The following is a 141,431-nucleotide window of genomic DNA, read 5'->3' on the forward strand; positions in this document are numbered from 1 at the left end:
CAGATTCATAGACACTCAGATGGGTATAAGAAAGAGCTTTATACAAAGAGTAATTGTACATTAAGGAAACATCCCAGCCCAGTCCAGATCAAGTCCATAAGGCTGATACTAGCCTGTAGGGAACTGCGTGTCTCCCCACCCTGGATTTTAGCCATGAATTTACTCTCAGTTTCCTGCCATACAAAGTGCCCTGAGGTTTTACTGCCCTTTGTCTCAATTCCCGCCAGAGGGTGGCTGCCTTGACCCTTGCTAGGATTGGTGCTCTTTCACTAGCAGCTACTATGCTCATTGGTCAATACATGACTGGTGGCATCTCCCCCCAGGCTCACCAGGAATGCTTCATTAGCACACTTACCTGTTTGATCAGTTGCCCGCCATTCCTTCCTTGTTTGGAGATGCACGACTATTGGCTACCTCAGCTGGACCCTATTTTACACGTGATGTAATGGTGCCAGCCCCTCGCTGGCTATTTAAACCTCTGCTCTCAGCTCAATAAACGAGGCTCGATCAGATTCCTGTCTTGCCTCCATCTCTCCTCGCCCTTGCCCATCTTCATTCCCAGTCCCTCTTTCAGGTCCATGTTGTTGATGTCCCGCTGGTCGGGACACTAGCCCATATATTTGATACCAATCTATAAAGTCCCCTTCAGACTCACGAAACACATGCAATGGCGCTGAATGCAGGATGATCATAGGCCAGTGGGTGGGAGGTCTGGTGGATCCAGTGGCGTTGTAAGCATCTTAGCACTGGCAGGGGTCTCCATGTGGCTCCTCCAGCTCTCAGGGCTCTGGAGGCATCAAGGTATTCCATGTGGCTTCTCCTCAGGGATGTCTCACAGGGAGTGAGCAGAGAGTGACAGTGTCTCTGCCTCCAGGCAGGAATACAGGAGTTCCCAGAATCCTCAGGAGAAGGCCAGGCCCACACAGAAGGTATGACCTGATTGACAGTCTAGACTCCACTCCTTCACTCGGAATCCTCAAACTGATGCCAGATTATGTAACTACCACAGGGGCCAGAAAGAAATCAGAAGGGGCAAAGTACGGGTTGCAGAGCGGATGCGGTAAAGCCTCCCAAGGAGAGTTTCGAACAACCCTTGCTGTGCTTGAAGAATGACCAGGCACGTTACTGTGATGGTGTAAAATCCCTCCGTCCAACTTTCCCTTGCCAACGCTGTTCTCCGTTTCCTTTTTCTTCGTCTCTTTTCTGTTCCATTTTATTACAATGTGGGGGAAGCCAGCCCCTCACAACTATCGCTGGCCCGGTGAGCAATTGTACGTTTGTGATATATAGAGTATAGGAAAGTCATGGAGAGTAAGAGAGATAGAAGAGACGGTAAAACAAAAGAGTCAGACACATTTCATGGTAGCATGCTCACCTCCTGGACGGCCATGATCTCACCAGCCAGGCCCGCACACAGCACGGCGGAGGAGAGGGGAGAAGAGAGAGCAATTTATTTCTAACCAAGGCTTATACATCTTTTGACGCCATGCAAGTCCCCTGATTGCAGGTAAAGACCAACGTCACAGGAAGGGATTGTACTACAGGTAATACAGCAATGAGAGGGGAAGGGTATAGGAGCACAATAGAGCAACAGGAAAGGGAAGGGTTGGGGTATGCATGTGACAAGACGGGTGTATCCCAGACTCAGGACAGCAGCCTAATTGCATGTCACTGAGCAGGTTTGACCTGTTCTAAGCTCTCCAGGGAATCAATCACTATCCTATCAATAGGGTGTGAAGCCCACCTACAGTGGACCAGACAGTAGTCTGATTGTTCCGGATGGCTGAAGGCCTTCAGGGAGAATATCTCTAAGCATCTGACCTCCCACACTGGCAAACAGCCTCAGGTTTGGCATCTCTTTGGGGCAGACAAAGCCGAGGAAAAGTCTTTCTGTATCCCACATTGCAACATCTCCATAAGCTCTTGCTGTTGTTCAGTGTCTTTTGAGAAATGGAGGATTGTCCTGCCCCATAAAACAGCCTCCCTACCCTAAAGTTCCATACAATGGTCACCTGCAGTTCAACTGGCCCAGGATATGCCCCTGGCAGTCACGGTTTAGATGACTCTGTGTGTGTGTCTGTCTGTGTGTGTGTGTGTACTCGAAGGAGACTAAAACAGGTGTATTACTGAGAAAGCTTGCCTGCAGTCAATGATTGATATCAGATACACGTTTAAACACATTTTGTTTGGAATAAACCCGGGTGTGTATAAACCAGAACGCTACTAGCAATACTTTTTTCACCTACCTTCCTATTAATATTATGTAATAGTTACAGTTGCGTGTCAACTTAGCTGGGCCACAATTTTCAGTGGTTTGGCAGTTATGACGTAGTTTGCCAGCTCTGTAGTATAAGACACTCCTAGACTTGACCCAGAACCCCTCAAATGAAAGGGAGCCCAGATCCCCCCGAGAAAGTACCCCAATACACTGCCAAAATGTATACTGTTGATCTTTTTCTCAGACATCCCCAAGGAGATCTACAGCTTGTTTTAGGAAAGATGTATTCATTGGGGGAAAAGAAATAATCAGACTTTGGGGGTGATTATTGGCTAATGACTCTGAATTGACACTAATTCCAGGAGACCCAAAACATCATGTGGTTCACCAGTCAGAGTAGGTGTATGGACATTGCACCAGGCCATTAGTAGACTCTTAGCTCCAGTCCACCTCACAGGGGTCTATTGGGTCCCTCAATCATTCCTGTAGTGATTCCCCCGATCCAGAATGCGTAACTGGAAGAGGCATACTCAATACTTGATAGAACTCCACTGGCCCTCTGGCATGCGGAGTAAGGGTTATTACAGCAGGAAAAGCCAGGTGGAAGTCATCAGAACTGTCCCTATGCAGGAAAATAGTAAACTAAAAGTTATGCTGCATTCTTAAAGGGATTGTAGAGATCAGTGTCACCACCAGGGACTTGAAAGATGCAGGGGTAGTGATTCCCACCAGATCCCCATTTAACTTGCCTACTTGGCCTATGCACAAAAAGGATGGATCTTGGAGAATGACAGCGAATTACGGTACATACCCTCGGGAGTGACTCGGGTTGTAGCTGCTGTTCCATATGCGGTTTTATTGCTGGAGCAAGTTATTGTCAGGCGCCACTGAGTTGGTGCCAACAGAACGAAACGCTGCCCAGTCCTGGGCCATCCTCACACTGTTCTTATGCCTCAGCCCCTGGTTGCAGCCACAGTGTCAAATGAAGACAGCATTCGTACCTGGTATGCAGCGGTGGATCCGGTCAATGTCCGTTTCTTAATTCCAGTTTCAAAGGCTCATCTGGAGCAGTTTGCCTCTAGCTGGCAAGGCCACTGATACAGCTGCACCGCCCTACCTCAAGAGAGAGCGACTCTCCAGCACTATCCAATAATGTAGTCCACAGGGAACCGGTCCCCTTCCCTCCCACAGGCTGTCACACCGACCTGTCACACTGAGGGCATTACGCTGATTTGATGCAGGAATGAGGGCATCAACGACTCCAGACCTAACCGACAAGATATGTGCACGCTAGAGGGTGGGAAATTAACCTGACAAGAATTCAGGCCACTCACAGGGAAGGGATGAGTCAACCAGGTCACAGTATAGCACTGAAGAAACATGCAGTATTGTTCTGGTTCCTGAAGTTTCCTCATCTGCCCCTGTCATGATCTCAGTCCCGCCTTGCACTTGAGGCTAGGCTGGAGCAGGTGCACAGGTACAGATAAGAGACAAGAGCTCACAACACATGGAACCCAGGAACAGGAATGGGAGTAGAGGGGGAAGGTGGAGAGAGGAGAGGAGGAAGGGGGAACTGATGACAATGGTTGACACATCACCACCTCCCAGCCCCCCAGAGAGACGAACAACAGAAACCATGGGGGAATGAAGACAGCGGTCAGTGTCAGATATGAAAATAATAATAACTTTATAATTTATCAAGGGGTCACAAGGGTGGGGAGGGGAGGGAGGGAAAAAAGAGGAGCTGATACCAAGGGCTCAAAAGAAAGTAAATGTTTAGAAAACAATGATGGCAGCATATGTATAAATATGCTTGATACAATTATGTATGGATAGTTATAAGAGCTGTAAGAGTCCCCCCAAAATGATATTTTAATAAAAATAAATAAATAAAACACAAAACCATGCCTTTTAAAAAAGTTATTGTGGCCAAATATCTACCCAAATCCAAGGTGGTCACCAAGATAAAAAAAAAAATTCAGGCCACTGTATATATAACAGCCAAGAAGATAGTTTCACACTCTCTTTGGCGGCTACCAGTGGTGGGAGAGCAGAGGAGGGTCAAGGCAAGAGGTGAAGCCTGCTGGACACACAGTCCTGCTGTCCAGTGGTCTGTGGGTGGACAGACATGCGGGTGTCGGCAGGGGAGGGGGGCGCATACTCTGACTCTGGAGTTTGGATAGAGGTTATTTGTGTATGGGCATTGACCTTTGCTGCAAAGTTAAATATGAAAATGGTAGCGTGTACAGGGGACAAGGTTATGAAAACGTCTTAGCCATAACCAAACACCTTCAGGGATTGAGTCACTGTGTTTGGGGGCTCAGGACCCTAGTCTCAGGGAACACCAGCATCAATTGGCAGAGCACAGTTCACAGAGACCTTGTTCTGCACCCTCCTTGGATGTGTAGCAACCCTCTAAATTGCAGTGATCGGTCTCTCCCGGCCCTTAGCGAAGAAGAGTGAAGGCAATCAGGGCCATGGAAGCGAGGGTCTATCGGGCCAATGGAGCACATGAGCATCGTCTTCCTGACCCTTATGCCAAGACTTCCTGGGCAATAATTTGTTCCATAAAACTCTCTTCCGAGAGGGACACATCTGATGGAGGCAGATGGGAGCAGATGAAGGGGAAGAGGAGAGAGTGGAGACATCCTGACCCACCAGGCCGTGAGGATGATGTTCCCAATTAGAACAGCCAGTCCACAGAGAAGACCACATGGCTGGCCCCACTATGAGACATGACGCCCCTCACTGACCCATAACCCTACAGCGGACAACACCGGAGACACAGTGTAGAAATTGCACCTCATTTGATCCCGCCACACCGAGGCAAACACTAAGGGGGTGCAAAAGAACAGCAAGGGAGTGGAGTGGCGAGGTCCCCAGGGAATGCTGAAGGTTGACTTTGGGGTCAGGATGTGGTACCCCAACATACTGGACTGGAAAACACTCCTAAAGCCAACAAACAATCCTTGAACTAACTACAAGCTTTTCTTTCTTGTTGTGTGTTTTTTTTTTTTGGTCATTGGTTTGTTGTTGTTTTGCTGTATATTGTTGCTTGGTTTTGCTCTGTCTTGTTTTTGTGGATGTTATTATCTCTGAAGTTCTATCTAATAAAATAGCCTGGATGAACAATCTGGAGGAGAAAACAACGGGACCGACATTTCCGGGGGGACATGGGAGAGAGGGAGGTGGGGGAAAGGTAGTGGTGTTAACAAACCCAGGGACAAGGGAATAACAAGTGACCCAAATCGGTGGTGAGGAGGGTGTAGGAGGCCTGGTGGGGCATGATCAGGGGTAATGTAGCCAAGAGGAATTGCTGAAACCCAGGTGGGGACTGAGCATGAGAGTGGGACAGGAGGAAAGTCAAGGGAAATAGAGGAAAGAGCTGGGAGGCAAAGGGCATTTATAGAGGTCTAAATAAAGGCATGTACATATGTAAATATATTTATATATTAGGATGGGGAAATACATCTATGTGCATATATTCATAGGTTTAGTATTAAGGTAGCAGAAGGACATTGTGCCTCCACTCAAGTACTCCCTCAATACAAGAATACTTTCTTCTATTAAATTGGCATTCTATGATGCTCACCTACCCGACACAACTGCTAAAGACAAAGCGGGAGCATAAGCAAATGTGGCGAAGAAAGCTGATGGTCCCTGCTATCAAAAGATAGAGCGTCTGGGGTCTTAAAGACTTGAAGGTAAACAAGCAGCCATCTAGCTCAGAAGCAACAAAGCCCACATGGAAGAAGCACACCAGCCTGTGTGATCACGAGATGTCGAAGGGATCAGGTATAAGGCATCATCAGAACAAAAAATCTTACCATAGTGAATGAGGAGGGGAGTGAGGAGTGGAGACCCAAAACCCATTTGTAGGCCACTGGACACCCCCTTACAGAAGGGTCTCAGGGAGGAGATGAGCCAGTCAGGGTGTGATATAGCAATGATGAAAAATACAACTTTCCTCTAGTTCCTAAATGCTTTCTCCCTCCCCACTATCATGATCCCAATTCTACCTTGCAAGTCTGGCTAGACCAGAGGATGTACACTGGTACAGATAGGAACTGGAAACACAGGGAATCCAGGGTGGATGATCCCTTCAGGACCAGTGGTGTGAGTGGTGATACTGGCAGGGTAGAGGGAGGGTGGGTTGGAAAGGGGGAACGGATTACAAGGATCTTCATGTGACCTCCCTCCTGGGGGATGGACAACAGAAAAGTGGGTGAAGGGAGATGTTGGACAGGGCAAGATATGACAAAATAATAATTTATAAATTATCAATGGTTCATGAGGGAGGGGGGAGGGGGAGGGAGGAGAAAATGAGGACCTAATGCCAGGAGCTTAAGTGGAGAGTAAATGTTTTGAGAATAACGAGGGCAAAGAATGTACAAATGTGCTTTATACAATTGATGTCTGTGTGGACTGTGATGAGTTGTATGAGCCCCTCATAAAAAGAAAAAGAAAAATTAAGAGCTGATGCCAAGGGCCCAAGTAGAAAGATAATGTTTTGAAAATGATGATGGCAACATATGTACGAGTTTGCTTGATCTAATTGATTTATGGATTGCTAAAATATCTGTAAGAGGCCCTAATAAAATGATTTTTAAAAGTTAAAAAAAATCCTCTTTCCTTGGTTTAGATGTTGCTGAAAAGACTGATGGAAAGGTCAGTTCTTTGAGATCCTGATCTTCATACAATGCTTTTGGGTCCCATTGACCTGAACGCTGGTAAGCACAAGGTGTTTGCTGAAGGTCGAAATTGCCCACCCACGCGAGACTCCAACGTCAGCAGTTATCACACCAGTGGTAATTCTGCGGTCTTCTTCCTCCTGTCTCTGGACCTTCTCCGTAGTTTCTTCATTTGCTGAGGCTGATAGTCTTCTAGTTCTTGGCTCATCTTTGAGGTCCTTTCAACCTTCCTTAAAACACTTACTTCATCTAAAACTGTTGTTTGATGTGAGTAACATTCTCACAAACTTGTTGCAAAGCTTCAGTGGTTTAGGAAGACGTCGATTTGAGTTTTGTTTAAAACTTGATATTAGCCTTGACCTCAAATCGTCTGCACCCCACCACTCCCGATGGCACAAAAAGTATCCTTTGTTCCTCCCCATCCCCCCGTAATTTTCTTTATATGGAATCCAGGATTGGTAAATTTATAGAGACAGTATCCAGATTAATAGTTTCTTAGGGTTCGAGTAAGAGAGGTTGGGGAAAATGAGGAGCTCATAAAGAAGACATCGAAGAAGATATTCTAAAATTGTGGAGACAATTGTACAATTCCTTTGAATATTTCTAAACCATTGAATTATATGGTACATGAATTATATGTCAAATCAGACAATGCAAGACATGGACAAATAACAATAATTTATAAATTATCAAGGTTTCTGAGGGAGGGAGTGGGAGGGAGGGGAAAAATGAGGAGCTGACACCAAGGGCTCAAGTAGAAAGAAAATGTTTTGAGAATGATGAGGGCAACAAATGTACAAATGTGCTTGACACAATGGATGGATGGATGGATTGTGATAAGAGTTGTACGAGCCCCCAATAAAATGATTTCTAAAAATGTTTATGTCAATAAAACTGTTAAAAAATAGATTTGCACAAAGTACCCTTTATTTGGAAGGTATCCTAAGGAGACTCAGACAAGTGTAGGACTGAGAGACCTTGTCTGCAGCCATCGACTGATCGCAGGCATCTTTAAACACACTTTGTTTGGCATCACCTGCACGTATGAGCTGGGATCCTACCAGCAATACATATATATCTTTTGGTTCACCCGGGTGGTGCAGTGGTTAAGCATATGGTGGCTACCTGAAAGGTTTGCGTCCACCCAGAGGTGCCTCAGAAGAAAGGCCTGGTGATCTTCTTCTGAAAACTCAGCCACTGAGAAGCCGTAGACCACAGTCCTACTCTGACACACAGTGACCCACCAGGCATCAGATTGGATCAATGGACACTGCTCCATTGGAGAGGCAGAGTCTTCTCACTTGTGGGTCCCAGGCCCTCTTCTTCTGGCTTAAGGGTAGAAATGCTTCCAGGAAGCCACTCGGTTCACTGCCACCAGCCGAGGCTTCCAGAAGGGGCTGTTCTGCTTCTGTGGGCTCACCCTGTCCTTTCCCAGATGTCAGGACCACTGACCAGGGCGGTGAAGGTGAAGTGTTTGCTCTTTGTGGTGGAGTTGAAAGAGAGCCTAGCCCTTGTCCTTTCACTCAATGAAGTCATCCAGCCTCTCCATTCTTTCTAAGTCTAAATTTAATTGCATAAGCAGTGCATTCATGTAATCTCCTTATAGACAGTCGAACGATTACAATCCATCAATTCTACCACTAGCTATCTGTAATAACAACTCTTGCATATGAGTTCTGGGAGACATGTATGAGAATGTTCATGTTGTTACATGCGTGCCATTAAGTCGGTTCCGACCCATCGCGACCCTATACATAGCGGAATGGACACCGTGTCCTGTGCCGTCTTCATATGGTTCCTATGCCTGAGCCCATCATTTCAGCCACAGTATCAAACCATCTCAGTGAGGGCCTTCTTCCTTTCCACCGTCCCTCCACGTCGCCAAGCATGATGGTCTTCTCCAGGGACTGGTCTCTCCTGACAATAGGTCCAAACTATGTAAGACAAAGTCTTGTCTCTAAGGAGCCCTCTGGCTGTACTTCTTCCAAGACAGATTGGTTTGCCCTTTAATGAGTCCATGGTACTTTCAATATTCTTCCCCAGCACCGCAATTCAAATTCATCGACATTTCTTTGGTCTTCCTTACTCAATGCCCAACTTTCGCATGCATAGGAGACAATGGAGAATGCCATCACTTGGGTCAGGCACACCTTAGTCCTTAAAGTAACATCCTTGCTTTTCAATATTCCAAAGAGGTCTTAGGGAGCTGACATACCCAGAGCAACACAACCATTGTTGACCTGATATTTGTAAGCACATTCATAGCACTGCTGTTTGTATCAGAGACAGACACAGTGCGGGAGGGAAACACTTCATATGCCTTTACACAGCAGATTGATGAATACGTTTTAAGATTAGAAAAAGATAATTACATAAGTAACAATGACTACGGAGAGGAAGGAAATGTTCTAGAATTGAATATGGTGACAATTGTACTACTCTCCTTGATATGATTGAATGCTTGAATCCTATGAGATGCGGATGAAGTTCTAATAAAGCTGTTTAATAGATAAATAAATTGTAATGTATCCACTCAATGGAATGTTCACACTGGTCCTCTGCAGTTGAGTTGGTTCCGACTCATAACGACCCTGGAGGTCGGAGCAGAAATTCTCCATGAGGTCTTCGAGGCTGCAAACCTTTACAGAAACAGACAGCCCGGTCGCTCTTCCTCGGAGCTGCCTGTAGGACAACTTGGTCAACTGGCTCAACACAGTAGCTAAAGATGAAGGCTCCATATCCCGATTTCATTCGTGGCCTCTGTGTCTGAAACGCTTGCAAGTAGCCAGCTGAGAGGCTGGACACAAAGGAGGACGATGGAAACGGAAGACTGGAAGAAGAAATGAGTGCACAGGACTAGTAACCCGCATGAAACATGGCCTCCTCTAGCCGGAGACCAGTAGACTTCGACGGTGCCTGGCTACCTCTGCCGACCTGCACTGAGCAGGGATGCCAGACCATCGAAGAAAGAATGAGAGAAAAAGGCAGAACAACATTCGAAGTCCACAAAAGGGCCAGATTTACTGCACTGACACGGACGAGGGGAGCCCCTCCGGCTATCAGCTACTCTTTGAATCGGGAAGGCAGCTGCTTCCGGAGGCCGCTCTTCTGCAGTCCTGGGGAAACAGGTGGACCTCATCTGACGTCTCAGCCTGCCGGCAGAATGCCCCAAGCACCTGGCACACTTGTGTTTTGTGTCTTCCCGTGAATGAGATACACTTGGTATCTGAGGTAGTTAGTTTATTGTGCCAACCTGGCTGATTAACACATGTGGGGTTAATTGAAGGGCGAAGGGATAAATGGCTCCGTGAGCCTCGCCTTTCTAGTTCTCGGGTCTCTTGCTTTCTGATGGTCGCACCAGGGTGCAGCTGCCTTAGCCAGTTCCCTGCTTCAGCTGGTAGGGCTCACTTCCTGCAAGACATCCCTGAGGAGAAGTCACATGCAGTACCCGATGCAGCCCTGGGTACTGGAGCAGCTGTGTGGAGAACGCTGCCAACGCTGAGATGCTTACATGCTCACTGACTCGGCTTTCCTCCTGCAGTCGGCATCATTGCGTCTGCTTTGTGAGATGGAGGAGGACTTTGTGGATTGGTGTTGGACATATGGGTTAATGATGGATTTGTGGGCTTGGGCAACACTAGGTTGGGATGTTTTCTTGATGTACACTTAACCTTTATATAAAACCCTCTCTTATACATCAGTTTCTGAGGATTTGTTTCTTTAAAGTACCCAGACTAACACAGTATCCTTTGAGAATCTGCTTTTGAAAGTGCAGTCATCTGCTGTGGTGATTGTTTCATGTTGTTCATATGAAAGTGCTCATTTTGTGAAGTGGGGAATGGAGACAGGCAGTCTTCTCAGCCGCTCTCCTATCCGTGAATAGGTAGGCTGTATCTAAACTTTCACTTTTACAAATGGTGTCCCCCTAAACATCTTGTAGGAGCCGGGGCGGCATAGCGGGTTCACGTTGGGCTGCTAACTGCAAGGCCAGCAGTTCAAAACCAGCAGCCCCTCCACAGGAGAAAGGTGGGGCTTTCTACTCCCACGCAGAGCTCCAGCTCTACCCTTGAGTCCCTGTGAGGTGCCTGGACCTGAGGGCAGTGAGTGAACACCGTCTTGATGCGCAGTCTGTGCTTGCACAGGCCTGCCTTTCTGGAATGACTATTGGGCATGGGAGCTGCTGAGTCACGGGGCACGCACATTTTCCATTTTAACAAATGCTGGCAAGGTGCCTTCCAAACTGACAATTCACCCTCCCACGGGCAGTGGAAGGCGAGGGTGCGCTTCCTCACAGTCTGCCAACATTCATCCTTTGGACGGTCTCACTGGGGGAAATGCTGTCTCCTTGATGTTCTGGGACATTCCTCTGGTTCTGGGGGAGGCCGTGCGTCTCCTCACTCTCATTTCCTCACTCACACCCTGTTTTTATTTCATCATTTGTGACTAATGTCGATTCATCCTCGTGTCACCACCACTGTATTGACGTCCACTCTCGGCTCTGCCCTACGTCCCGTTTTCCTGATCCAGCCTGCAGGGAGGGATTCTGCCAGTCATGGGGATCCCTGTGGAGGTCTGCCGGTTTGTTCAGCTGAGAAAAGCCCCCTGGTGGTTGGGTAGGTCTCTCCAGTCCCTGCCTCCCAGATGTCATGAGACTTGAGGCCCATGTTGTACCTTATCTATTGGGTGTCAGCTAGGACTTGGGCAACTCCTAGATGTCTTCCGCTCTAGCGCCTAATGCCTCCCTAAGACGGCACTGACCTCCCATCAGGTCGGAGAGTCCTTCGGTGCACATTGACTTATAAAAATTTTAAATAAAGTTTCCATAACATAAAAGTGAGCAGTTAGTTCTAAGTGTACAATTTGTGTGTTGTAGTGTATTCAGAGTTGTGCAACCATCACATTGATGGAGTCCCAGAACATTTACGTCACCCATCTCCAAAGACACCCATCTCCATCAGCAGTCATTCCCAGACCTGAGCCCCCACCCCACCTCCTGCAGTCGTGAGATTCAGCCAGTCTGCACCGGTTCAGCAGAAACGATACCTAATTTTTTGAGTCTGGTGAACCAGTTGTTAAAATAGATTGTATCAGGGCTGTCTCGAAGGTGGACGGCTGGGCAGCTGCCTAGTGTGGACATCCCCCATTTCCACTCCTTCCCCTTCTTAACCTCCGTCCGTGCAACAGTGTATGCTAAGTGCCTGTAGTGATGCTCACTCCGTCCCCGGGTATACAAAATGAGACCGGACTATGCTCACAATTTATTCATTCATTCATTTCAGAAAACGTATACTTTTGATGAAATACTACATTTTCATTCCCTTGCATTTGTTCCTTTAATAAACAAACAGAATGTAAGGAGAAAGAGTGCCCAACAACCAGAGGGGGCGCCCTGTCCTTCTTTCAGCTTTGTGGTATGCCCCAGTTCCCACAAGAGATGATGAGTGAATTATGCAACTCCTGAAACTGCTCAAAGAGCTAAAAATTGCTGAAAGTTCAGCAGAAGCTGAAAGGGTCTTCCCCCCCCCCCAAACTGAACAGAATATGCTCAGAGAAGTCCCCTGTTTCTAATATACCAAACACAGTGACGACTGTCTACCTGGCCTACCGCACTGGGAATGGCATCCTGTGTCTACAGTGAAAGGCTGTTTTAGGCTAAATCACACAGCCAATGATGCCTGGGTGAAAGCAAAGAACATTGAAAGTGAGGATGTCAGTCAAGAAGCGATAGAAAAAAAAAAAAAAGAAGGGTGGGGGGAAAAAGGAAAAAATATGCAATAGGAAATATCTTAAATAATGGTTCACACAACTGCTGAAGCCAAAGTGGGTGAACAAGTAAATGTGGTGAAGAAAGCTGATGGTGCCCGGCTATCAAAAGAGATAGTGACTGGGGTCTTAAAGACTTGAAGATAAACAAGCGACCATCTAGCTCAGAAGCAACAAAGCCCACATGGAAGAACACACCAGCCTGTGTGATCGTGTGGTCCCAAAGGGATCAGTTATCAGGCATCAAAGAACAAAAAATCATATCAGAAGACAAGCGGGTGCATAAGCAAATGTGGCGAAGAAAGCTGATGGTGCCCGGCTATCAAAAGAGATAGTGACTGGGGTCTTAAAGGCTTGAAGATAAACAAGCGGCCATCTAGCTCAGAAGCAACAAAGCCCACATGGAAGAAGCACACCAGCCTGTGTGATCGTGTGGTCCCAAAGGGATCAGTTATCAGGCATCAAAGAACAAAAAAATCATATAATTGGCTGCACACCTCCATGATATGATCGCCGAAGACAAACGGGTGCATAAGCAAATGTGTGTGGGCACTGCAGATAAAGGGGAGCCGTCTTTCCTTGGGAGAGGAACGTTGTCAGTTTGTTCATCAGGCCGACATGGGAAAGCTTCTTTGGCTCTGGGAAACCTTGGGCCCCGACTTCTGCCACTCCTGGGACCTCCGTCTAATATGCATAATTCTGTGCTTCAGGCCGTCTGCTTCGCCGTTTTTATTGCAGGACCACAAGGGCCTTCACCAGTCAGACCTACTTGTGGAGCTGTGCATGACCGGCTCTATCAGCCCCTAAAGCGCTCACCTGATCCTGCCCACACAGCAGCTGTCTCTCCCATCCCCGCCATAGCTGTTGCCCATGAGACCTTTGGCCCTTCTCCCTACTGCCAAAAGGCAGGAATGATCCGTCTGGCTGAATGGAAGGTGGCGCCTGGCCAATTCCAACAGCTCACTCATGGCCTACACCTTCCTGCGAGCCAAAAGCCAGGTGTGCCCCTGCCTCGTCCAGCCCTGCCAATCAGGCTACTCAGCGCTCCCCACTTTGTGTCAGGGCTACTGGGCATTTTGTAGTAGTCTGGCAGCCTTCATTTCCAATAAAGCCTGTTTTTCTATCAGCTATATGCACGAATGTTTTCCAGAGATTTATGGGAAAATGTAATGGAAAGATCCTGGCATCTTCCACAAACATTTTAGAGACCTTTAATGTGTATGTACGACTAGACATATAATTATATGTATGAGGTTACTTGTATGCATGTATATTCACATATGCAATATGTGGGCAATTATAATTCCTAGGCATATCCATACACCTTGTGAATTTGGTGTTCTGGGTTTAAGGGTTAAGAGCACAGTCTTGCAATAGTTCATAACAGTTGTACTGCACACTAGTTTGTTGAACAGTGTCTGGGGCCGTAGAAGCTTATGAGCAGTTCTCAACTGTGATCTCTGTTCAAAAGAGAAAGAAGGAAGCCACAGAGCCCAGAGAAGACCACTTTATCTACAGGCTGGCTCCCCAGAGACCAGCACAACGAGATGAAGCCTGACGACTAGATCACGGCTACAGAAGATGGATCCTGATAAGAGTCGAAGAAAAATGTGGATTAACTTAAATACTGAAAACATCCAGGCCTAAAAAAAATCCAGGCTTAGTGGGGAACAGGGAGGGAGGGGGTAAAATGAACTGATGCCAAGGCTTTAAGTGGAGAGCAAATGTTTTGAGAATGATGAGGGCAACAAATGTACAAATGTGTTTTACACAATTGATGTGTGTATGGATTGTGATAAGAGTTGTATGAGCCTCCAATAAAATGATTTAAAAAAAAAACTCCAGGCTTACTGGATCCACTTGAGTAGAGGAATTCCCTGGACCATTGCCCAGGGAAATTACACCTGAGATTCTTTAAGTCTCAGATTATCTTTTAGCTAAGTCAGAGTGTCTCATAAAACTGATACGCGGGTGGCCTCACAATCTGTTGCAAATGTCTAAGGTCTGTTCACTGGGTTTCCCACTCGCCTATAGGAGGTCGCAGGGTTAACAATCTCGCTAACACAGGAGCAGGGGCTTCCCAGAAGGTGGGACACAGTGCGAGGCACGTCAAACAGTGTTCCTGAGTAACTAGAGTACAAACTGCTCAATGAGAGCCGAAGTTGCTGTGTAAGCACTCACCCAAACAAGAAGACATTCTTCAAGACAGAAGTAAAAGCACATAAAAACGTTTACTCTTTAGAAGACCGGGAAACTGGGTGAAAGTTGCTCAAGCCAGCTGAGTTAGAGAAACACGTGTTAGAGAAACACGGTGCCTTCCATCATACAGATCATGGATGTATTTTTAAAAAGGCAACAGACCAACAGGTATTTGACAGAGAGGACGGGGCCCCCACAAACCCCTGCACAGCAGGGCTGGGAACAGGCGAGGTGAGCTCAGGACGGGTGTCTGCGAGCGGATGCGCGGCGGATGGGCGTGGTGTTCTTGGGTGTCTCATCTTCTGTCATCTCGGCAGAAAGCTCTAAGGAGAGAATTGGGGGAGTGAGGAAACGCCGAGTCACGCACAGGGTGAGCACAGGACCTCGGAGAACAGAGAGCTCAGCCCAGACCACCACACAGAGCGAGAACCAGGGTGCACTGCAGGGAGATGTCCTGGGCCCCACAGTGGGACCCCGTCAACCCAGCCTGACCCCCCCCACGCTGGCTTCCTTCGGGGCAAGTCCAGGAGGGAGCGCCTACCTTCCTCACTGGACTCATCACTTGAGAAGACAATTTTGGGTTTCCTTTTAGACGCCCGCGGCTGGGTGTTTGGATGGCGACGGCCAGTACGGCGGGTGTTGGGCGTCACAAAGTCATTGTCGGAAGCAGCAGAGGCCACGCGCTGGCATCTAGAGACTGAAAACGCAGGCGACAGGAGTTAAAGGAAGATGAGAAGAATGTGGGCCCTGGTGTTCCCCCACTCAATCCCCGGGGCAGCCTCACACACCGACAGAGTGTTTCTTGGTGGCTGATGGGGCACTCTGGCTCCCACCCTGGCCAACCTCAAGTTCTTCTACTGCCTCCAAGCCCCGCGTGTGACAGGCGCGCAGCTTCTGCTCAAATTCATCTATCAAAGTCTGGAGGGGAAGGGGAGGCGAAGAGCATGATTGGAAACATTGCTATCTCTATGATTAAAAAGACAGGAAGTAGAGACAGATAGCTCTATCTTAGGCTGTGTCTGCTAACTAGGTTGCAATAGATTTGGGAGCAAGATAAGACAGTCATGTAGGAGCCTTCGATAGCTGCTTGGGGGTGCAGGCAGCTCACCTTGCCCTCAGGCTTGGCCCCCCGCCGCAGCTTGCCCACAATCAACAAGAACGCACTGAAGATGGCGGGGTCCGACAGCTTATCCCCAAAGCAATCAAAATTGTCAAGCATCTTCCGCAGGCCTCGCTCTGTGAGGGGCAGCTGAGACACGCTATAGGCCAGGTCCCGGTACTGCCTCTCAGTTCTGCACAGAAGGGCTTTGTGAGGGGCTGGCATGTGGGAAGCCCACACATTCTCCTCTGCCCCCCACGGATCTAGAGGCACCCCCGGGGGGTAGGGGTCTCTCCCCCCTCCTGCAGGGGCCCTGGCACCCAGTGCACAGACAGACAGAGTACCGGGCAGTGCGGAAGCGCTGACACAGCTTCTCCACCAGGCTCTCTGTCTGCTTGTCCTTGGTGATGTAGGAGAGGAGCTGCCTGCAGAGGGAGAGGGGAGGCGGGATGGCCCGGGGCCGCTAGTTGCAGTCACTTAGGAGTCTGGACTGCCATGGCCCCTGCCTGCATCCGTTCCTCTTGCCCTCTCCTACCCCCCAGAGGAGGGTCCCCTTTAATTTTCAACCCCCAAGTAACTTTGGTGAATGGAACCAGCACCACCTGAGCTACCCCTTTAGGGATAAGTCCTTCTTAGGAAAACCAGGAGCAAGTATTGGTGTTCTTTAATAAAATAGGAAAGGGGCCCAGAGGTTAAGTTACTGCTAAAGGCCTTCCAGATAATAGAACAAGAGCAGGAACTGAAGCAGGCTGATGGAATTCCTGGCTCGGAGAAACACATGCCGGCAGGCCCAACGAGCTTACTTCATGATGGTGTGGAACGGCTCCTCCTCCACCCCACCCTCCGGGTCCGACAGGCGGCTGATGATGTCCGGCAGGAGGTTGTAGATTGCGTTGCCCTGGAAGAGGCAATGGTCATCAAGGGGTGAGGCCACCGGCAGTCTTTGGCAACAAACCCTAAGAGGGTCCCGCCGCCTCCTCACCTTGTGGGAGAGCTCATTGAAGAAGTTCTTGGCCAGGGCCGCGATCTGAGGCTCGGGGTCGGTGAGCAGCACAGCCATCTCGCTCACCTGGCCCTTCACCTTCACCATGTCCTTCAGGATCAGGTGGGTCATCACCAGCCCTGCTGTTTTCCGCACTTGCTGAGCCGGGTCTCGGAGGCTAGGGAAGAGATGTCTGGTCAGGTCACGGGGGCCACCACTTGTGCAACCAAGCTTCAGACAAAGGGCTACTCAGCCCAGGGACCACCCACTGACCCTGGAGACTGAGAGGCAGCCTCGGGGATCCCCACACGACTGGGCCCAGAGCTCTCGTGGTCTCTTACCGAGCGTAGAGGTGAGGCGTCCAGGGGTCCACCAGGTTGGGAAATCGGATAGCCAGATCCCCAGCGGCAACCATGAGGTTGGAGCGGACAATGGGGAGAGCAGACTTCTCCAGCAGGGTGAACAGAAGCCGAAGCTGGGAGTCGCAGAAAGTGGCACTGGGAGCAAGAAGAGGACTGTCAGGGAAGTGGAGTCACCTGTAACCTGAGAGGCTGGCCACAGCCCGGGCCTACCTGACCATGCAGAACTTGCCCAGGGCCAGAGCCGCGGCTGCTGAGAGGTCCGGGTTGCCGTAGACACCAGGGCTGTTGCAGACTTTGAGCAGAAGGGGCACAAAGGCGGCCAGGACCTGCTTGCCTGTTGGAGGGACAACTTGGCTTTGCTACTGGCCGTCTCTGGGGCAGACCAGGTTCCGCACCAACCCCTCTCACCCTCCAACAGCTCCAGCTCGCAGATGCTCCGGATGAGTTCAGCCTCTGTGTCATCGGCAGTGGCCCCCACCAGCCCCAGCTCCTCCTCCATGGTGGTCTCAGAGCTTGTGTTCTAAAAGGAAAGCAGCAGGGGCGCATGGGTGAACAAGGACAGCACTTCTGAACTTCACCGCCACGAGTGGACCCGCCTGAGGGCGAGTTCTGCGACACCCTTCAGAGGACTGCCACATGTTGTCAATAAAGAGGGAGGGTTCCCGAATCCTGAAAACACGCTCCTTATTTGTTCAAAGTTGCCAAAACAGGTTTCTACATTTCTTTGTAACTCCTTCTCACAGAAGATACATAACTCCCTGTACAGAGCCAGCAAACAAGATCAGGCTATGCTGGACAATGGCTCAAGGTCACAGAGGTGGGCAGGCATCCCATTCTGCAAGGCAAGGCTTGGTGCCCTACTTGTCTGCGGACATTGCCCTGTCTCCAGTGGCGAGCACACACAGGTGCTAGTGGCCTGGGCTAGACAGCGGCTCTGCTTTGTGTGCTGAGGTTCCTTAACTTGCTTGCCTGTATGTACCACTGGGGACAGGCTGTTCCATCTCTGGTGGCATGAGTCTTCCCCTAGAGAGCAGCGGCAAGGTGGCAGCTGCATCTCTGTGCACGAACAGCTTCTCCACTGACAAGAGGAGCTGAACCCAAACCCCGGGGCCCCGCTCACCTTCTCCTTTGGCCGATTAGTCTTGTGCTCCTGTTCTTCCCGAAGGCCACGGCGGCGGCACAGCTCTCCACTCACAGCCTGCTCCAGATGGACCAGCTGCTGCAGAGCCACGTCCCCAGCCAGGGACAGCAGGTTCATCAGCAGGTAAGTGGGGAGCATAGGGATCTCTTCTGGAGCAGGGGGAGAGGGGAGCCAAGGAGAAAGAGACGTAGGTGAGTCTGGCCCGGCTGAGCCCAGATCTTCCCCCTGGACATGTGCTACTCAAACTAGTGCGGAAGCAAAAGATGGGGTGGGCGGATGGGGTTGGTTCTCTGGGTCTACTTGAATGACAAAAATAGAAGTCCTTTCTGCTTTTCTAGCTTAAACGAGAGTGTGGCCGAGGGTGTAAGGGGTTGCCGCAGCAAGTGGTGGTGGTGGAGTGGCTGCTGGCCCAGCTGGACAAGTGGCCTAACTGGCTGCCCCCACTGGGCCCTTACCCATCTTGCCCCACTTACTCTGATCCTCCTGGGAAGGGCTCTTCTCCTCCAGCTTCCCCAGGGCCTGTTTGGCACAGCTCTGCAGTATGTGGGCACAGATCACCTCAGGGCCCTCTGCCAGCTGGTAAATGAGGGCCACGGCGCCCTCTTTGAATGGGATCCAGAGTGGGTCTGGGAGGACAAAGCCTGGCGGTAGATGGGAGAAGCTGTCCACTGCCCAGAAAGGACGCGGTTCTGCCCACAGCCTTTCCTAACAGCTCACCTCTCGTGACCATCGCCCCCAGGCGCTCAAACAACGTGTGCTCTTGAGGCAGTCGGAAGGGAGGGTGGCGGTTCCCCAGAGAGGGCTGTAGAGAAGACGAGAGAAGACAGGACAGGGCGTGGGTCTGTGTGCACACGGTGCACAAGGTGGCTAGGGGCGTCTCCATTCCCCTGAGTGATAACCACTCACATACCTTTCTCCGGTCGGAGATGTTGGCAATGGCATAGCACACCTGCTGGGCTAACTGGTAATCCTGCGGAACCTTCTCTTCTAGTCCTATGTGCACCAGTGTGTCCAAGTTGCTTCTCACAATGTCTGGGTTTCCACTGAAAGAAAGAAGACAGAGTTACAGGCTGCCTCTGCTGGGGACAGTGCTACTGCAGGTAAGCACCAGCAGGCAAAGCCAGGCCCCAAGAGCCTGTCTGACACGGGGGTAACTCGAGTTCCTCCCGCTCTACTGAGTGCCAATTTTCACTAGGCGAGGGGGGAGGGGAGGGAGCTGGCACTCTTCATGTTTATATTCCATTTAGGCAACCAGCTCACAGAGCTCAGCTGGGCTGCCTGCTAGTACTGAAGGAAAGGAAGCCTTCCCAGGTCCTCCCTCCTTCCCTCACCGTGCCATCATGCCCAGCAGCGTGACGGAGCAGCAGCGCTCCAGAGGAGAACAGGGGGCCTTCTCAGCCGCACGCTCCCATAGCAGCTGCGTCACTGCCGGCCTCAATTCATCCTTCTGCACAAACTCACAGACCTGAAGAGGGAAGATAAGGGCTCGGGCTACTTTTAATCCCAAAAAACAATCCCCCTTCCTTATCCTTGGCCCACTTTGCTGGCAAGAATGTGGAGAACCTGAAGTGGGCGAAAACAACACGTAAGAACAGGACAAAAGAGAAGTGGGGCAGCCCCTTTCTCTGGACTGATCCTCTGCTACTGTTCTTCTGGGGCCTTCATTCTACTTCCGTGGCGGGGACAAGTGAGACGGACTTCCGAGTTCCCGCAGGCAACGTCTAGTAGGTGCTCTTGCCGTCACCACACTCAAAGGTCTAAAATGGCACTGAGCACCCTCCCTTGCCTCTTCATTTTGCTAGTGGTGCCTAACATTTGTTTTACCCACCATCACTGAGTCCTTCCGAGTCTCCCTTTACGACTGGTCCGAGTCTGGGCCCTGCTGCTCGCTCTCGCCACAGCCTTCATCTGGTGTCCACCCATCTCCCATGTGCTATGCTGGCTCTCCTCCTTCCTACCAGGATCCCTGCCTCACTCTGACACCTTTCCTCTGCCCACGGCCCCACCAGGCCTTCTCTCTTCTGCAGTGAGAAACACATGGCCGGCAGAGTGCTCCTCCCAGTGGAAGGTGGCGGTCAACACCACCAACACCCTTTGTCTCCCAAAGCAGCCTTGCTTTACTGTGACGCTGGTGTCCCAGGCTAAGGAGGTTAGAGACCGAGACATTTCTCCTGCAGGCATCTAGGAACTTTCAGAATTTAGTTCCAAACCAGTCTCAATGTTGTTACGATTTCCAGGTGACCATCTTAGGGGCAAAGACACAATCGCCTGTCTTGCCCAATGGGCCGTGCTCTTTCTGTCTGAAATGCTCTCCCCATCCTTTTTCCTTCACGAAATCCCTCAAGATCTACCTCAAGTCCTAACGCTTCAGGAATGTTCCATGAGCAGCCAGCCTCACTGTACTCCGCCCTGCGGGGCAGCATAGCACAGGTTGCCTGGGCTTGAATCCCAGTTTTACAGCTAACCAGCTGTTACAGAGTGTCCTATCTGCCCTGTGCCTCAGTTTTTTAAAGCTCCAATGGAAACAGCATTCTCTCCTAGCATTGTTGGGAAGAAGAAACAAGTTGCCAAAGTAAAGTGCTAAGACTGGTACCTGACACACAGGAAATGCAATGTAAAGGTTACCAATTCACCTCACCACAGAAAGCACTATCAGAGCCATTGACTGGCGTTTAGTTAGTACGGTCCTAGAAATGTTTTGGTTTTTGACTACTAACTAGACTGTTAGTTCCTTGAAAATTTTGGACTGGACGCACCATACCCGCTTTCTTTATGGGGCTAAGTAAACTGCAGAAAACAGGAGTCACTAACACTTGTTGAATGAATTAAAAAAAAAAAAAGTGAGTGAGGAGACTTACAATTTCCTCAAGACACTGAATGGTCCCAATGGAAGCATCGACGAGCAGCAGAGAGAGACTCTGGATGAAAACCCGGGCCGAGGCTCTGTGGGAGCGACAGAGAGGAGCGTGCTCACTAGCTTGGCCCCAGCATGCCAGACCGAGGAGCATGCGTTAAACGTGGACAACAGGAAACTCAGCTAGCCCCCAGTGACTAATCACTGCAGGGAATGGGCATCCTTGGAAGATCAGTCCTACCCTCAGCCCGACAGACCTGGTCTATAGATTCCCGAATCCCCTAGGATGCCTTCTAACTCTCCTTCAGATGTCGCAAGAAGCCCACCTCCAAAACTCAGCAAAGTCAGAAGTCCTGTGCAAACCTGGCAGAGTCCCCTTTGGGGTGGAGGTAAAGTTGGCGGTAGGCATTTAGCACAGCTTCCCGGACTCCAGGCTCCTTTGACCAGATGAGGGGCAGCATGCGGCGTACCCCTAGCAAGGCCTGAGGTACTCCGAACTGAGACACCGTCACAAAGAACTCAATCACCTCCTGTACCACTGAGAAGACAAATGCAACGTCACTCATTTGCTCATAGACTCTCCCAACACTTAAAGGCAGTTTCTTAATGAAACCTTCAAGTGAAGTCCTTCCTCCAGTCTGCTAGAAATATATAGAATTATGCATTTAAAAAGAGCTTTAATGGCATACTGTGTTATATGCCGGGCTGCTAAGGAAAGGTATGAAGTTCAAATCCACTAGCTGCTTATAAGGAAAGATGCTCCTGAAAAGTTACTGCCTGAGAAACCTGAAGGAGCTGTTCTACTCAGTCTGTAGGGCTGTTGAGTCAGAATTGACTCGAAGGCAGTGACTGTAAATATTCAAACATGTAAGCTTCAAACGTTTAAAGAGGCAGACATCCAAACCCATTGACATTCAGGCGATCCTGCCTCATAACCACCCTAGATATAGTTTCTGGGGCTATTAATCTTGACGGAGGCAGATAGCCTCATCTTTGTCATGCCAAGTGGCTGGTGGGTTTGAGCCACCCACCTGGTGATGAGCAGCCTCACTCTTACCCAGTAGGCCCCGCCACCAGGGCTCCTTGGACCAGGTTGGTCTAGCCCCCTCTGTGGCCCAGTCGTTCACACCTGTGGTTGTGTTTTCATACATCATCTTGCTGATGATGCCCATGGCCTCTGCAATCTTCAGAGAGAAGCTGTAGGCGTCCTGCAGGTACTGCACCAGCATCTGCTGTTTCACCAGCTCTTCATTTCCCCCGCAGTGCTCGGGCTGATCTCTACAGACAGTCTCTCCCGGGACAATGTTCCCTGCAGAGCCCTGAGCACTCTCCTCCTGTGTGCGAGCGGTGGTGCCTACGAGTCAAGAATGAAAGGGAGCTTTTCTTCTAGGAGGAGCGCGGTTGGGCCAGTGGGTAAGAGCTGGACAGCTAAGCACGAGGCAGGTCCCGCCCTGTGGGATAAAGAGTGTGATCTGTTCCCGAAACGACGCGTGCCTTTAAACACCCTGTGCAGCAGTTCTCTCTGCACTGTCCTCCGGGGTCGCTCGCAGTCGGAATTTCCCCAATGGGAGTGGGTTTAGGCTTTGTTCAAGGAAACATGGGAAACCAACTCTAACCGCCCCAGCGTATTTCTTTCTGGGACAGGAAGGTATGGAACCGGAACCTATTTAAGCAAATCTTGGTTCATTTCTCAAAAAAGGTTCTTAAAAACTTCTGTGTAAAATTCCACTTACCCCTGGGGTTTTCACTCCAGGCCCTAGGACTGCCACAGCATCAAAGTGCACAGAACTCTCGTTGGGCTGTTGAGCTGGTTGACTAGGAAAAGGACTCACCTTTGAAGATATTTCCTAAGAGACTCAAGAAGCTGGTCTCTTCAGACTCCTCTGGCTCCACCTGGCTGAAGGGCTCTGACTCCCGGAAGCGGCCGATAGCTTCCTGGGTGAGAATGATGGCGTGCCTGAAAGAACCGACCGACCATAGACAGGTTAACGTCCAGAAGAGCACCTGCACCTGCACCCCTGGCAGGAAGGCTGCTTCAGAGGTCGCACCCTCCGAAGCCCGCGGCTTCAAAGCAGAGGATTACATTTCATTCTTCCCGGGTGGAGAAACACACACGTTGTAGGGCTCAGGATGTCCTTCCAACCTGACGTCTCAAGCGACAGGGCTTTACTGCTATCTTACAGGACTCAAGTGAAATGAAGGTTTCTCAAACAGTTAAACCACTAAGCTAACTCAGACATCTGCTTCAGAACTTCACCGAATCAGTGTTTTGCAAAATATAAACTTTCAACAAGGAACTGCTTAACTAAGGATACACCTGGATCCTGGAATTTTAAGGACCCACGGAAAGTACTGTGGCAGTTATTAATGTGTAAATACGAACACAGCACCAAGACCGTCATTTCTGAATACCAAGCTCTCCGGTTACGTGAGATGGAGGACATTTATCGTGTGTGCCGAAGTGGGGCAGTGCACACACCTGACTGCAGAAACGTCATCTCTAGGGACTTGTAGCATCACACCTCTTGGGGGGGGGGGGGGAAGGAAGAACCAGGGAGTGGAAATCACATTTGGAAGGAGGACGTTTCATGGCATACTCATGTAATTTAAAATTTTGTACCATGTGAAGATACTGCCTACTTTTTAAATTGAACTAAAAATTTGAACAATTTTATTGGCATATAACTGACATACAATTAAATGGGTACTGGCTACTTTTTCCAGAGATTAAAATTTTTTTTCTTTTAAAGTTATTTTAAAAGGCTTGTTCTGTAAAACATCAAAATCTTAAATAAGGTCAGGCTTTCTGGCTGGACAGTGACTGATGAACCCTGGGACTATGGTCCTTAGTCACCCTTTAGGACGGGGCAGAATTCACCCCTGTGGTCTGATTTTCAGCCAAACATACACAGGTCTACAGAGGGAACCGCACAAGGGAGGTCCACACGCCTTAGAATCATCAACCATCTAAGATCAAATGGGCAGCACTGACCCAAGGAAGGGCTAGGAAGGGAGGAAGGATGGAAACAGGACACCCAGGGAGGAAGGAGCCTCGACGGTGCCACACTGTGAGGGCTGCAGTGAGCGAGGGGAAACAGAATGCGCAGGCACGCTTGAACGGACAGGGGTGATCTGCTCTGGAAGCCTTCACCCAGCTCACGGTGAAAGCGGTGTGCCTTGACATGTTTAAACAGCTGGAAGCAAAACCACCTGGGTTTCGCCTCTGCAGATGTGCGGCTTCTGAGCTGTGCGATGACAGCTCGGGCGGGCGGCTCCAAAGGCTGCGGAGAGCACCTCCTAGGGTGACCTACTTAGACAGGAAAGCAGACTGCACAGGCTGCTGGGATTAGAGCCAGTGCTCCCACGTGCGGAAACAAGGCTCTGGGTTCTGGCCACTAGAAAGGCCGTCTTTTCACTCACTTGTAACTAGCTTTGGCTAGCAGCCGCTGGATCCGTCCTTTCACCTCTTCGGCAGTCTCTGTTCCAGCAAGTTCCTCTGGCACCTGCTCATCCTCCTGGGGAGACTTCAGAAGCTGCTGCAGGGTGGATGTCACCTCTGGCAGCATGGCTTCCCACTCCTCCTCGGGGTCCAGCGCTGCCGGGAAGGGGAGAGTCTCAGTGAGGGTCCCTTCTGTCGGCTGCTGGGAGGGAGGACTCAGGTAGCAACGAATACTCACAAGGCACCACCGCTTTCCTCTGGGCCTGCATCTCTTGTAATTTCTGGGTCTCCTTCTGCAGGGGTCCGGCTAGGTCAGTTTCACTAAGCTGCCCAGGCAAAATGAACACCAGGGTCACGGAGTCTCATCTTTCCATCCCCATTTCCACTTCCCCCTTCTCCCTCGGGTGGGCCAACCCTACCTACCTACCTTGCAGGAAAAGGGGTTATTGGCTAGAAAGCTGGCTAGCAGCTGAATGGCATTTTTACACACTAGCACCGACTTGTCTGCCAGACGCCCCACAGCTAAGGCCACCACTGTCTGGAAACGGGTCAGGGGGAGAGCCTGTGGGGAGCAGGGAGGGGAGGGTCAGTTCACAACCCACCTCGTCCCGAATGCTCAAGGCGATGGGAAGCGCACACTCAGTGAGGCTGCCCACTCATTTGAAAGACAGTTTCCTGAGATGCAAACAGTCACCGTCCTTAAATGGAGCCAGGCAGCCAAGGTAGAGGAAGGCCTTCGTGACGGACAGCCGAGACCAGCGTGCTGGGCCCTTCTTCTGTGGATTCCCACCTGGCATTGGCTGTAGGAGGTCGCTTACCTTTTGCTGGACAATTCGGGTGAAGAGCTGCAGGACCCGGCTCCTCACGAAAGAGTTGACGTCGTGGCCATGGGCTTGCAGGGTGTCCAAAAACTGGTCTCTGGTGTCTCGGGCCGTGTCCTCCAGCTGGTCACTATTCAGAACCTGCACCACCATCTCCGCCATGGCCGCTAGCAGAGCATTGCGCATCATGTAGTTCTGAGAGAGAAGGCCACACCCGCACCAGGATCACCACTGGCTCCCTTGCCCTTGTGTTTTCAGGTACAAGAGGCAACATGTTAAGCTTGTTTGTGCTTATTAAGCAGTGGGGCACGCACGTGTACACGTAAATCCCCAGGAGGCCTTGCTTGCTCAGAGAATGGAGAACACAACACATAAAGGTTAAAATCAGCCTTTCCCGTTAAGCTCTCCCAGGCTACCCATGGGGGCAGCTGAATATGACGTCACACCCACCCACCAACAGACATTTAAAAGCACGAATGCGATCTTTCATCTGTGGCCTCAAGAGTCTGTGATCCATAATAAGACAACACATCCTCTGTCCTGTCTGATCCCCTTGCCCTCCCTCCATGCCACTAACTGAGAAGTGGAATTCAGCACCAGAGGCAAAGAAGCCGCTATAGGATAAGGGGGTTAACACCCAGGGTGTGAGGTTTTGCCAGGCCAAGAGCCAGCGAACAAAGTCTTAACCAAGAAAATACGTCCATGAACTCTGTCATTGTCGTTCACCTAGGAAGGTCCAGTATCAGCCTGGGAAGCAGCCAGGTTGGCACGAGGTCATGTTAGAAGGCTCCTTGTTTGGAGAGAGCAAGGTGAGCCACATGGCAGTGAACTGCCTCTTCCTGGGAATCAGAGCGGTAACTCTCACTAACTTGTAGCAGAGAATGGAACTGCCCTGTCCTAGGCTACCATCCCTGGACCAACCAATGTGACGACTGAAGGAGCCACGAAAGGAGCACAGGGCCTCCTGTCGTGTATCTGTCTAGGACAGTGCGCAAACGTGGTTCTCACAAACTGCTTCCTTACTGCAAATGGTAAGGAATTTGGGGAGCAGCTGCAAACAGTGTTCCCTGGTAGAAAGTAAACAAAAGCGGTATGGGCCGAGATCCGGAACTCACTCTCAAGGGTATGAGAAATTCAAGCGTGGGAATAGCAAACTTGTCTGGGAACACAGACAGTATTTAGTCCGTCAGGGCTGCGGTTTGTACCGTCTCTGTGTGTGTCTAGTTTGTGCTGCAGTCCTGACCTGTCTGTGTCTGTTTGGTTCCATGTTCACTCTCCCTGCTCCAGAAACCCCGTTAACAATCAATAGGAGAAAGGCAGGGCTCACTAACCTTCACCTACTTCTCTAGAGGAAGGAAGAGCCGCACTGCTAAGACTAGACTCTTAGATTCCATGTGAAAGCTTTCTTCTTGTCCTGCCTTTCAACGTTGGGCTTTAAATTTCCCAGCAAAGCTCAGAGGCTCTCAGAGGATCCCCCACCTCTCCATCCAGGTGATCCAATAAAATGCACATGTTGGACATCAGGATAGCCGGGACACGTTCTGCTAGTTCTGTCAGGAAAGCTGCAAAGCCCTTTGCCCCTGCAGGGTCCCGACTCAGCTCCTGGGGACACTTCTGTCCAATCTCTCTATGAAGGGAGGAAAACACAGTCAGCGTAAGACAACGCAGTTTCTCAGTCCCCAGCAAGTGGAAGCAGACTGCTGTCAATTATCTCAAGGGGTCTAGTATTATGCAAAGAATAAATTACTATGTCCGATCTTCTGAAGAGACAAGAATTACAAACCCTGAACAATAGAAACGTGGGGGAATGGAGACAGCAGTCAGTGTAAGATATGAAAACAACAAGTATGTAGACTTTATCAAGGGGTCATGAAGGTGGGTGGGAAAAGTGAGGTTACCAAGGGCTCAAATAGAAAGTAAATGTTTAGAAAATGATGATGGGAACATATGTGCTGATATGCTGGATACAAATGAAATATGGAATGTTAGAAGAACTGTAAGAGCCCCCCCCCCAATAAAATGACAAACAAAAATCAAACCAAAAAAACCCCACACACCCCCAAAACAAACCCTCAACAAAACAAACCACGAAACCCTGAGGGAAGGCAACTCGCCTTACGATCTCTCCCACTATGCTCTTCATCCCATACTCAGTAGCCCAGAGGCTCACAGCGGTGACCAGCACGGGTGGCAGGTGTTCAAAATGCTGCAGCATCTGGATAATCTTCACCGTGGCACCTGTGGAGCGCAGACCATGAGAGATGCTGGGACACATGGAGGGGCGCTCGGTGCAGAGGGATCACTTACTGAGCATGTGGTTATGTCGTGTCAGGGCCACACCAAGCAGATGTGTTATGGCCTCCCGGGTGGGGCGGTTCTTCTGGTGACTAATGGTAGGGTTCTCTAGGAGGCGGTAGCAGCAGCCAGTAACCAAACTGAAGGAAGAGAGGAAGCTGATGGACTCTACCTGAGCTCTGCTTCATCTAGTTTATCCCAAACAGAACTCTGGATCTTTCCCACAGCCTCCCACTAGCAACTCCATTATTCCAGATGCTCAGGCCAAGACGCTGGGAGAGTCATCCTCATTCACACTGCGTACTCCATTGGCAGGGAAATTCTGTAAGCATTACTTAAGAAAACAGGGCTGAACTCCAACCACACCTGCCCGTCTCCATCATTTTTTGCACCAGTTACTTCATAGCCTCAGACCTTTCTTTTTTTAAAAACATTTTATTAGGGATTCATACAACTCTTATCACAATCCATACATACATCAATTGTGTAAAGCACATCTGTACATTCTCTGCCTTAATCATTTTCAAAGCATTTGCTCTCCACATAAGCCCTTGGTATCAGGTTCTCTTTTTTCCCCCTCCTTCCCCGTTCCCCCCTCCTTCATGAAGCCCTTGATAATTTATAAATTATTATTTTGTCCTATCTTTCCCTGTCCGATGTCTCCCTTCACCCTCTTTTCCATCCCCCAAGGAGGAAGTCACTTGTAATCGGTTTCCTCTTTCCAACCCACTCTCCCTCTACCCTCCCAGTATCGCCCCTCACACCCCTGGTCCTGAAGTTATCATCCACCCTGGCTTCCCTGTGCCTGCAGCTCCTATCTGTACCAGTGTACATCCTCTGCTCTATCCAGACTTGCAAGGTAGAATTCTGATCATGGTAGTTGGTGGGTAGGAAGCATTTAGGGTCTGGGGGAAAGCTATATTCATCTTCTCCCCTAGACCCCTCTGTGAGGGGATCTCCAGTGGCTGACAAATGAGCTTTGGGTCTCCACTCTGCACTTCCCCCTTCATTCACTATGTTAAGATGTTTTTGTTCTGATGATGCCTTATACCTGATCCCTTCGACACCTCGTGATCACACAGGCTGGTGTGTTCTTCCACATGGGCTTTGTTGCTTCTGAGCTAGATGGCCGCTTGTTTACCTTCAAGCCTTTAAGACCCCAGACGCTATCTTCCTACCTTCTAACTGCTTCCTCGCTACAGGCAATTACAACACAGCGGCCAGAAGGCGTTCATTGAAGGTCAAGTCATGCCATCTCACTGCTCCCTTCAGAATTCTCCTGTGGCCTCAGCTCTAGGGTCCTGCTAAGGTCACCGTGAAGGCTGAATTCCCAGCCGAGCCTCTTGGCCTCACTCAGCTGCTGTCCCTCTGGCCTCAGGGCTGTTACTTGCCCACACTGGGCACTCTCCCTCCACAGGGTCTGGGATGCTCTTCCTCCAGTCTCATAGCTCTCACTCACTCCGTCTTTGCTCAGATCAGAGGTAACTGCAGCCGTCCTCCACCCACACCATCATTTTCTTTCCCAGAAATAAAGTTCAGAAGATACTATATATTTTACTAACGTAAAAATGACCGTCCCCTCTGTAGTATAAACTCCAGGAGGCATCTCCAGTGTCTCCAATGATGCCTTACGTGCACAGGAGCCTCTCAGTGAATTCAGTTCGGTTAATAAATACTAGAGATGAGAACACCACAGCAGTTTCTAACATCCCATTAGCGACTTCCTAACAACTCCATGTTATGGTTTAGTGGAAAATCCCCATTGCCTAGTTCCCCCTTTCCACACTTTGGGCTGCTTCCCTGTCCGTGTGGGTGCTCCAGAGAAAGCTGAGGCAGGAAGGGAAGTATTTAAATGACCTACAAGCAGCACAGCCCTCATTCTGCATAACTGTTCTGTTTTCATGACCTACCTGACAAATTCCTCTTCAATTACTGAATGGTTCCACAGGTGACGAATGTCCAGCTGGAGCAGTTGTGTTAGCAGCTGAAGGATTGGTTGCCTCTCTTCTTCCCAGTTAAAGCCGAGGGCGGCCTTGGCCCGAGCTTTCTTACCCTGAGCAGGATCATGGACACATGTAGGGGAATTAAGTTAATAGAAGCGCAAGGCCCGCAGGTCTGAGGGTGCAGACCAAGGGGGGGAGGTGACAGAGAAGCACAGCTCCCAAGCAGGGAGCTGCTCAACAGAGAAGGGGAGGCTGTGATGCTCAAGGATCCAAAACGAGGACAGAGGACCCCCAGATCCTCAGATTCCTCTTTCCCATCAACTCTCTCACACCTCGACTCAAGTGCGCCAGGTGCTCCAAATTACCTTCCCCGCCACGTCCAGGTCTAAGAGGCTCATCTGACTGGCCATGGTCTCAAAAGCCTCCCCGAGGCGGATGAGGGCATAGCAGTTCATTTTGAGGGCATTCAGGTGGGCACTTCTGTCAGATGCACTCAGGCTTGCGTCATCCAGGAGAGCAGGAAGCTCCTGGGAATGGCGGGCTACCACTGCGAGGGCCAGAATCCAGAGTCAGGTTCATTCACTTCCCCACAGACCCCAACCACCACAAAGCCAGCACTGTAATAGCCATCAGATTACCAAAGATATGTGTTTCATCTCTCAGTGGTCACAATACAGACTATGTCCTTGGGAGCCCTGACCCTCATCACCCCAACTTGCCTTGTCCCTACTCTCTAGCTTTAGTTACCATTTTCTCCCGGCAACTAGAAGAGTCCCCCATTGAAGAGGGAGCTCAAAAGTAGGGTCAACTTCTTGTTGGTCTGCCCTTACAGCGAACGCACACAACTCTGTATCGCCCACCAAGATTACAGACCTTCATGGAGGGCCACAGGTCCCTGGACTGAGTCAACCCACTGAATCACAACAGCCTTGATATCATCATATGGCTAATCAAACACAGAAATAATAAATACCAAAACCACCACCATACCCACCTCCCATCCCCTCCCCCAGACCCACAAACACCTTTGATGAGGAGTTCCAGAGTGTCTTCCTTGAGGCCTGGGTCTACACTTCGAAAGTGACTGTGAGGGAGAGAGAGTGCAGGAGTGAGACAGGAGGTTGCAGAGGCCGTTCTAACGGACAGGCCGAGGCGGCCAAGACTTTAAAACACACACGAACGTGACCAGCTGACTACGTGCGGGGAAAGTCTGGAGAAATGGTTGTCAGTAGAGCTATGCGCACCAAGAACCACGTATCTGTGAACCCATCATTTGGGATTTCCTCACGAACATGCAACATTCGGGCACGAGAGGCCCCAGTTCCTCTTATCGGGCACAGCAGGGTGTGTACTCACTGTAAAATGCTGTAGATGGTATCAAAGTGCTCCAGCATGGCCAGGGGGCCCTGGGCTCGGAAGGCAGCCTGAAACGCTGTAAAGACGAGAGAGGCTGATCAATACAAGGCTGAGCCCTTGATGGTATATTGTGCCCATGCCAGAGCACCAGGGTAGCTGTGTTCCATTAAGTATTTGACACCAGCTTCATGTAGCTCAAGAGAGGCTTTGTTAACCATGAGACAGCACAAATGCTAGTTATTATCGTTTTTATAGTAGGCCCCACTGAAATGGACAGGCTGCCTTCTTGGTGAGTCTTCCAATAAAAGCAACTGACCTGTCACTATCGGTGAAAAATGACAGCCTAGTGGAAAAAGAGAAAACATTTTATTTTCTCATTTACAGTATTTGGTGTGCCGACTGGAAAACGGAAGCAGGGTTTCTCACACACGCAAGACTTCTGCCCCGGAATGTTCACTCCTTAGCTGGCTCACTCGCTCGCTGCCATGAGTTGATGCCAACTAAGTGACCCTACAGACAGGGTAGCACCGCCCCGTGGGTTTCAGAGCCCGCCTTGTCTTTCTCCCATGGAGCAGCTGGTGGTTTCAGACTGCCAACTTTGTATGAAAAGGTCTTTAAACTACGATTTTTTTTCTTTTGAAACCAACCGAACTTTATTTTCTGGGCAGACTGGGTGAATCCATCACTCCTGATGGGCTCAGAGGCTGTACTTTCTCTTCAGGAAGGTCCACTGGAATGGGGAGCACAGTGCTTGGTGGGGCTTGTGTTGCTTTGAGATGTCAGGTTCCCTAGCTGGGCTTCAGGCTGGTCTCCCCAGAGCAGATGCCTGGGATCATTGAGAAACCTCTAGCTGAGCTGGCATGTTGGCAGGTCTGTACTGTCCAGCGCAATCCCATGAGGCGCAGCTGGCGCTGGGTGCAGGTCAGGCCCAGGACCAGGAGGGACGAGCAACCACGGCACAGGGTCCTCTTCATCGAAGGTTCCGTGGCAGGACCAGCCACTTCGCGATGGTCCTCTCCGTGTGGCAATAAAAGTGCGCCAGCGCCTGGTTTGCAGGGTTGTGTGCGAGCACGCAGTGGACCGCCTGGTACAGGATGCTGAGTCTCTGGAAGGCCTCGCGGTCTTACACCTGCCCCGCCATCCCGGCGGCGGGCCTAAACTATGATTATATGTTAACATTATCTGAGTGAAGGATAACAGGAACTGGGTACTAAATTTGCAACCTTTCTGTGATTGTGAAAGAAAAAGTCTAAAACTGCAAAAGTTTGAAACTCTGCAAATGATCCCATTTCTCATATTTTTTGCCCACTCATTTGAGCACGCATCAATGAATCTTGTCTCCCACAATTGCACCTGTGGCGTTTACCAAATGGTGACTTTCTATCATTCCTCTACACTGATTAAGGGGGCTGTTACTCTCAGGAGGGGCTATGACTTTTTCTTCCCCCTAGAGGGCAGTCCCTGGGAGAAGGCCATCATGCATGGAACAGTGGAGGGGCTGTGAGAAAGAAGAAGGCCCTCCAACTGTTCCAGGTTCCTCTTGTTCTTTCCCTGACCAAGCCGCTCTCCAGATTCCCGGGTCCTCTCACGGGGTCAAGGAGACGTAACACCAAACTCTAGGCACTAGAGGCTCAATGCTATTAGGTTATCATAGCTTTTAGGTTTTCTCAGAAGGCATTAGTAGGATCCCCCCCATACAGACACCCACACCCGGCTCCCAACCCCCCTATTTCTCTCTATAGATACATTATACTCAGAATGATTATCTCCAGCTTTGGTCCAAACCCCAGGAGTCTTTTTAAGCTCACCCCACTTTCTTAATTAGACTTCCTTTCTCACATAGTGAGAACCGTAGCTCTCAATCTCTATTTAGATGTTATTTGCTTAATCCTAGTGTACACTCGAAGTTTCAGAGTTGCTACCCACCCCCCCAGTTTCCCTAATAGAAAAGCATATGTACCAATAGCGTAGTGTCAGCGTGCTCTTTTGTACACAGTACATGCTCAATCCACTGTTTGTCAAGACCTAAGGTTGGTGCCCTCCTTCACAGTGTACATGCGCATTTGCTACTATGTTCATTTTAAATGTTGCAAAGTGGCAGGATCTTTGACCCCTTACACTTAGTGCTCTTTTCGCTGGTCTACACTTTCAGTGTAAAGAGAAGAATCGAATGAAGTCTTACAAACTGCCAAGAGTTCGATTTTGAACCAAGTGGTCCTCTTAGCCCTTTGCACCTGGAAGTCTTTTCTGCAAGCCCAACGCTAGCACCTCGTCTGCCTGCGTCCCTCACTGACTGCTGCAGGGCTGTGCTGCCCGACTACAACCTGTCCTGTGGTGCTAGCATGCCTTTCTGCTCTAATTCCTGTCCACTCTAGCACCCAATTCACACTCTCCTTTCTCTTTATACTTTCATTGTCCCAATTTTTGCTTTTTAAAAAGTTTTATTGGCACTTCATCCACATATCATACAATTCAATAGTGCAACCATTATTTTTGCTTTTCTTTCGATTGTTGCTTTCTACTATCAAAAGGAATGAGACCACCCTCATGCCCCGGCCAAAGCATGGACTCCCTTATATAACCCTGCCTCCCCACAGACTGCATCATTCTCAAGCAAAAGTCCTGTCTTCTAAGGCTCATCTGTCCCACTACAGAGCCGAGACTTCCCTCCTCCCCACTCCGCGGGCTGGCTCTTCTGCAGGAACTGCTCGTCCAGTTAACAGGCGCAGGCAGGCCTTCCTTCTCACAGATCCCAGTGACTTTCATTCTACATCTTCCCAAATTCTGCCCAATCTTTCTAGATTTCTAAAACTTTTGGAGGCCTACCAATCTAAAAGCTACTCTCCCACAGATTACCAATTATCTATTTTTACTACATCCAGTGAGTCCCTTGGTCCACCATCCCTCTTCAGTACTTCCCTAAACCACTCAATGCTTGCGCAAAAAAGGTGCTTGCTTGCTACCAGAAAGGTTGGAGATTCACAGGCACCCAAAGCAAGTCCTGGCAATTTACTTATGAAACGCTAGCTACTGAAACTCCATGGCGGCGCACACAGTTCCAATCTGACACATATGGCGTCACCACGAGTCCCATCAATTCGGCTGCAACTGGTTTTCTGGCTTAGGCCACACAACTTAGCATACTAAATCTGTGTCCCTTCTGTGAATTGGGCCTTGAGGTATTTATCACGTAACATCCACCAAACAGTCTGTGAACACCAGGTGATCCTTGAATAACAAAGTTGAAAATCCGTGGGTAAATTTGACTCCCCTCAAACGTAACTAACTATATCCCACTGTTCACCCTATTGATAAGGCCTTACTGGTAGCCTAGTCAATGAGCTCCGCGTGTATGTTACACACTGCACCCACAGAAAACCCACATTTTCAATAAAAATGGTATTTATTCTGCAGAAAGGGCAAGGTTTGCCAAACTGCCAGCAAAGTCACAGTGACGACTTCTCCTCTTCTCGAGTTCACTTATCTTACAATGGAGGGCACCAGCAGCCGCAGACCTCAACTCCAGGACATGTCAAGCGATTCAACTTTGTCCTGTAATGTCATGTCATGGCTTTTCTCTGCTTCTTAGGGACGTGTCCGGCTTAAAAGCTGGTACTTCATATGGGTTCCCTAGGGTTAATCATGGCTTAAGGGATTATACCAAACAGGATGAAACTATGCTAGAACTGTGAGAAGTCAGTGTTTACTGTGATATGCCATTTACTAGAGAGACAAATTACTCACCTGGAGACAGTGTTACCAAGCAATTTTCTTAAAAAGCCACATATAAGTGGACTTTAGTAGTTTAAACTTGTGTTTTTCTTTTTCTTTAAAAACATTTTATTAGGGGCTCATACAACTCTTATCACAATCCACACATATACATACATCAATTGTATAAAGCACATCCGTACATTCTTTGCCCTAATCACTCTCAAAGCATTTGCTTTCCACTTAAGCCCTCTGTATCAGGTCCTCCCCCCCCCCAACTTGTGTTTTTCAAAGGTCAACTGCAGTTATTTTTTTCAATCAACCGTAGTATCTTTGTATATATTCAATACACACACAAATAAGATTCACAAACTTGTGGAAAATCTCCCTCATATTTTAATTCCATTTTCCCAGAAACCTTTTGAAGTACAACACCCCTGGCTACCCATTCAAAGTCAATGCCCCTTAGGGATGAGGTGGTGCAGCTGGAGCTAGGGGCAGGGCCCAGCAACTAGAGAGCCTCCCCAGCCACACCGATAGCTCATGCTTAAAGCAAGCCCCTTCTCCTCCTCCCTACCCTATGGCTGTATGGACACATGTCAGGACTCGCCCACTTATGCTGTGCATACCTGGACTAACCAAATATTATAGAAGCTTTCAGGTTTTTTCCAGCCGACTTTTCAGTTTTCCCTTTGTTGAGTTCACATCCCATATCCACTCTCTGTCCTGCTTTTTAAAGTTTATTATCATAGCAATGTCCCAAACCTTACCTTTATTCATTTTAATGGTTGTATAATATTCTATTAAACATATATATATCTTAATTAAATTACAATTCCCCCATTATCAGACATATTTCTAATTCTTTCCACTAACTGACAACATCATTTACTCCCCTGGAAGATTTAGGTTAAATCCAACTGTTTGTTCCATTCAGGTCACCACCTGGATAAACGTGACCCCAGCAAACCGACATTCTGCTGAGTCTTACTGTAAACTCATGACCACTGGCCTCAAATGGGCCCTTAGTATTTTCTGGTAAGTTCACTACAAATTCACAGGTATATGAACTTTCCTTTGCCCAAACCATCTCTAAGACTTTGCTTCCTATTTCACTGGGAAAACAGAAGCCAACAGAAGAGAACTAACTTCTAATTGGTTCCTAGCTCTGTACACCATGCATCTGGCCTTCCCGCTATGATGCTACAGTTGCCTCCTCTGAGCACCATTTCACACCGTCTCTTACCTATTGAAGAACTGTGCTCCAACAGCTGTCCCCTCTTCCTCCCGCATCACCAGCGTCTCATAGCATCCTTCAACACATACACAGGTGTAGCAACAGGGAGCCCTGGTGGCAGCGTGGTTATGAATTCGTTGGGCAGTGGTCTGCAAGGTCAGCAGCCTGAAACCACCAGCAGCACTGAGGGAGAAAGACAGGACTTTCTCCTCCTGTAAAGAGTTTCAGTCTCGGAAACCACAGGGGCAGTTGTGCCTTTTCTGACGGGATTGCTATAAGCCAATATTGACCCGATGGCAGTGAGCTTGGTTTTTTAGGAGATGGAAACAACAGCCAAAAAATCCTCCCTTGACCCAAGCTCCCTCTCTAGCTAACATCCTACTTTACTGCTAATTCCTTTAGAAAAAAGTTTATTAGCATATAATTCATGTATCATACAATTTAAAAGTTCAATCATATTAATAAGAGTCGTATACAATCATCACCACAATCAATTGTAGAACATTTTCTTCTTTCTTGTTATCAGCTATTTCCCAACTTCTGCCACACCCCATCTAGTTACTGTCTCTGTAGATTTACCTATCCTAGATTTCATAATCAGAAAAACATACAAACACCTAACAATAAAGTAAAACAGAAAAAAAAAGCAAACCAGAAAAGAAAGCAGAGTATCTTAAAACCCAGACAAATTTAAAATGGGTCACAAAATGGAGATTCAGTTATTACACTGTAACCTAACTACGTCTTTCATAATTGCTGTTATAATGCTGTCTGATAACATGGCTATTCATAGCCCTGAACCATGGTCAGAGGGGTTCACTGGAGGCTCACTCCACACGCGGACGCTGCAAATGGATTCTGGCCTTCTACTGTCATCCATCAAACCCAAACTCACTGCCATGCGTGGATGCCAACTCATAGTGAGTCCCTCGTGGGCTTCCAAGGCTGAGACCGTTTACGTGTGTAGAAAGTCCCATCTTTCTCCTGCAGAGTGGCTGCGACGTTTCAAACTGCCAGCCATGCAGATGGCAGCTAACCATGTAAGCACAGGCTTCTATAAACCAGGTGTCCGCCATGTAAGCTCTGATAACATTTCCTCCTTTGGACTTAGATTTCTTTATTTACAGTCCTTGGATCACAGGCTGCTGTGCTTCCTTCATGTGGGCTTGGTGGATGCCTCCCTTGGATGGCTGCTTGTTTGAAGATAAGCCCAGGCACTGTTCTTCTCACTAACTGGGCATCATCTGGTTTCTTCCCCACACTTTGCTACGGCACCCATATCTTCAGTGATCTCTTCATGAGGGTGAGCACCAAGCAGGACCATATCATAAAAACGAACTGTCCTTAGATTGGGGCTGAAATTCAGTGAGTCCAAAATTCATTCACATATCTTTGGTTTACATGTTCCTAACTCAACTTAGAGATTTCACTATCATTTAATGTTAGAGAACATTTTCGATCATGCCCCTGGGGCACTAGGTAATTCTATTGATAGCGTCACTAATTTGGCCAATGGTATGGAATTGAAAACATTTGGAGAAAAGGAAATCAAAAGGTCAGCTACGAAGATGATTCGTTGACTTTTACAGTTTAAACTCAAGTGACTGGATGCTACTTACATAACAACAAGGTTATGTAACAACAGGGCAAAACTTTCAGTAATATTCATTCACAACAGCAAAACCATGCCGACTAGATTAGTACGTGTCATGATAAAGAAATGAAGGGCATTAAAATAGTATGCGGTAGTCCCGGAGCACCATTCACTGGGCACCCTCAAGGCAAGAGATCCAACCGAAGTCCAGGGACAGCCAGTGCTATCTACACCCTTGGGATAGCAGTCATCTGCTTCTTCTCACACTAGGCAATTTCAGCCTTAAGTCAAAGGATGACAGTTGAGTTTGAAGTAAAGACCCGTTTCCACATCAAGTGCTTCTGGTGTAGCCTATGAAAGCTGTGTGCCTCAGAAGAACCGAGTTTAAAACCCCAGTAGCCTGGAGCACACGGCCTGCGCCACCAAGGGCTGGGGTACAACTTAGGTCAAGTGTTCAAATGAGAACACAATACTGGGCGTATTCCCCTTAGGCTCCAGGTAATTACTGTTAAGCAATTTTTCCCTTTCCAAGGAGAGGTTGCTCTTCCCCGTTTTTTCTACCAACAGAAATGTAATCCTCTTCTCTGGGGCATATGCTCCACGCCCTAAAATCTGGACTTGACTTTCCAGTAAGGTTCCCTGATCACTCTGGTACGAGTGTCTATCGATTTAGGGTGACCTTAGCAATTTTATATGGCAGCAACTGAATGGTCTTTTACTTCTCTATCTTGAAAACCCACTCCCAAGCTCAGGTGAGATCTCCATCGAGGTAGTTGTTAAGACGTACATATAGAGGCGGCAATACAAGGTTCATAGGCACTAGGGAGGCACTCTACTGTGTAGCTTGGGACCCCAGGTTAGATGATTATATGACCTCAGAGCAGAAGCCTGCCTTCGCCTAGGTGTTTATCCTGACAGTAGTAGACCCATGCTAACTCACTCAGCATAGTGGGTTCCTGGTCCCTCCATGTCAAGAGGTGTTTCTTGGTTTTATCAATAGTTTTCAGGATGCATAGTATCCCATTGTGTGAATGTACGTGGGTTTCTTTATCCATTCTTCTACTGAAGGCCCTTTGTGCTGTTTCCAGTTTCTTGCTATTGTGAACTGTGGTGCAATGCACATGGGAGAGCAGACGTCTGTCCGTGTTGTCTCCTATTTCTTTGGGGTATTTATATCCCAGCAAAGGAATTCCTGGGTCATATGGTATTTCTCCTGCCAGTAGTTTTCGGTAATTACCCTATAGTTTCCCACAACGGTTTTCCTATTTACAAGTCCACCAGCAGAGCATAAGTTTTCTAATCGCTCCCTACCCTGTCCAGCAAGTATTGTTCCGGTTTTGCCCCCTCTAAATTGGGCTCTCCTGGTGGGTGTAAGATGCTAGCTCGGTGTTTTGATTTGTGTCTCCCGGATGGCTTCCCTGCGTCTACACTCACTGTTTCCAGTGTCTCTCCTCTTCCCTTTTTCACTGAGCTCCCTCATTCAGGCGGTCGCCTCACCACTCCTGTGCAGCGGCTTTTATCAAGGCCCAATCCGTAGTTAATTCAGCCCTTACTTGCCCTACGAGCTAAACTGATAGTTGACCACTGCTCTTTTGAAATGTTCGTTATCTTGCTTCCAGTTAGCCCTTCCTTTGGCTTTCTGTCCCAGTGATTGCTCCTTAGCTGTTCCAATGTGGTACTGCTTTGAGTTGTCAACGCTAAATGGCTTCCCCTTCTCCGTCTACACACCGGACACCAAGTCTCAATGTCTTCAGTTGGCACCTCTCCCCTGAACTCCACACGCACACAACCACCAGTCTAAACAGGCTTCTCTCATATTGTTTCCCATCTCCGGAAACGGCACCTCCGTTCTCCTAGTTTCTTAGGTCAGAAAACTACCTCAGATTCTATATCTAATGCTACCCTGATCTGTCAGCAATCTTGTAGTTATACTTTCACAACATACTTGGAACTTTACTTTTTTATTGACACCTCCAATGGTATCACTCTCTTCCAATCAACTGAAATTATTGTATCAGCCCCTAACTAATCTCCTGCTTTTTGGTTGCTCTTTACTTACGCCGGCGCTCAGAGTCCTGGGGGCTTCGTGGTTATGCATTCCAAGTCCCACAGGTCAGCAGTTAGAAACCACCAGCTGCCCCACACAAGAAAAATGGGGGTTTCATCTCCTAAAATGAGTTACCATCACGGATACCCACAGGAGCAGGCAGTTCTACCCTGTCCTACAGGGTCACTACAGACTCGATGGCAGTGAATGAGTCGTCTGTGTTCACAGTAGACAGGCACACTTGTAAATTGTCAGACCACAATTTTCTGAGCTCAAAGTTCATTAAGCTCACTCATGCTGAAATTAAGTCCTTACTATGACCTCTGAGGCTCTAAATTGAGGCTTCTCGAGTTTGAGTGTGCATCCAAATTACCGAGGGAGTTTCTTAAAACACGGCTTTTTCTGATAGTAGTTCTGGTATGCGCTTTCTATTTCTGGCGAGTTCTCAGCTCTGGTTTGGGGAAGAATACAGTGATGTACACCGCCAGTGGGGCGCTGAGTCCAACCACCTTGGCATTTCCCCTTCTCAGAGCCTTTCACCAGCTTTCTGTCTCCCCGAAGTGTCTTTGCCCGAGAACCTGCAGAGCTAACATCCTCAAGGTCCAGGTTCAAATGTCACTTATCAGCAAGGCTTCTCAGATAACCAACACAAATGACACTCCTCCCCCCAGCACATCCTGTCTTACTTTGCATTACTCTTCTCCTTGGCACTGACGTGCTCCTGATTTACTTATTTGTGAGTGCCTTGTTGAGAGAGAGGACTTTGTCCATTTGGCTGTTTTGCTTAGTGCTGTACCCCCAGTGCCCAGACCACAATTTGTGTCCGGCCCATAGCAGATGGTCAGTCAACACTTACGCAAAGAATTAACTGATTTAACCTTGTATATTCATAGAACTTGCATTTAGACTTCTAAGCATCAAAATCTTCAGAGAAACAAGTCAAACTCAGAGGAGACCAAGAGATGGGTAGAACTCCCAAGACTGTGGCCCTTCAGCACCCTGTAGTTGAAAACTAAACAGTCTCATTGGTCAATTTTCAGCCAACAAATAGGTGCCTTGAGACTGAAATCTTCAACCTGTCATCAGTTGCTGAGCATGTCAACCGTTTATTCCATCCAAGGGCCCCAAGAGGCGATAAGCTAGAATCATCTCAACAAGCTTCAATTAGAACCAAGCCTCCCTTAAGGATAAACGTAGCTATTATGTCTGTCATTACAGATGAGGAAACTGAGGCACAGAGAGTGCAAGAACTTTGTCCAAGGTAGAGGTAGTAGCGCCAGGATCCAAATCAAGGCAATCTGGCTTCTTAATCTTTCCTCCAGCTACTTTTCCTAAGCAACCTGAAATGAAGACCATTCCCAACAAGCACAGCGACATCATCGGTCTTGTTGGCAATGGAGGAGTTATTCTTGCTCCCTGACAGGTTTTGGTGGATCAGAGCTGATTTGCAGCTCCCTGTGTCGTTTCTCCCATTGTTGAACACTCTTGCAAACAAGACATCCTGACGTCAGAAAAGTGTTTACCTGCAATTGGTCAAGCTCCAGACAACCTGAACAACCTCTATGAAATCCGTAAGGACTTAGTGTGGTGTACAGTACAGGGTAGAGAACAATCCAGGGGGCTACAAAAGCAGATACACACTTTATCCTGGATTAGGGGCTCTAGTTTTAATACTTTTATTTGCCAGAGGGGCACTCAATAATCCCCCCCTTAAAAAGGGGGCAACAGACCAAGTAAGTTTGGGAACCTGTGAACTCAACTTCCTTCTCCGCCCAGCCAAAGGGAAATCACATACATCAATATTATTTAACTTAATGAATTATCTCAAGGAAGGTAGTATTCTTCATAGCAGATAACTATGCACCATGTTCCTGGCCCTCGGTGAGCTTAATGGTGGAGAACAGTTAGGCAATGGGACTGTGGTTTTGACATGTGAGCCATGGTGACAGTTCTGTAGTCTTACCTTTCAGCTGTGATGCAAGATGTCTGACCGGCAGCACCTCTTGTACAACATACTGATTCACCCCTCCACTTTTCAACAGCTCCTCCAAAGATAAGGGAAGACGGAACTCACAGAGCTGCGGAGGCATCTTTGGCCCTCTGGCTCACAAGGCTGGAAAGCAAACAGCAGACATGTTGGGGGTCTATATCTAAGCACTGCCTTTTACCTGGCTTTATTATTTTCCCCACCTCCAATGTGTAAGGATGCTTTTCAGTCTCATAGAAAGCTAGTAACATTCTTCAAGGATGCGAGGCACAAGATCAACCCTAGATTAGAATCGAATACTAACTAGTTGGGACTCTCCGGCCTGGTCCCTTAACTTCCTGAGCCTCATCTGTAAAGTGGGATTACCAATCGGATTACGATACTGCTCTGGAGATCATATCAGTCAAGGAGCAAGACAGTGACTTAAGAACTGTAAAATGGCATAAATCAAACCAAACCCATTGTCCTCCAGCGGATCCTAACTTATAGGGATCCCATAGGATTAAGTAGAACCCATATATTATGTTTACAAGGCTGCAAACCTTTATCATAGCAGACTGCCACGTCTTTCTGCCGCTGAGTCTCTTGGTGGGGTCCAACTGAGAGCTTTAACTACTGTACCACCAGGGCTTGCATGTAAAGCAGCTCATCAATGTACAAAGTGATCAGTATATAGATTTCTCAACCAGCATGAGTTTCTAGGCTCCCCAATGGGGGAAGGTAATAAAACATCTTACTTGCTTATGCTGTGGCAGGCTGTTATGCTCCCTATTTCATATCTAACTTACCCCTCCCCAAACCTAAGCCCATGGAATGCATCGATGGACACAATAAACAGATGCAATGATTTGGGTTAAGAGTGGTTATTTTAGTAATTTGTCCAAATTACAAGATTGCGTTGGGGATCTGGTCTAACTTTCTATCACACAGGAACCCCCAACAAATCCCCGCTCCACCTTTCCGCCTCTCCGATTGCTTAATACCGAGTCTTACTGCCAATCCTCCGATTCTCAGCTGCCCACTGCCCGCTCCACACCTGAGTCGAGCCCCTCACCAACCGATCCTCCGACTCAGACGATCGGACCTACGTGCAAGGGGCCCGGGAGAACACACACACACTCGGACTGCACAATACTCACCAATCAGCGAGGAAGCTTTCTAGCGGGCAGAAAACTAACCAATGCCCTCCGGGCGGAAGCAAAAACCCGCCTTTCGATTCGGCGCCGAGCGAGCGAAGCCACAACTGGGAGTTTAAATATCAACGGCTATAAAAGGACCAATCGCAACGTTCACTGGAGAAACCGGCCAATCACAGCAGAGGAGGCTGAGCGACGGGCGCGCTGCCAAGGGGCGGGGCCTAGGGCCCAGCGCTGAGCCCGCCCCTCGGCTCCCCGGAGCTTCACCTCCGGCCGCGCCACGCGGCCTTCAGAGTTGACTCTCCTCCGGGCGGGGCGCGGGAAGTGGACACTGCTAGGGTCCCAGAACAGTGGCCCACTCAGGGCCCCCCCCTGCAGGGAAGGAGGCAAATCGAGGCTGAGTTCAAAGGCTTGGGCGCTAATCCAATTTCCTTCTGCGTTATGTCCGACCGAGTTTCACGTTTCTGCTTCTAAAATGGGCTAAGAACAGAGTTGACGCCCGAAGACGATTAGGCGGCTCCGAGGAGAAGACTGCGTCCTTGAACACCCCGAAGCTCTAGGCTCCAGGACTCCGCTTTCCCTCACACTTAAGGCCCAAGAAACCAGCAACGGGCGACCTCGCCGCCAAGCGCCGGCGGGCGGGGCGGCCGGAAGTGCTCGGGCAAGGGAGGCGTGCCGAGCGTTCGCGCGCCGGAAGCTGGTGGAGGGGGCGGGCCCTGCGCCCGGTGCTTTCTGGGAAAGCCAGGCTCACGATGGCTGCCTCTGCTCCCTGCCGGGAGTCAGGTCAGCCGTGACACGCTTCTCCTCCTTGTCTGAAGCCTGGAGGAATTCGCCCGGTCCTACCGTTTGCAGCCGTGCAGTGTGTCCTTGTAGGACAGACGAGAGCAATGGCAGGCGCGCTCCCTTGGGGATTAGGCAGGAGCCTTTGGGGCTGGGTGCCCTTAGCCTGCAGAACCTTTTCTCTGGGTAAGTAGCTGATGGAGAAAGACGTCCCAAGAACCGCTTTCGCTAGGTGTCTCAGACTCATTCTTTCCCCCTCCGCTTCCTTAGGCGTTCCAGGATTGTCCCGCGTAAGAGTCACCCTCCCACCCCCTAAAGTCGTCGATCGTTGGAATGAGAGGAGGGCCTTGTTCGGGGTGTATGATAACATTGGGATCCTGGGTAAGACTTGACCCCCCCTATGGAACTCACAGTGGCTATTACGCCATCGCGACTCATTTTTTTTCTAACCCATCCCCCCCGCCCCCGCGCCCGTTTAGTTAATACGGGAACCCAGGTGGTATAGTGGCTACCAGGTACACTGCTAACTAGGTTCAAAACCACCAGCCACTCCTCCGGACAAAGAGGAGGCTTTCTAATCCCTAAAGAGTTACAGTGTTGGAGGCTCACAGGGACAGTTCTGTCCTGCTTTCCAGGGTCCGCTGAGTCGGAATGGATTCGGTGGCAGTGAGTTTGGGGTATTTGCGTGTGTGTTGTAGATAATGATGCTATATTCAACAGTAAGAACAAACAGGTATGTTTACGTTCTCGGTCTTCTGCGCTATTTTGAATGCTGAAGTGTTTAATCCAATAGCCCTTTCACTTAGCAAATGAAGAAACCAAAGGACAGATTTAAGTGACTTTTTTTACCCTCAAAGCTAGTAAATGGCAGTGTCAGAACCTGAACCCCAAGCCGTCTGACTCAGAGTCTTCCCTGGACTCTGTCTTAGTACTAAGGAAGGTACAACTGCCTATTAAAGTTTAGCTGGGCCAGGCTGTGTTCTCTTGTCTTGGAACTAATATGCTCTCCCACAATTACACAGGTGACTTTGAGAAACACCCCAAAGAACTGATCAAGGGCCCCAGATGGCTTCGAGGTTGGAAGGGGAATGAATTGCAACGTTGTATCAGAAAGAGGAAAATGGTTGGGAATCGAATGTACCTTGATGACCTGCACAAGCTTAACAAACGCATCCGTTACCTTTACAAACATTTTAATCGGCACGGAAAATACCGGTAGAAGAGAAAACGGAACTATGGAAGTGTACATTTCTATCACCTTGAATAAGGCAATAGTACATTTCTTTATGAAGGAAGAAAGGTGTGTGTTTTCTGCAATAAAAGGGGTTTTGTTTGAAATCTCATATCCACAAACATTTCTAGTAGATGTTGCGTGTACTTAATTCAAGGAACCCTGGTGGCACTGGGGGTTAAATGTTGGCAGTTCAACCTAATCCCTGAGAGAAAGACGGGACTGCTATAGAGAGTCTCTAGGATATACTGAAAGTGGCAATTAAAACAAATCATTTTATTAGGGGCTTATACAACTCTTATAACAATCCATACTTCCATCCATTCTGTCAAGCACATTTGTTAGAGAGTGGCAATTTTTTATTACCCTGCAATTTTGTTTGTGAGATCCAGCCTCACATCTGGATGGGTCCTAAGGGACGGTTGTGGAATTGAAGGGAAGAAATTGAGAAACAGACACAAGTTTGGGGGTGCTCGCCGCCTCCTCCATGGCTTCAGGAGCCAGGTCCACGTAGAGAGAGGTAATGTATTCCCAACATCAACTAACATGTTATCGGGGCAGGCAAGTCCCCCGCCCCTAATTACAGGTTACCTTATACCATATATACTCGAGTGTAAGCCGAGTTTCAGCACATTTTTATATGCAGATTTTGTGGTAAAATTAGGTGCCTTGGCTGATAATTCAGGTCGGCTTATACTCGAGTGTATATAGTATCCTTAGCCTGGAGGTCCTGGATTTCATTGGAGGAATAACCAACAGCAGTGCGGGGGCAGGGATAGGGGAGTGACTGTCCCCTGAGCCAGGAGAGCAATAGCACATGGCTGCTCCTATACCTGAATCTTTTGGCCTGATAGCAATCAGCCCTGTGCTTGTAAGAGGTAACTTTAAGGCGCCACTATTATGGGAAGATATTGTGGGCAACAATATTAATTTTGAGAATGTGATTGGGACTCATCTCTAACTCAAAAGTGTGAAGACCTCACTCCGTCTAGAATCCTGGCCTGCCAGGCTTCTTAAAATATCAAAATAAAAAATTCATCCGCATACACTCTTCCCGTTCCTCAGTTTCCCACACTTGTTAAGTTAAATCTGTTTCTGAACGCCCCTTCGTAATGGAATGGAATGCAGTAGACGAATGCAACTGTATTCTTGCACTACATTTTGGAGCTGGTAACAAGGAAAACAGTATAAAATATCTCCCCTCATGTGCTTCCTAGTTAGGAATATAAAAGTTATATCCTCACATATATACTTTACTATGGCAACAGATAGCCTATGAAGAGTATAGGTGGATGACTCCTAAACCTGACTGGGCAGCAGTTTGCCACTTGAAAGACTGGTCCTAACCCCCAAAGATTGATTCAGGTAGCTGGACTGACTCTTGAGCAGTGGTTTTGAAAAAAAACACAAAAAAACACAAAATGAAATTTTAAAATTATGGTATGCAGATGCAAGGTTTTCACAGCTATGTGTATTTTATAACATCAGAGGCAGCCATTATTACAGATTTCTTGTAATCTTTCTGTATGTTCATGTGCAAGGGCCTCTGATGACATAAGCATTGGGTTAACTGCAAGATTGGTACAAACCCTCCTGGTTCCTTGGGGGAGAGATGAGCTATTATCTCATCCCCCTACACGCACATGCGCACACACACACACACACACACACACACATACTACCCACTCCCTCCCTGGCCTGTAGTGCTTTTCATCCTACTTCATCCCATTAGGACAGGTTAGTTGGGTCTGAGAGTACATAGCTTCCACCCCAAAGATTTTCTTTTTATCAACTTGGTCAAAAAAAAGACCCTGTAAGGTCCAGTATGTCATTTTCTACATGCATTGCCTTCATTGAAGGTCCCTGAGTGGTACAATTCAGTTGTACTTGGATACCAATCTACCCAGTATCACCATGAAAGAGCGGCGATCTACCCAGCACCACCGTGAAAGAACGGTCTGGGGATCTGCTTCCACAAAGATTACAAATAAACCCAGTAGTAATTCCATCCACCTGTGGACAGTTGATTGTCCACAATGGGTCAGAGTCCATTAAGTAAGTCTCTTTAATAACTGATGCTGGCAAAGTTGGATGTCCATACCTCACACCGTATACAAAAATTAACTCAATGTGATGTAGCTCTAAATGTCAAATCTAAAACTAAAGTTCATAGGAGAAAGTAGACATATGTAGACTTGTAAAGAGCAGTCTAGGTAATCTAGACTATGCACTACATAGCTAGGCCTTAGTAAAAATTAATTCTTTATTAAATCTATGATGATTGTGATGATTAACCATTAGATGCAACTCAAAATGACAATTTGATATCTCTGGTTATAATGGCAGTGATTAAAAAACAAAAATAAATGCTGGTGAGACTTGGGAAATTGGAAGTCATACACTGCTGGTGGGACTGCAAAACAGTACATTCACTATTGGAAACAATAAGATGCCGATTTCCCTTGTATATCCTAAAAAAGGAAGGACTGTGACATGATTAGCTGATTAGACACATTCACATCCATGTGCATTGCAGCAACATTCACAATGGCAAAAAAAGATGAAAGCAACCTAAATATGGGCTGAATGGATAAACAGTTTGTAGTGCATACATTCAATGAGATATTACACAAATAATAAGTTCATGGTACATCTTAAATCACGGCTGAATTTGGAGGAATTTTGTTGAGTGGAATAAGTCAATTACAAAGGAACATGTGAGACCGCCACTGTAAAAAGTCAAGGGTAGACTTAACATGCAGAAAGAAACAAGTCTAGAAAAAAATGATTAGGGCAAAGACTGTACAGATGTGCTTTATACAATTGATGTATGTATATATATGAACTGTGAAAAGAATTGTATGAGCCCCAATAAATTGTTAAAATTAAAAAAAAAAGAAACAAGTCTGGTTCCCGGGAAGGAAAGAGAGAATCACTAACTGATACACAGAGGTTGATCATTATAGGGAGGGGAGGGCAATACACCGAATGGGAGAAGTTAGTACAATGCTACCCAGGTTCAAGAAGGTCGGCGGTGTGCAAGAACAAAGTAACCACAGTAAGTGCTGTTAACATACACAATCCTGCAGGGCTGTGAGTAGATAGGTACATCTGTATGTTACGGTGAGGGAGGTCATTTGGGAGTGCACCCACGCACATATGTGTCGCTGCAAAATCAGGAACGTTTAGTAAAGAAACATCAAAATGAAATGGTTGTTTCTCAACATAGTCCCCATAGAGGTCTCTCCACTTCTGAAGGTGTTTCCATCTCTAATCTGTCCCAGAGAATTCTGTACTCTAAAGTCTATGCTAGGTGAAAACAGTTTGGGCATCCTTGAGGGACTCAAATAGGTTCCTTTTAAGTGTTCTTTGAGTTTGGGAACCAAAAGCGTCTCTAAAGGCAGGATCAGGGTTACAAGGTAGATGAAGTAAGGTTTCCCAGTGAAATTCTCATACAAGAGCCTGTGCTACCCTGGAAGATTGAGTAGGTGCATTGTCGTGAAGGGGGAAAAATTACTCAGTGAAATGTTTCTGGTCTTTTCCTCACTGGTGCAGTTTTCAATTTTCTTAAAACTTCATACTAAGCCCTGTGATTGTCCTGGGTCCTCTGAAAAAGCATCTGTCAAGATTCTCCCTTTGGAAGCCCCTCAAAATTGTTGCCATACCCTTCTTAGCTGACCTCTCTGTCACGAATGAACTGGCCCAGTGGTTCCCCTTAGTAGCTGCAGTTTTGACTGGACCTTTTTTATGTGTGTGTGAGATATTCTAAGAAGACTAAGAAGTGCATTCCTGAGAGAACTTGTCTGCAACCATCCATGATCATAATTACATGTTTAAAAACATTTTGGGATCATCTATGAACAGAAGCCTTAGCAATGCTTTTTTACTTACTGTGTATATGGGTATAACTTTTAAAAAATCAAACTCATTGCCAATGAGTCATTGCCAACTCATAGCAACCCTATAGGACAGGGTAGACCTGCCCCTGTGAGTTTTGGAGACTAACATTTTTTTTTGAAACTAACTTCATGGTAAGAGAAAGCTTTGTCTTTCTCCCAAGGAGCTGCTGGTGATTTCAAACTGCTGACCTTGCAGTTAGCAAGTAACTGGTACACCACCAGGGCTCTGGACTTTTGTGGGTATGGTTATAGATATTTATAGATATTTGTGAATGCAGAGTGTATACTTATATGAAGGAGCTTCAATAAGTTTGTGGAAAATTTTATTATCATTCAATTCCATTTCTCCATAAAAAAAAACACAACAACCCTCAGATATTTAAAAGTGTACATGGGGGCCAGAGTTAAATAAATTACTTAGACATTGAGACTAAACTACTGGACCTGAAGACTACAACCTCATAGCTATAGTGTTATACATCCTAGTCTAAAGCGATGACTTGGTAAAGTGAGTTACATGTGGGGCTGCTACCTGCGAGGTTGGCAGTTCGAAACTACCAGCTGTTCTGCAGTAGAACGATAAAGCTTTTTGCTAGGGTCAAGATGTATAGTCTTGGGAACCAAAAGGGGCAGTTGTACTCTGTTGTAGAGTCACTGTGAGTCAGACTTGATAGCAAAGGGAGAGAGGGAGACATCAGGTCTGAGGGGTAGTATCTGGGGGTCTTAAAAGCTTGCCAACAACAACAACAAAAAGCCAGTGGCCATTTAAGAAACAACTATTGGTCTCTTCTGACAAGTAAATAAAACAAAAAACTCAAGGGCGCAATTAATCCAAAGGACTAATGGTCCCTATGAGCTACAGTCTCCTCTACCTGAGATCAGAACTAGATGGTGTCTGGTTACCACTACTACCCAGGATGTCTGGGTTCCCAATAGAAGGTCTCAGTTAAGGTGGGTAGGAAATGTAAACCAAAATTCAAACAAATCATAATGAAGATGGAGAGTCTGGAGGAAGCCCGAGACTGGTCCACTGACAACCTTCTAACCGGGAGCTGGAGACACTCCCAGAGGCCACCCCCTCGACCACGCGGTAGACAGGGCTGTAAAATCAGCAATAACATCCGTGAAGAATGTGCTTCTTAGAACAATCATGTGAAACCAAAAGGGCAATGTGGCAGTTACATAATCTACTGTCAACTTGAGTGAAGGGGTGGAGTCTAGCCTGTCAATCAGGTCATAGCCAATCAGGCCTTGGTTTGGGCATGGCCTTTTGAAGAGTCTGGAACTCCTGTCTTCCTTCCTGGAGGGGGGACACACACTCTCCCTGCCAGATGCCAGGTGAAGCCAGCCCCTAACACACCATCATGGGTCCAGTAGGTGCAATTGTACAGCAATAATAAGATTATAGTAAAGTCATAGAAAGCATGAGAGAGAGAAATGAGAAATAATGGGGTCAGACACATTTCATGGTAGCAGTGTTCACTTCAGCCCCGCATGGAGGTCCACGTGGAGAGAGAGAGAGATTTATTGCTAACCAAGGCTTTTATATTCTCTGGGAATATGCAAGCCCCCTAATTCCAGGTAAAGGCATATGTCACAGGAAGGGGTTGTGCTATAGGTAATGCAGTAATGGGAAGGGGTGATCTAGGGGTATCCACATGATAGGAAGAGGAATAGGAAGAGGAGGGATTGGGTATATATGTGGCAAGATGGGCGGATCCTAGCTACAGGATGGCAGCCTTGACCTGTTCCCTGGCTCAACTGATAGAGACCATTATCAGTAGGGTGTGAACTCCACCTACAGGAACCAAATCATGACTGCAGGCCTGTCCATTGTCCTTAACAACAGGGAGTAGGGGCTACTGCAGTCTGGCAACTGATCACCCTCAGGGAGGATGCCTGTAAGCATCTGACCTCCCCCCACAGCCAGACATTCCTGTTGACAAGCCACATAAAGATACCCTGGAGCCAGAGCCCTCGAGCTGGAGAAGCCATGTGGAGACCCCTGCCAGCGCTGAGATGCTTCCACCACCACTGGCTCCACAAGACTTTCCACCCACTGGCCTGTGATCTCCCTGCATTTGGCGTCATTGCATGTGCTGCCTGAGTCTGAAGAGGAATTTACAGACTGGTATCAGACATATGGACTAATATCAGACTTATGGACTTGATCTGGACTGGGCTGAGATGTTTTCTTAATTTACAATTACTCTTTAGATGAAGCTCTTCCTTATACACATACCAGTGTCTGCACATTTGTTTCTCTAGTCAACCCGGACTAACACAGGCAACGTTTGCCAAAACCACAGATGAGAAGGCAGAGGGGAACTGAATGAATGGGAGATCAAATGAAGGGGGATGAGGAACTCTGGGAGGAAATGGAAGAATGTTGACACAAATGTGGGGATTATAACCAACGTCAGGGGGCGATTTATGTGTTAATTATTGGTTAGAAAATGAATTTGCTATGTCAACTTTTACTTAAAGCACAATAAAATCTAAAAAACGGAAAAGGAAAAGATGGCCAAGAAAAACCTGCGCGGTCGTTCTGTTCCGTCACATGGGGCTGCATTGAGTCAGAATCAGCTAAGGGTTATTCTAAATTGTCTTCCTGGTTCCTATGTTTGCCAAAGCACATCTTTAAGTAGTCTACTTAGAAAGAAAGTTAAGATTCTTGACACCTTACATATCTGAGAAATGTCTTCTGCCCTTATCCTTTACTGATAATGTGTCCCGTATAGAATTCCAGGTTAATAACTTTTCTTCTTGCCTTATTGCCTTCTCTCTTCTGATATTATGCTGAAAAGTCAGATGCCATTCAGATTCTCATTCTCTCTTTTAATTCTCTCTTTCTGAAAGCTTTTAGGATCTTCTCTTTCTCATCAATAGACTGAGCCATTACAAAGATGTGTCTTGATGTGATTCATTTTCTCTCACTGTGCAGGGAACCTAGTGTACTTTTAAAAAAGGAGTGATTCACTCCAGAGGAAAATTCTTTTATTTATTTGAAAACCAGTCTGATGTACACACACTTCCTCTTCCTCTCTCACCATCATTTTCTCTAATTAGAACTCCTTTAGTCACACATGGGACTATATAGTGTGAGGATCTAATTTTCTTTCTTATTTCCTCTTATCTGTATTTCTATTAAGTAGTCCTGCTGGCTCATTGGGCTGCTAGCCACAAGGTCAGAGGTTTGAAACCACCAACTGCTCCTCCAGAGAGAGTTGAGGCTTTCTACTCACTTAGAGAGTGATCGTGTCGGAAACCCACAGGAGCAGTTCTGCCCCAGCCTAGAGGGTCGCTGTGAGCGCCAACGAACTTGCAGTGAGTTTGAGCATTTGGATATTTCTGTTGGCTCTTGCTTCTGGCACCTTATCGCTTATTGTTTTCATTTCTTGACCACAAATTCATGTGTCTTGGCACTGCATCTGTGGAAATTTCCTAAGGTCCAGACTGAGGATGAGTTCACCCAGAACGATTTTCTTTGCTTGTGTCCTATGCTGGTGGCAGTGTTGACCCCGAGCCACATTCAATTCTTGTCGTTTCCTTTTTAGGATCAACAAGGAATTCAGGCAGAAAAACCACAGGATTAGCTTATGGTTATACATTCTTTGCAAGAATTAAAAAAACAAAATTCTCTTGTAGGCATTTAGGCTTCAGATGAGTTCTTTTCTCTGCAGGCCTGTGGGGGTGATGTAGATGCTAGCACTTTTGTTGGTTGTTGTTATTAATCCATTTATTTATTTATGATGCTAGCATGCTTTTAATCTACTCTTATTTGAGAATGTAGCCCTTTGGAGTCTCAGCTGCATAGTGTGAGCCTTTCATCAGATTTCCAACTTAGGACAGGCCCTGGACTTTCTCCTCTGTGCCACAGAGGCGCTCAGCTCAAATCCAAAGAGTCAGCAAATTCAATGTGTTAGCAGGGGGTGTTTCTGCCACAGGCAAAAGGGGCTTTCGTGCTCAGCTTAGACACCAGCTCTCACTTCAGTTGTATCATTATATAGTCTTTACTTTCTTGGCAACTTATGAATACATTTAAAAATGCTTTGAAACAACCCAGAATAGCTAAGACAATTTCAAGAAGAACAGAGGGGTAGGACTCCCTTCCCCATGTTACCACTTACTCTATATTGCTACAGTAATCCAGACAATCTAGCACTGGCAGAAGGATGAATGTAGGGAAATAGGACGAAATAGAAGCCTGAATAAAGGTTCAAAAGCAACAGAGAAGGAGTCTTTTAACAAACAGCACTGGTGCAATTAGACATTAATGTAGATACTACCCACCTTGTGATGCATGTAACTACTGAATATGCATGTCTCATGCTACCTATAAATGTCCCAAGATAGTAAAGTTTCTCTCTCTCTTCTCCCAGTTCCATGTGGACCATCAAGAGGGGCTGAGGTGAGCATGCGACCATACATGTGTCTGTCTCCTTTACTGTACTCGCCTATCTTTCCTATACTCTTTGACTTTACAATAATCTTTATATGTTATCACCATACAATTGCACCATCTGGCCCTTTGGTTGTTGGAGGCTGGCTTCCTCTGACATATATGAAAAACATAAAACTTTTAGAAAATAGCAGAAAAACATCCAGAGTTCTTAGACTGGACACCCAAAGTACAGCCCGTAAAAGGACAATTGATAAATTAGACCTTATCAAAATTTATAACTTCTTGTGTTAGTCTGGGTAGACTAGAGAAACAAATCCAGGGAGACTCATATATGTATAGGAAAGAGCTTTATTTAGGAAAGAGTATATATTAAGGAAACATCCCAGCAAAAAGTAAATAAATAAAAAGAAAGAAAACATCCCAGCCCAATCCAGATCAAGTCCATAAGTCCGATATTAGCCCATATGTCTGATACCAGTCTGTAAATGCCTCTTCAGACTCAAGCAGCACATGCAATGATGCCGAATGCAGGAAGATCACAGGCTGGTGGGTGGAAATCCTGTGGGTCCAGTGGCAGTGGAAGCATCTCCAGGGCTTTGGTTGCCATCAGCGTGGCTCCATGTGGCTTGTCAACAGGAAAGTGAAGCAGAGAGAGTGTGTGCCCCACCTCCAGGGAGGAAGAGAAGTCCCAGAATCCTCTTGAGAAGGCCACACCCGCAAGGAAGGATCACCAGGCTGTGACCTGGTTGACCGGCTAGACAACCCCTTCATTCTTATCAAGTTGACGTGAAATCGTGTAACGACCATGAAAGACCCGTGAAGAGGGTCAAAAAGAGAAGGACTAAAACCACAAACCATGTAATTGACCAAGAACTTCTATTTAGACTAGTCAAGGAACTCTCTAGACTCCAAAGTTTAAAAAATAAAATTCATCTAGAAAATGGGCAAAAGCCGTGAACAGGCATTTCACCAAAGAGGATGCACAAATTAAAAACAAATACACAAAAATATGTCAACCTCACTAGCCATTGGAGAAATGAAATTTAAATGCACAATCTCCATCACAACGATTAAGGTAACAGAGTTAGGCACTTGCAATATTGGATTTTCATCTGCAGAAGAATGAAACAGGACCTATGAAAAAACAGGGACCAACTTCAGGGCCCTATTATAGGGCAGAGGCATACTGTTAAGCATCACAAAGGAAAGCATGCACAGTCAAAGACAAAATAGATGCCTGGGACCTACAAAAAATGAGACACCTGTGTGCACCAGAAACTTTCATCAAAAGAGTTTATAAGAAAGCCCAAACCCAGGGTCCCCACTTGGATGAAGCCTCTGGTGAACCCCTCTGACCATTGAGCAGGAATGTGAAGAGCCTTGTTGTCCAACAGAGGGCGGTGGAAACTGTACTCGGCAGATGCAGGCAGGCTAAAATTTAACACCTTATCACTTATTCTCCCTTTTGACCAATCTTAAATCTGGTCTAGTTTGTATTATCCTTTCAACTGAGGTTTTTCTATATTTTATTTTGTTATATATTTTTTTCTTTTTGTGTTTTTTTCTCTATATTAAATCCAGGATAGGTAAATCTAGAGAGACAGTAACTGGATGAATAGTTTCTTGGCGTTATGGCCAGGGAGGGAGAGGCTCATGGGACGGGGAGGTCATGTAACAAATACAAGAAAGAAGGGGATGTTCTAAAATTGATTGCAGTGATGACTGTACAACTGCTTTTAAGATGTTTATAAACTACTCAAAAAAGAGTTAAGAAAAGAGTAAATAAAAGAACCCACAGACGGGGGATGGTGGGAGGAAATCTTTGGCAACAATCCAACAGACAAAGGATTAATCTCTAAAATCTCTAGGAAACTGCAATATCTCAGTAGAGGACATACACAAACAGTTCAACAAAAATGACCTCCAAATGGCTAACAAACAAAAGAAGAAAATGCTCGGAGATCTGGAGCCACCTGGAGATGCAAATCAAAACCACAGTGAGGCCACAGTTTCAAAAGACAGCAAACACCAAATGGTGGAGAGGGTGCTCAGGGATTGGAATCCTCATCCAGTGTTGATCCAGAAACTCCAAACTCCCTGCCAGCAAGTTGACCCCGAGCACAGCAACCCTATGGAACAGAGTAGCACTGCCCCCAGAGAGTCTCCGAGAATGTAACTCTCTTTCTTTCTCTTCTTTTGTGACATTGGTTTATTAAGGGGCCTTACCAGTATTCCTAAACAATAAACAATGGGAAACCAGAGGGTACAAAGAAACACATTATGGATAGTCAGACAAAGACACCCTTCATTCTGCTTATTGGTTTTATAAAGCCAATGCATAATACTTACGTTCAATTCAATTTCTTATTAAACAAACATTTTTGCATAAGCTGCATTCTCCTTATCTTTCTGGGCCTTTATCTTTTGCTTGACTTTCAGTGATTCTGCCTGGAGAGCTTCATCTTCGGGGGGTATCTCCTGAGCTTTCTTGGGATCAGTTAGTGCTGGATCATAGTCTTTTAAGCATTGCCACCCTTGAGCTCTGAGATACAGTCCTTTGGTATTTGCTGGATCTAGTTTAAGAGCCTCCAAACAGCTGTCAAGTGCTCCCTGCAAATCGGGCATCTTTAGTTTACAAGCTCCAATATTTAGCACACAGCTTAAAGCTGTAGCCTATAGCTTGGCTCCATCATCTTTCTCAATAACAAAACCTGAACCTTCTACCTTAAAACGTTTGCATACTTCTTTAGGGCCATCTCCCAGTTCTGGGGGTTTTAAAAAAACATTTCCAGTGGTTTGGTTTTTTTTAAGCCTGTTACCAATAAAATTTATCTATATCCTTTGAATCTATCTCAGCATCCTCAGGAAAATCCAGATGACTGTCACCAGAGCCATTTTGGAGACTATTCCCCAATCTTCCTCTTCTTTCAATTCTCCGCATTCTGCAACAACGCAGCATGTGTTTCCCCTTCCACTTCTATATTTTTATTTTCCAGTAGCCTTGTCACACCCAATCCTTTAATAACTCGGCCAAATACCACACATTTACCGTCTAAATGGAGAGCTTTGTTAAATAACTGGGAACCATTTGTACTGGGTCCTGCATATATTGGACCATTGTGCTGCTGCTTTAGCTAGTTCTCTGCTTCAACCTGTGTACCACACTACCTGTGAGGCAAGCCAACCCATGGCTTATGTTGCTAGAGCTTGAAGCTCCTTCAAAACCTGCTTCCCATGCTGCTCATCCACACATCTCTTGAGCTTGAGGCTGGTGATCCTGTTGCCGTGCACTGCTTGAGTTTGAGATCCCATCTGGGCCTGCTTCAATAAGCTCTGGAGCTACTGGCTGTTGCTGACCCACCCTGCTGCTTGCCGCCTGTGGACAGACTCTGCTGTCTGCTTCTTTGACCTTGGACCCAGGATTCCAGGAGTTGAAGGACTTCCAATATATTAACTATTCCATGAAAGTGAGTTGAACTGAACCCTCTGTACTGCTGTGTAGACTAATTAGCTGTTATATTACTTCTCATTATTATATTCTTAAAAAAATCTTTTTATTGGGGCTCATAAGGCTCTTATACATCAATTGAGCAAAGCACCCTTATACATTCGTTGCACTCGTCATTCTCATAATTCACCTTCCACTTGGGTTCCTGGAATCAGCTCGGTTTCCCTTTTTCCCCCATCCCCCTCCCTCCCCGATACCACCCCTGGTCCCTTGATAGTTTATAAATAATTATTATATCTTATCTTACACTCCCCGGCGTCTCCCCTCACTCGCCTCCCCATTGCCCATCTCCCAGAGAGGAGGTTACACATAGATCTCCGAGATCGGTTCTCCCTTTCTACACCCCCTTCCCTCCTGGTGTCGCCACTCCTTCCGCTGGTGTTGAGGGGTTCGTCTGTCCTAGGGGCTCATACAACTCTTATCATAGTCCATACATATACATACATCAATTGTATAAAGCACATCCATACATTCCCTGCCCCAATCATTCTCAAAGCATTTGCTCTCCACTTAAGCCCTTTGCATCAGGTCCTCTTTTTTTTTTCCCTCCCTCCCCGCTCCCCTCTCATTATTATATTCTTATATAGGTTTATAAACTATAGGTTATATACACACATATAAACCTATACATATTTATAGGTTGGTATTTATATCCATATACATGTGTGGATAGGTTTATACATATAATCATAAGTGTCCTGGTTTCCTTTCTCTAGAGAACCCTGCCTAACACAAGGGGCACCCTTGGTGATATGGATTGGCCCACTAGTAGCAACAATAGACTGAACCGTGTTAGTGATTGTGAGGATGATAGGACTGGGTGACATTTTGGTCTTTAAGTTGGCAGGAATTAGGGTCAACCAGACAACAGCTGTCTACCTTTCTATCTCAGCTCTCAGTAGCTAATTGCAGTGGGTAGTTTGAAGCTCACCACGTTACTCTTCAGGGGAAAGATGTGCCAGTCTGCTCCCCAAAAGGTTCCCCTTGGAAACTCCATGCAGTTCCATCCATGCTGTCCTACAAGGTTGCTATGAGTAGGAATTGACTCCATAGCTATTTGTTTGTTTGTTTATCTGTCTATCTAGAACAGCAGTTCTCAACCCCTGGGTCGCTACTCCTTTGGGGCTCCAGCGACCTTTTCACAGGGGTCGCCTGACTCATAACAGTAGTAAAACGACAGTGATGAAGTAGCAACGAAACTCATTTGATGATTGGGGGTCACCGCCATATGAGGAACTCTATTAAAGGGTCACGGCATGAGGAAGGTTGAGAACCACTGCTCTAGAAGAAGCTGTAGTGGCTCAGCAGTTAAGCTCTTGGCTGTGGACTAAGCTCTCGGTGGCTTGAGTCCACTTCTGTAAAGGCTGGGGCTGCTTACTCTGCCCTAGCGGTCACTAGGGGTTGGAATGGCCCCACGGCAGTGGTTTGGTTCTTTTGGATTTATATGTCCACACGTCTGTAGATCTCAAGAGTACTATGCTTGGGAAAATCAAGTTAGGAGCGGGGATCGGGAGCATGCTTGTCTTGAGAAGACAAATGCACGCTTGTTAATAGAAACAAGGGGAGGACCAACTTCCTAGTGGGGAAAATGACCGAGGAGACTTGTTTGTTTTCATTTTATTGGGGCCTCATGCTACTCTTGTCACAACCCACACATGTACACATGTTGCCTTCCTTCTTTTCTAGACCTTTACTTTCTATCGAGCCCTTGGGATCAGCTCTTTTATGCCCCTCACCCCCAGAGCCCCTCCCTTGATAGACTGTACAATGTTATTGTTTTCATATCACACCGACCGCTGTCTCCCTTCCCCCATGGTTTCTGTAGTTCTTCCCCCTGGAGAGGGGTGGATGGTTATGTGTTGATCATTGAGATCGCTTCCCCCTTCTCCCTCCCTCTTCCCCTTTCCCCCCTACCCTTCTGGTATCACTATTCCCACTCCTGTTCCTGGAATCTGTGTGTCGTGAGCTCCCATCTCTTATCTGTACCTGTGTACATGTTCCGGTCTAGTCTGTACTGAGAAGCAGCACTGGGGTCATGGTAGTGGGGTGTGAGGAAGTCTCAAGGAACCAGAGGAATATAGTATTTTATCAATGTTTTATTGCACCCTGGTGACTCATCCCTTCCCTGTGGCCCCTCTGTGGGGAGATTGTTCCACTGTCTACTAGATGGACTTTGGATCACTGCCCCAACCCCCATCATTCTCAAAAGACTAACAATACTTTTACGGACTCCCACGTGAGAGTATGTCTGGCTCTATGCTCCTAATAAGGCACCTTGGTCCGAGTCTCTGTGCACCCCTGGGGACCCCTGCCATGTGCTATAGAGCACTAGGACATTAAACCCTGGATCGCCAAGGCATACAACACGCTCCAAAGGCCATACAAGAGAGATACAATGTGGAAACCCCACTAGGTGAATTAGGCTCTACATCAAACATACCTGTAACCCGAGGGCTTAAGACTGAAACGACACGATGCATGAAGAAGCAGAGACACTTACGCCAAGAGTATGGAGTTGTCGGTAGGCAGACTAACATTCACTGCCCTACTTGCTCTGTGAAGAAATGTCTTATTTTCGTAGACCTGTGTCTGACATTGTCAGTTGTGAGATACAGAAGGATTTCTCCCAAGCCGTCTCCCCTAAATATATGCCAGACAGCTGCTTGCGAATGACTATACACTTGGAGGTCATCAGAAGTAGATCAGGGGTCATTCTCCCTAAGAGCTATCAGCCATCTAGAGCAAGCAGTCACCACTGTTTATCCCACAACAAGTAGGGCCCACTCCCTTCTGATAAGGATAATAGTTGTCTGTGTCCTTGTAGGAGACCCCAGAGAGGTCAAACTCATCCAAGGATGACCAAGGTTAGGCTGCCATCCTGACTCTAGGATCCGCCCATCTTGTCACATGTATACCCCCAATCCCTCTTCTTCCTATTGCATGTATTTCCCTAGACCACCCCCTCTCATTACTGTATTACCTATAGGACAGCCCCTTCCTGTGACGTATGTCCTCATCTGTAATTAGGGGTTTGCATGTCCCCAGAGAAGATAAAAGCCTGGGCTAGCATTAAAGATCTCTCTCCCTCCACGTGGACCACCAAGTGAGGCTGAGGTGAGCATGCTACTATGAAATGTGTTTGACTCCATTATTTCAATCTCTCTTCTATCTCTCATGCTCTCTATAACTTTACTATGATCTTTACTTATTATCGCTGTACAATTGCGCCTACCGGACCCCGTAATGATGTGCTAGGGGCTGGCTTCCCCTGACAGTCAGTGAATATTATTGTAAGTCTTTTTTTTTTTTTTTAAATTTTAACAATTTATTGGGGCTCAAACAATTCTTTTCACAGTTCATATATATACATACATCAATTGTATAAAGCATATCTGTACAGTCTTTGCCCTAATCATTTTTTTCTCTTTTCTTCTTTTACATTTTATTAGGAACTCATACAACTCTTACCACAATCCATACATATACATACATCAATTGTATAAAGCACATCCATACATTCCCTGCCCCAATCATTCTCAAGGCATTTGCTCTCCACTTAAGCCCCTTGCATCAGGTCCTCTTTTTTTTTCCCCTCCTCCCTCCCCATTCCCCCCTCCCTCATATTGCCCTTGGTAATTTATACATCGTTGTTTTGTCATATCTTGCCCTATCCGGAGTCTCCCTTCCCCCCTTCTCTGCTGTCCCTCTCCCAGGGAAGAGGTCACATGTGGATCCTTGTAATCAGTTCCCCCTTTCCAACCCACTCACCCTCCACTCTCCCAGCATCGTCCCTCACACCCTTGGTCCTGACGGTATCATCCACCCTGGATTCCCTGTACCTCCAACCCTCATATGCACCAGTGTACAGCCTCTGTCCTATCCAGCCCTGCAAGGTAGAATTCGGATCATGGTAGTTGGGGGGAGGAAGCATCCAGGATCCGGGGGAAAGCTGTGTTCTTCATTGATACTACCTCACACCCTAATTAACCCATCTCCTCTCCTAAACCCCTCTATGAGGGGATCTCCATTGGTCGACACTTGGGCCTTGGGTCTCCACTCTGCACTTCCCCCTTCATTTAATATGATATATATATACATATATATACATACATATATACATATACACACATATACACATACATACACACACTTATATCTTTTTTTTTTTTTTTGCATGATGCCTTATACCTGGTCCCTTGGGCACCTCGTGATCGCACTGGCCGGTGTGCTTCTTCCATGTGGGCTTATTTGCTTCTGAGCTAGATGGCCGCTTGTTCACCTTCAAGCCTTTAAGACCCCAGACACTATCTCTTTTGATAGCCGGGCACCATCAGCTTTCTTCACCACATTTGCTTATGCACCCATTTGTCTTCAGCGATCCTATTATGGAGGTGTGCAGTCAATGATATGATTTTTTGTTCTTTGATGCCTGGTAACTGATCCCTTTGGGACCACTCGCTCACTCAGGCTGGTGTGTTCTTCCATGTGGACTTTGTTGCTTCTGAGCTAGATGGCCGCTTGTTTATCTTCAAGCCTTTAAGACCCCAGTCACTATCTCTTTTGATAGCCGGGCACCATCAGCTTTCTTCACCACATTTACTTGTTCACACACTTTGGCTCCAGCCGTTGTGTCGGGAGAGTGAGCATCATAGAGTTCCAATTTAATAAAAGAAGGTATTCATGCATTGAGGGAGTGTTTGAGTAGAGGCCCAAGGTCCTTCCGCCACCTTAATACTTGACCTATAAATATAGACACATAGATCTATTTCCTCATCCTCCTATATATATTTGCATGTACATGTCTTTGTCTAGACCTCCATGAATGCCCTTTGACTCCTAGCTCTTTCCTCCAGCTCCCTTGACTTTCCTCCTGCCCTACTACCATGCTTCATCGCCACCTGGGCTAGAGTATACCTCTTCTCTAAGCAACCTTACCCTTGATCATTTCCCACCAGGCCTGCCACTCCCACTTTTTTAATTATTGTAAGTTTTGCTTGACCACCAACTCCCATTGTTTGTATAAACACAATTTATTCAGTACAAGTCAACAATTCTTATATGGTGACTGAAGTTAGCCTACACTTGTTCTAGCTCCTTTCTTTTATTTTAGAATCATTTTATTGGGGGCTCGTACAACTCATCACAATCCATACATGTATCCATTGTGTCAAGCACATTTGTACATTTTTTGTCATCATTCTCAAAATATTTGCTTTCTACTCGAGCTCTTGGTATCGGCTCCTCATTTCCCCCCTCCCCCAACCCCCTCCCCCAACCCCCTCCCTCATGAACCCTTGATAATTTTTTAATTACTATTATTTTGTCAAGTCTTAGACTGTCCGACGTCTTCCTTCACCCATTATTCTGTTTGTCCCCCAGGGAGGAGGTTATATGTAGATCCCTGTAATCAGTTCCCCTTCTCTACCCTACCCTCCCTCCACCCTCCTGGTATCACCACTCTCACCACTGGTTCTGCAGGTTTCATCTGTTCTGGATTCCCTGTTTCCAGTTGTTCCTATCTGTATCAGCTTATACCCTCTGGTCTAGCCAGACTTGTAAGGTAGAATTGGGATCATGATAGTGGGGCGGGGGGTGGGAGGAAGCATTTAGGAACTAGAGGAAAGTTGTATGTTTTATCATTGCTACATCGCACCGTGACTGGCTTGTCTCCTCCCTGTTAGGTTTCTCTCTCCGGCCTAAATCTCAGCCTCGGTCCTTAGCTCCACGCGAGAAAGATTTCACGCCGAAGCCGGGCTCGTGATCCAAGTGAATTTAATGAAAGTTCAAAGAAGCATCAGGTTTTATGCGGCACCCATAGGATTCCTTTGACCTTGCGGCCTGGCAGAGACTGCTCCGGGACACGCAAGCATCTCTCCCCTCCCATGAAGATGACCAGACCACCCAAGCAAGACCCTCTCCCTCTCGGTTCCTGCCTTCTTAAGGGTTCCTGGGGGAGGCGTGGTGAACGACCCCAGGTCTATCCCATTGGCTGAATTGCAATCACCCGGCCCAGGTGGGCTGCTCCAGGTGTAACGCCCATCTGGGCCCACCGGCGGGAAAATCCAGCTTTTGTCTTTTGCTGGCTCTCCTGGGCATGCGTAAATGGATGGACTTCCCAATTCCCTAGGCTAAGCTACCTAACATCCCCTCGACCCTTCTGTAAGAGGATGTCCAGTTGTCTACAGATGGACTTTGGGTCCCCACTCCACACTCCCCTTCATTCACAATGATTTGATTTTTTTCCTCTTTGATGCCTGATACCTGATCCTATTGACACCTCATGATCACACAGGCTGGTGTGCTTCTTCCATGTGGGCTTTGTTGCTTCTGAGCTAGATGGCCACTTGTTTACCATCAAACCTTTAATAACCCAGATGCTATATCTTTTGATCGCCGGGCACCATCAGCTTTCTTCACCACATTTGCTTTTGCACTGCTTTGTCTTCAGTGATCATTTCAGGAAGGTGACTAGCTCCCTTTCTTAATAGTGTTTTAAAATTAGTACCATGACACTATAAACAGAAGGTCCTTATGCTTCAAGGAGATGATTGATAAGATGCTCTACCACAAAATAAAAAGGCTGTCTCTAAGGTGAACCAGAGGTAGATAAAAACAGATTCAGGAATGAGTTTTGGACTTGCATTTAATCTTACTTCCAATCTAAAACAATTAGTTCTTAAGACAATTAGTTCTTCTTTGATACTTGCCCTTGTGAAAGAAACATGGAAGATATGGGTGCTATAGCAAATTGTGGTGAAGAAATTTGATGGTGCCCAGCTATCAGAAAGAGTAGCATTGGAGGTCCCCCCCCCCATCAACTATCATGATCCCAATTCTACCTTGCAAACCTGGTTAGACCGAGGATGCACAGCGGTACAGTTGGGATCTGGAAACACAGGGAATCTAGGACAGATGAACCCCTCAGGACCAATGGCAACACTGAGAGGGAAGGGGGTAAAAAGGGGGAACCGATCTCGGGGATCTACATACAACCTCCTCTCTGGGAGATGGGCAACACGAAAGTGGGTGAAGGGAGACTCCGGGCAGTGTAAGATAAGATAAAATAATAATTTGTAAATATATTAAGGGTTCATGAGGGAAGGGGGAGCAGGGAGGGAGGGGGAGAGAAAAAAGGAAAATGAGCTGATTCCAGGAAACCAAGTGGAAGGCGAATTTTGAGAATGACAAGGGCAATGAATGTATAAGTGTGCTTTACTCAATTGATGTATGTATGGATTGTGATAAGGGTTGTATGAGCCCCAATAAAATGATTTTTAAAAAAAGAATAGCATCGGGGGCCTGAAAGGCTTATTTTCAAACAAGCAGCCATATAAATGAGACATCAACTAAACCCACATGGAAGAAGTATACCAACATCTAAGATCCAAGGATTATAAATGATATCATCCAAATCTGAAAATGAGAATAGTTTCATTGTGAGGTTCTGGTGTGCAGAAGGCTGTGGGTGACAGTGGAAGCCCCAGACACATTTGCAGGATCTGAACAGGGAATGAACCTTTGGTGATTCCCTCTAACCATGTTTGACAGTGGGAAAAACCTGGTTATCAGACAGAGGGTATTGGAGAGACAATTATAGTAGCTTAAAATGATCAATCTGACTTGAAAGTTTAAAACTGTGTTATTTGGTCTCCCTTTGACACACTTTGAGTTTCATCTTAATAGTTTCTATTTATTTATTTTTCCAAATGGGAGTTTATCTCTATTTTGTTATTGTTGGAAGCGTTCTTGACTCTGTTGTGTATTTTTCTGTCTATGAAACCCATATTAGGTGGATCTATAGATACAATAACTAGAATGGTTCCTGGGGGGGGAAGGGGGGCCTGGTATCAAGGAGGTCAAGAAGGAAGACGATGTTTTGACACTGACTGTGGTCGTGATTATACAATACTACTTGATATGCTTGAACTATGGAACGGTATGATGACTGGATTAGCTTCTAATAAAATGGTGTTTGGGGGAAAAGGAGTGCTATGCTAAGAAAATGATCTCGTACTGTAGAATTCTATTTAGAGCATATTCTTGGAAACTGCTATACACCTACGAACAGCCTAGTGGTGGCCAAGAGTTAGGGCCAAGGGAGCGGGCTTGGCTATATTGAAGGCAGCACAGAGAGCTTCCTGGTGACTTCTGTGTCTTGACTGTGGTGATTACATGCATCTACATGTGTTGAATTTGCACGGGAATTCACAAATCGAGGGCATATAAAACAGTCAAATCTGAATAAACACTGTGATTTTTCCAGTGTCAATGTCATACTTTTAATATTGGGCTATAAGTTATCCACTTTCATACAGTTGATTTCAACTCATAGTAACCTTACTTAGGATTTCTGAGACCATAAATCCTTATGAGAGCAGAAAGCCTCATCTTTCTTCCACAGAACTGTTGGTGAGTTTGAATCTCTGACCTTGCAGTTAGCAGCCCATAGTTAACAAAGTGCTGTCATTTGGGAAAACTGGCACAGGGGCACAGGGGGCCTCCTTCCTATAATTTTTGGCCACTTCCTGTATATCTATAATTATTTCAAACATTTTAAAGTTTTATCACTCTCATTTTTTAAGGCCAGTGATTAAAATATTTTTCAGTGGAAGAATTTTGATATTAATTTTTCTAATTTTGTCTTGTCTTATCATTGTTTTCAACTTTTAAAAATGGTCATTTTTATGTGATTTTAGGAGGGGTTTGGGATAAGCATATAGTTAGTAACATGTTTCTAAAAGTAATTGTTTAAGGTTTTAAGCAGGATTGTGACATTCAGATAGAGTGCCTTGGCAGCTTCTTAAAGGATAGTTCTAAGAGAGGGCAAGATTGGGACCAGAGAAACATTTCAATGACTTGAAGACCTTTTACTGTTCGTTTCCACCTCTCCTAAATGGAGATGCATCGCTACAGCTCATATTGAAGGCATACTGCATTTGTCATTACCTGTTCATAAGCACTAACATTTGCAAATCGGGTATCTAAGTCTTGGAAGAACGTCCAGAGTTGAAGAAATGCCGCGACGCCAAAGCCCATTGTGTGGAAAATCAAGGCCTGCCAAACTGAGTCAAAAATGAATCATCATGGTGCCTGGCTATTAAAACACATAGCTTCTGGGGCTTTAAAAGCTTGAAGTGAAATGAGCAGCTAGCTGTCCAGCAGAGAAACCACAAGCCCACATGGAAGAAGCACACCAGAGCCCGTGTGATCATGACATGTCATCGGGACCAGGTAGCAGGTATCAGAAGACCCTTAACAAACAAATAAACAAACAAAATCTTATGGTTGAGAACGAGGGGGGTTGGAGCAGAGACCCAAAGCCCATCTGTAGACAACAGAACATCTCCCCACAGAGGGGTCACAGGGAAGGGATGAGTCAACCAGGACACAGTAAAGCACCGATCAAACACAATATTCCTCTGGTTCCTTGAGGCTTCCTCACTGCCCACTATGACCCCAGTGCTGCCTCGCACTTCGGACGAGACCGGAGCATGGACACAGCCCATCGAGAAGAGCTAGGAGCTCACGACACATGCAACCCAGGAGCAGGAATGGGAATAAGGATACCAGAAGCTAGGGAGAAGGGGGTGGGGGTGGGGAGGAAGGGGGAACGGATCATAATGATCGACACACAGCCACACATTCCCCACAGGGGGAGAACAACAGAACACGTGGGGAAAAGGGAGACAGTGGTCGGTTGGCGTGAGATAGGAATGTAAGACACTAGTAACAAGAAGCTGTTCACCCACAACCTGCTAAATTCCCACGGGCGGGGGAGGGGGGGGCACGGCTTCCAGCCGCAGCTGCAGGCCTCTGAGGTCCGCATCAACCCTGGCCGGGCCGACTGATGATCCCCAAGGGGATCCCCAAGTTGGCGCTTCTGGGGGCCGCCGAAACCTTACTTCTGAGAGAGGTCCCAGAGCGCAGCAGTGCGAGATAAGAGCGAGTGAGTAAGCAGGACGAAGATGCACCACGTGCTGCTGGAGGTGCGGTGCTACAGGGCGCCCTGCAGTGCCCGGAGTCCCCAATGTGCCGCTGAACGATGAGGAAGCCGAGACTTAAGAAGCCAGGCCCCATTCCATTCTGTGACCTTTTAACTCTGCTCTTGTCCCTTGTATGTTGACTGCCTGCCTGTCTTTTGCATCCATTACCCTTGACCCAGTGATAGTACATATGTATTTTTCTCATTAAAGGTTCAAAACCATAATAATAATAATCTATAATCTATCAAGGGCTCACGAGGGTGGGGGGAGGGAGGGAATAAAAAGAGGAGCTGATACCAAGGGCTCAATACAAAGTAAATGTCTAAAAAGGAATGATGGCAACATATGTACAAATGTGCCCGATACAATGGATGTATGGATTGTAATATGAGTTGTAATAGCCCTCAATAACATGATAAAAAAAATCATAAACGCTTCTCAATGCGAAGGTTGAGGAGGCATATTATTTCCCTATTTCATGTCTATTTTTCCTTTCAATAGTGGCACATGATAAAAATCTATATTTAAGGAATTTGATACTTTCCCTAAGTGTAAAATAAATTTCTTTGAATTAAGAAGTCATTTTATTGGGGGCTCTTACAGCTCTTATCACAATCCATACATTAATTGTATCAAACACATTTGTACATATGTTGCCATCAGTATTTTCAAAACATTTTCTTTCTGCTTGAGCCTTGGTATCAGCTCTTCTTTTTTCCTCCCTTCCTCCCCCATCCTCTCACTTCATGGACCCCAGATAAATGATAAATTGTCATTTTCATCTCTTACCCAGTAGGCTGTTTCCCTTTTGCCCACATTTCTGTTGTTCATCCCCTGTGCGGGGTGGAGGTGGAGGTTATATGTCAATCATGGTAGTGGTTCCCCCACCATCTTCCTACCCTCATGGCATCGCTGCTCCCATCACTGCTCCTGAGGAGTTGATCTGTCCTGGATTCTGTTTGTTGAGAGCTCTTATCTGTACCAGTGCACATGCTCTAGTCTAGCCGGAATTGTAAGGTAGAACTGGGGTCATGGTAGTGGGGGCGGGAGTGGGTGGGTGGGTAGGAAGCATTAAAGAACTAGATTTGCAGGGGTCCTCAAACTTTTTAAACGGGGGGCTAGTTCACTGTCCCTCAGACCCGTTGGAGGGCCAGACTATAGTTTTTTTTTTTTAAACTGAACAAATTCTTATGCACACTGCACATATCTTATTTTGAAGTAAAAAGTCAAATGGGGCAAAATCACCCGACGGGCCGTAGTTTGAGGACGCCCGAACTCGAGGAATGTTGTGTGTTCTGTTGTTGCTCTGCTGCGCCCTGGCTGACTTGTTCCTTCACTGTCTTTCTTTTCTCACGCTACAATAGTCCATTTTATCTTCCAACGGCTCCTACTGCAAACATGAAGTCAAGTATGTGCTTTAATCCTGTGGGCTCAGAGTCACCGATTTGGGACGAGAAAAGCAAACGGTGACCCTTGTACAAGGATAGTCACTAAAGGCTCATGTCAATCACATTGCAGGTTTGCCTTTCTGTGGCATAGAGCTCAGACGTCACAGGTCTTGTAGGTCCTTCTGGATGTCCCGCAGTGTCTGCACTCTTCTTGAGTCGAGCAACCTCATCATCCTTCAGCATCTGGTTGATGACACTGGTTAAGCCTCGAGCATTCAGAATACACGGGAGGCTCAGTGAGACTTCCTCCTCAACGCCACGCCCCCACCTTCACCATCCTTGATCCTGGATGATTCCTGGAGAGATTCCTGAACATCTGTTCAATATGATCAGCTACACTTATCCAATAGCCCTGTTGGTGTATCCATTTAGCTTGATGACTTCATAGCTGTGGTTGAATTGGGGGGCGCCAGCTCCCCACCACTAATCATGGATTCAGTAAGCACAGTTGTAAGGTTGAGATATATAAATATTATATTAAAGTCATCGAGAGCATGAGAGATAGGAGATTGAAATAATGGAGTCAGACACATTTCATGGTAGCAATGCTCACCTCAGTCCTGCTTGGTGGTCCACGTGGAGAGAGGGGGAAGGGAAGGAGAAGGGGAAAGGGAACAGGGGAGGAAAGAGAGCCAAGGAGAGGTCAAGGGAGGAGCAGAGAGAGAGAGAGAGAGAGGTCTCTGTTGCTAACACAGGCCTATATACCCTTGGGGCGTGCAAGCCCCCTAATTACAGGTGAAGCCATATGTCACAGGAAAGGTTTGTGCTATCGGTAATACAGTAATGGGCGGGGGACAATCTAGGGATATACATGCAATAGGAAGAGGAGGGAATGGGGGTATCCATGTGACAAGATGGGCGGATCCTAGATTCAGGATGGCAGCTTAACTTGAAGTCCCGGAGTGGGTTTGATCTGTTCTCTGGATCTCCATAGGAACCATTATCAGTTGGGTGAAAACCCCACCTGCAGGAACCAAATCAATGACTGCAGGCCTGTCCATTGTCCTTAACAGCAGGGAGCCGTGCCTACTTTAGTCTGGTGACTGACTATCTTCAGGGAGTTTGTCTGTAAGCATCTGACCTCCCCCCACAACAGACACTTTCAACCACCATTTAATGTATGCCCTCTCAATTTTCCCTGGCATTGTCTGTCCCCATCTCTGGATTCAGTTTCTGGAGAGAAATTCCTGCCACCTTCACTGCACTCCCCGTATGGTGACACTTGAGTCCCCACGTTCTCCCAAAATCCATCCATGGCAGCTGCTGGGATGAACGCCAAGGTCTTCAGCCACCAGATAGCAAAATCTAGCAGAATCCGGGTTACAGCCACTTCCCATCCCATGGTGCTCCGGCAACCCACTTGGTTTTCAGGTAAGAATATTCACTGTATGTAATATGTAAGAATAGCCACTGGCAGGAGGCCGGAGGTAGCACTAGAACTGATAGTGGCTGAATAGCCATTGAAGGCGATGTGACCATGTGGGGCGTCGGGGTGGGGGGATGGGGAAGGCTCTAAGATAGATGTGGTGGTGATCATATGACTCCCCTTGATGTGATTGCACGATTGAATCATTTAATTGTATGACATGTGAATTATGTGCCATTAAAATTGTTAGGGAAAACAAACAAACCAAGATAGATTTAAAGTCAATGGAACCTAACAACAAGATCAATTTATCTGTTCCTCAGTAAGTTTACTATACCTAAAGATTGAACTGAGGTGCTATAGGAAAAACTGCCAATAGCTTTACAAATTGTCAATGGTTTTAAAGCTCTTGTTCCTGACGAATTAATTGGCAATAAGGTATTTTTATTTGAGTACAGGTACCTAAACTTATGAGAGAGCTTTTAAATATCTCTGCAGAAACACAAACCCAAGACAAAAATAAGTCTTCCTCATGCCTCTTCCCTCCTCTGGCCTCCTTTTCCATTTTGTGCTGAGAACACCACTTGATTCTATTTTCATTAGACAAATTGTCAAATGGCTGGCAATGAAATAGTCTGAAATACTTAAAAACATATATATATTCCCACTGGTTGGACACCACAGTGAGGCGGCAGTCAGGATGGTATTGTATTTGCTGATCAGAGGAATAATGAATTGAAGGCATTGACCTTCCTATGCACCAGATGGAGATGACTCTCCCACTCTTGCTGAGGAACTCCTGCAGTTACCACCACAATCTGATAGAGTTATCTTTATCCGCCACGATTTTATGTGTCTGAAAAAAGAAGCTGCAGAGCCATCATTTCTCCTTTGAGTTTATCTTCCAAAACATCCATGAGGGCAAGCTCATTAGCCAGGCACTTGCCCAGAATGCATGATGGCACGCACATGTCAGACCAACGTGCCCAACACCAACTACAGTGGTCCTGTTGTGGACCCATGGCTTCCTCTTCTGTAATGGGTACGATCGGCTTTTCTTTTTTTCTTACTGATATTTTTCCCAGCTTTTCTTAGGGTTGCGACCCTGAACAAGAGGGAGAAGGCGCTCAGCAGGACAACTAAAACTAGGATAAGAAGTCGGCTGCGTTAGTCTCCTCCGTCTAAGTGATTAGAAAGCATTGTATCACAGTTGATTTGCAACTGTTTTTCTTTTTTATTATTATTATTATTTGCAACTGTTTTTCTTAGCGCAACATAAAGTGAGTTTTACAGTTGATGGTGTCCAGATGAGTGATAAAAGTGGGAAGGGGAGACGAGAAAGTTTTGAAATGCAATATTCTAAAACAAAACAAACAAACTCAAACCCGCGGAGTCAATTCCAACTCACAACCCTATAGGGCAGAATAGGATTGTTCCGTAGTGTTGCGGAGACCGAAACCCCTTACAGAAAGGACAGACTCTTCTCTTTGCCTCAGAGCAGCCGGTGGGTTCTAACTGCCAACCTTGCAATTTGCAGCCCATTGCTTTCCATTGCACCACGAAGGCCACTTAAAATACCATACTAAAAAGACCATATTGACCCAACTTGGTGCACTGTTGGAGGTGGGGGTAGAGATTAATGGGAAGGACATCAGGATGGCCCACAGGTTTCTGGGCTGGGCAGTAGCCCATGAATAGTTAATTTAGGATGGATGGAGTGAGGCGGGAGGCGATGGCGTGAAGTCGTGCTTTTCGCTTCGGGGAGCTACTCCCTCCGCCCACGGTACTCGGCACCTGGACCCTGCCTGGGTCAGAGGCGCAGAGGAGGGGAGGGCCGAGCCTGTGCACGGAGTATCGAACGAGGTAACCAAGGGCTGAACCCAGCGGCGCAGCCTGCGAGCGCGCCCAGACGCCGGCAACTGCTGGACCCGACTTGGCAGCTAGGTACCCAGAAGCTCCGACTCACGCCGGGGAAGCCGCCCTTCCCGGGCTTGGCCAGTATCCCCGCCCCGCCCCGCGGCTTAGCTAGCCAGGTAAGCGACCTCTGGTTGCATTGGTCGGTGAATTTCCCTAACAGCCTGCGCTCCCCTCCGGAGTCGGGACGAGAGGAGAGCCGTGATTGGCAAGCTTGCAGGGGCGGGGCGTGCTAGGCCTTCGCCGGCCCTCACCGGGGGACCTGGCGCCTCTCCTGGGCGAGGATTGGGCCGCGGGACGGTGACGTTGATCGGAGGCGTGGCCAGCACTAATAAAGGCGGGGACCGGCGCGGCAGCTGCAGTAAGTGCCACCGCAGCTTGAGCCCCTGCAGGTCTGTGAGAGGCGGACCTCGGAACTTCTGTCGACTCACCCGCAGCTCTCCCCCGTCGCCCGGTGTCTCGCCGCAGCCTCTGGAGGAGACGGACTCCCCACTCCCTGTGTCAGAAAAATGTGAGTTGACGCTGATGAGCGGGACTCGGCACCTCCTTGCCACTCTCACCCCCGCGCCGGACTCTGCGGGACGAAAAATGGCGCATTGCAGCAGCTGCGGCGACGCGGGCCACTACTACCGCGCGCCGCCCCCAAACCGGGCTACTCCCTGGCAGGGGGCAGCACCCCATCCTCGCATCAGCTACAGCTAACGCCCCATGGGCAGGGGCCCAGGGGTCCCATAGCCACTGCACCCTCTCCTCGCCCGTGGGGCACTTCATTCCAGGTGGAGCCCGGGGAGGGCGAAGGGGGGCTTGGAGACATCAGGCTTGGGGGCTCTTCTTGTGCCTGACGGAGCCTGTACTCAGGCGTCTGGAAAGCAGGGGCTTGCACTGCAGCCTCTGGTGTTGTCAGTTTCCCCCTCACCCTCCAAGTGTGATGCGCGTCCACTTAAGGGCATGGGGCGAAGCGCCAGAAACTTAGCTGCCAGGTCTGTGGCACCAGATTGAGCAGCTCAGGAAGACGCAAGGGACGATGACATGTGAGTCCACACAGCCATTCATCCCAAGGCCACCATGTTGAAGGTATTCTCCTGTCAAGGATCTTAGCCAAGTATATGAACGAGAAATAGGGGGAGCCAAGCATCCTGCTGCCCTGCCCCTAACTGGCTCAGTTTATTTCTGCCTTCTTCAGCATCGCCCCCACCCCCAAGGTCCTGAGGGACAACTATGGCTAACAAACGGATTGCTTCCCTAGACCACAATGTGTGTGCCAGATTTTTCTTTCTGATCATTCCCTAGAAACTTGGTCCTGGCTCTTAGTGTATTTGTGATGCTTCTGTTAGTAACCAAAGAATGGGACAGGGTTTACCTGAGTTACATAAGGGATCTGGTTCCCTGGGTACTGCACAGAGTGCTTTCAACTCCCAACCAGTAGTAAGTGAAATGCTTTCTAGCTGTTTCCCGCGCCCTGCTCTCCCCACCGTCGTTTCTGACTTGAGACTTGTAGTTTTAACTGTATATGAATCCCCCCTCCCCCCGCCCCATCCCCTAAAGCATTTTGATGAACTCCTAGGATTCCAATCAGTTGTCTTCATTTGGGGAAGGGGGATCCTGGGCAGCCAACCTGGTTCCCAACAGCAGCCAAGTGGGATGAACAGAAGGAGATGGTGGCTGGCAGGGCATCCCAAGGTCTCTGACCTTAATTTTGTCATTGGTGCCACCGCCCGGGACTGCTTCCAGGACCAGACACAGGCTGCTATATTATTACTTTGCTGCCTGTAGCAGCACCTGAGTCTTGGAGCATGCCTGGCCCGGTACCTGTCTTTCCGCTGCTTCCTTGTGCTTTAGGAGGACGGGCAAGATCAATTCCCCTACAAGGCAGTGAGTCAGATGTAATCCGCTGATCTGACCTCTCTGGAGGGTTGTCTGTGGTTTTAGACAGAAAGCAAGGCACTTAGTGGGGAGGAGCTTCTATTGTGATAGGGAAATTCGTTTTGATGAGTCTCTGGGTGGTTTATTACTTGGTGCATTCACTGTGGGCTGCTGGGGGAGGCATGTTTTGTGAGGTTTTGCTTCTTTTGATGGGTACATCTAATAGTAGTTTCTGTTCTCCATCAACGTTGAGAGTTCACTGCCTGTCTATGGGTTCTCCCTTTACAGAGAAAAACAACTCATGTCTTAGATTGGCCTTGGGGGCATTCTGTGAGTTTAGCCTCTGTGTATTGGGACTTGGGAGAGGAGTCCATCTTGAAGAACCCAGGCCAGATTGCCCCCATCTGGTGTGGGACCCCTTAGCCTTGGGTGCTACTTCACCTTCCTGTGTGTGGGAATGCAAACAAGGGTTTCTCTTTTGGGGGTAAGGGAGGTGGTGGGGGGTGGATAAGAAACTAAAGGAGTCTCCGGAAAACAAAGCAGGAGGGTGTCTGTGATATAGACACCAGGAGTCTGTGATATAGACACCAGGACCATTTTCAGCCCTTCTGCTTCCTGTCTGTGCTCTTGGGCCAATGTCCAGTGCTAATGCAGTGGCCGGGGACCAGGTTCTGTCTGAGCAGAACCTCGGCCTCCTGCACCCACAACAAAGAAAGCCAACAGCCCTGACTCACTCCACCTACACAGGCCTGACTTGGTGGCTATCCAGGTCCTCCTTACTTGCGGGCCCCATAGACTACTAATCATCCTCCCGCACATAACCAGTCACTGGGCCCCTCACACAGAGTCTGTCTGCTCGCCTTTTCTGTGATGGATATCCAGGCTTGGCAGAAGAGCAGCAGCTCAGGCCCTGGGCTCACCCTGACAGTTCAGCTTTTTTTCTCTCCCAAGGAGCTTCTCACTGGGGATCGGGCTTTTCCAGTTGGCATCATGTGAAATATTTCCGCAGCAGTTAGGGCCATGCCTGGTACCCCATAGCTTGGGTGCCAGGGGGCGCGTCTGAGTCGGGTCTTGGAGCCGATGATGCCCCCCCCCCCAAAAAAAAACTCATGAGGCTGCCCTGCATGTTCCTGCGTGCCACTAAAACGCGACCCCGAACCTTTTCATCTTGTACTTCTCACTCCTGAATCTCCCTGCTTGGGATTGCCAAGGAGCCAGCTTCCCATCTGCCCGTTTCTAAAGCCAAACTGCACTCGCTGCCTTGGGGTCTATGCCGACGCCTAGTGGTCCTGCAGGACAGACTAGAACTGCCCCTTAGGGCTCCCAGGGCTCTGACTCAAACACAGAAGCAGCGGCTCTATGTATCAGGGTACTTTCAGGGCTGGCCCCTCTTATTTGCACACAATCTAATTATAATTGCTTTGGTGGTCTGGGGCCGAGAAGTGGCCCAATGGGAGGGTTCCTCTCTGGGCTGAGTTACTTTTTGTCCCCTACCCACTTCGTTACACAGGTCTGCTCCAGCTCAGCCGCCAGCCCAGGGGGAAGAAGGGGCTGCCCCAGGTGGGGGGCCCCCAGGCCCGCCCCCCAACATGACCAGCAACAGACGACTCCAGCAAACTCAGGCACAAGTGGAGGAGGTAGGTGGAGAGCTATTTTTCGGAATCTTGGATTAGAGACAGAAGGGAGCATCTTACATGTTTTTCTCTCTGTTCTGGGGGTAGGGGTGAGGGTGCAGGGTGGCCAAAGGCCCTGGCTGGAAGGGACCCGCCGAAGCACCCATCTGGTGGAATTAAGCAGGGCCAGGCTCCTTCGTGGTTCTCTAGCCTCCAATCCCTGCCATTTCCAGTGCTGAGCTTAGGCGCTCGGTTTCCGTGGCCCCTCAGGTGGTGGACATCATGCGTGTGAACGTGGACAAGGTCCTGGAGAGGGACCAGAAGCTGTCAGAGCTCGACGACCGGGCTGACGCCTTACAGGCCGGAGCGTCACAGTTTGAGAGCAGCGCGGCCAAGCTAAAGAGGAAGTATTGGTGGAAAAACTGCAAGGTCAGTTTTCCTCGCCTCCTCCCTCTTCCCTTCCTGGGCTTCAACAGGGAAGGCAAGAGACCCCCTCTGGTTCCCCCTTGCTTTCCCTCTAAGGCGCAGGATTGGAGGGAAGCCCGGCAGCCTCCTTCCCGGGGCGCAGGGCCCGACACTGCCCACCAGGGGAGGCTAGCGTGCTCCGCACCGCTCACTGGGGAAAAGATAACCCTGCTGATGATTAGTCGTTTTCCCTTAAGCGAGCTCTCCCCGTAAGAAAAAGAAAAGAAAAATTCTTACCTGGAAAATGAACCCGTTAACTAAAGGTCCCAAGTCTGCAGCCTCATTGGAGTTCCTTTTAAAGCCCAAGGCAAGAAGAGCTGAGCAACACCGAGCAGGGTGCAGGGTCTCCGGGCTGTTTGTGCTGGGCAGCCGCTGGGGTCCAGGGAGTGTTTGGTCCCTGAAGGGAAGCCGAGGGGTTGGGCCCCAAGGGGCCGTGTGCTTTCTTCCCCTGTCCAAGAATGGAGGGCGTCCCGTGCCCGAGTCCCTCGCCCCCTCGCCCTCTCGCCCCCTCGCCCCCTCGCCCCCTCGTCCCCTCGCCCCCTCGCCCCCTCGCCCCCGGCTCCCTTGCTGTTCCTTCCGGAGTCGGAGGGCTCATTTTCCTGTCCGTGTTTCTCCAGATGATGATCATGCTGGGAGCCATCTGTGCCATCGTTGTGGTAGTTATTGTGAGTAAGTATCGCGGAGGTGGCCCATGGGGGGACAGGGGGAAGGAGTCTCCTCCCAGCCCTGCCTGCCTGCTGGGGAGCGGGGCTGCTCTTTTGGAGGTATGGAGACTGCCCTTTCGGGCCTCTCACCTGGTTTGGGAGGGAGCAAGGGAGGGCTGGGAGCTTGCTAAGCCCCAGGACCTCTTGGATGGACAAGCCTTCCCGCCTCGAGATAATTGCGGGGTACGGCCCCTCCTGTGCCGAGGAAGCGGGGTGCTGCTGTTTGCCACCGGCATGGGTCCGGGGGAGCCGTGGGGACAGGACACCTCCCGCGGAAAGGCCCGACTGTCTGTTAACTTGATGTAATTTGCCGTCTTGTTTTCTCCTGTCTCTTTCCTCTTTTTCCATCTGGGACTCCCCGGTTCCTGTGTCCAGTCTACTTTTTTACTTGAGAACGTGCCACCCCTTCCTTCCCTGTTCTCCATTGCCAGCCAGACTCATGCCCCGCGCCCTCTGTTTGCTCTCTCAACACACGCCCCTATCTGCCTCCTGACATCCCAGCGCAGGCTTCTCTGCCACCCATCCCTCCTGTGTTTGTTGCTTTCTGTTGGCACTTTGTCGTACCCCACCTCCCCCAGCACTAGAAATGCTGCTCGTGCAGAGTCTTGGAGTAACCTCTCAGAGAGAGAGAGAGAGAGAGAGAGAGAGAGAGAGAGAGAGAGAGAGAGAGAGCGCATGCAAGCAATAGCCGGTGCCTCCTCCCTGCCCCCTTCCTCACGTCCCCTCCAGTTCTCCCCAAGTCCCCAAAGAGGTAGAGGCCACTGCAAGGGAGAGAGAAAAGGGAGCAGCTGAGGTGGGGTTGCCCAGGAGGCTGCCACGATGGGACAAGAGCAGGGGATGTGTCTTCAGGAGAGTCCAGCCTGCTGGCGGGAGGAGGCTTGGCACACTTGGGAAAATGGTGGCTCCCTTGTTGTTTCCCTGGCTACCTCGCCTGCAACTCTCCCTCTGTGCTAACCCCAGGAGAGGACCCCATGTCCAGTTTGGTCCGTTTAGAATGTAAAACCTAGGCTGCTGTTGCTGCTTTTTACAGTGGCTACTTCTAACCTTTGAGCCCAAAGTTTCCTAGGTCTTCAGGGAGCCTACAACCTTGTCCGTAGTTTCTATAGGCCTGGAGTCCCAGCATTGAGAAGATACGGGCCTCATTCTCAGCCTAGGAGCAGTCCCCACCCCCACCCCCGGAAGGGCCGTCCCATCACATTTTGGGGTATGCGCTGTCTGTATTGGCATGAAGGGCTGGGCGTAATCTCAGAGAGCCAAGGTTTGGGACTCGGTCCATTTTCATTGCTGTCATAAAAGACAGTATGCCTATTGGCTATAGAAATGGAGTCTGGGGACTTGTTTTAAAATGAACTTGGGGTAGGGTGGGAGGCGAGGAGCTTAGAGGAAGCTACCTCTTGCCCTCTCACTGTGGATGAAGGAACGTGAGGGGGTGAGAAGTGAGGGACTTGCCAAAGGCAGGAAAGAAGAAGGTAAGAGGGCCTCCCTGGCCTGGCCCAACCCCAGTAGTTAGGGAAGTTTGGTGTGCCTGTAAATGCAACCTTGGACGGGAGGCCCGACAGCACTTGTATACTGCTGTGTCTTCTTGGGGCCCTCTCCACTAGTCACCTCTGCCCCTCCTGCTCTACCGTCCCCATTGACACCTCCCTCCGTTACCCATCTGCACTCTGCCTGCTCTCTTGGTCTCCTCTGTGTCGGGGTGCAGAGTGAGGCAGCTGAGGTTGGGAGCCACTTGCCTGTCTCCAGCGGGGGGCAGGGGGTGTTCCTGCTGCCTGGAGGAGAGTGTTCCAAGGGATAGACCAAGGACCTTGCTGAAAGGGTGAGGAGGGAGGGGAGCAGGGCAGGCTGGGAAGAACAGGAGGAACACACCTGAAGCCCTTTATTCCTCTGCCCTCTGGCTCTTGGGGGGTTGACTGCGGGGGGGGGGGGAGGCTGGCCTGGATGCTTACCTCCCACACAGCAGCATTTCATTGCACAAAACCATCCTTCCTTTCCCGCTGCCTCCCCCACCCTTCCCCCTGCTTCCCACCTTCCTGCTCTGGGCAGGACTGAAGAGCTGAAGAAAGCAGTCAGTGTACCCTCCCAGCGTCCCCCCTCGAAGGCCTTCACTCTCCCCCGGGCTGCTCCTTGTCCAATCCAGTGGGTCACCGCCGGAGCAGCAGCACCACTGTCCTCGATGTGTCCCAAGCCTCGAGCAGATCCTGGGCCCCCCAGCCCCGGCCCTGTCGTGGGGCTCTTTATCTCCCGGGGTTCTGCCCCTCTGAGGTGCACCAGAAGTAGCCAGCTTTGTTCTTTGGGGGCGGTAGCCCTTCTATTTTCTTTCTCATCCTGCCCTGGGCCCTCCTCTGTCTTTGCCCCCCCCCCACTGCCCCCACCCTGAGCCACATGCATGAACCGTTGCAACTCAGCCCTGGGAATCTGCAGGTAGGTGGAGCCTGGCTTCCCACGTCCCCATCCGTCGTCTTCGGTTTGGCCATGAGCCGATGTGGGGTTCCCATTGTGTGTCTGCCATCACCTCTCTGTCTCTCTTCCTTACCCCGATCTCATACTGGTATAGAGTAATCACAGTTGTACTTCCACCAAAGGCATGTGGCATATTTACCGATGTCATGTATTCTGAACAGAGGCCAAAAAAACAAAAACAAAACAAATTCCTTCCCTAAACCGACTCGGCTGTTATTTGGGTTGAGGAGCTGGGGTGGGCGGGCGTGGAGTACAGTACCCCTTCTCCTTAGAAGCCTCATGCTGCCCGGGCCTGGAAGGGCTGGCTTCTGTGCTTTGCCTGGTCTTGAAGGCACTAAGGACCTGTGTGTGGCAGAGAAGCCGTCTTTGCTCGGCGCCCGACTCCTGCAGGTGCTGCTGAGAGGAAGTGACGACAGGAAGTTGAGTGGGCTTCACAGGCTGGCAGACAGCTGACTGCAGGCTTTCTCAGGCACCGGTCTGCCCGGCCCGGCCCAGGGGACCTGTGCAGACGAGGCCTCCGGTGAACCTCCCGGTCCCATGCGGTTTTCTTATGTTGAGTTCCGGCTTTACAAATGAGTCACAGGAGTGCTGTCCCCTGCCCCGGTGAGGGCGAGGACCTTGCCGGTCTTCTGACACAGCTGCCGCTGATTTGCAGGCATTGAGTTGGCGGATCATGAGGCCGGCAACCAAGGGCTGCTGAGGGCCCCACCCTTGCACCTTGAACCCATCGCAAGGTGGAGCAGCTAGGCGTGGGGTCAAGGGGACAGTGTAGTGGAGAAGCTTGGCCTCCGAGGGTGCCAGTGGCTTTTATTCTGACAGGGTCCAGACTTGGTGAGGGGTGGCCCAGGACCCACCCCTTGGCCCTGTGGCCCCTCGCTTGCTTGTCACCTCATCCCCAACCTGGCTCTTGTTTGAAGCTCCACTGTCGCCCTCTCTACATAGTCTCCTGGGTGCATCTGCCCAGGGCTAGTGGCTTTGGGGCTCCTCCTGCCCGTGGAGCCTGGCTCTTCTCCCAGAGCCCCTCTGGGCATGTTTGACCGCTCTGAGGCAAGAGGGTGGCTGCCGCAGAATGTGGACCTCGGCGAGGTGGCTAGGAGGAGAAAGGAGGCATGGGGCTAGCTTTAGTTAAAGTAGCACCGAAGGCAGGGGGCCGGCTGGGAGCTAGGGGTTCATGAGGGGCTGGTCTGAAGGGGAGGTGGGTCAGGGGCTGGAGCTGGGGGCAAGCAGGCTCTTACCTTACCACATCCGGAGCCCCAGAAACAACAGTGCAAAGAGGAAGAGGCTGCTGGCAAAGACGACCCCCCAGGCCGTTCTCTCTGTGGGGTAGAGTGGAGCAGGCCCACATCATCACAGGCACCCTCACCTGCCCACCATGCGCCCCAGGGAGGCGGGACGGGAGGAGCATGCGTTGGCTAGTCCCTGGTGGAGGGGCGCACGTCTGAGCCCTGCCCTCACACCGATGCCACGGAGCGGTTGTGCTTGTTGACTGGCTGGCTGTTCTTGTATGTTCCTTCACATAAGTCTACCTCGTCCCACCTCAGGAGGCTGGTTTACTTGTTGGTTTTGATTAGGTGAGTTGGGAACCACCAAACCGGGTGGCCCAGGAGCACCACCTCTCGCCCAGGGCCACCTGCGCTCCCGTTTCTGAGTGTGAATTCTTCCCTGCCACTCGCCTGCCAGAAACCTTTCCCCACCCAACCGTGACCTTCAGGATCCCGCACAAGCCAGGAGGCCCACCCTGGTCTGGCCCCCTGCAGCAGGTGGGGAGGTGGGCTGTCTGTCTCATTTTCTGTGTGCTTCCTTACTCAGGTCGGGGACCTTGGGCAGCATCTCTGCATGCCTGCTGACTCCCGTGTCCAGTGGAAGCACTTGCTCCCACACACGTGTGCGCCCACATTCCTGAGCATCCTCGGCAGCCACAGCGGTGTCTCAGCTCCTGAAATCTGAGGCTGCTTGATGATCCGGCTGTTGTCTGTGCCCTTTTTGTCTTGAGGGCCCCCAAGGGCCCTCCTACCCCAGCTAGCTAGCCAGACTGAAGACACCCAACTGCCCCCTCTTGGTCCTCATCCCCCATGTCTCCTAGTCTGGACTAAAACCATGAGTGAGTGGCCAGGCTGAGGTCAGCCTTGCTCTCCCACCAGCAGCGCCATGCCTGACGTAGCAGAGTGGGGAATGGGGGAGGCTGCCATCGTGGGGGAACCTAATTTAGAAGCAGGGCAGTTGGGACTGTACACCATGGTAAGCAGAGCAAGGCTGCCAGGTGGTATTGGAGCGCGAGAGCCAGGAGCCCAACCCTGCGGTGGGGTACGGGGATGCCGCCTGGTACCTGGTGGAGCAATCCAGGTGCTGGCTTGCAGGGGCTTCTCCAGGGAGAGGTGGGCGACCTGGCAGGTGTACGTGGCGCCGGCAGGGCCCGGCTCTGCCGTCAGGGTGGAGGCGATGCTGTAGGTGTCTGCTGAGCTCTGCCGGAGGCTGGAGAAGGAGGCTCCCAAGACCGGGGCCGGGCTTCCTCCCTGCTCCTCTCGGATCCACGTCACAGCCACGTCCAGAGGGTAGTAGCCAGCAATGCTGCAGATGAGCGTGGGCAGTGGGGCTTGACTGGCCAGGTTCAGCCGTACTCTTGGGGGGGCTGGTAGAAAGGACAGGAAGGGTGACTTCTGAGGGACCAGGGCCTTCTCCTGTGAGGGTGCCCGTAGGCTGCGGAGGCTCAGAGCCCCTTGCCATGGTGGAACCAGAATCGGGGCTGGCCCAGAATGCAGGCAACAAAGGGTACCCTAAAACACGTGAACAAGGTTGCCTGAAGGTTGGCTTGCTTTTGATTGTCATGGCAGGCCAGTGATTTGTAAGCAGGTCGGTGACCAAGTAGGGGACCTTGTCTGATGCCATCTGTTTTTCTAGGATGGAGAAGGCATTCAGGGCGTGGGCGAGCATCAGTCACTCAAAACTGCCCTCATGCCTGAGCCCCTGGGACGGAAAACAGTTTGGACAGCTCCCCCCGCACCCCACCGCCCCTGGCCACCGGAGCCCTGCCTCACCTTGCACGCTCAGCCGGATGATTTGCTGAGCTCGGTACAGAGAGGTGGTGACCTGGCAGATGTAGGCCCCCTCGTCCTTTACAGTGAGGCTGGGCAGGGTCAGTGAGGCGTCCCCGAGCAGTTCGGGCTCCAGGCTGGCGCCCTCCCGCTTGGCCTGCCCCTGGCCCGAGGCCCAGTAGTACACCAGCTGGCCACTGCCCTTATGCTGTAGCCGCCACTCCACGCTGACCAGGTCCAAGCCCGGCGCCATGGTGAAGCCACAGTGCAGGGAGGGCGAGGCCCCCAGCAGGGAGCTCAGGGATGGGGTCTGGGTGGTCACCTGGAACTCCACTGTGGGGAGAAAAAGCGGGGTGAGTGAGGGCATCTGACTCCTTGGAGTTCCCCGGGGCTGCGCTGAGGCTGTGGGCAAGGCGGCCTCATCTCATCTCCCGCCAGATGGGGGTCCCAAAGGGAAAGGGGTGAAATGCCAGCATCTAGTCCAGGATATCGTCCTGAAAAATTTTTTGCTTTCCATCACGCAGCTCTCATTTTGGGTGTTGCATAGGTTTGAAACAGCCCAGGTAAGAAGGAGGGGCATCTGGCAGACGTGACGGTCCCTGGCTTCTGAGGCAGCTGGGTGACTGTAGGCTCGCCAACAAGGGTAGCATTCTCTGACTGATGCCTTCCGAGGAGAGCAGGGTAGCCTTCTAGGCTGGGCTGGAGTGTCTCTTCTTGGAGACAAAATAATGGGTTAGGTGGATTCTGAAGATCTTTCATCATGGGCTCGATCTCCTCTGCCCCCTCAGTGCCAGCTCCCTGCCAGGGAGGCGAATGCCTCTCACTTTCCCGGGAGTGGGAAGCTTCTGCAAAGAGACCATGGACTCATTGTGGGGTCTCCCCGAGGGAAAGGTGCTTATCTGAACGATGCACTCCTGTGCTTTGCTCGATGGTCGTGCACAGAAAGCTGACCCGGGGCTCAGTAAGACTCTTCCAGATGGAGAGTAGTGTGAAGGTGGGTGGAAAAAGGGGGAATGGATCACAGTGATCGACATAGAACCCTCTCCCAGGGAGAAGGACAACCAAAAAGTGCGTGAAGGGAGAGACACCGGTCAGGGTAAGATTGAAAAAAAAAAAATCAAGGGTGCATGAGAGAGGGAGGGTGGGGAAAGGGGGGGAAATGAGCTGATACCAAGCGCTCAAGTAGAAAATGTTTTGGAAATGATGTTGGCAACATATGTCCAAAGGTGCTTGACACGATGGATGGATGGTGATAAGAGCTGTATGAGACCCCCATAAAGTGATTTTTAAAAACTCTTCAAGACAACACAGCTGGCAGCCTGGCATGTCTTATATCCTGACACCAACCCAGACTCCATCTCACTGGCTCGATTTCAACTCGCAGTGACCCTGCAGCGGTCTCCCACGCAGTGACCCTGCAGCGGTCTCCCACGCAGTGACCCTGCAGCGGTCTCCCACGCTTAGTGAATCTGTGCAGGAGCAGGCAGCCTGTCTTTCTCCTTGCAGAGCGGACGGTGGTTTTGACTCACCAACCTTGCAGTCAGTATTCCAATGCTTACGTGACAGGCCACCACGCCTCCTGACCGCGCAAACTAGCGTGGGTGGCTTTCTATAAGTGGGAGTCAGCTCCACGACCATGGGGTTTTGGTTTTGGAGATGAAAACATAGATTGGCCTTGTGTTTGGACCCTTAGTATCCTCTCTGGACTGGGGGGGGTTCAGGAAGGAGGGGCATGGAGGCCTGGGGGGAGCACCCTAAGGTGATCTATGTGATGGATAGAGAGTACTTGTTCTCTTCCTTGTCTCTGCTCACTCCAACATAAAGTAAACAAAACTTCCTGCCAGCCACCTGCTTCTTCCTTTCTTACCTGCAGTTTTCACAGAGCCCCGGGGGCCCCGGGGCAGCTGCATCATGGGGTCCCAGGCAGACCCGTTCTCAGTGTCTCCCAGGGACTTCATCACCATGGAGACACTCGGCCCCCCTTCAGACACCTGCACGTTGGCAATGAACCACGCTGCGGTCTCCTTGGTGGCCTCGGGTCTGGTCTGGAGGGAGTAGTGGGAGATCTCACAGGTCACCTCCTTCTGGTTACAGTCGGCGTGGAGCAAGGCCTCAGCCTGGGGCACCTGGACCAGGTCCACTGGAGGAGAAGAGTGACACTGAGGGAGGACCCGGGCCGATGGGACACAAGTGTGGACTGTAGGTTGGGGTTAAACACACAGGCACAAGGCTGTCCCTGCCGAGGGAGCCTGGAAGGTACACAGTGGAGTGAACTTACCAGAAGCCTCGAAGGTCACTTGGAAGTCATCTTGGTCCACGGTGCCCTCCTGGAAATCCGTGAAGCCTTCCAAGGAGCCATCATCCAGCACGGGCACCTTCCTCAGCACCAGCAAGGCCTTTACCCTGTCTCTGATACTGGCCAAAGTCCCATGGTGCCCACCATCCTTCACCAGGAAGCAATCCAAGACCACATCCACTGCCCGCCACTGCCTTTCTGTCGTTGGGGTGTCTGGGGGAGAAGACAGGGTGAGCACCCTCTTAACCAGAAAGTTATTCCAGCACTCTCTGACTCCCCCACTCCCCTGACTGGCATCGGGAAGAGGTGCTCGCTGCCTCCCGCTCCCCCCCCCTCGGGGCAGTGTCTGCCAGGCCAGGCCAGTATTTCTTGCTGTGAAGAATGTCCTGGATTTGCCCTGCTCAGTTTTCACTCTTATTTCCAGTTTATTTTATTTATTAATCATTGTATGGGGGGGGGGGTGTTCTTACAAATCTTATGACAATCCACCATTCAATTGTATCAAGCACACTTATACATATGTTGCCATCATCATTTCCAAAACATTTTCTTTCTACTTGAGCCCTTGGTATCAGCTTCTCGTTTTACCTGCTCCTTCTCCCACCCTCCCACCTTTGTGAACCCTTGATCAATTAGATGTGATTGTTATTTTGTGTCTTCCAGGGAGGTCCGTTGTGTTGTCTCCCTTCTCTCACATTTCTGTTCTGTTATTCATCCCCCTGAAGGGGAGGGGGGCTACATACCCAATCTTACATACCCGCTTCTTCTCCCACCCCAGTCCTGTTTGTTTCCAGTTTTTGAAGTAAAGTCTAGCTCCTCCATCAAAGGCAGTCGTTCTCAACATGCGGGTTGCGACCCCTTCAGGGGTTAGGGGGTGGGAGGGTGGTCAAATGACCTTTTCACAGGGGTCGCCTAAGACCATTGGAAAACACATATTTCCGATGGTCTGAGGAACCGAGACACGGCTCCTCTATCCGTCTCCAGGTGGGTCCACCCACATGCAGCTATGGTGAGAAAGGAGCTAGCTCAACCTTCCCATTAAGGTCGGTTTTACACATACTGTCCCAAAATGTAACAATGTTGTTATATTAAAACCATTACCTATGCTACACCATCCTTCAAGACAAACTTTCATTTATTTGTAATTAGAAATGAATATTTCACAATATAGTTACATATTGTTTTTGTGATTAATCACTATGCTTTTAAAAAAATCATTTTATTGGGGGCTCATACAACTCTCATCACAATCCATACATCAATTGAATCAGGCATGTTTGTACATATGTTGCCCTCATTTTCTAGACATTTACTTTAAAAAAATCATTTTATTAGGGGCTCCTACAACACTTATCACAATCCGTACGTACATCCATTGTGTAAAGCACATTTGTACATTCGTTGCCCTCATCATTCTCAAAACGTTTGCTCTCCACCCAAGCCCCTGGCATCAGGCCCTCATTTTCTCCCTCCCTCCCCTTCCCCCTCCCTCAGAACCCTTGATAATTTATAAATTATTTTTTTGTCTTATCTTGCTCTGTCCCATGGCTCCCTTCACCCACTTTTCTGTTGTATGTGCCCCACGGAGGAGGTCACATGTAGATCCTTGAAATTGATTCCCCCTTTCCAACCCACCCTCCCTATGCCCTCCCAGTATCGCCACTCACACCACTGGACCTGAGGGGATCATCCACCCTAGATTCCCTGTGTTTCCAGTTTCCATCTGTACCAGTGTACATCCTCTGGTCTAGTCAGACTTGCAAGGTAGGATTCAGATCATGACAGGAGGGGAGGAAGCATTTAGGAACTAGAGGAAAGTTGTATTTTTCATCATTGCTACAGTGCACCCTGACTGGTTCATCTCCTCCCCAAGACCCCTCTGCCAGGGGACCCCTCTGCCAGTGGCCTACAAATGGGCTTTGGGTCTCCACTCTGCACTCCCCCCTTCATTCACTATGGTAAGGTTTTTTGTTCTGATGATGCCTGATACCTGATTCCCTTGACACCTCATTATCACACAAGCTGGTGTGCTTCTTCCATGTGGGCTTTGTTGCTTCTGAGCTATAAGGCCGCTTGTTTACCTTCAAGCCTTTAAGACCCCAGATGCTATATCTTTTGATAGCCGGGCATCATCAGCTTTCTTCACCACATTTGCTTATGCACCCACTTTCTCTTCAGCGATGTGTTGGGAAGGTGAGCATCATAGAGACATTTACTTTCTATTGAGCCCTTGGTATCAACTCTTTCCCTCCCTCCCCCCCACCTGCTCATAACCCCCTGATAGATTATACATTGTTATTATTATCATATCTCACACCGACCACTGTCTCCCTTCCCCCATGTTTTGTTTTCTGTTGTTCTTCCCCCTGGAGAGGGCTGTATGGTTATGTGTCAGTCATTGCGATCGGTTCCCCCTTTCTCCCTTCCTCTCCCCAATCACGGTGCTTTAATGATCTTCAATTTGTAACGATGAAAATACATCCTGCATATCAGATACTTACACGACGATTTATAGCAGTAGCAAAATGACAGTGATGAAGTAGCAACAAGAATAATCTTATGATTGGGGGTTCCCTAATCTTATGGTTGGGGGTCCCCACCACGTGAGGAGCTGTATGAAAGGGTGGTGGAGTGAAGCTGGTCAAAGGAATTCTCAGCATAGGCAAACAGCTGGGCAAATATTGGGGCAGAGTGTGTGGGGGGGCATGGGGGGGTGACTTCTAATCCCAGGGGCCTGGCAGTCACCTTGCATTTCCTCAACCTGCCCACCATGGGACCGGCTGCATTCTGCCACAGCAGGGAGGGGTGGTTTTCCTAGCTAAGGGAACCCTACTCTCATGGGCAGGTGACCCCTCCCAGGGCCTCAGGACAGTGACTGCCCATAGTACCCACAGAGGAGAGCCCTCTCTGGGTGGTGTCTCCACACACTTTTGGGTCCTTGCTCGCCAGCCCCCAGCCTTTCTCGACTGCTGGGCTTCGAAGGCGACTCCTAGGGGGCGCCCCGGCTTCACAGCCCTTCTATGCAGGGGGACAGCCACCCACCCCATCAGCCCCACCCCCATCCCCGCCCCACTTACCGGTCTCCACGGAGGCCCACAGGGCCCAGCCCAGCAGCAGGCACCACAGCCCGGCGCCCATGGGGGCTGCTCTGGGCCCCCCTCAGCCACGCCCCTCTCCACGATCCTTCCTTTGGGAGAGCCTGCGCAGGAACACGCTGCTGGTCCGCCAGCCAGACACCCCTCGCCGGCTAACGCAGGGCAGCCTTCGCGGCGGGCTGTCGGCGCTTTCGCTTTCACTTTGGGACGTTCCCGGGCCGCCTAGGCTTCTGGGCACAGCCACCTGCTGCAGCTGTCGTCGGCTTCCTGCTCTGCGCACATCCCGCACCCACTGCCACAGCCACCCCCTCACTCACCCCGCCCCCCCACTCCCCACTCACTCCCACCCCCACACTCACCCCACCCCCCACTCACTCCCACCCCCACCCTCACACTCACAGCCACCACCCACTCACACTCACCCCCCACTCACTCCCACCCCCACATTCACAGCCACCACCCACTCACTCTCACCCCCCACTCACTCCCACCCCCACCCCCACATTCACAGCCACCCCCATACTCACCCCCCCACTCCCTCATACTCCCTGGTGTTTTCAAGACCTGACTAGTGCCCCCCACTTTGCTACCCACCAGCCCTAAGAGTGAGACCCTATTGGGGAAGATGGGGAAGCCGGTGGCCTGGGGACCTGGCCTGCTTTGGCTAGTACTGCAGGTGCACTGCGTGCCCTGGGGAGGTCCCCACTGCAGCCCCTCTCAGAGGGAGGCTGGGGCTAGGATTTCAGAGAGAGAGAGTTGGCCTGCCCTCAGTAGGCGGCACTTTATTTCCCGATGTTCTAGGTCAGCTGTACAGCACGTGGGGCTGGTACAGTACGAAATGTGTTTTCCAACCTGAGCCCCAACCCTCCCCAAATCCCAGATCCCAGAGGAGAAGCTGGCTGGGCCGGGCTGGCCCAGGGCTCCTGCCTCCCACCCTAGCACATGTCCACTTGTCTGTGTCATTGTTCGCTGGCAAGCCGCTTTCCGGAGTCTGTGCAAGGCTCCTGAGAAGAGGGTGGTATTGAAGTTGGGGCTCCCAGGTCCAGGTCCTTCTATATGGCTAGGCGGGCTGGAATGTAGGCTAGGGCTTCGTGGCGTGACCCCCACCCTCATGCCAAGGGCTCAGGGGTCAACAGACTCTGGTTTGCGGTAATCCTCCTGGACAGGAACTGTGTCGCCCTCCTCCTCTCGGGGGCAGCAGTAAGCATCTGGCTCCTCGGCCTCTACAGGCCGGTCTCCTTTGTCTACCAGAGAGGAGGGGAGAGGGGAGACAGTGAGCCAAGAAAGGGGAGGTTGGCGGATCTGGACGGTTAGCAGACTGGGAAGGATGCCAGGTGGGCAGGTGGAGCTGGGGGGTGGGGCCTCACAGCGGTGGGAGGCAGGGGCTGCAGGGCTGAGAGGGGGTGGGGCAGGTCTGCAGACCCTTATTTTGTCTCTTACTTGATCCATACTTCCTTTGTTGGTGGAAGAACAGGGCTCCGCCCAGGGTGAAAGCCAGTAACATTCCAGAGATGACCACGGAGATGCGGATACATTCTGAGCTACACAGGGACCTTTGGGCTGTGCGAGGCAGGGGACACCTGTGGGCTTAGAGGAAGGCCCAGCCCGAGACCCTCCTCCACCCAGCCCACCTCTCCTCTCTGGCCTGTCTCTCTTTGCCTGCCTTTCTGCTCTCAGACTGGACCCAGAGCTCTCCTGGCTGCTAGACATGGCCTTCCCTGCCCCTCTCACTCCTTCTTCTCAGAGCTTTCTGGATAGCCGCTCTCCTGTGCGTATTTCTCGGGGGTGGACACGGTGCGAGGGGTGGTGGTGAACTGGGTGGACACTCACATGGCCAGTGGGTCGAGTGCACGGGTGCAGGCTGCTGCCTGTTCTGAGCCAGAGTTTGCATGGGCCTGCTGGTTCCCTGCTCAGCCATCTCTGGGAAATCAGACAAGTTGAGTAGCAGCAGGCAGCCTCTGTGGCCAAGGCAGCATTGGGTGCGACTGGGCAGCTTAGTGGGGGGGGGGGGGAGTTGGGTGGGTGTGGTAGCAGGGAGTGCTGCTTGGCCGCCTCCCCTCCACCCTCTGTGACTTGACAGCCAGTCCTCGCCTGGAGCTTACCTTGAGGGAGAGCCAAGCTGGTGGGTTGTAGGTGAGGGTCTGGGGCCTTCCAGGGATGAGTGGTCACCGAGGGGTTGGGGAGCAGGTCACACTCTGTACACTCCCTGTCCCGGCACTGCCAGCCGCTGGGGCAGGCACACTCAGCGTTGGCTGTGGTGGTGCAGTTACGGAGGCGGAGACCTGGGGAAGGAGATGCTTGCTAGGGCTTCTTCCTCTCCCCAGCCTGCCTTTTCTCATCCCCAACCCCACAACCACCCCTGCCCCCAACGCGGGCCCTCCCTTGTGGACCTGGTGCCTTTGGCTTGGGAGCTTCCAGTTGCTATACTTCTAGAGGATTCCTGGGTTCAGACAGAAACCATGGACAGGAGGCACGGCTTGCACTTAATTTTCTCTCTTACTTGCGGATAGAACTCATCGGATCACAATATAGAAATGTCCCAGGCTTCACAGAGTTCAGGGGGGGTGGGTGGGGATGGGATGAAATGAGAGCAGCATTTTTCCACAGACACCTTTGAAGCCCTCTCAGATAGATGCTGGTAGGGACTCCTTCCATGCCGTCTATGCGGTCCACCCATGCGCGGGATGTGAGGCTTACAGATGTTCACAGTCCCGTGTGTGAACACCCCGGAGCTTACTCATTCTGCTCTCACTAGGCATTTGGGGATTCTCCAGTTTTCACCGGTTAGGAATAGTGTAGCTATAGCCCCTGGCTTGTTTTGAAATCTTTACCGGACAGTTATTTGATCGCTGACATCCTTTGCCATTAAAATATGAATGTTACTCCTGTCGAGGTTGGGTACTGGGTAAGCTAAGCAGTCAGTTGCCCTGGAGGACAGACTGCCCTTGACAGAGGTGATTGAGGCGGAGAGGAGGACGATTTGGGGGCAAGAAGAACACCTGGGGAAGTGTCCCCAGCTTGAGTGGAGCCTGGTAGGGCCTTGGCACAGTGCCCCCTTGGGCCCCAGAAAGAGGAGCCCTGACAGGTAGGAAAGGGGAGTGGGAAGGTGTCTAAGACTGCTCTCACGTCTTCAGCGGTTTCCGCCAGGATTTGACATCACGTAGGGAAGTCAGGGGGACATCTCTGAATCATGTTTAGGCCTTGTGACCTTTGCTTCATGAATTCTACCTCAAGTTCCTACTGGGGAATCGTTTCTTTGTGATTTTCCAGGGGCTGGAAGCCCTGGAGTCTGGACAAGGAGCTGCAGGGACGGAGGGAAGCCTGGAGCAGCAATAGTTGGGAAAGCAGTGGGCCCAGAACAGGGAGCAAACTAGGGCTTGAGCATTTAATTTCAGGCACTTTCCCATTTTACAGATGGAAATACTGTCCACCAAACTCATTCTATCTCCTTCCCACCAGCAAGACCCTGTGGCCTTCTCCTACCTACGTTAGGGATCTGCTGTGTGCTGCATCTTAACCAGGATCCTTGCCTGGGCTGGTTTGGAATACAGTGTAGGAATGGGGACCCGCTCATTCTGGGGACCCAGGTTTTCTGGTGAGGCCTGTACACTGAGCAGTGGGAGCCTTGAGTGAAATCATTTTAATGCCAAGAAGGGGGAACCATCCATTAACAATCTTACTTGTAAATGACATGTGCTCAGGCATCTTTTGTGTTCAAGATGCTGCCCTTTGAGTCATTTGCAATGAACCTCCAGTCCCCCCCTCCCTTAAAACTAAGGAGCAGTATTAAAAAGCCTAGTGAGACTCAATGTATTTCACTGGAAAGTAGTTTACCATCCTCAGTCCTGTCCTGCTGAAAAACATTTGCTCAAAGGGATTACCCAAAAACCTCTAGGTTAGGGGATACAGGTATGTGGTTTCTGAGATTCCAGCAAACACGGAGACAGAATAGAATGATTCATCGCACAGCTGAAGATCGGGAGTTGCTTAGTTTTAAAGAACAATGTGGTGCTGTTAGGGGCTGGCCAGTCGCTGCTGACCCATAGCGATCCCATGCGCAATAGAGGGAGGCCCTGCCTGCTCCTGCCTCAGTCCCACCATTGTTCCTGGGCCCGAGCCCGGGGTGCAGCCAATCCTGTTGTGTGAAAGAGCCACCTTGCTGTGGGAAAGGAAAAAGAACAGAGGTTCCTGTATGTTTTCATCTTCCTAAACTGACGTTTGGGCCCAAAGAGGCTGCTCCCTCGGGGCGGACAGTGTGCGTTCCACAGAAAGCAGTGCTCCAAGTTTGGCTGCCCAGCTCCCCCACGGCATTCTGGGAACACTGTCCGTTCATCTCTCGGGGGTTTGCCTCTCTGAAGGCTGAGGTCTTGAGACCTCCCCCCACCTCTTAGAATGTGAGTCTCCATGTGCTCTGACGGGTCCTTCACATTCTCCCGATCCCCTTCTTCGAAAGATGGTTCTCCACAGCCATGGGTCCCACGCCCCTGCTGCACCCCCTCCAACATGGGCCCCAAGTGCCAGGAGCCTGGGCGTGGGCTCTCCACGCTACTTCACACCCCACATCATCAGCCTTGCTCCCTGAGCGCTGCCCACTGGCACCTCCCGCCTCTGCTCCCCCCCATCTCACCGAAGTTACAGTGCCGACAGCTCTCACAGTGGGGCCGGCGGTGGTGGTCTGGCGAGAAGGAGACCCCTGGTATACAGGGCTCGCACTGAGTAGCCTTTCCGTGCCTGTCACAGCTCTGCACGAGGAACGTCCCTGTGAGACAAGGTTCAGAGTCAAGGCCACGGGAGGCCCCTTCCCCTTCTCCACCTCCAGGCAGCACCTCCCAGCTGCCTCAGGACTCCTCAGCTCTGTTTCTTACCTGGCGCACACAGCTGACAGCACAGGCCATCCTGAGCTTGGTAGTACTTCTCTGGACAGCCTCTGGGGCTGGGGGTAGCCGAGAGCCCCGCCAGGGTCCCCAGGACCCACAGGCAGCAGGGAAGTAGCCAGGCCATGGCACCTGCCCAGGGTGCTCTTCGCCTCTGGTGGGTTGCCTGCTGGCCTCTGCGGGCTGGTCCTCCCCAGGAAGGTGTTGGTGCCTTTTGTTTGTCGCCTCCTCAGCAATGGCTGTGGTTCCTCACCAAGTGCCCCTTCGAGTTGGCACGTTGACTTGGGGTGGCAGTTGTGGTCCTGGAACAGCGGCTGAAGTTGTTTTTCCTCTCACAGCGGCAACCTCCGCCCCTTTCTGCTTTCCGCGCGCTGGGAGGAGGGTATGAACCAGCAAACCCTATCTGAGCACCTCTCTTCAAAGATGCCCCTCCAACACGCCAGCCTCCCCCTTGGCTTCCGTCTCTTTCACTGGAGCTCACGAGGGAGGCATTTAACCCACTGGGGCCTTCCTCCTTCCACCCAGTGCTGGGTGTACACAGCTGCCCACGGACGTGCACCCAAAGACATCCAACCACACGCGGCTCACGAGTGAACCCACTGGCCTCGCTCTCCCCTCCCCCTGTTGCCATGTCCCCACGGTTTGCAAAGCCACCTAGCTGAAAGAAGGGAGGGGCCAGGAGGGAGGCTAGGCTCACAGCCTGTTCTCTGCGGCTCTTGGCATCAGATGCGTTTTGGAATTCAGACTTTTATTTGAGGCTGGAGAGCAAAACTAGCCCCCACTCCTGGGCACCTCCATGGAGCTGGGCAGCGCTCGGACTCAGACACCTGCCTCTTTCCACGACGCAGCAGTTGGCTCGTTACACTCTGCGGGATGGCTACGGACAGTGATGGCCCTTCACCCACCCAAGTTTGATTTTATGGCCAAAGGAGTGGCTCCAGGATTATCCAGAATGGCAAACTCTCTCTGAAGACATGGTGCCAGTCTCATTCAGTCGTTACCCCAGCCTGTGTGAAGTACCAGGGGCTGCCCCCTGCCAGCCTGCCTCCTTCTCTCTGGGACCCATGCCCACCGGAGTTCCTTCCTTCTCCTCCCTCCGCTCTCGCTGTGTCATTCACCGTGGCCCGGAGCTCCTGGGACATCTCCTTTTCCCGCCTTGCGTGTTTGGGACTGAAGGCACCTTTCTATGCGGGTCATCGCTTCCCTGTTTCTCTGGCTCTCCCGGAAAGATTGATTTGAGGATGTGCAAAATGGGTGGGCTGTGCCCTCCGGGAGCCCTGGCTCAGAACCTTGCCCCATTTCCCCAGTGACTGAGCTATGGGGTGGCTCCCTTCTTTCTCTAGGGCATTTTCCACACAGGGTCTTTTCAGTTGTTTTCACTCTGCTCAGAAAATGTCACCTCCCTCCCCCCATGGCTGTACCTGTTAGATCTGTTCTCTCTTTGTCTCATCTTTGGTTTCCTCTCTCTGATATTATTTTCCCCCCATCCTGCTGCCTTCCCTCACCCCCTCTGTAGTGCCTTAACAGGGGCTTCTCAAGTGCAGGGCACAGATGAGTGTGAGGGGAAGAAGGATGTATGCAAAACTGCCCTCTTTTTTGAAGATGATGAGGGCCACAAATGTACAAAGGTGCTTGACACAATGGATGGATGGATGGATTGTGATGAAAGTGTACGAGCCCCCAATAAAATGATGAAAACAAACCCAAACTGCCCTCTTCACTGTCAGGCAGGGCGACCGATTGCCTTCCCCAGAGAGGGTCTCCAGTGAATTCTGCGGATGTTCCTGCTATGTAGTGTCTTCCCTGCTCCCTGGTCCCGCTGAACAGCTTCGCTGAGCCCGGAGAGGGGTGTGAAGGGGCCTTGATGAGCAAAAGAAGACGTACAGATACCCTTTTTACTGAGTCACAGCAGCAAAAGCCTTCTGCCTGGGAGCTTCTGTGAGACAGAATGACCCCGTGTGAAGCTGGTCTCAGCATGGCCTCCAGCTGGGTCTACACGCTTCGGAGGTTGGTGTTTCCACCGCTCCAACTCTTCCCTGAGGGATTCTGCGCTCTGATGGACGTGTGTCAAAACAGCAGCATCAATGAGCGCAAGGAGCTGACATCACATTCCTTCTTAACGTTCTTTGAGTTTGGGGGGTGTGTTAGTCTGGGTGGACTAGAGGAACAGATTCATAGACACTCAGATGGGTATAAGAAAGAGCTTTATACAAAGAGTAATTGTACATTAAGGAAACATCCCAGCCCAGTCCAGATCAAGTCCATAAGGCTGATACTAGCCTGTAGGGAACTGCGTGTCTCCCCACCCTGGATTTTAGCCATGAATTTACTCTCAGTTTCCTGCCATACAAAGTGCCCTGAGGTTTTACTGCCCTTTGTCTCAATTCCCGCCAGAGGGTGGCTGCCTTGACCCTTGCTAGGATTGGTGCTCTTTCACTAGCAGCTACTATGCTCATTGGTCAATACATGACTGGTGGCATCTCCCCCCAGGCTCACCAGGAATGCTTCATTAGCACACTTACCTGTTTGATCAGTTGCCCGCCATTCCTTCCTTGTTTGGAGATGCACGACTATTGGCTACCTCAGCTGGACCCTATTTTACACGTGATGTAATGGTGCCAGCCCCTCGCTGGCTATTTAAACCTCTGCTCTCAGCTCAATAAACGAGGCTCGATCAGATTCCTGTCTTGCCTCCATCTCTCCTCGCCCTTGCCCATCTTCATTCCCAGTCCCTCTTTCAGGTCCATGTTGTTGATGTCCCGCTGGTCGGGACACTAGCCCATATATTTGATACCAATCTATAAAGTCCCCTTCAGACTCACGAAACACATGCAATGGCGCTGAATGCAGGATGATCATAGGCCAGTGGGTGGGAGGTCTGGTGGATCCAGTGGCGTTGTAAGCATCTTAGCACTGGCAGGGGTCTCCATGTGGCTCCTCCAGCTCTCAGGGCTCTGGAGGCATCAAGGTATTCCATGTGGCTTCTCCTCAGGGATGTCTCACAGGGAGTGAGCAGAGAGTGACAGTGTCTCTGCCTCCAGGCAGGAATACAGGAGTTCCCAGAATCCTCAGGAGAAGGCCAGGCCCACACAGAAGGTATGACCTGATTGACAGTCTAGACTCCACTCCTTCACTCGGAATCCTCAAACTGATGCCAGATTATGTAACTACCACAGGGGCCAGAAAGAAATCAGAAGGGGCAAAGTACGGGTTGCAGAGCGGATGCGGTAAAGCCTCCCAAGGAGAGTTTCGAACAACCCTTGCTGTGCTTGAAGAATGACCAGGCACGTTACTGTGATGGTGTAAAATCCCTCCGTCCAACTTTCCCTTGCCAACGCTGTTCTCCGTTTCCTTTTTCTTCGTCTCTTTTCTGTTCCATTTTATTACAATGTGGGGGAAGCCAGCCCCTCACAACTATCGCTGGCCCGGTGAGCAATTGTACGTTTGTGATATATAGAGTATAGGAAAGTCATGGAGAGTAAGAGAGATAGAAGAGACGGTAAAACAAAAGAGTCAGACACATTTCATGGTAGCATGCTCACCTCCTGGACGGCCATGATCTCACCAGCCAGGCCCGCACACAGCACGGCGGAGGAGAGGGGAGAAGAGAGAGCAATTTATTTCTAACCAAGGCTTATACATCTTTTGACGCCATGCAAGTCCCCTGATTGCAGGTAAAGACCAACGTCACAGGAAGGGATTGTACTACAGGTAATACAGCAATGAGAGGGGAAGGGTATAGGAGCACAATAGAGCAACAGGAAAGGGAAGGGTTGGGGTATGCATGTGACAAGACGGGTGTATCCCAGACTCAGGACAGCAGCCTAATTGCATGTCACTGAGCAGGTTTGACCTGTTCTAAGCTCTCCAGGGAATCAATCACTATCCTATCAATAGGGTGTGAAGCCCACCTACAGTGGACCAGACAGTAGTCTGATTGTTCCGGATGGCTGAAGGCCTTCAGGGAGAATATCTCTAAGCATCTGACCTCCCACACTGGCAAACAGCCTCAGGTTTGGCATCTCTTTGGGGCAGACAAAGCCGAGGAAAAGTCTTTCTGTATCCCACATTGCAACATCTCCATAAGCTCTTGCTGTTGTTCAGTGTCTTTTGAGAAATGGAGGATTGTCCTGCCCCATAAAACAGCCTCCCTACCCTAAAGTTCCATACAATGGTCACCTGCAGTTCAACTGGCCCAGGATATGCCCCTGGCAGTCACGGTTTAGATGACTCTGTGTGTGTGTCTGTCTGTGTGTGTGTGTGTACTCGAAGGAGACTAAAACAGGTGTATTACTGAGAAAGCTTGCCTGCAGTCAATGATTGATATCAGATACACGTTTAAACACATTTTGTTTGGAATAAACCCGGGTGTGTATAAACCAGAACGCTACTAGCAATACTTTTTTCACCTACCTTCCTATTAATATTATGTAATAGTTACAGTTGCGTGTCAACTTAGCTGGGCCACAATTTTCAGTGGTTTGGCAGTTATGACGTAGTTTGCCAGCTCTGTAGTATAAGACACTCCTAGACTTGACCCAGAACCCCTCAAATGAAAGGGAGCCCAGATCCCCCCGAGAAAGTACCCCAATACACTGCCAAAATGTATACTGTTGATCTTTTTCTCAGACATCCCCAAGGAGATCTACAGCTTGTTTTAGGAAAGATGTATTCATTGGGGGAAAAGAAATAATCAGACTTTGGGGGTGATTATTGGCTAATGACTCTGAATTGACACTAATTCCAGGAGACCCAAAACATCATGTGGTTCACCAGTCAGAGTAGGTGTATGGACATTGCACCAGGCCATTAGTAGACTCTTAGCTCCAGTCCACCTCACAGGGGTCTATTGGGTCCCTCAATCATTCCTGTAGTGATTCCCCCGATCCAGAATGCGTAACTGGAAGAGGCATACTCAATACTTGATAGAACTCCACTGGCCCTCTGGCATGCGGAGTAAGGGTTATTACAGCAGGAAAAGCCAGGTGGAAGTCATCAGAACTGTCCCTATGCAGGAAAATAGTAAACTAAAAGTTATGCTGCATTCTTAAAGGGATTGTAGAGATCAGTGTCACCACCAGGGACTTGAAAGATGCAGGGGTAGTGATTCCCACCAGATCCCCATTTAACTTGCCTACTTGGCCTATGCACAAAAAGGATGGATCTTGGAGAATGACAGCGAATTACGGTACATACCCTCGGGAGTGACTCGGGTTGTAGCTGCTGTTCCATATGCGGTTTTATTGCTGGAGCAAGTTATTGTCAGGCGCCACTGAGTTGGTGCCAACAGAACGAAACGCTGCCCAGTCCTGGGCCATCCTCACACTGTTCTTATGCCTCAGCCCCTGGTTGCAGCCACAGTGTCAAATGAAGACAGCATTCGTACCTGGTATGCAGCGGTGGATCCGGTCAATGTCCGTTTCTTAATTCCAGTTTCAAAGGCTCATCTGGAGCAGTTTGCCTCTAGCTGGCAAGGCCACTGATACAGCTGCACCGCCCTACCTCAAGAGAGAGCGACTCTCCAGCACTATCCAATAATGTAGTCCACAGGGAACCGGTCCCCTTCCCTCCCACAGGCTGTCACACCGACCTGTCACACTGAGGGCATTACGCTGATTTGATGCAGGAATGAGGGCATCAACGACTCCAGACCTAACCGACAAGATATGTGCACGCTAGAGGGTGGGAAATTAACCTGACAAGAATTCAGGCCACTCACAGGGAAGGGATGAGTCAACCAGGTCACAGTATAGCACTGAAGAAACATGCAGTATTGTTCTGGTTCCTGAAGTTTCCTCATCTGCCCCTGTCATGATCTCAGTCCCGCCTTGCACTTGAGGCTAGGCTGGAGCAGGTGCACAGGTACAGATAAGAGACAAGAGCTCACAACACATGGAACCCAGGAACAGGAATGGGAGTAGAGGGGGAAGGTGGAGAGAGGAGAGGAGGAAGGGGGAACTGATGACAATGGTTGACACATCACCACCTCCCAGCCCCCCAGAGAGACGAACAACAGAAACCATGGGGGAATGAAGACAGCGGTCAGTGTCAGATATGAAAATAATAATAACTTTATAATTTATCAAGGGGTCACAAGGGTGGGGAGGGGAGGGAGGGAAAAAAGAGGAGCTGATACCAAGGGCTCAAAAGAAAGTAAATGTTTAGAAAACAATGATGGCAGCATATGTATAAATATGCTTGATACAATTATGTATGGATAGTTATAAGAGCTGTAAGAGTCCCCCCAAAATGATATTTTAATAAAAATAAATAAATAAAACACAAAACCATGCCTTTTAAAAAAGTTATTGTGGCCAAATATCTACCCAAATCCAAGGTGGTCACCAAGATAAAAAAAAAAATTCAGGCCACTGTATATATAACAGCCAAGAAGATAGTTTCACACTCTCTTTGGCGGCTACCAGTGGTGGGAGAGCAGAGGAGGGTCAAGGCAAGAGGTGAAGCCTGCTGGACACACAGTCCTGCTGTCCAGTGGTCTGTGGGTGGACAGACATGCGGGTGTCGGCAGGGGAGGGGGGCGCATACTCTGACTCTGGAGTTTGGATAGAGGTTATTTGTGTATGGGCATTGACCTTTGCTGCAAAGTTAAATATGAAAATGGTAGCGTGTACAGGGGACAAGGTTATGAAAACGTCTTAGCCATAACCAAACACCTTCAGGGATTGAGTCACTGTGTTTGGGGGCTCAGGACCCTAGTCTCAGGGAACACCAGCATCAATTGGCAGAGCACAGTTCACAGAGACCTTGTTCTGCACCCTCCTTGGATGTGTAGCAACCCTCTAAATTGCAGTGATCGGTCTCTCCCGGCCCTTAGCGAAGAAGAGTGAAGGCAATCAGGGCCATGGAAGCGAGGGTCTATCGGGCCAATGGAGCACATGAGCATCGTCTTCCTGACCCTTATGCCAAGACTTCCTGGGCAATAATTTGTTCCATAAAACTCTCTTCCGAGAGGGACACATCTGATGGAGGCAGATGGGAGCAGATGAAGGGGAAGAGGAGAGAGTGGAGACATCCTGACCCACCAGGCCGTGAGGATGATGTTCCCAATTAGAACAGCCAGTCCACAGAGAAGACCACATGGCTGGCCCCACTATGAGACATGACGCCCCTCACTGACCCATAACCCTACAGCGGACAACACCGGAGACACAGTGTAGAAATTGCACCTCATTTGATCCCGCCACACCGAGGCAAACACTAAGGGGGTGCAAAAGAACAGCAAGGGAGTGGAGTGGCGAGGTCCCCAGGGAATGCTGAAGGTTGACTTTGGGGTCAGGATGTGGTACCCCAACATACTGGACTGGAAAACACTCCTAAAGCCAACAAACAATCCTTGAACTAACTACAAGCTTTTCTTTCTTGTTGTGTGTTTTTTTTTTTTGGTCATTGGTTTGTTGTTGTTTTGCTGTATATTGTTGCTTGGTTTTGCTCTGTCTTGTTTTTGTGGATGTTATTATCTCTGAAGTTCTATCTAATAAAATAGCCTGGATGAACAATCTGGAGGAGAAAACAACGGGACCGACATTTCCGGGGGGACATGGGAGAGAGGGAGGTGGGGGAAAGGTAGTGGTGTTAACAAACCCAGGGACAAGGGAATAACAAGTGACCCAAATCGGTGGTGAGGAGGGTGTAGGAGGCCTGGTGGGGCATGATCAGGGGTAATGTAGCCAAGAGGAATTGCTGAAACCCAGGTGGGGACTGAGCATGAGAGTGGGACAGGAGGAAAGTCAAGGGAAATAGAGGAAAGAGCTGGGAGGCAAAGGGCATTTATAGAGGTCTAAATAAAGGCATGTACATATGTAAATATATTTATATATTAGGATGGGGAAATACATCTATGTGCATATATTCATAGGTTTAGTATTAAGGTAGCAGAAGGACATTGTGCCTCCACTCAAGTACTCCCTCAATACAAGAATACTTTCTTCTATTAAATTGGCATTCTATGATGCTCACCTACCCGACACAACTGCTAAAGACAAAGCGGGAGCATAAGCAAATGTGGCGAAGAAAGCTGATGGTCCCTGCTATCAAAAGATAGAGCGTCTGGGGTCTTAAAGACTTGAAGGTAAACAAGCAGCCATCTAGCTCAGAAGCAACAAAGCCCACATGGAAGAAGCACACCAGCCTGTGTGATCACGAGATGTCGAAGGGATCAGGTATAAGGCATCATCAGAACAAAAAATCTTACCATAGTGAATGAGGAGGGGAGTGAGGAGTGGAGACCCAAAACCCATTTGTAGGCCACTGGACACCCCCTTACAGAAGGGTCTCAGGGAGGAGATGAGCCAGTCAGGGTGTGATATAGCAATGATGAAAAATACAACTTTCCTCTAGTTCCTAAATGCTTTCTCCCTCCCCACTATCATGATCCCAATTCTACCTTGCAAGTCTGGCTAGACCAGAGGATGTACACTGGTACAGATAGGAACTGGAAACACAGGGAATCCAGGGTGGATGATCCCTTCAGGACCAGTGGTGTGAGTGGTGATACTGGCAGGGTAGAGGGAGGGTGGGTTGGAAAGGGGGAACGGATTACAAGGATCTTCATGTGACCTCCCTCCTGGGGGATGGACAACAGAAAAGTGGGTGAAGGGAGATGTTGGACAGGGCAAGATATGACAAAATAATAATTTATAAATTATCAATGGTTCATGAGGGAGGGGGGAGGGGGAGGGAGGAGAAAATGAGGACCTAATGCCAGGAGCTTAAGTGGAGAGTAAATGTTTTGAGAATAACGAGGGCAAAGAATGTACAAATGTGCTTTATACAATTGATGTCTGTGTGGACTGTGATGAGTTGTATGAGCCCCTCATAAAAAGAAAAAGAAAAATTAAGAGCTGATGCCAAGGGCCCAAGTAGAAAGATAATGTTTTGAAAATGATGATGGCAACATATGTACGAGTTTGCTTGATCTAATTGATTTATGGATTGCTAAAATATCTGTAAGAGGCCCTAATAAAATGATTTTTAAAAGTTAAAAAAAATCCTCTTTCCTTGGTTTAGATGTTGCTGAAAAGACTGATGGAAAGGTCAGTTCTTTGAGATCCTGATCTTCATACAATGCTTTTGGGTCCCATTGACCTGAACGCTTGTAAGCACAAGGTGTTTGCTGAAGGTCGAAATTGCCCACCCACGCGAGACTCCAACGTCAGCAGTTATCACACCAGTGGTAATTCTGCGGTCTTCTTCCTCCTGTCTCTGGACCTTCTCCGTAGTTTCTTCATTTGCTGAGGCTGATAGTCTTCTAGTTCTTGGCTCATCTTTGAGGTCCTTTCAACCTTCCTTAAAACACTTACTTCATCTAAAACTGTTGTTTGATGTGAGTAACATTCTCACAAACTTGTTGCAAAGCTTCAGTGGTTTAGGAAGACGTCGATTTGAGTTTTGTTTAAAACTTGATATTAGCCTTGACCTCAAATCGTCTGCACCCCACCACTCCCGATGGCACAAAAAGTATCCTTTGTTCCTCCCCATCCCCCCGTAATTTTCTTTATATGGAATCCAGGATTGGTAAATTTATAGAGACAGTATCCAGATTAATAGTTTCTTAGGGTTCGAGCAAGAGAGGTTGGGGAAAATGAGGAGCTCATAAAGAAGACATCGAAGAAGATATTCTAAAATTGTGGAGACAATTGTACAATTCCTTTGAATATTTCTAAACCATTGAATTATATGGTACATGAATTATATGTCAAATCAGACAATGCAAGACATGGACAAATAACAATAATTTATAAATTATCAAGGTTTCTGAGGGAGGGAGTGGGAGGGAGGGGAAAAATGAGGAGCTGACACCAAGGGCTCAAGTAGAAAGAAAATGTTTTGAGAATGATGAGGGCAACAAATGTACAAATGTGCTTGACACAATGGATGGATGGATGGATTGTGATAAGAGTTGTACGAGCCCCCAATAAAATGATTTCTAAAAATGTTTATGTCAATAAAACTGTTAAAAAATAGATTTGCACAAAGTACCCTTTATTTGGAAGGTATCCTAAGGAGACTCAGACAAGTGTAGGACTGAGAGACCTTGTCTGCAGCCATCGACTGATCGCAGGCATCTTTAAACACACTTTGTTTGGCATCACCTGCACGTATGAGCTGGGATCCTACCAGCAATACATATATATCTTTTGGTTCACCCGGGTGGTGCAGTGGTTAAGCATATGGTGGCTACCTGAAAGGTTTGCGTCCACCCAGAGGTGCCTCAGAAGAAAGGCCTGGTGATCTTCTTCTGAAAACTCAGCCACTGAGAAGCCGTAGACCACAGTCCTACTCTGACACACAGTGACCCACCAGGCATCAGATTGGATCAATGGACACTGCTCCATTGGAGAGGCAGAGTCTTCTCACTTGTGGGTCCCAGGCCCTCTTCTTCTGGCTTAAGGGTAGAAATGCTTCCAGGAAGCCACTCGGTTCACTGCCACCAGCCGAGGCTTCCAGAAGGGGCTGTTCTGCTTCTGTGGGCTCACCCTGTCCTTTCCCAGATGTCAGGACCACTGACCAGGGCGGTGAAGGTGAAGTGTTTGCTCTTTGTGGTGGAGTTGAAAGAGAGCCTAGCCCTTGTCCTTTCACTCAATGAAGTCATCCAGCCTCTCCATTCTTTCTAAGTCTAAATTTAATTGCATAAGCAGTGCATTCATGTAATCTCCTTATAGACAGTCGAACGATTACAATCCATCAATTCTACCACTAGCTATCTGTAATAACAACTCTTGCATATGAGTTCTGGGAGACATGTATGAGAATGTTCATGTTGTTACATGCGTGCCATTAAGTCGGTTCCGACCCATCGCGACCCTATACATAGCGGAATGGACACCGTGTCCTGTGCCGTCTTCATATGGTTCCTATGCCTGAGCCCATCATTTCAGCCACAGTATCAAACCATCTCAGTGAGGGCCTTCTTCCTTTCCACCGTCCCTCCACGTCGCCAAGCATGATGGTCTTCTCCAGGGACTGGTCTCTCCTGACAATAGGTCCAAACTATGTAAGACAAAGTCTTGTCTCTAAGGAGCCCTCTGGCTGTACTTCTTCCAAGACAGATTGGTTTGCCCTTTAATGAGTCCATGGTACTTTCAATATTCTTCCCCAGCACCGCAATTCAAATTCATCGACATTTCTTTGGTCTTCCTTACTCAATGCCCAACTTTCGCATGCATAGGAGACAATGGAGAATGCCATCACTTGGGTCAGGCACACCTTAGTCCTTAAAGTAACATCCTTGCTTTTCAATATTCCAAAGAGGTCTTAGGGAGCTGACATACCCAGAGCAACACAACCATTGTTGACCTGATATTTGTAAGCACATTCATAGCACTGCTGTTTGTATCAGAGACAGACACAGTGCGGGAGGGAAACACTTCATATGCCTTTACACAGCAGATTGATGAATACGTTTTAAGATTAGAAAAAGATAATTACATAAGTAACAATGACTACGGAGAGGAAGGAAATGTTCTAGAATTGAATATGGTGACAATTGTACTACTCTCCTTGATATGATTGAATGCTTGAATCCTATGAGATGCGGATGAAGTTCTAATAAAGCTGTTTAATAGATAAATAAATTGTAATGTATCCACTCAATGGAATGTTCACACTGGTCCTCTGCAGTTGAGTTGGTTCCGACTCATAACGACCCTGGAGGTCGGAGCAGAAATTCTCCATGAGGTCTTCGAGGCTGCAAACCTTTACAGAAACAGACAGCCCGGTCGCTCTTCCTCGGAGCTGCCTGTAGGACAACTTGGTCAACTGGCTCAACACAGTAGCTAAAGATGAAGGCTCCATATCCCGATTTCATTCGTGGCCTCTGTGTCTGAAACGCTTGCAAGTAGCCAGCTGAGAGGCTGGACACAAAGGAGGACGATGGAAACGGAAGACTGGAAGAAGAAATGAGTGCACAGGACTAGTAACCCGCATGAAACATGGCCTCCTCTAGCCGGAGACCAGTAGACTTCGACGGTGCCTGGCTACCTCTGCCGACCTGCACTGAGCAGGGATGCCAGACCATCGAAGAAAGAATGAGAGAAAAAGGCAGAACAACATTCGAAGTCCACAAAAGGGCCAGATTTACTGCACTGACACGGACGAGGGGAGCCCCTCCGGCTATCAGCTACTCTTTGAATCGGGAAGGCAGCTGCTTCCGGAGGCCGCTCTTCTGCAGTCCTGGGGAAACAGGTGGACCTCATCTGACGTCTCAGCCTGCCGGCAGAATGCCCCAAGCACCTGGCACACTTGTGTTTTGTGTCTTCCCGTGAATGAGATACACTTGGTATCTGAGGTAGTTAGTTTATTGTGCCAACCTGGCTGATTAACACATGTGGGGTTAATTGAAGGGCGAAGGGATAAATGGCTCCGTGAGCCTCGCCTTTCTAGTTCTCGGGTCTCTTGCTTTCTGATGGTCGCACCAGGGTGCAGCTGCCTTAGCCAGTTCCCTGCTTCAGCTGGTAGGGCTCACTTCCTGCAAGACATCCCTGAGGAGAAGTCACATGCAGTACCCGATGCAGCCCTGGGTACTGGAGCAGCTGTGTGGAGAACGCTGCCAACGCTGAGATGCTTACATGCTCACTGACTCGGCTTTCCTCCTGCAGTCGGCATCATTGCGTCTGCTTTGTGAGATGGAGGAGGACTTTGTGGATTGGTGTTGGACATATGGGTTAATGATGGATTTGTGGGCTTGGGCAACACTAGGTTGGGATGTTTTCTTGATGTACACTTAACCTTTATATAAAACCCTCTCTTATACATCAGTTTCTGAGGATTTGTTTCTTTAAAGTACCCAGACTAACACAGTATCCTTTGAGAATCTGCTTTTGAAAGTGCAGTCATCTGCTGTGGTGATTGTTTCATGTTGTTCATATGAAAGTGCTCATTTTGTGAAGTGGGGAATGGAGACAGGCAGTCTTCTCAGCCGCTCTCCTATCCGTGAATAGGTAGGCTGTATCTAAACTTTCACTTTTACAAATGGTGTCCCCCTAAACATCTTGTAGGAGCCGGGGCGGCATAGCGGGTTCACGTTGGGCTGCTAACTGCAAGGCCAGCAGTTCAAAACCAGCAGCCCCTCCACAGGAGAAAGGTGGGGCTTTCTACTCCCACGCAGAGCTCCAGCTCTACCCTTGAGTCCCTGTGAGGTGCCTGGACCTGAGGGCAGTGAGTGAACACCGTCTTGATGCGCAGTCTGTGCTTGCACAGGCCTGCCTTTCTGGAATGACTATTGGGCATGGGAGCTGCTGAGTCACGGGGCACGCACATTTTCCATTTTAACAAATGCTGGCAAGGTGCCTTCCAAACTGACAATTCACCCTCCCACGGGCAGTGGAAGGCGAGGGTGCGCTTCCTCACAGTCTGCCAACATTCATCCTTTGGACGGTCTCACTGGGGGAAATGCTGTCTCCTTGATGTTCTGGGACATTCCTCTGGTTCTGGGGGAGGCCGTGCGTCTCCTCACTCTCATTTCCTCACTCACACCCTGTTTTTATTTCATCATTTGTGACTAATGTCGATTCATCCTCGTGTCACCACCACTGTATTGACGTCCACTCTCGGCTCTGCCCTACGTCCCGTTTTCCTGATCCAGCCTGCAGGGAGGGATTCTGCCAGTCATGGGGATCCCTGTGGAGGTCTGCCGGTTTGTTCAGCTGAGAAAAGCCCCCTGGTGGTTGGGTAGGTCTCTCCAGTCCCTGCCTCCCAGATGTCATGAGACTTGAGGCCCATGTTGTACCTTATCTATTGGGTGTCAGCTAGGACTTGGGCAACTCCTAGATGTCTTCCGCTCTAGCGCCTAATGCCTCCCTAAGACGGCACTGACCTCCCATCAGGTCGGAGAGTCCTTCGGTGCACATTGACTTATAAAAATTTTAAATAAAGTTTCCATAACATAAAAGTGAGCAGTTAGTTCTAAGTGTACAATTTGTGTGTTGTAGTGTATTCAGAGTTGTGCAACCATCACATTGATGGAGTCCCAGAACATTTACGTCACCCATCTCCAAAGACACCCATCTCCATCAGCAGTCATTCCCAGACCTGAGCCCCCACCCCACCTCCTGCAGTCGTGAGATTCAGCCAGTCTGCACCGGTTCAGCAGAAACGATACCTAATTTTTTGAGTCTGGTGAACCAGTTGTTAAAATAGATTGTATCAGGGCTGTCTCGAAGGTGGACGGCTGGGCAGCTGCCTAGTGTGGACATCCCCCATTTCCACTCCTTCCCCTTCTTAACCTCCGTCCGTGCAACAGTGTATGCTAAGTGCCTGTAGTGATGCTCACTCCGTCCCCGGGTATACAAAATGAGACCGGACTATGCTCACAATTTATTCATTCATTCATTTCAGAAAACGTATACTTTTGATGAAATACTACATTTTCATTCCCTTGCATTTGTTCCTTTAATAAACAAACAGAATGTAAGGAGAAAGAGTGCCCAACAACCAGAGGGGGCGCCCTGTCCTTCTTTCAGCTTTGTGGTATGCCCCAGTTCCCACAAGAGATGATGAGTGAATTATGCAACTCCTGAAACTGCTCAAAGAGCTAAAAATTGCTGAAAGTTCAGCAGAAGCTGAAAGGGTCTTCCCCCCCCCCCAAACTGAACAGAATATGCTCAGAGAAGTCCCCTGTTTCTAATATACCAAACACAGTGACGACTGTCTACCTGGCCTACCGCACTGGGAATGGCATCCTGTGTCTACAGTGAAAGGCTGTTTTAGGCTAAATCACACAGCCAATGATGCCTGGGTGAAAGCAAAGAACATTGAAAGTGAGGATGTCAGTCAAGAAGCGATAGAAAAAAAAAAAAAAGAAGGGTGGGGGGAAAAAGGAAAAAATATGCAATAGGAAATATCTTAAATAATGGTTCACACAACTGCTGAAGCCAAAGTGGGTGAACAAGTAAATGTGGTGAAGAAAGCTGATGGTGCCCGGCTATCAAAAGAGATAGTGACTGGGGTCTTAAAGACTTGAAGATAAACAAGCGACCATCTAGCTCAGAAGCAACAAAGCCCACATGGAAGAACACACCAGCCTGTGTGATCGTGTGGTCCCAAAGGGATCAGTTATCAGGCATCAAAGAACAAAAAATCATATCAGAAGACAAGCGGGTGCATAAGCAAATGTGGCGAAGAAAGCTGATGGTGCCCGGCTATCAAAAGAGATAGTGACTGGGGTCTTAAAGGCTTGAAGATAAACAAGCGGCCATCTAGCTCAGAAGCAACAAAGCCCACATGGAAGAAGCACACCAGCCTGTGTGATCGTGTGGTCCCAAAGGGATCAGTTATCAGGCATCAAAGAACAAAAAAATCATATAATTGGCTGCACACCTCCATGATATGATCGCCGAAGACAAACGGGTGCATAAGCAAATGTGGCTAAGAAAGTTGATGGTGCCCGGCTATCGAAAGAGATAGTGTCTGGGGTCTTAAAGGCTTGAAGGTGAACAAGCGGCCATCTAGCTCAGAAGCAATAAAGCCCACATGGAAGAAACACACCAGCCGGTGCGATCACGAGGTGCCAAAGGGTCCAGGTATAAGGCATCATGCAAAAAAAAAAAAGAATATATATATATATATATATATATATATATATATATATATATACCATAGTGAATGAAGGGGGAAGTGCAGAGTGGAGACCCAAGGCCCAAGTGTAGGCCACTGGAGATCCCCTCATAGAGGGGTTTAGGAGAGGAGATGGGTTAATTAGGGTGTGAGGTAGTACCGATGAAGAACACAGCTTTCCCCCAGATCCTGGATGCTTCCTTCCCCCAACTACCATGATCCGAATTTTACCTTGCAGGGCTGGATAGGGCAGAGGTTGTACACTGGTGCATATGGGAGCTGGAGGCACAGGGAATCCAGGGTGGATGATACCTTCAGGACCAGGGATGTGAGGGGCGATGCTGGGAGAGTGGAGGGTGAGTGGGTTGGAAAGGGGGAACTGATTACAAGGATCCACATGTGACCTCCTCCCTGGGAGACGGACGGCAGAGAAGGGGGGGAAGGGAGACTCCGGATAGGGCAAGATATGACAAAATAACAATCTGTGGATTATCAAGGGCTCGTGAGGGAAGGGGGAGCGGGGAGGGAGGGAAAAAAAAAGGACCTGATGCAGAGGGCTTAAGTGGAGAGCAGATGCTTTGAGAGTGATTAGGGCAAAGAATGTACGGATGTGCTTTATACAATTGATGTATGTATATGTGTGGACTGTGATAAGAGTTGTATGAGCCCCTAATAAAATGTTTAAAAAAAATAATGGTTCAGTTGTTTTATGCCGGGTGTTATCTAACATATTTCACTGATATTTTAAAACTCTTTCTTATAGCCCAATCTGGCTTGTATACTTCTTTTATTGCTCTTATTTAAGCATTAACTGTACAAAATAATAATCTGCCTTTCAGTATAGCTCTTTGTTTTATTTCCACGGTCACTAAGACAGCCGGGCCGTTGGTTAGATCGTTTGACTCCCCCACTGCCGTCCTGCCCTCCTGCGGCTATGACTAATCTCCTCTCTATCTGTGGGTAGTCCCTGCACGTGGACCCACAGCACAATGGCTGCGTGTCTGGCTCCTTCCACGGAACCAGGTTGATGCATGTATCAGGGCTTTGTCCTTCTGTGGGGCAGTGATTCCGTCCTAGGGACCTAATACGTGTTGCTTATGCCTTCATGCACGCATAGGCGTGGGTTGTACTTGACCTTTTCGCTCTGAAGACTAATGTTGCTAAGAACATTGCATCTGCTGTGAGGGAAGGGGCTGAGTTCACGGTTTTGTAGGCGGGTGTTCCGTGGTCCAGCATCACTTGTCGAAGGAACTCTCCTCTCGTCAGTAAGGCTTGGTAACCTTATTGAAATCAATGGGCCTTAGAGGAAGGGGTTACCTCTGGACTCTTGTTTCCCACTTCATTGCCCTGTTGTGCACCCTTATGCTAGTCCCACACTGTTGTTATTACTGTAGCAATGTCATATGTTTTGAAATCAGGTATTGCAAATCCTCCAACCAGGGTCTCCGTTTTCCAGATTGCTTGAGCTCTTATGTGCTCTTTATGCTTCCACGTGGCTTTTAGGATTGCTTTGTTCGTCTCTGTTGAAAAGGAAGATGGCATTTTGATAGACACTGCACTGGATTTGTAGATCAATTTGAGGGAGTCTTGCTATTTGAACAGGATTAATCTGCTAATTGACGACCGCAGGATGCCTTCCCACTTCTTTCCGTCTGTTCATTTCTTTCAAGGCATCCTTTGCAGTTTCCCGTTTACCCGTCTTGCTTCATCTTTGCTAAATCTCTTCCTAAGTGTTGACATTTTTATTTTTTCTTTCAGTTAAAAAAATCATTAAACATTGATGTACTTTCTCCTCTTGGCTGCCGTTGGCCATGGAATGGCCTGCCTCATGTCATTCTCCAGTTGTTTGTCGCTTGCGTAGCCGTTGACTTTTGAAGGAGGCCATTGTTTCCTTGCAAGAGTCCCAGGCGGGTGCTTTGGGGTGTGGGCGTGTTGCCATGACACCCAGTGGGCCCTTGCTGGGGTTCTTCTGACTTCTCTGAAGTTACAGATGGGGAGCTTGGCTCTGTGACGCACAGGGAGGGAAGTGTGTCTGACTCACCTTCCCCACGCTCCCTCGCTCTGCCCTCTGACAGCTCTCTCAGCGGGGAGGGTGGGAGAAGAAGAGAGTGGGTTGGCGCAGGGGCTTCCAGATCTTTCGGACAGTATCCTCCACCCTTCCCCGCGTGGTTTTTGGAATGCCTCCGGAGAGGGCAGAAGTTCCTGAAGGGCACAGTGGTGGCGTCCACTTTTTCTCTCCCCCAATCTGGCCAGAGTGAGTGCTTCTCCTCTGCTGGGCGTGTTGAGGGTGACAGGCACCTTTGGGACCTGGGAGGCTGGTGGAGTCTGAGACATCTGGGGATGGTGTGGGGAAATAAAGATCAACCAGGCGGTGCACAGCCAAAGAAGTGGAGGACCATACCATGCAAGGTAAATCCCCATTGCCTGACCATGTTGTCCGGGCCACGTCCAAGGTCAACTCTGTGCTCTTGTTTTGGGATCCAGCTCCAATCTGGATGGGTGATAAGGCATGGCTGTGTAATTGAGAGGGGTAAATTAAAGAGACATGAGACAGGGCACACAAGGGCTCACTTCTTCCATGGCAACCGGAACCAGAATGAGGCCGTAATGTATTCTCTCATGGCCTTCTATCACCTCCTCATATAATCTCGGGCACACAAACCAAGGTAAGCACCTACGTAACAGCAAAGAGTTGTATTAGAGAGGGAGACATGTGGCATGAGGGGGAGGAGCTAGGGGTGTACATGCACTAGGAAGGGAAGGTACTAGAAGCGCCCACGTGACAGGAAGGTGCATCAGAAGGAAACAAGGTGGGCGGGTTCTAGGGTCAAGATGGCGGCTTAACCTCAGTCATCTCTGAGCTGCCTTGACCTTGGCTGTCTCAGGGTTTCTCTTTGACCCTTATCAGAAGGGAGAGGGCTGTAGTGGGACACACAGTAGGGTCTGATTGCTCTCGATGGTAGACAATCTCCAGGCAAGTAGCCTTCAAGCCATTGACCTTCAAGAGTCTATACTGGCAACCATGTGCTTGCAAGCACTTATGATTGCCATTATTGGGGGGTGGGGGGCATCATGGGGGAATAATTCTTACTTAAGATCATGTGACTGGGATGCATCTCCAACCCACAAACGTGAAGGTCTCCCTCCACGGGAGCCCCGCCCTCCCAGACCCCTCGATGTACGCATATTGAGAATTTGTCTGCATCCATTCTCTTTCCTGTTCTGTTTCCCACACTCCATCACTTGCCGGCTGAGTCAGCTGCTCCAGCTCGGTGACTTTGGGTCCCCTGGCACACACGAATTCAGAAGCTCATCTTATTGGATGGATGTGAGTCATCAAGACTGGTGACGCTGGCGGGGGCCCTGCATAGGGATTGATGCAGAAGACCAAAAATGTACACTTAAAAATTACCAAAGTGGCAAATTTTTTTTGTTTGTTTATAAAACTTTGTTAAAAACACTTTGTTTATTTTTAGTAAAGTGTTACTATTTTTTAAATACTTTTATTGGGGGCTCTTACATCTCTTAGCACAATCCATACATTCCTTCAATGTGTCAAGCACATTTGCACATATGCCACCATCATCATTTTCAAAGCATTCTCTTTCCACTTGAATCCCTGATATCAGCTCCCCATTTCTTCCCCCCACCCTCCCTCATGAACATTTGATAAGTTATAGATTATTTTTTTTTATATCTTACATCCTCTGTCACCCCTCTCCCACTTTTCTATTATTCATCCCCCCTGAGAGAGGGTTCTAGATTGAGCCTTGTGATTGATTCCCCCTTTCTCCCCCCTACCCTCCTCTAATCCTCCTGGTATCTCTACTCTCCTTGTTGGCACTGAGGGGTTTATCTATCCTGGGTTCCCTGTGTTGTGGGCTCTTATCTGTAGCAGTGTGCATGCCCTGGTCTAATCCGATTTGTAAGGCAGAATTGAGGTCATGATAGTGGGGTGAAGGAAGCACCAAAGAATAAGAGGAAAGTTGTGTGGTTCATTGGTGCTATACTGTACCCTGAATGGCTCATCTCTTTCCTGTGACCCCTTCTCTGAGGGGGTGTCCAATTGTCTACAGATGAGCATTGGGTCTCTACTTCATGCCCTCCCCATTCTTGGGTATGGTTTTGTTCTGAGTCTTAGATGCCTGATACCTGATCCCACCAACACCTCATGATCACATGACTGATGTGCTTCTTGCATGTGGGTTTTGTTGCTTCTGAGCTAGATGGCCACTTGTTTACCTTCAAGCCTTTAAGACCCCAGATGCTATATCTTTTGATAGCTGGGCACCATCAGCTTTCTTCACCACATTTACTCATGTACCCGCTTTGAAGGTGAACGTCATGGAATAGTCGTTTAATAGAACAAAGTATTCTTGCATTGAGGGAGTACTTGAGTAGAGACACAATGTCCATCTGCTACCTTAATACTAACCCTATACATATATGCACATAGATCTATTTCCGCATCCTCATCTATAAATATATTTACATATGTACATGCCTTTATTTAGACCTCTATGCATGCCCTTTGCCTCCTAGCTCTTTCCTCTATTTTCTTTTACTTTCCTTTTGTCCCACTATCATGCTCAGCCTTCATTTGGGTTTCAGTAATTCCTCTTGGTTACATTACCCTTGTCACACCCTACCAGGCCTCCTACACCCTCCTCACCAGCGATTTGGATCACTTGTTATTCCTTTGTCCCTGGGTTTGTTAACACCACACTACCTTTCTTCCCCACCTCCCTCTCTCCCATGCCCCCCCGGGAACTGTCGGTCCCGTTGTTTTCTCCTCCAGATTGTTCATCAAGCCTATCTTCTTTAGACAGACCTGCGGAGATAATAACATGCACAAAAACAAGACAGAGCAAAACCAAGCAACAAAATAAAACAAAACAATAACAAGCCAATGACAAAAAAAACAAAACAAAACCACAACAAGAAAGAAAAGCTGTAGTTAGTTTAAGGACTGTTTGTTGGCCTTTAGGAATGTTTTCCAGTCAAGTTTGTTGGGGCACCAAGCCCTGGCCCCAAAGTCTATTTTTGGTATTCCCTGGGGACCTTGCTGTTCTGTTCCCCTTTAGTGTTTTGCCTCGGTGTGGTGGGATGAGATCGGGCAGAATTCCCACACTGTGTCTCCAGTGTTGTTCCCTGCAGGTCTATGGGTCAGTGAGGGATGTCGTGTCTCATAGTGGGGCTGGCCATGTGATTTTCTCTGTGGATTGGCTACTCTAGCCGGAATATCGTCCTCAAGGCTTGGTGGGCCAGCATGTGCTCCACTCTCGCTTCCTCCCCCTTCATTTGCTCCTGTGGACTCTGGTCAGACATGCCCCTCTCCTGGAGCTGCAGATTCAGTGCTGTCCTCTGAAATAAATTCTTCTGCGGGGAGGGGCAGCAACCTTAATTCTTAACTTATAGATATGAGTACGTAGTTCTATTCCACTCTCATTATATATATTTACATATGTACATGCCTGTATTTAAGCCAAGTGGCAAATTTCGTGTTGCATGTATCTTATCATGATACAATTTAAAAAGAAAAAAATTACAAAACCATTATAAGAGATATAGAATCAGGAATTCATGATAGGAATTAGACCTTTTGAGCTGTGGGAGGTCCTGTGAATGATGCTTATGTGAATGAGGCCATACAATGTATGACAAGCCCTAACCCACCCACCTGTGAGTTGTGGTTAGAGCACATGCCGCCCAGAGACACTCGCCCAGGGAGAGACGCCTTGTGGCGTGTGCGGGCACAGGCGTGCACACACGACCCTGCAAGCCCAGGAAAGCACAGATTGCTGCTAGCTACTTGCAGTGCCATCGAGTGGACTTTATAGGATGGAATAGAACGACTGCATCGGGTTTCTCAGAGAATACATCTGTATGGACGCAAACAGCCGCATCTTTCTCCCATGGAGTGGTTGGTGGGTTCGAACTGCTCATTTCCCAGTGGGCGACTCCATGCTCATCCCACAGCTCCACCAGGGTGTCTTGGTCCAAACAACACCACACGCATGCTGTCAAATAGATCAGGGTATCGAATGGGGTAGAACTGCTCCTGTGGGTTTCAGAGACTAACTCTTCACGGGAGTAGAAAGCCTCTCTCTCTCCCATGGATCGAGCTGGTCATTTCAAAATGCTTAGGCCAACACCCCAAGGCATGCCCACTGTGCCGCCAGTGACCATGGGTCCCTCGGTCGTTAGGTACTAGAACCTGAGCTAATCAAAGACGGGCCTCCCTCAGGAGCCGTAGCCTGCTTAAACTCTGAGAACATCATTTGTTGTCCTTTAAAGCCACCTCCTGGCGGCAGTTCTTCAGGCAGCGTTTGGTAAGGAAGACATCCTCCATAACCCTTAGCACTCTTCTGAATGAGAGCCAGCCACGTGTCTCTCACTGTGCTTCTGACCTGTGCTTCCCGAAGGCCAATGAGGAGTGACAGAATGGTTACGGAACCGTTGTCCATTCCAACCCGCCAGGGCCTGGTGATCTGCTTCTGAGAGGTCACGGCCTTGTTGGACCCTCTGTGGAGCCCAGTTCTGGCCCAGCCTGCCACCCACATGAGGTTGTCGTGAGCTGGAATGGGCTCAACAGTCACCGGGAAATTTGATGATAGAAGTATATTCTCTTGTGCTTGATGCCCGTTTGTGTATCTTCTTTGGAGAAAAGTCTATTCAAACATTTTGCTCCTTTCAAAATTAGGCTCTTTGTCTTCTTATTTCCGGAGTCCTTTGAACACAATCTCATTAGCCTTTCTACTCTCTGGCACCGCAGGTGTCCTGGGCTCACTGTATTTCCCCACCCCGTGCTCGGAATCAACCATCCTCCAAGGAGCCCTGGTCCCTTTCGTGGAGAGTGTTGTGCATTTTCACCTTTGAGATTTCATTCCGTCCCTCAAGCCGACCAGCCCAAACCCTTGAAATAATCAGTTCAATGACCAACTCAGCCTTTTCCATTCCCTTAAATATTTTAAGCTGCTTTTATGGAAGGCATGGCTTTATTTTGCCTACGTCTCTACCTCTCTGCTGGGTTTGTAGTTGCAATCGACCTTTGGAGCCCACATCGCACCCTCACAAGTGGAGGTGAAAATCGGAGATTCCCACCTGCGCTCCAGCTGTTCTTGGAAACGTTTCCCTGTAGCCTAACCAGATACCGGACCTCTCCTTATTCTTCCCAGCAGAGTGGCCCACAACCCCGTAGATACTTTCATGATATCTCACGGGCTTTCCTGAGACCATGCCAATGACCCTGACCGGGGAGCGCAGAACTGACGTGTGTGTGTGTGTGCGTGTGTGTGTGTGTGCAAACCAGCTCCTTTCAGGCTCGGGATACTTAATTCAAGTTACACACCCAGGGCAGAGTCTCCGAGGCAGCTGTAGGGAGACCAGGGACAACTCCTGGAAAGCCAGTAAGAACTAGCCTCAAATTAGAGAGCCCTTTGGCCAAACAGAACAGATGGGGGCTGTTCCTGGGAGTGCTGGGAATAGACGGAAGAATCTGTGGACCAACTGCATGACCTAGAGCTTTCCGAGTTGGTTCACTGCTGAGGAAGCCCCTGGTCCTCTGCAGTCCAGCAGCGATTTGCATGGGAGATGCTTACTGTCCACCTGTCTGGGCTTTGGGTGCCCCCTTGTGGCAGCAGACGGATTAGGTCTTCAGAGCACCCACTAGGCTCCTGGACACCCCTGGGCTACAAAGCTTTCCCTTGTCTGCAGGACAGGCTGGGTCTCAGCAAGTCTCAGGGAAGCACCCTTAGGAGGGATCACTGATGTGGGTGGAGGGCGCCGTCTCAAGCGTCCCTGTTTGTGGTGGTTGAATTTACTCTTAATCTTCTCAGTTGTAACACGGTGGGGGCTTCACAAAGTTCATGGAGAAAGGAAATGAAGAGATAGTAGCATTTCCCACAAACTTCCTGAAGCCCCCACAAATGCACTGCTGAGTAAGATCTGGTGGGGAAGCCCCTGCATTGCGTACCTTGTTCTAGCCCAGACTAGGCTCCCGACATTTATTTGGCCTCCTGCCCCTTTTTCAGAAAAACGAAACCAAAAAATCCTCAGCACCCCCTGGCAATGAAAACCTTCTGTACTACAGCCCAGAATCGGGGATAAAGACATCAGAGGTAGGTACTATTATAGACACAATCCTACAATCACAAACAATAGAAACACGCAATCCTATAATAAGGATAGTCTATGAGCTGATTCACAGACAAGCAGCTTAACAGGTGTGGGGAGGAGCATGGGACCATGCCCACAGATATCCAGAGGCCGAACAGAGCATGCATCTGCCTGTGTGTTTGTACATGCTACAAATCGAGCCGTGAACATGATTGAGCTCACAGGGGGCACAATTATGAATATGTCTTAGCCATGAGCAAGCACACTGAGGGAGTGAGTCTCTGGGTGTGGAGACTCAGGACTAGATAGTCTCAGGGGACAGCTAGATCAATGGGCACCACATGGTTCACAGGAAAATCATTCCACATTCTACCCTGGTGAGTAGCAAGTGGGATCTTAAAAGCTTGGGAATGGCCGTCTAAGGTTCAGGTATTGGCCTCTCCCTGTCCAGAACATAGAAGAATGAGGAGAAACATGGAAGCAATTTGTCCAAAGGATTCAGGGACCAGGTGAACCTGGGCCTCCACTACCGGGAGACCAGAAGAACAAGATGGTGCTTGGATTCCACTACCACCTGCTCTGAAAGGGGTCACGGTAGAAGCTCCTGGATAGAATGGGAACAAAACATGGAACAAAACTGAGAGTCATCAAAAACGACCAGGCTAACTAGATGGATAGAGGCTGGCGGACTCTCGAAGATTATGGTCTGGGACTGAAGTCAGTTGGTGGCTCAGTTTCCTACCCAACAATAGACAGGTCTGTAGGGTGACCAATAACCCCAAGAATGGCCCTCAACCATCCGGGATCAAAAGAGCAGGCTTTTCCCCAGGACCACCTTCAGAAGGCAAGAAGTGTTAGTTAGGGAAGAAGGAGGCGTGGAAGTAGAAACACAGGCAGCAATGGGGTGAGCTTGCAGTCAATGACATGAAACCACATGCGGCTGCTTTGTAGAATGGAAAGCTGACAGGCACCCACACTTCACAATAAAACAAACAAACAAACAAACAAAAGAACCAACGAGGGAGAGAAGAGGCGCTGAGAGAAATCTAGTGGGGAAGAGAAATATGTAGGTGAACAGCCAAACTTCAACGGAGCTCATTGCTTTAATGGAGGCTGTACAAAAAGCAGAGGAAGTTTAGCAGAAAAGCCAACTGAGTATTTCAGGGCGTCTGAGGATGACACCGTAGCAGAGGTAGCGCGTCAACTGTGGCCTTGTTAAATCGACTTTCACGTGTTTACAGTTTGACATTGTACATCAGATGTTTGCTCCCTGGGCAAGCAGTGTTTGTTCTGGACTGAAGCAATGCCATGCAGGCTGGTACAGGCTGCCAGTCCTGAGATCTGGACGACAGCATGGACGTACAAAAGCGCCAAGTGAGTTCCAGAACTGTTAGTCCAGAAGTGCTAGTGTCAACGGCAGAGTGACGGGTCCCGAAGGAAGTGGGGCCAGGTCACGGCTGACTTTTGCTGCGACCGTAACGGTCGTAGGTCATGTTGGGGATAGAACCTGTGTGCCTTCCTTTTGACCCATTCCCCTTTTGGCTGCACCAGACTGCCTCTCAGAGCTCCCGAGCTGGGAGCTGGGTGCTGGGTGCTGGTGAGGACAGGGTGAGGAGTCCGCACAGGCCTTGCCCTCGGGGAATTTTCAGATTAGTCAGGCGCTGGGCCTGAGTACAAAGAGCAATAGCAGAATGCCCGGAGCAGCCAAGCGCTGCCGTCAAGTGGGACCCGCCTCATAGCGATCCCACGCACAGGCGAACAAAATGCTTCTCAGTCGGTGTCTTCCCCACGGTCCATTATGGATTCTGTGATCCACAGGGATGGATTTTGCCAGTGGATCCTCAGGCCTTTCTTCACGGTGTGCCTTAGTTTGGGAGCTCTGCTGAGCCTATTCAGGGTCATAGCCAAACACAGACCTCCACTGAGAGACAGGTAGTGGGTATATGTGTGTGTGGTGCATTAGCTGGGAGTCACACCCACAGGGGAAGCAAGAGTTCTACCACTGAAGGAATTCTCCCACTGCCCTCTATAGCCAGTCGAGGGAGTGTGAAGGGATAGCTCATTGTGGTTTTGATTTGTATTTTCTTAATCAACTGACCTGTTTTATTGGGCAAATCTGCACCATCTCTTTAAAATGTTGGAGAACGGGGAACCAATTACAAGGATCTACATATAACCCCCTCCCTGGGGGATGGACGATAGGAGAGTGGGGGAAGGGAGACGTTGGACAGTGTAAGATATGACAAAATAATAATAATTTTTAAATTATCAAGGGTTCGCGAGGGGGGGGCTGAGAGGGAGGGGGAAAAACAATTAGGAGCTGATACCAAGGGCTCAAGCAGAAAGCAAATGCTTTGAGAATGATGATGGCAACAGATGTCCAAATGTGCTTGACACAATGGATGGATGTGTGGATTGTGATAAGAGTTGTACGAGCCCCCAATAAAATGATAAAAAAAAAAAGTGTTGGCGAGCAAGGATGTCACTTTGCTGACTAAGATGCACCAGACCCAAGCTATGGTATTTTCAATAATCCCGTATGCATGGGAAAGTTGCACAAGACCATGAAAGACGGCCAAAGAACTGATGCATTTGAATTACAGCGTTGGCAAAGTGTGGTATGAGTTTGGGGTGCCAGCCCCACACCACTAATCACGGGTTCAGTAAGCACAATTGTACGGTTGAGATATATAAATATTATATTAAAGTCATGGAGAGCATGAGAGATAAAAGAGATATTGCAATAATGGAGTCAGACATGTTCCATGGTAGCATGCTCACCTCAGCCCGGCTTGGTGGTCCACGTGGAGAGGGGGAAGGGAAGGAGGACAGGGGAAAAGGGAACAGGAGGAGAGGGAGTCGAGGAGAGAGGGGGTGGAGAGACCAGCAAGCGAGAGTTCTTTCTTGCTAACCCAGGCCTATATACCTTTTTGGGGGGCGTACAAGCCCACTGATTATAGGTAAAGACCTATGTCACAGGAAGGGGTTGCACTATAGGTTACACAGCAGTGAGAGGGGTGGTCTAGGGACATACACGCAATAGGAAGAGGAGGGATTGGGGGTATACATGTGACAAGATGGGCGGATCCTAGGTTTAGGATGGCAGCTTAACTTTGGATGTCACAGAGCCGGTTTGACTTGCTCCCTGGTTCAACTGATAGAGACCTATTATTGGTAGGGTGAGAACTCAGGGAGAAATAGTCCACTGTCTCCAGCAGCAGGGAGCAGGCCCACCGCTGTGGTGTGGGGAGACAGCAGTCTGGCAGCGATTGCCTTCAGGGAACATGTCTGTAAGCATCTGACCCCCTCCCCACCCCATAGCAAAGAGTGCTAGAAGCACTATGGACTACCAGATGAATAAACAAACCTGTCTTGGAAGGTGTGGGATGCTGTAGAAGCGAGGATGGTGAGGCTTTATCTCATGGACTTGGGCATGTTATCAGGAAAGACCAGTCCCCAGAAAAGGACATCGGGCTTGGTAAAGGGAGGGAGGGTCGGCGACAAAAGAGGAAGCGCCTCAGCCAGCGAGATGGACCCACACAGTGCTCGCTACAATGGGCTCGAGCGTAACAACACGCTACGTGCTGTCATCAGCTCTGCAGTCCCTGGCAACCGCTGACAAGGATGATGAGGATTTCTCCAGAGCTTTTGTCCATTTGCACATCTTTTTGACAACTGTTAATTCAGACAGTTTACTGGTGTTTTCAAACGCTGACCTTGTATTAGGTGCTGCTGCCACCTTGTGGTAGAGTGGTTGTGGAAGTTACATCATCTGTTGTCAATTTGAGACCTAAAAGTGAAGGGAGGGAGCTTAGCCTGTCAATCAGCTTGAGGACCTCATTTGCAGGCTCTAAGGAGGTAAATAGCTCGCTGGAGGCGGGACACACGCTCACTCCCTGCGAGACATTACTATCAACGAACCTGATGGAGCTACCCTGATGTAGCCAGAGCCCTGGGAGCTGGAGAAGCCACGTGGAGACCCCTGCCAGTGCTGAGATGCTTCCACTGTTGCTGGATCCACAAGACTTTCCACCCACTGGCCTGCGACCTTCCTGTGTTTGGCATTATTGCATGGCTATGTAAGTGTAAAGAGGAATTTACGGGCTAGGATTGGACATATGGGCTAATATTGAACTTATAGATTTGATCTGAACTGGGCTGGGATGTTTTATCAATATTCAATTGCTCTTGTATATAAAGCTCTTTCTTATGAGTGTCTATGAATTTGTCTCTCTAGTCAACCTGGACTAACACAGTGGTTATGCATTGGGCTGCTAACTGCAAGCTCAGTAGTTCAAAACCACCAGCTGTTTTGCAGGTGAAAGACGAGGCATCCTACTCTCATCAAGCATTACAGCCTTGGAAACCCACAGAGACAATTTCATCCTGTCTTAGACAGTGGTAGGATTCAGCGTGTTTGCACTGGTTTGGCAGAATTGATATCTAATGTTGTTGTTGAGTTTGGGGAACCGGTTGTTAAAATGGCACTTGTAATCAGGGTTCTCTCTAAAGTGGGTGGCTGGGCGGATGACCAGTGTGGAAATCACAAATTTACATCCCTTGCTCTTTTTTAACATTCATCTGCGCAACACCGATGCTCTGATATCATGTTGAAATGATAAGCTACCTTCCGGTATATCGTTTTTTAATACTTAACATGGTCATCAGGGCGGTGAATTTTTGAATCCCATCCTTGGTCCTACAGGGTTGCTGTGAGCCAGAATCAACTACATGACAGAGAGAGAGTGAGTCATCATCTCTCTGGGTCCTCTCTTAGGATTGCACTATCCAACGTGGGACTATTGAGTACTTGAAATACGACTTTAGGCCAAACGGAGATGTGCCCCTGTTTTTTTTTTTTTTTAGTTCAAGGATCATGTTTTGGCCTTTAGGTGTGTTTTCCAGTCCAGTCTGTTGGGGCACCACGCCCTGGCCCCAAAGTCCACTTTCAGCATTCCCTGGGGACCTTGCCACTCCATTCCCTTGCTGTTCTGCTGCACTCCCCCAGTGCTTTGCCTCAGTGTGGTGGGATCAGGTTGGGTGCAATTCCCACACTGTGTCTCCGGTGCTGTCCAATGCAGGGCCGTGGGTCACTGAGGGGCGTCATGTCTCATAGTGGGGCCTACCATGTAGTCCTCTCTGTGGACTGGCTGCTCTAATCAGGAACATCATCCTCGCGGCCTGGTGGTCCAGGCTGTGTTCCACTCTCTTCTCCTCCCCCTTCATCTGTTCCCATGTGCTCTGATCAGATATGCCCCTCTCCCGGAACTGCAGAATCAATGTTGTCCTTTGAAACAAATTCTTCTGGGGGAGGGATTTTTTATTTTTAAATAAAGTATCTTATATCGAGTTCATGTTGAAACAAGATTGAATGAAACAAAATATGTTATTAAAATTAATGCCACCTATTTCAATTTACTTTTAAGTGTAACTATCAGAACATTTAAAATCACATCTGAGACTCACCTTATAATTTGATTGGACCTATAGCCTTAAATGATGGCTTCTTTTTGGAAAGCTTGTGATTAGTGTTGCCTCAGGCGAGTTGTCAATTTGTCAAATAACTCTGGGAAGAGTTAAAGGAAATTTGTAACTCTTTGTTCCACGTTATCATATAGGGTCCCAAGATTGGAAAACGGTTTTTGTTTTATCTCTAAGGGACAAGACAACTTCTCAAATCAAAGGAAAAACAATCGGCTGTAATTACCACTACACACACACACACACACACACACACACACTCACAATCATATTCGGATCTTGACATCTTTTTTTGGTGAGTTCCCCTTGAGGACTCCAAGGACTGCATCCTCCCAGTCTGTCATGATGTTTGAAGACAAAATGTATTCAATAATATTTGTTGGCTTACTCTTTTTTTGGGGGGGGGGGGATTTGAGAAAGATTTTATTGAGGGAAAGAAGCCCCGGGAGGGAGGGGAGAACAGAGAATGGGACAGGAGAATGGAAAACGGAGACGCAGAACGGAGATAGAATTTAGCCAGGACTGTAGAGTTGAGAAAGGCTTTATTGAGGCAGGGAAAGAACTCCCGGGAGGGAAGGGAGAGCAGAGAAAGGGATGGGGGCATCTTGAGCCCCTGGGCGGGTTCTGAGTCCAGCGAGTTAGGTCCGGGAAGTCGCCTTGCTGGCTCAATCTTGAATGACCCAGTGGAGAAAGGTGAGGCTCTCTACTCCTGTGTAAAGATCGACTGTCTGGGAAACCCAGATGGCCATGGCGATGGCTCTGTGTGTGCAGCAGAGCTTCGTCAGTGATGACAAACTGTGGAGAGAAGTTAGCGGATGAAGGGGTGGATGGAATGTGCAGGGAAGCAGATATTGATGGTGCTGGTCAAGTAAACGAGGAAGAGTTTGCACAAATGAAGACAACAAGGTGAAGACATTATACTGGATGTGTTAAATGTCTTGTGCAAGCGAGTTTATTTGCCTTTATTTGTAACTGATATGCATATATACTAATTAGGACATCATTCCTATGAGTCGGAACCAACTTGGTGGCAGTGAGTTTGGGTTTGGGGTCCCAGAGGTGAACCATGCTGAAAGTCATAGTGTCCCCTTAACTTGTTGTTGTCATTGCTGTTGTTCCCTGCGGTGTCCCGAGACATCTGGGGGCAGGAGTCCTCCTGTGTGGCACCCAGGAGTCACTCAGTACTGATGGATCAAGTGAATACCTCTTGAACTTTAGTCTAATTAATTGGAAAGTTGAGATAAATAGGTTAGCATGTGTGGAAGGGCAGACTGTCTATCTAATACCCTCCCTTTCCAGGAAAAGTACACCTCTTGTTTGGAGTTCTACCCTTTTCTCCTCTAGTGGGAAGTTGCCACTTCGTTGTGCCTTGTCCACTTCAGTTGGATTAGTCCACGGACAGGCACACAGTGACGACTAGACCAATCAGATCCTCCCATGGGGATTAAGAGAAGAGGGACGTCCCTCATCATGGTCAAGCCAGAAGCGAAGTGGCTAGGTTTCTGACATCATATGGGAAGCCAGAGTTGAAGGTCAACAGCCGAGTTTTGGAATTCCTGAACGCCTTCTCCTTCTCCCCAAGACCCATCCATGTCCAAGCCTTTTCCAAAGCTGTACGAAGTACCCAGCACCTTTCCATGGCCCTCCCTTTTGTCGACACATGAAAACAAAGAAATCCTCCCGTCTGATCCACAGCGGCGTAAAGCTGCGGCGGATTCCTTGGACCGAGCAAATGACGCTTGTCACTCTTGCGGGAGAGTTTCTACTCCAACTGTGGATCCACAGAGTAGACTTATCCAGAAGCTACTAGAAGGTTAAGGAGCCCAAGTGGCATAGTGATTAACTGCTCAGCTGCTAGGGCAAGGGTCAGTGGTTTGGCCCCATCAGCTGCTCTGTGAGAGCGAAAGAGGTAGCCATTACTTTTGATAGAGATTATAGCCTTGGACACCCTGCCAGGGAGTTGTACTCTTTCTCGTGGGAGCACTGTGAGTCAGAGTTGATTCCAGAGCAAGCTGTCTCTTACTAGAAAGTCCAGAAAGTTCTTTAAGGGACATTAGTTTTGTCATTCAATCAGGCATTCATCCTAACCCATCTATTAGGTGCCTGGAAAAATGCTGGGGGCAGGGATCTCTGAGGCATAACTGTACTTCAGATAGTCCTGCCTGCAAGGAATGAAAAGTCTCCTGAACAAGCAAGCAAGCAAACAGACACGGGCGCAGCGTTTCACTGTTTTGTCTCATTTACTTTTATCACGATTCCCTTCTTGCCCTCATTTCACAGATGTGAACACTCTTGCTATGCCCACTTTCACCCGGGCCTGTGCGCCCACAACTGCTTTATTTGATTTCCAGCCGTCAGTGGCTCCCAGTTTCACTTCTCTTTCTGGGAGCCCTGGTGGCCTACTGGTTATGAGTTGGGCTGCCATAGGCAAGGTCAGCAGTTTGAAACCAGGAGCGGCTGTGAGGGAGAAAGATGGGGCTTTCTATTCCTGTAAACAATCACAGTCTCAGAAATTCACAGGAGCGGTTTTACCCTGTCCTGTGAGTCATTATGAGTCAGTATTGACCTGAGAGCAGACAAAGATCTGTCCACCTTAGGCTCTACAGCTTCTGACCCTCTCTTCTTGCTGCTCTCAGCTCCTTTGCCTCTCTGACCTTTAGTCTCACCTTGGTGGCAACATCTACCCCAGGACGAACTGAGCTCTATGGATCTCCTTCTCCATTATGTAACAAGCTTACGTGTCAGCATAGGTGGGTACCACTTCAAATTCAGGGCGACTTACTGGACCTTCGATACTGCCCTGAATACTGCTAAATTCTGTCAGCCAACCCACGCTCCCCCCTTTAAGCAATGCCGATTCAAAACTCCTCTGCCTAATTCAGTCTTCCGACCCCACTTCGTTCTCTCACTGCCAGCAGACGGACAACTTCACCCCAAACAAGAAAGCAAAACTAAAGCCCAACACATTACATTGGCATTGGCTCCCTCCCCACCGCCCCTCATTTGCAGCGCGCACTGGTCCTGAGTGCCACTTGCCCCTCTGTTCTCTGAACCCGATTCCTGTTGTCTGCTCAAGGAGTCTCATCCTACTGATTATGCCTTTACTCCTGAGTCTTCCACCCTTTCTCCCAAAACTTAGAAAAACATCTTCCTGCAATTCTGTGCCCTCTTCCAGGTCTCGTCTTATTCCTCTCCTCCCTTCAGAGCCAAGCTTCTAAGTGACACAGGAAACAATCATTGGCTTTTCTCCTGGTAGGCCTTGTGTCCGTTTACATAGTTTGTTTAATCCGTTCTTCACAGCAGTCCTGTCACCTTGGTAATATTTTTACGGATTTGGATTTTGAGGTTTAACAAGTTTGATCTCGTTCAAGTTTGACTTGGTGAAGGTCTTGGCTTGCCCAGTTCATACTGTTAGTCAGTGGGGAAGGCAGTGTTTGAGGACTGGCCCTTGGACCTGAGAGAGAGAGTTCTCCATCCCTTGACCCAAGGACGCCATTCCCTTCCCAGGGCCTCCGCCTTGCCCAGCCCTAGGGGGCGCTGTTATCGTGTGAGCCTGCAAATGGTGCCACATGGTGGCCTTGCTTAGCCTTCTTTCCAGCGCTTACTTCATTCCACCCTGTCTCTCCTGGGCTCCACTCTTGCTGAAGCCACAGTTCACACAACCCAATGGACATTTTCAGTCCTCCTTTGTCTGACCTCAGCGACCTTGACAGAGCGGATCCCTTCCCTCTTCAAACAGTCTCTCCCCACATGACACATTCTTGACTTTTGTTCCTATTTTGTTGGCTGTTCCTCCTCAGACTACTTGGCTGACTCCGACTCCTCCTCCTCTCTCTGGTCATTAAATGTGGGAGTTCTGCAGTCCCCTCGTAGGCCCTCTTCTCGTTTCTGTGAAAATGACGCAGCATCCGAGGCCCCCCGCATTCAGAGAGAGGAGAGAGGATCAAGGTCCCCATCAGCTCATAGCTGATTGCTGTGCGGTGGAGGTCATACACACCTGTGCTCACCAGCCTTGTGTCTCAATCCCCATGCCAACTGCTCCTCCCACAGTGCTCTCGACTACCCTGCTGGGTCCACATGTCGTTGCAACAGAGAACGCACACTCTATGGACAGCTAGGAGTGTACAAGGAAAGGTTACAGAGCACAGTTCAGGATTAGGATCAGGATTCAGATGGGATGTTTTTCCATCAGCAAAGCGTCTGATTGGTTGTGCGCTCGCTCTTGGCCGTTGGCCCTCTCAGGGCATCCGACTCTGCCAGGATGCCTCCTAACTGAAGGTCCCCAGGCCTCCTGCTTGATGGGTTAGCAAAGCTCCTATGGCCACCTCGCTCCAGGGGTTGGGAAGCCTGCTGTGATGTCTTCTGCTGCTGCCATTTCTTTGGCGCTGGAATCTGGCATACTGGTCACCTGTTCTAATTATCTCCAGCCGCCTCTCTGTCTCCTGTGTCTAGGAGGTTCTCAGAGTAGGGATTCTGAGTGCCAAGGATGCTCGGCCCTTCTAGCTGTGTTGTCAGTGGAGGTGAGGTCCCTCCGCTCCTTGAGGACTGGTTCCTATGTGAGGCCAGATTGACTAGAGAAACACATGCAGTGACTCTCATATATGTGTAAGAAAGAGCTTTACATCAAGAAGTAATTAGATGTCAAGAAAGCCAAGTCCAACCCAAGTCCATATGTTTCATACTAGTCCATAAATTCTTTTTCAGACTCCTGTGGCCACATGCAACGATGCAGAATGCAGGAAGATCACAGGCCGGTGGGTGCAGAGGCCTGTGGATCCGAGGGTGATAGAAGTGTGGTAGGGCTCCGGCAGCTCTCAGGGCGCTATTTCCAGGAGGCCACACCCCCAAGGAGGCACCGTCAAGCTGTGACCTCATTGACAGGTGAGACTTGCCTCCTACACTTCATACGTCTTAAAGTTGACGTAAGATTTTCTAACTTCCACAGACCATCTGCACACAAGTCTGTACCCATACACAATCTTAAAACAAAGACAACGTAAAACCCTATTTGTGCCTAACATGATACTACTAACACACACATGACTGAAATGCAACTGTTCTCATTTAAACTTATATTCTATAAGTGAACAAAATAAAAATATTCTATGCCTAACAAATAAAGCTATGTGAACACTTACGCTTGAATCTGCAATCTTATCAACACCTCTCCCTACCCCAGGAACATTTGTAAGCCAGCCATTCCATTTCTTTATCTCCCTCCCTTCATTCCAGTTGGAATCTCTGCATCCATAAGTAAAATCAAATCAGGTCAGGCCATCCATCAAGTCAGCAGGCAATATATACCAATTCACAGGCCCCCCAATTTTATCTTCTTCTGGTTGCCTTCAGGTCAACTCAGCCCCAGCCATTCCAAGTGACGCCAAGGGGCCCCGCTGCAGCTCCCTTTAAGCTTAGCAGGATAGCAAAACTGACCAACCCCTATAAGGGTTCCACACACCTTATTTTCATGGCCCCACCCTTGAAAAGGTTCCCTGCACCATGTTGGCATTATTAACAAGATTGTCCAATCTGCTTGTTGAGCCCCAAACACCTTATTTGTGTACTCCCACTCAAACATTAAGAAAAATAATTTTATTGAGGGCTCATATGACTCATCACAATCTATACATACATACATCAATTGTGTAAAGCACATTTGTACATTTGTTGCCCTCATCATTCTAAAAAAATTTGCTCTCCATGTAAGCCACTGGCATTTCCCCCCCCTCCCTGTTCCTCCCTCCCTCATTAACCCTTGATAATTTATAAATTATTATTTTGTCATGTCTTACACTGTCCGGACACTTTCTCTCACTTCCCACATCCAGCCAGTCAGCAAGTTCTATTTATTCTAATTCCTAATTATCTCTGAGAGAACATTGGTGGTGCAGTGGTTAAAATATTTAACTTTTCCCTAATAAAATGTAAAAGAAGAAAAGAGAAAAAAATGATTAGGGCAAAGACTGTACAGATGTGCTTTATACAATTGATGTATGTATATGTATGAACTGTGAAAAGAATTGTATGAGCCCCAATAAATTGTTAAAATAAATAAATTAAAAAAACATTAAAAAAATATTTAACTTTTAACAAGAAAGTCAGTGATTCAAACTCACCAACTACTCTACAGGAGAAAGATATGCCAACCTGCTTCCCTAAAGATTAAACAAACAAACAACAACAACAAAACTCACTACTGTTGAATTGATCCCAGCTTACAGAGAACCTGTACAACAGGGTAAAAGTGTCCCTGTGGGTTTCTAAGACTGTGACTCATTACAGGAGTAGAAAATCTCATCTTTCTCACAAGGGGAGGCTGGTGGTTTCGAACTAGTGACCTTGGGATCATCAGCCCAACGCTGAACAATTGACAGCCTTGGAAACCCTGTAAGGCAATTCTACTCCATTCTGTAGGGTAGCAGTAAGTCAAAATGGACTCGATATCAGTGAGTTTAGTTTTGGGGTTAGTAGGTGCACATGACAAGCATTTGGCTGCTAAGTCAAAGGTGTGAGGTTTGAACCCAGCAGCAGTTCCCGAGGAGATAAGACCCGGTTTTTGCTCTGATAGGAATTAGATCTTTGGAACCCCCACGGCGCAGTTCTGCTCTACTACGTAGGGTTACTCTGAGTTGAATGGAGGCCATGGCATACAACAGCAATGACAACAGCAACCTCCAGGGCCATTCCTCTTCCCTTGATGCCCTTGCTGTGGCTCTGACCACCATCAGCTCCTTCCTCAAGGATTGCCAGGGCTCCTGCTAACTGAGCTCTCCATCTGTCTGTTAACAGCCCAATGTTTAGCCCACCGGGCCATGAGGGCTCTTTAACTTGTCACCAGAGATAAACTCAGGACCAATAATGAGAGCAGCCATACCAGGAGGGGAAGGGAAAGGTGGGTGGAGAGAGGGGGACCTGATCACAATGATCTACATATAACCCCCTCCCGGGGGATGGACAACAGAAAAGTGGGTGAAGGGAGACATCGGTCAGTTTAAGACATGAAAACATAATAATAATTTATAAATTATCAAGGATTCATGAGGGAGATAGGGTGAGGAGGGAGAGAAAAAATGAGGAGCTGATACTAAGGGCTCAAGTAGAAAGAAAATGCTTTGAAAATGATGATGGCAACAAATGTACAGATGTGCTTGATACAATGGATGGATGGATGGATGGTGATAAGAGCTGTAAGAGTCTCCAATAAACAAAACGACCTCAAGCTAACACCACCAACTTCTTTTAGGGTTTGGAGCCGGGAGAACTCTCATTCATTGATAGTGGGATGCAGGACAAGCTAGTTTGACAGTTGCTAATCATGAGAAAACATAGGGAAAATCCAAATCGAGAGACATCTGTGGAATGCCCGACCAGTGTTCTTCACAACTGCCAGTCCTGAAAACGAAGGCAAGACTGAGAAACTGACCCAGCTCCCACCCCAAACTCAAACCTTTACTGCCACCCTGTCAATTTGGATTCACAATGCCCGCTGTTGGTTTTCCTAGACACAACATCTGGAGAGGGGAGCCAGCCTCCTGAGGAGTGGTTGATGAGTTTGGACTGAAGGCCTTGTGGGTTAGCAGAGCAGCACCCAAGCTGCAGTGTGAAGACTGACGCCCCGACGCCTAGATGCAGTGGTATGCTGGAGTGGTGTGGGAACAGAAAGCGACAGTAGTGGAAGAACTGGTAACATCCGAATCAAGGGGGATGAAGTCAGCTCATTACAATCGCCACATGTTAATTGCTTTGTTTTGACTAGTGCTCGCCGTTATGAAAGATGCCTACATTAAGAGAGGTGGGGTGAAGCTACACGGAAGCGCTGTACTATCTTTGTAACTTTTATGTAATTCTACAGTTCACCCCCAAAATAAAAAGTTTATTGAGAAAGAAAACCCTACAGTGAGAAACACACCCATGAAAATGACAAACATGAAAAAGGTGGAGGGATTAATTTCGGTGAAGATATCAGTGGGTTGGTGAATTACTTCCATCACCTTAGAAAAGTTTTTGGTAATTTGCTAAAACTATACGTATGTCTGCCATAGGATGTAGCACTTCCTCTGCTAGACATATATTTATAAGTCTGACGTCTATGGAAAAGCAAGAATGTACAAGAGTGTCTAAGCCATGTTCAGAATTGCCCCCCAAATTGAAACCACTCTGGAACTCAAAACAAGGAGAATGGCTAAGTGAATTTGAGTATCCTCCTACTTGTACTCATATAGTGGAGCACTGATGAAGCAAAACAAAAAGCCTATTTACCTGGAGAAACAGAGAAAGAAAGAGTCAAGAACAGAAGCAGTAAGTGGAATGGATGGCTTACTACCTCCACAAACAACTGCTTCCTTTGCAGGACTGTGGAAGAACGGGAGATGCCCAACGATCATGACTGAATATATTGATTAAAGATCCCACAGAAGAATCCTGATCAAAGGGGAAAATATAGAATACAACTTTAAATTCTCATGGACTCTAGGCTTTTTGGCGTCATGGAGTATGGATGAACTCCTGAAAGTATTGCCCTGGGATAATAACCCTCAAATGTCTTAACCCTCAAATGTCCCCTGTACTCTTAAAAAGTCAAACCATAGTTTAGCTTAACTAGTAATGGAATGTCTGCCTTGACAACTGTGTTCTTTAACTATCTATAGAGGGTCAAACTGGCAAAGATCAGGCGGGAACCCGGGGAGGGGGAGATGAGTTTATGTTAATAAGGGAGGAACAATTTGTTAAAGGAAAGTGAGAATGATTGCACAACTTGAAGGAAGTAATCTCCACTGTCTGTGAATTATGTGTGAAAATTATTGTATTGATGGATTTCTTTTTCTTAAAAAAATTAAAATTTTAAAAAATATTTTGATGGATTTCTGCTGCATATAGTCTCAACAATCACAAAATGAAAGGAGTTACATACACACAATTTTTAAAATCAACCAAACAAAAAGCAATCTCGGTATACTAGCAATAATGAGGATGGATCTCAAAAATATGACACTGATCAAGAAAAGACAGATACAAGAATTAATACTGTCTGGTTCCATTTACATATAGTTAAAGTATAGGTAAAATTGATAGGGATAGACGTCAAATAGTGGCTTTTTCTGCAGTAAAGAATACTGTTTGGGAAGGAGTGCAAAGTCATCTTCAAAGATACTGAACATATTCTATCTGTTCTGGGTTACATGGCTAACAATCCTCTGTACACACTTTCTTATATGTTTGTTATCTTTAATAAAATGTGAAATAAAAAAATAACAAAACAGCAATGAAAAAATACCAACTTTAGTGGTTTCCTAATACTCTTAAAAGTCAAAAATCCTTGAAAATGATTAGGGCAAAGAATGTACAGATGTGCTTTATACAATTGATGTATGTATATGTATGGATTGTGATAAGAGTTGTATGCGCCCTTAATAAAATGTTTTTTAAAAAGTCAAAAATCTTTAAGTGGCTTACTGTCAACGATCTGGCTCCTGCTTATTTCTCCAGCTTCATCTCTCTAGTTTCAGCTTCCATCAGAGCATTCTTCCCATCACAGGACCTTTGCACATGCTCTACAAGGCTAACTCTTCCCTCCACCCTCCAGCCCATCCCTCACTCATCCAAAACAAAACAAAAACTATTGCCATTGAGTCATTTCTGATTCATAGGGACCCAGTAGGATAGGGTAAAACTGCCCCTGTGAGTTTCTGAGGATGTAACTCTGTGGCTGGTGGTTTGGAACTGTTAACCTCGGTTAGCAGCCCAATGTATAACTCATTCCACCACCTGGGCCCCTCATTCACTTAGATCAGTGGTTCCCAATGCCGTGACCCTTTAATACAGCTCCTCATGTGTGGGCACCCCCAATCATAAAATTATTTTCGTTGCTACTGTTCTGAATCATAATGTCGATATCTGATATGCAGGATGTATTTTCATTGTTACAAACTGAAGCATAGTGATTAATCACAAAACAATATATAATTATATATTGTGAGATATTTATTTCTAATTACAAATAAATAAAATTTTGTCTTGAAGCATGGTGTAGTATGTGTAACAGTCTGCATGCCGGGCACTCGTATGTGGGAGTACCTGCATGCGGGTGGACTTGCCTGGAGACGGATAGAGGAGCGGTGTCTCCGTTCCTAAGACCACCGGAAATATGTGTTTTCCAATGGTCTTAGGTGACCCCAGGAAAGGGTCGTTCGACCCCCAAAGGGGTTGTGACCCACAGATTGAGAACTGCTGACTTAGATAATACTTAATTATCCTTTGGGTCTCATCTCCAATTCCCCAGGAGGTTCTGATCTCCAAGTCTAGATTAGGTCCTTGATGACATGTGTTTCTTCTTAGGAACACTTATCGCGCTGTAATTATTTCACAAGCTTCTGAAGGTTAGGGATCATGTCTGTCTTGCTTGGTGTGGTGTCCCTGCCTGGTACATAGTAAACACAGAGGGAACGTTATTGAAGGTGGGACTCAGAGAGATTCGTTGAACAAAATTAGTCATACAAGGCTGCAGATGTGAACTCGGACCCAAGTCCACCAATAAATGTAAACAATATCCTCAAGCCACCTACCTTTCTCCAGCTCCATATTGCAGTAGACTTCTCTTTATTTATTTATTTATTTTAATTAAAAAATAATTCAATTGGGGGCTCTTACAGCTCTTACCACAATCCATCCATCCATCCATTGTGTCAAGCACATTTGTAAATTTGTTGCCATCATCATTTTCAAAACATTTTTTTCTACTTGAGCTCTTGGTATTGGCTCATACTCCCCCCTCTTCCCCTCCCTCCCTCATGAACCCTTGATAATTTATAAATTATTTTTTCATGTCTTACACCAACCACTGTCCCACTTCACCCACTTTTCTGTTGTTCGTTCCCCTGGGAGGGTGTTATATGTCAATCCTTGTGATCAGTTCCCCCTTCCTCCCCACACCTTCCCCTTGCCTCCTGTTATTGCTACTCTCATTATTAGTTCTGAGGGGTTTTTCTGTCCTGGATTCCCTGTGCTACCAGTTCTTAGGTGTATCCGTGTACATGCTCTGCTCTAGTCATATTGGTAAGGTAGAATTGTGGTCATGATAGTGGCGGGGAGGAAGCATTAAAGAAATAGAGGAAAGTTGTGTTTCATTGGTGCTATACTGCACCCTGACTGGCTCATATCTTCCTTGTGACCCTTCTGTAAGAGGATGTCCAATTGTGTTCAGATGGGTTTTGGGTCTCCACTCCACACTCCCCCTCATTCACGTTGATATGATTTTTTGTTCTGGGTCTTTGATGCCTGATCCCCGATCCCATCACCACCTCATGATCACAAAGGCTGGTGTGCTTCTTTCATGTGGACTTTGTTGCTTCTCAGCTAGATGGCCACTTGTTTATCTTCAAGCTTTTAAGACCCCAGATGCTATATCTTTTGCTAGCCGGGCACCATCACCTTTCTTCACCACATTTGCTTATGCACCCATTTTGTCTTCAGTAATCATGTTGGGAAGCTGAGCATCATGGAATGTCAGGTTATTAGAACAAAGTGTTCTTGCATTCAGGGAGTACTTGAGTAGAGGCCCAATGTCCGTCTGCTACCTTGATACTTAACATATAAATATATGTACATAGATCTATTTCCCTATCATTATATAAAATATATTTACATATGTACATGCCTATATTTAGACCTCTATAAATGTAGTTTGCTTCCTAGTTCTTTCCTCTGTTTTCTTTTGCTTTCTTGTCCCACTATCATGTTTGGCGTTCATTTGGGTTTCAGTAATTGCTCACAGTTAGATTGCCCTTGATCAAGCCCTACCAGGCATCCTACACCCTCCTCGCCATCTATTTTAGATCACTTGTTGCTCCCTTGTCCCTGGGTTTGTTAGCACCCACTCTCTTTCTCCCACAATCCCCTTTCCCATGTACCCCCAGAACTGTCAGTCCCATTGTTTCCTTCTCTGGATTGTTTATCCCGCCTATCTTATCTAGATAGACATGCAGAGTCAATAATAAGCACAAAAACAAAACAACAAAAGAAAAGCCTATAAATAGTTCCAGGTCTGTTTGTTGACTTTTAGAAGTGTTTTCCAGTCCAGTCTGATGGAGTGCCACACCCTGACCCCAAAGTCTATTTTTGATACTCCTCAGAGACTTCATTGCGTTGCTCCCCTTGCTGCTTTGTCGCACACCCTTAATGTTTCTACCTGGTGTGGTGGGGTCAGATCGGGCACACTTCCTGCTGTGTGTGTCCAGTGTTGTCCCCATGATGCTATGGGTCAGTGAGGGACGTTGTGTCTTGTGGTGGGGCTGGCCCTATGGTCCTCCCTGTGCATTGGCTGCTCTGAGCAGGAATATCATCCTCAGGGCTTGGTGGGCCAGGATGTGCTCCACTCTCTCCTTCCCTCTTCCTTTGCTCCTGTGTGCTCTGTGATCAGATGCCCCCCTCTCGCTGAGCTGTAGTTTCAGTGCTGTCCTCTGTAGTGCTTCTACTTGATCTTTTGGCTTCTGCACATCAATCAATCTCCCCTGAATTTTCATGGCTCATAATATACCAAGGCCTAGCCATTAGCCAGATGGGCCTTATTAACATGAAAAAGAAAAAATATGACGCCTCTCTCTTGCTTAAGACCTTCTAATGGCCCACTGTACTTAGAATACCATCTCCTTACCTTGGCTCATGATGCTGTTTGTGATCTGGCTCCTAGATGACTAACTCCAGTTTATCACCGGTGTTTTAGAGGGTAACTTCACAATTTGAACATCTCCGGGGAGTCCCACTTGGAACAAGTATGGCTTGCCATGATAATTCCGTAACAGTGAACAAATGCCAGGACGAAGACCTCTCCACCCAGAACAGCGCACTTTTCTGCTTTTAAGATGGCTGGTGGGGTGCTGGTGATTGTGTGTGTGTGGGGGGGCGGCATTGTTCACTGTGACGTGGGGTACCTGAGATCTGGCTATTAAATGACCTTTAAAGTATAATTCCTTTATGATGGACTGTTATATCAGAAATGCTTCAGCTACACAAAACCTAAAGCAGATCTTTACGATGGACGGAGCGCACTTACCGCATATCGCTGCAAAATGTGAAACAAACTATTAGCAAACCATCCCAGAAATTCACTAAAAGGTGGTTCTTGCTGTTGGGCCAGTTCCAGCTCATGGTAACTACCCCCCCGCCCATGCAGAGCAGGTTGGCTCACGGTAACTATCCCATCCTGTGCCGAGCAGGATGGCTCCACAGAGTTTTCAAGTCTGGGACCAGCTGGAAACAGATCACCAGGCCTGTTTCCTGAGAAGCTGTTGAGTGGGTTCAAACTGCTAACCTTCAGCTCAGTCAAGTGCTTACCCTTTGCAACACCCCGGGACTCCCAAACTAAGATTAAGTAAGGTTTATTTGAGGAAGGTAAGGATAATCCAGTATTGGAAAACTGACTCATGTCATTCATCATACTGAAAGATTTCAGGACAAAATAAGCATAATCATCTCTAGAGATGCTTAAAAGATGTTTGTTTTCCTCTCATAAACATGTAAAATCCACGGGTGACTGTACCATGCAAGACAGCAGTGTAAGCTGTATATTTCCTTAGCACAATAAAGAAATATAACTATTTCAGCTTGTTCCCTGAGTAAATAACGAAATGTGTACATTATAACCAGGACCAAGTTAGAAGTGCATATCAATGCCATTGCTGTTTAACATTGTTCTGGGGGTACGATGCAATGCATTTAGACAAGAGTTAAACATTTTTCTAATTTTATGAGGGTCCATTTGTGTGTGTGTGTGTATCCATTACACAATAACTCCATATTCATGAACGTCCATTTCTCCATGAACATTTTGATGTCCCCACGTTCCTGGAAATCCACAGGGGAATCCTAAAAGTCAGCATTGACTCAATGGCAGTGAGTGAGTGTGGTGTAGAGGCATGACAGAGGCATTACATTATTTACAGGTGATAACCTAAGAGAATCCATTGAAAACCTTTTACAAATGATTAGAGATTATAGTAGGTAGCCAAGTTGAGAGAGAGAGAGATTCCATTTCCTTACCGTTTAACAAGACAAAACACCTGAGGAATAAGCTAACCAAGAAATGCTCACTATCTATATGAAGGAAACATGGAAGTGAGGGACAGAGATGTGGTTGTTAGTTGCTGTTGGATCAGTTCCGGCAGGGGGACCCCATGTGGCAGAGTAGCCCTCGGGTTTTCTTGGTGGGCGCCTCAATTCCAGCGGCCCTCACTTCTACAGTAACAACGGGTGGGTTTGAGCCACCAATTTTTAGGGTAGGAGCAGAGCACAGCAAGGAACCCAGAGGGACACAAAACAGTGAACAGATTGGAGAGTACACCATGATCTTGAAAGGAAGAGAGCACTAGGTATCAATTTCCCTGACTAACCTGTACATTAAAGAGCCCTAGTGATGTGTATTGGTTACGAGGTGCTCAGCAGATCAAAACCACCAGTTCATAACAAAGATGAGGTTTTCTGCTCCCGTAAAGACTCACAGCCTTTAAAAAACCCTTTGGGGACAATTCCACTCTGTCCTATAGGCTCGCTAGGAGTAGGAACTCAAGGGCAGTGGGTTTCTTTTGACTTCAATGTACTTAGTACCCAATCAAAATAGATTATAATAGGAATTTTTTTTAAAGGGGCAGAAAAAGGATTAGACTAGATGATTCTAAAGTTCATGTGGAAAAAAGAAGAAAATATAGTTAGGACAAATTGGAAAAAGAAGAATAAAAAAGTTACTAGCTCTAGGACAGTGGTTCTCAACCATCCTAATGCCGCGACCCTTTCATACAGCTCCTCGTGTTGCGGTGACCCCACCCCCCCAACAACCATAAAATTGTTTTTGTTGCTGCTTCATCACTGTCATTTTGCTGCTGTTATGAATCATCATGTCAATATCTGATCTGCAGGATGTATTTTCGTTGCTACAAATTGAACATAATTAAAGCATAGTAATGAATCACAAAACAATATGTAATTACATATTGAGAAATATTTATTTCTAATGACAAATCAATGAAATTTTGTCTTGAAGTACGGTGTAGCATGGGTAACAGTCTTCACGCCAGGTACTCATATGTGGGGGAATCTGCATGTGGGTGGACCCGCCTGGAGACGATAGAGGAGAGGTGTTGGTTCCTAAGACCATCAGAAATATGTGTTTTCTGATGGTCTTAGGTGACCCCTGTGAAAGGGTCGTTCGACCCCCAAAGGCATTGTGACCCATAGGTTGACACCTGCTGATCTAGTAGATATTAAAATCTATGTTAGCCTTAAGGCTGCAATGCCCCAGTGTGAAAAGAAGCAGACGACTGCAATCCCAAAGGTATAGAACTGGCCATCATTGGATTTTGGCTCAGGATCTCTTGCCTTGAGGGTGTCCAATGAATGGTGGCCCAGGACTACCAGATGTTTACTATTTTAATGCCTTCCTTGTTGAGGTAGTTAGTTTATTGTGCTAACCTGGCGGATAAACACATGTGGGGTTAATTGAAGGCCCGAGGGATAAATGGCTCAGTGAGCCTCGCCTTTCTAGTTCTCAGGTCTCTTGATTTCTGATGGTCGGACCAGGGTGCAGCTGCTTTAGCCAGTTCCCTGCTTTAGTTGGTAAGGCTCCCTTCCTGCAAGACATCCCTGAGGAGAAGCCACATGGACCTACCCCGATGCAGCCCTGGGTGCTGGAGCTGCTGCGTGGAGACCCCTGCCAGCATTGAGATGATTACACATTCACTGACTTGGCTTTCCTCCTGCAGTTGGCGTCATTGTGTGTGTTTTGTGAAATGGAGGAGGACTTTGTGGGTTGGTGTTGGACATATGGGTTAATGTTGGACTTGTGGACTTGGGCAGCACTTGGTGGGATGTTTTCTTGATGTGCACTTAACCTTTATGTAAACCTCTCTCTTATACATGAGTTTCTGTGGATTTGTTTCTCTAAAGTACCCAACTAACACACTTGCTTTATTATGATATGTGCTAATCTGGGAGATATAGTTCTACTTTTGTGAATGAAAGTTTTGCCCTATCATCAAGCCCTATTGCTTTTGTAAATAGTCTGCAGTTATGTAAGAGTTTAATCTGTACAAGTCAACACTTCATGTATTGTGGTATCTGGCCTGTACTGGTATATTTTCCTTTTCTCAGTAGTGTTTTAAATTCTGTAGCATTAGCTAAATTACTGATACTAGCAATAGAGTTACCTTATGCCCTATGGGGGTGATGAATAATGTTTTCTCTCTCGAAATTATAATGAGGTTTCTAAAGTGAAATAGAGACATAGATAAACCATTGATATATGAATGGATTTTGGTCTCACACTTAATTTTAGTCCTAATCTAAGAACAATGAGTTCTTATGACATGGCCCTGCTTGGTGCTCACCCTCATGGAGATCACTGAAGATATGGGTGCTATAGCAAAGTGTGGTGAAGAAACCAGAAGTTGCCCAGCTATCTGAAAGAATAGCAACTGGGGTCTTAAAATCTCGTCTTTAAACAAGAAGCCATCTAAATGAGGTAACAACTAAGTCCACATGGAAGAAGCACAGCAGCCTGTGTGATCCAAGGATTGTAAGTAATAAAATCCAAATCCAAAGGCGAGAATGGTATCAGAGCTGCAATCATGAACACCCAGTTTGCAGGAGGCTGTGGATGACAGTGGAGGCTCAAAATCCATTTGCAGAATTCTCACATGGAGTAAATCTTGGGTGAACCCCTTCTGACCATAGTAGAGAGATATGAATAATCTAGTTATCAGGCAGAGAGCATTATAAAGTCAAGTATGGCAGATATAGTTAGGTTTAAATTTAAGGCCTTATCATTTGAGCTCCCTTTTGACCCATTTTAAAGTTGTTTTGGTTTTAAAAAGAAAAACAAATGTGACTGACAATACACCTGGATTAAGCCTTTGGTGAATCCCCACTGAGTGTAGACCAGGGCTGTGAGCAGCTGTGCGGTCATGCAGAGTGAAATGGAAAGTGAGTTATTGCAGATGCACTTAGCTTAAAATGTAACATCTCATCATTTGATCCCCTCCTTGACTCATTTTAAATTTGTTTTAGTTTTTAATATTTTTTGCTTTCCTTTCAATTGAGGTTTTTCTCCATTTTATTTTGTGATTGTTGATTTTAAAAAAATGTTTTTCTGTATACAAAATCCAGGATAGGTAAATATATAGAGATAGTAATTGGATTAAAGGTTTCTTGGGGGTATAGAAGGAGAGTTGGAGGGACAATGGGGAGGTAGTAACAGCAAGTACAAGAAAGAAGGAAATGTGGCGGGGCTTGATCAAGGGCACTGTAGCCGGGAGGAATTACTGAAACTCGAATGAAGGCTGAGCATGATAGTGGGACAAGAGGAAAATAAAAGGAAATAGAGGAAAGAACTATGAGGCAAAGGACACTTATAGAGGTCTAAATACAGGTATGTGAATATGTAAATATATTTATATATAACAACAGGGAAATAGATCTATAAACATATATTTTTATGTTAGCTATTAAGGTAGCAGATGGACCTTGGGCCTCTACTCAAGCACTCCCTCAATGCAAGAACACTTTGTTCTAATAACCTGGCTTTCCGTGATGTTCAGCTTCCCAACACGATTGCTGAAGACAAAATGGGTGCATAAGCAAATGTGGTGAAGAAAGGTGATGGTGCCTGGCTAGCAAAAGATATAGCATCTGGGGTCTTAAAAGCTTGAAGATAAACAAGTGGCCATCTAGCTGAGAAGCAACAAAGTCCACATGAAAGAAGCACACCAGTGTGATCATGAGGTGGTGATGGGATCGGGGATCAGGCATCAAAGACCCAGAACAAAAAATCATATCAACGTGAATGAGGGGGAGTGTGGAGTATAGACCCAAAGCCCATGTGTAGACAATTGGACATCCCCTTACAGAAGGGTCACAAGGAAGAGATGAGCCAGTCAGGGTGCAGTATAGCACCGATGAAACACAACTTTCCTCTATTTCTTTAATGCTTCCTTCCCCCCACCTATCATGATTCCAGTTCTACCTTACAAATCTGGCTAGACCAGAGCATTGTATACGGGCACAGATAAGAGCTGGAAACACAGGGAATTCAGGACATATAAACCCCTCGGGACCAATAATGAGAGTAGTGATACCAGGAGGGTCAGGGGAAGGTGGTGGGAGAAAGGGGAAACTAATCACAATGATCTACCTATAACACCCTCCCAGGGGTATGGACAACAGAAACAGAAGAGGGACAGGGGTTGGTGTAAGACATGAAAAAAATAATAATTTATGTCATCAATGGTTCATGAGAGAAGGAGGGGAAAAATGAGCTTATACCAAGGGCTCAAGTAAAAAGAAAATGTTTTGAAAACGATGATGGCAATATATGTACAAATGTGCTTGACACAATGGATGAATGTATGGATTGTGATCAGAGCTGTAAGAGCCCCCAATAAAATGAAAAGGAAAGAAAGATAGAAGGAAATATTCTACAATTGATTGTGGTGATGATTGTACAATTATTTTTAATATGATTGAATTGTATATATGTGAATTATATGCCAATAAAACTGTTTTAAACACTCAATGCTAAAATACTCAAGACTGGTACTGGCAAATTGAAAGGCAGACCAAGGAAAGTCATATACAAATTTAGTTTCTGTTAATGATAGCGCTTTAAACTAGTAACAAAAATTTATTGTTTAATGAATGACATTGTGATAACAGGATTACATTTAGAAATTGTCAGATTAAAAAAAGGATATAAGAACAGACATACATTACAAATTATTACATACATTACAAATTACTCCAACATGAAAATCAGCTCAACTTCACACAAAATAAGGAAAGCAAATGAAAATCATATTAAGATCCATGTTTTTCACCTTTCAAAAGGACAAAGGTCAACATGTTTGATAACACCACGCTTGGTGTCTGTGTACAGAAATGAGTTCTTTAAGAACTACAGCTATTGCATCTCTAGGGAGGGCATTCTGCAATATTTACCAAAATATAAAACCTTTTGGCCGAGCAATTTTATCCAAGTTAGTTTCCACCTACTGAACGACATGAGTGATTACTGAAGGAATGTTAGGAGTAGATAAGAATGGAAAATCCTCAAGAGGTCAAGCTCCCACAGCCCTACAGGGGACAGCACTGGAGACACAGTGTGGGAATTGTGTCTGATCTGACCCCACCACTCTGAGGCAAAACACTAAGGGCGTGCAACAGAACAGTAAGGGGAGCAGAGCAAGGAAGTCCCAAGGGAATATAAAAAATAGACTTTGGGGCCAGGGAGTGGCACCCCATCAGACTCGACCAGAAAACACTGCTAAGGGTCAACAGACCTTGAACTATTTACAGGATTTTCTTTTTTTGTCATTGTTTTTCTTTTGTTGCTTTGTGTTTCTCTGTCTTGTTTTTGTGCCTATTATTATCTCTACAGGTCTATCTAGATAAGATAGGAGGGATGAACAATCTGGAGGAGAAAACAATGGGACCGACAGTTTGGGGGGGACATGGGAGAGGGGGAGGTGGGAGAAAGGAAGTTATGTTAACAAACCCAAAGACAAGGGAACAACAAGTGATCCATAATTGGTGGCAAGGAAGGTGTAAGAGGCCTGTTAGGGCTTGATCAAGGGCAACGTAGCTGAGAGGAATGACTGAAATCCAAATGAAGGCTGAGCATGATAGTAGGACAAGAGGAAAGTAAAAGGAAATAGAGAAAAGAACTAGGAGGCAAAGGGCATTTATAGAGATCTGAATATAAGCATGTACATATGTAAATATATTTATATATGATAATGGAGAAATAAATCTATGTGCATATATCTATAGGTTTGGTATTAAGGTAGCAGATGGACATTGGGCCTCCACTCAAGTACTCCCTCAATGCAAGAACACTTTGTTCTATTAACTGGTATTCCATGAAATGCTCACCTTCCCGACACGATCGCTGAAGACAAAGTGAGTGCATAAGAAAATGTGGTGAAGAACTATAAAAAGATATAGCATCTGGGGTCTTAAAGGCTTGAAGATAAACAAGTGGCCATCTAGCTCAGAAGCAACAAAGCCCACGTGGAAGAACACACCAGCCTGTGTGATCATGAGGTGTTGATAGGATCAGGTATCAGGCATCAAAGAACAAACACTCATATCAATGTGAAGGAGGGGGAGTGCAGAGTAGGGACCCAAAGCCCATAGCAATGATGAAACACACAACTTTGCCCCTGACTATCATGACCCCAATTCTACATAACAAATCCAGCTACACCAGAGGTATAGCTGTACACTGGTACAGATAGGAACTGGAAACACAGGGAATCCAGGACAGATGAACTCCTCAGGACCAGTGGTGAGAATGGTGATACCAGGAGGGTGGAGGAAAGGTGGGGCAGAAAGAGGGAACCGATGACAAGAATCTACATATAACCCCCTCCTCCCTGGGGGACAGACAACAAAGTGGGTGAAGGGAGA

General features: G+C 48.2%; 5 protein-coding genes, 1 non-coding gene and 3 pseudogenes across 11 annotated transcripts; 2 read left to right on the forward strand and 7 right to left on the reverse strand.

Annotated features, from left to right (window-relative positions):
* Positions 1 to 14,884: 14,884 nt before the first annotated feature.
* LOC142450354 (condensin complex subunit 1-like) lies at positions 14,885 to 43,523 on the reverse strand. Of its 4 annotated transcripts, none has more exons than XM_075552177.1 (32): positions 42,879 to 43,523; positions 41,716 to 41,865; positions 31,164 to 31,239; positions 30,833 to 30,891; positions 30,173 to 30,354; positions 29,775 to 29,917; positions 27,877 to 28,004; positions 27,684 to 27,807; positions 27,049 to 27,196; positions 25,567 to 25,764; positions 25,176 to 25,310; positions 24,987 to 25,074; positions 24,730 to 24,904; positions 23,142 to 23,266; positions 22,439 to 22,663; positions 21,673 to 21,847; positions 21,314 to 21,398; positions 19,787 to 19,920; positions 19,366 to 19,498; positions 19,173 to 19,257; positions 18,929 to 19,096; positions 18,435 to 18,604; positions 17,723 to 17,834; positions 17,525 to 17,648; positions 17,294 to 17,449; positions 16,953 to 17,130; positions 16,774 to 16,868; positions 16,315 to 16,395; positions 15,980 to 16,163; positions 15,660 to 15,789; positions 15,413 to 15,568; positions 14,885 to 15,194 (listed from the first exon to the last, which is right to left on the reverse strand). In XM_075552177.1, the coding sequence occupies exons 2-32, from the start codon at positions 41,840 to 41,842 to the stop codon at positions 15,109 to 15,111; spliced, it is 4,185 nt and encodes a 1,394-aa protein (XP_075408292.1). In that variant the 5' UTR covers positions 41,843 to 41,865; positions 42,879 to 43,523; the 3' UTR covers positions 14,885 to 15,108. The 4 variants fall into 4 exon arrangements, with proteins under 4 accessions (XP_075408292.1, XP_075408294.1, XP_075408291.1 ...); XM_075552179.1 differs by lacking the exon at positions 42,879 to 43,523 and adding an exon at positions 42,723 to 42,855 and having other exon boundaries at positions 18,929 to 19,081; XM_075552176.1 differs by lacking the exon at positions 42,879 to 43,523 and adding an exon at positions 42,723 to 42,855.
* On the reverse strand, positions 30,432 to 30,754 carry LOC142452302 (small nucleolar RNA U85). The gene has a single exon (XR_012785318.1). It is a non-coding gene; the product is annotated as a small nucleolar RNA U85 (small nucleolar RNA).
* On the reverse strand, positions 31,817 to 32,304 carry LOC142451230 (ribonuclease P protein subunit p21 pseudogene; annotated as a pseudogene).
* Positions 43,178 to 44,998, forward strand: LOC142450355 (large ribosomal subunit protein mL51-like). The gene is made up of 3 exons (XM_075552180.1): positions 43,178 to 43,841; positions 43,926 to 44,036; positions 44,678 to 44,998. Exons 1-3 carry the CDS (start codon positions 43,763 to 43,765, stop codon positions 44,872 to 44,874), a joined length of 387 nt encoding a protein of 128 aa, XP_075408295.1. The 5' UTR covers positions 43,178 to 43,762; the 3' UTR covers positions 44,875 to 44,998.
* A 10,559-nt stretch (positions 44,999 to 55,557) lies between these two features.
* LOC142451669 (peptidyl-prolyl cis-trans isomerase D pseudogene) lies at positions 55,558 to 56,379 on the reverse strand (annotated as a pseudogene).
* Positions 56,380 to 68,230: 11,851 nt separating this feature from the next.
* On the reverse strand, positions 68,231 to 71,037 carry LOC142451670 (L-lactate dehydrogenase B chain-like; annotated as a pseudogene).
* A 739-nt stretch (positions 71,038 to 71,776) lies between these two features.
* On the forward strand, positions 71,777 to 78,707 carry VAMP1 (vesicle associated membrane protein 1). The gene is made up of 5 exons (XM_075552185.1): positions 71,777 to 71,920; positions 74,783 to 74,909; positions 75,156 to 75,314; positions 75,968 to 76,019; positions 76,430 to 78,707. Coding segments are annotated over exons 1-5 (357 nt in total). The 5' UTR covers positions 71,777 to 71,918; the 3' UTR covers positions 76,447 to 78,707.
* On the reverse strand, positions 78,645 to 87,176 carry TAPBPL (TAP binding protein like). Of its 3 annotated transcripts, none has more exons than XM_075552184.1 (7): positions 86,920 to 87,176; positions 83,825 to 84,055; positions 83,414 to 83,686; positions 81,550 to 81,879; positions 80,841 to 81,143; positions 79,750 to 79,830; positions 78,645 to 78,907 (listed from the first exon to the last, which is right to left on the reverse strand). In XM_075552184.1, the coding sequence occupies exons 1-6, from the start codon at positions 86,978 to 86,980 to the stop codon at positions 79,751 to 79,753; spliced, it is 1,278 nt and encodes a 425-aa protein (XP_075408299.1). In that variant the 5' UTR covers positions 86,981 to 87,176; the 3' UTR covers positions 78,645 to 78,907; position 79,750. The 3 variants fall into 3 exon arrangements, with proteins under 3 accessions (XP_075408299.1, XP_075408297.1, XP_075408296.1); XM_075552182.1 differs by having other exon boundaries at positions 78,645 to 79,014; XM_075552181.1 differs by having other exon boundaries at positions 78,645 to 79,604.
* Positions 87,177 to 88,059: 883 nt separating this feature from the next.
* On the reverse strand, positions 88,060 to 91,938 carry CD27 (CD27 molecule). The gene is made up of 6 exons (XM_075553379.1): positions 91,803 to 91,938; positions 91,565 to 91,696; positions 89,040 to 89,219; positions 88,768 to 88,857; positions 88,378 to 88,497; positions 88,060 to 88,181 (listed from the first exon to the last, which is right to left on the reverse strand). The coding sequence occupies exons 1-6, from the start codon at positions 91,936 to 91,938 to the stop codon at positions 88,060 to 88,062; spliced, it is 780 nt and encodes a 259-aa protein (XP_075409494.1).
* Positions 91,939 to 141,431: the final 49,493 nt, after the last annotated feature.

The sequence above is a fragment of the Tenrec ecaudatus genome, chromosome 6 (genome assembly GCF_050624435.1).
Source record: "Tenrec ecaudatus isolate mTenEca1 chromosome 6, mTenEca1.hap1, whole genome shotgun sequence".
In the NCBI taxonomy this organism is placed as follows: Eukaryota; Metazoa; Chordata; class Mammalia; order Afrosoricida; family Tenrecidae; genus Tenrec; species Tenrec ecaudatus.

Bases quoted from the DNA above. Each gene is read 5' to 3' on its own strand.
- LOC142450354 (XM_075552177.1), bottom strand. From the start codon at position 41,842: ATGCCTCCGCAGCTCTGTGAGTTCCGTCTTCCCTTATCTTTGGAGGAG. The intron at 29,918-30,172 runs GTAATTTGGAGC...GATCCTGCTCAG, and splicing joins ACCTGGACGTGGCGGGGAAG to GGTAAGAAAGCTCGGGCCAA. The intron at 17,131-17,293 runs GTAAGAGACCAC...TCTCTTCCCTAG, and splicing joins ACGCCTCACCTCTACGCTCG to CCTCCGAGACCCGGCTCAGC.
- LOC142450355 (XM_075552180.1), top strand. From the start codon at position 43,763: ATGGCAGGCGCGCTCCCTTGGGGATTAGGCAGGAGCCTTTGGGGCTGG. The intron at 43,842-43,925 runs GTAAGTAGCTGA...CCGCTTCCTTAG, and splicing joins CTGCAGAACCTTTTCTCTGG to GCGTTCCAGGATTGTCCCGC. The intron at 44,037-44,677 runs GTAAGACTTGAC...ACAATTACACAG, and splicing joins TGATAACATTGGGATCCTGG to GTGACTTTGAGAAACACCCC.
- VAMP1 (XM_075552185.1), top strand. The intron at 74,910-75,155 runs GTAGGTGGAGAG...GTGGCCCCTCAG, and splicing joins CTCAGGCACAAGTGGAGGAG to GTGGTGGACATCATGCGTGT. The intron at 75,315-75,967 runs GTCAGTTTTCCT...GTGTTTCTCCAG, and splicing joins ATTGGTGGAAAAACTGCAAG to ATGATGATCATGCTGGGAGC.
- TAPBPL (XM_075552184.1), bottom strand. From the start codon at position 86,980: ATGGGCGCCGGGCTGTGGTGCCTGCTGCTGGGCTGGGCCCTGTGGGCC. The intron at 84,056-86,919 runs GTAAGTGGGGCG...CTTCTCCCCCAG, and splicing joins GTGGGCCTCCGTGGAGACCG to ACACCCCAACGACAGAAAGG. The intron at 81,144-81,549 runs GTGAGGCAGGGC...CCTTTCTACCAG, and splicing joins CATCCGGCTGAGCGTGCAAG to CCCCCCCAAGAGTACGGCTG.
- CD27 (XM_075553379.1), bottom strand. From the start codon at position 91,938: ATGGCCTGGCTACTTCCCTGCTGCCTGTGGGTCCTGGGGACCCTGGCG. The intron at 91,697-91,802 runs GTAAGAAACAGA...CTTGTCTCACAG, and splicing joins CTGTCAGCTGTGTGCGCCAG to GGACGTTCCTCGTGCAGAGC. The intron at 89,220-91,564 runs GTGAGATGGGGG...CTCCTTCCCCAG, and splicing joins CTGTCGGCACTGTAACTTCG to GTCTCCGCCTCCGTAACTGC.